Source organism: Hoplias malabaricus, chromosome 9, assembly GCF_029633855.1.
Source record: "Hoplias malabaricus isolate fHopMal1 chromosome 9, fHopMal1.hap1, whole genome shotgun sequence".
NCBI lineage: Eukaryota > Metazoa > Chordata > Actinopteri > Characiformes > Erythrinidae > Hoplias > Hoplias malabaricus.
Window position 1 is genome coordinate 43772200 of NC_089808.1, and position 144179 is coordinate 43916378.

At 43.5% G+C, this 144179-nt stretch overlaps 1 protein-coding gene across 2 annotated transcripts; it reads left to right on the top strand.

Annotated features, from left to right (window-relative positions):
• Positions 1-651: 651 nt before the first annotated feature.
• LOC136707078 (NACHT, LRR and PYD domains-containing protein 12-like) lies at positions 652-113172 on the top strand. 2 transcript variants are annotated; one of them, XM_066680957.1, is made up of 11 exons: positions 652-775; positions 38754-38891; positions 43135-43214; positions 43758-44519; positions 84851-87109; positions 88536-88703; positions 94153-94323; positions 95772-95942; positions 108012-108185; positions 109894-109940; positions 111807-113172. In XM_066680957.1, the coding sequence occupies exons 3-11, from the start codon at positions 43168-43170 to the stop codon at positions 112355-112357; spliced, it is 4350 nt and encodes a 1449-aa protein (XP_066537054.1). In that variant the 5' UTR covers positions 652-775; positions 38754-38891; positions 43135-43167; the 3' UTR covers positions 112358-113172. The 2 variants fall into 2 exon arrangements, with proteins under 2 accessions (XP_066537054.1, XP_066537053.1); XM_066680956.1 differs by lacking the exon at positions 38754-38891 and having other exon boundaries at positions 657-775.
• Positions 113173-144179: the final 31007 nt, after the last annotated feature.

The following is a 144179-nucleotide window of genomic DNA, read 5'->3' on the forward strand; positions in this document are numbered from 1 at the left end:
GTAGAGGCATGACATGTGCTCTTTTTGGTTGGTTGAAGACCAGGCGTGCTGCAGCATTCTGGATCATCTGTAGCGGTCTCACAGCACAGGCCGGAAGACCTGTCAGGAGGGCGTTGCAATAGTCTAGACGGGAGATTACTAACGTCTGAACAAGGAGCTGTGTTGTATGTTGAGTTAGGTATGGCCTAATCTTCCTTATGTTGAATAGGGAGAAGCGGCATGATCGAGCTACAGCGGTAACGTGATCTGCAAAGGTCAGCTGGTCATCAACCATGACACCTAGGTTTCTTACAGTCTTGGTGGGAGCCACTGATAGGGACTCTAGCTTGATGCTGATGTTGTGGAGAATAACTTGCTTGGCTGGGAGGACCAGTAGTTCAGTTTTGGATAAATTCAATTGGAGGTGATGTTCCTTCATCCATGTAGATATGTCAGAGAGACAGTCAGAGATTCGAGTTGCCACTGAAGTGTGTCCTGGAGACATTATCTTGGTCTAAAGTTCTGATTCTACAGTTGACAAACAACTATGAGGAAACACTGTTATCTTCTGACAGCAGTTGTGACATGAGGAGACTGAAATGTGGTCCAACTGGTTTTTGAGGTTCTAAAGAAAAAGAAACTGCAGCTGTGTTAGAGTTCAGTCTCTCCAGAGGAGTGTGTATTTGTGTGTGCGTGTGTAGTGTAACAGAGTGAGACTGAAGCTGGGGTTCAGTGTGTGATTGACCCACTGAAGATGGACTTTCTCACTGAAGACTAAAGATTAACCTCAAGAAAGGTAACAGTTCTACAATTCTCTCAGTTCTCCACGGATATCACTGTAGAGTCATGTTCTTCTTTCAGTTCTTCACCAATATCAGTGTAGAGTCATGTTCTTCTCTCAGTTCTTCACCAATATCAGTGTAGAGTCGTGTTCTTCTCTCTGTTCTTCAACGATATCACTGTAGAGTCGTGTTCTTCTCTCTGTTCTTCAACGATATCACTGTAGAGTCATGTTCTTCTCTCAGTTCTTCACAGATATTACTGTAGAGTCATGTTCTTCTCTCGATTGTTCACAGATATCACTGTAGAGTCTTCACAGGTATCACTGTAAACTGATGAGAGGTCATGTGATCATTGCCTGTAAAGGCTGTGTTGCAGTGATCAATTTGGTCCAGATCTGAATGGAAACAAAGTTTGAGTAATTTGTTGAGATAATTACATTTGGTTTCTTATTCTTGTGGTCTTTTCTGTTTGGGGGTTGCTCTATACAGGAGTCTTCAGAACTTCAAATGAATTTAAAAATGATGTTTTCATTTTTACTAAAATAACACATATTTTTAATAAAATTCAGAGGATGTTTACTTGCCATTTGCTAACTCTCCAGACTGTTTGCACTGGAAAGAGGTCCAATGTGTTTACTTTAGTCTCATATGCTCAGGCTTTTACTGTTTGATTTGCTCTCTGAGCCATGGCAGAGAAAAAGCATCTGGAGATTTTTAGACAGTGAATATACTCCAAACGTTGAAAACCATGTAAAGAGATGAGGATGTTGCTCTATTCCTGCTTCATAGATGGGAAATATTGACTTGTTTTTTCTGTTTCAAATTTCTTAAGGTGGAACTGACTCTAAATTCAGGAGAGCGCTAACTGCTTGAAAGTAAACACAGAGCGAAAGTGCTACAAAACTAAACAGCTTGAGTTACACATGAATAAAATGTTAGAGACAATTTACAATTCAGCCACAAACAAGATACAGTCACTTCTTACTCAAACACATAATTCCATCTTAAAAAATACTGAGCTTTTGAATGTAAACAAGAACAGCAGTTCCCCAGACTCATTAATGTTGATGTACATGATTTACATAGATCCTAATGGAGTTTGGATACAGCTCATGACCATATTCAAACTACACAAAATTAATCTGACTTCCCCAGTACTGATGTTGTTTTTGGCGTTGCTCAAGTTGTGTGTTATGTCTTTGTTGAAATATTATTGTAAAGGTAAGTAGTGTGAAGATATACTGTAGTAGTTGCTGTCTTGTTTTTAAGAAAGTGATTACACTGAATAAACTGCAAGGGACTGGTGCCCCCTCCAGGGTGTGTTCCTTCCTTGCGCCCAGTGATTCTGGGTAGGCTCTTGACCCACCACGACACTGAACTAGATAAGGGTTACAGACAATAAATTAATGTTACACTGAATAAATAAATCATTGTGTATCTTTGAATCAAATACACTTTGGTCTTCTCAGTCTTAGAAACATCTAGAATTTAATTTTACAGAAAATGAACAAAGAACAAACTAACACTACAAACTGTGTTGGTATTATAAATACATCCAAATCCTGCTTAATTCTTATATATGAGTTGCCACACCAATTTTACAAACACTAAAATAATCACACCAAAACTTTAGAACTGAGAACTGTGATAACATTGTTTTCTATTTCTACACTTATTATCTCTGTATAATAAATATAATATATAATACATTAAAAAATGTGTATATAATATGAAATAAAGAACCCACATGTAAAGAAAGACATTGATATGAAACACCAAAGCTTTTTGAGGACATGTAATAAGGAGGATATATATTATGGACACTACCTTCCCATGGTTGCAATGCCAGAAGACCCCTGTATGACAAACACTATACAGCTGATTGTTGTCTGGCAAAACAAGGTTTGCCTGGTCTTGTGTATCCTCAGCCCCCACAGATCATACACAGTGTAGCCAAATGTTGTTGGAAACCTGTTCATGCAGTGAATCTTTTCAACTGCAGGGCTTTCCTGCAGTAAAAGCCTCCTCTTCAGGAAAGGGTAATATATATGAATATTCCTGATGTTTCTGTGAGTATTTGATGACATTCAGCCAGAATATGTCTAGTGAGGTCAGGAACTGATATTGGGTGTTTACAAACCGGATTCCAAAAAAGTTGGGACACTAAATAAATTGTGAATAAAAACTGAATGCAATGATGTGGAGATGGCAAATGTCAATATTTTATTTGTAATAGAACATAGATGACAGATCAAAAGTTTAATCTGAGTAAGTGTAACATTTTAAAGGAAAAATATGTTGATTCAAAATTTCACAGTGTCAGCAAATCCCAAAAAAGTTGGGACAAGTAGCAATAAGTGGCTGGAAAAAGGAAATTGAGCATATATCGAACAGCTGGAAGACCAGCATAAAATAGCAAATACTTTTAAGTTATCATCATCAACCGTGCATAACATCGTCAATAGATTCAGAGAATCTGAAACAATTGCTGTGCGTAAGGGTCAAGGCCGTAAAACTCTACTGGATGCTCCGGGCCCTTAAACGTCACTGCACCTCAAACAGGAATGCCACTTTCAAGGAAATAACAGAATGGGCTCAGGAATACTTCCAGAAAGCATTGTCAGTGAACACAATCCACCGTGCCATCCGCCGTTATCAGCTGAAGCTCTACAGTGCAGAGAGGAAGCCATTTCTAAGCAAGCTCCACAAGCTCAGATGTTTGCACTGGGACAGGGGTCTTTTAAAATGGAGTGTGGCAAAATGGAAGACTGTGCTGTGGTCAGATGAGTCACGATTTGAAGTTCTTAATGGAACACTGGGACGCCATGTCATCCGGACCAGAGAGGACAAGGATAACCCAAGTTGTTATCAACGCTCCGTTCAGAAGCCTGCATCACTGATGGTATGGGGTTGCATGAGTGCTTGTGGCATGGGCAGCTTGCATGTCTGGAAAGGCACCATTAATGCAGAGAACTATGTTCAGGTTCTAGAACAACATATGCTCCCATCTAGACGTCATCTCTTTCAGGGAAGACCCTGCATTTTTCAACAAGATAATGCCAGACCACATTCTGCAGCAATCACAACATCATGGCTACGTAGGAGAAGGATCCAGGTACTGAAATGGCCAGACTGCAGTCCAGATCGTTCACCTATAGAGAACATTTGGCGCATCATAAAGAGGAAGGTGCGACAAAGAAGGCCCAAGACAATTGAACAGTTAGAGGCCTGTATTAGACATGAATGGAAGAGCATTCCTATTTCTAAACTTGAGAAACTGGTCACCTCTGTCCTCAGACGTCTGTTGAGTGTTGTAAGAAGAAGGAGGGATGCCACACAGTGGTAAAAAATGGCCTTGTCCCTACTTTTTTGGGATTTGTTGACACCATGAAATTTTGAAACAACATATTTTTCCCTTAAAATGATACAATCTCTCAGTTTAAACTTTTGATCTGTGATTTGTGTTCTATTCTGAATAAAATATTAGATGTTAGCACCTCCACATCATTGCATTCAGTTTTTATTCACAATTTGTTTAGTGTCCCAACTTTTTTGGAATCCGGCTTGTAGTTCTAGATCACAAACCCCTCTCCACCTCATCCCAAAAACTGAGCTCCTTCAGTCCGACGATGACAGTTCCACTGCTAAATGTTCCAATGCACTGTATATTTATACCAATGGAGCCTGCATTTGACATTGGCCATGGTGTCATTAAGGTCATGTGCAGTTACTTCAAGTCTCCCAGTTAAATTCATGCTTTTCTATAAATATAATACAAGTTCTGCATGACAATAATTATCATCTGAGATCAGTCATGCTTTGCAGATGTAGACTAAGTTGAATAACAATGACCTGTAAAAAAGCATTTAGCCCTTTGTGAACGAGTCCAGCAGGAAACTCCCCTGATCAAGCTGTAAACACACACAGAGACTGTCAGAGGTGGAGCCAATGTGTAGAGCCTTATTGCAGTGAGGAGGAGACTCAGTGTAGAGTCTAATTACAGTGAGGAGGAGATTCTGTATAGAGTTTTAATGCAGTGAGGAGATTCAGTGTAGAGTCTTATTGCAGCGAGGAGAAGACTCAGTGTAGAGTCTTATTGCAGTGAGGAGGATACATAGTGTACAGTCTTACTGCAGTGAGGAAGAGATTCAGTGTAGAGTCTTATTACAGTGAGGAGGAGATTCAGTGTAGAGTCTTATTACAGTGAGGAGGAGATTCTGTGTAAAGTCTTATTATAGCAAGGATAAGACTCAATGTACCGTCTTACTGCAGTGAGGAGGAGATTCAGTGTAGAATCTTATTACAGTGAGGAGGGGATTCAGTGTAGAGTTTTATTGCAGTGAGGAGGAGAGTCAGTCTAGAGTCTTATTACAGTTAGGAGGAGATTCTGTGTAGAGTCTTATTGCAGCGAGGAGGAGATTCTATGTAGAGTCTTAATGCAGCGAGGAGGAGAATCAGTGTAGAGTCTTACTGCAGTGAGGAGGAGACTCAGTGTAGGGTTTTATAACAGTGAGGAGGAGATTCTGTCTAGAGCTTTATTACAGTGTGGAGGAGATTCTGTGTAGAGTCGTACTGCAGTGAGGAGGAGACTCAGTGTAGGGTCTTATTGCAGCGAGGAGGAGACTCTGTGTAGAGTCTCATTACAGTGAGGAGGAGATTCTGTCTAGAGCTTTATTGCAGTGAGGAGGAGATTCAATGTAGAGTTTTATTGCAGCGAGGACAAGACTCAGTGTAGAGTCTTACTGCAGTGAAGAGGAGATTCTGTGCAGAGTTTTATTGCAGCAAGCAGAAGATTCTGTGTAGAGTCTTACTGCAGTGAGAAGGAGACTCAGTGTAGGGTCTTATTGCAGCGAAGAGAAACTCAGGGTAGAGTCTTACTGAAGTGAGGAGGAAACTCAGTGTAGAGTCTTACTGCAGTGAGGAGGAGATTGAGCATAGAGTCTTATTGCAGCAAGCAGATGACTCAGTGTAGAGTCTTACTGCAGTGAGGAGGAGATTCAGTGTAGAGTCTTATTGCAGCGAGGAGGAGACTCTGTGTAGAGTCTTATTGCAGTGAGGAGGAGATTCAGTGTAGAGTCTTATTGCAGCTAGGAGGAGAGTCAGTGTAGAGTCTTATTACAGTGAGGAGGAGAATCTGTGTAGAGTCTTATTATAGCAAGGATAAGACTCAGTGTACAGTCTTACTGCAGTGAGGAGGAGATTCAGTGTAGAGTCTTATTACAGTGAGGAGGAGATTCAGTGTAGAGTCTTATTACAGTGAGGAGGAGATTCTGTGTAGAGTCTTATTGCAGTGAGGAGGAGAATCAGTGTAGAGTCTTACTGCAGTGAGGAGGAGACTCAGTATAGAGTATTACTGCAGTGAAGTGGAGTTTCAGTGTAGAGTCTTATTGCAGTGAGGAGATTCAGTGTAGAGTCGTAATGCAGTGAGAAGATTCAGTGTAGAGTCTTATTGCAGCGAGGAGGAGACTCAGTGTAGAGTCTTACTGCAGTAAGGAGGAGACTCAGTTTAGGGTCTTATTGCAGCGAGGAGGAGACTCAGTGTAGAGTCTTATTACAGTGAGGAGGAGATTCTGTGTAGAGTCTCATTGCAGTGAGGAGGATACTCAGTGTACAGTCTTACTGCAGTGAGGAGGAGATTTAGTGTAGAGTCTTATTACAGTGAGGAGGAGATTCTGTGTAGAGTCTTATTATAGCAAGGATAAGACTCAGTGTACAGTCTTACTGCAGTGAGGACGAGATTCTGTGTTGAGTCTTATTACAGTGAAGAGTTTTATTGTAGCGAGGAGGAGAGTCAGTGTAGAGTCTTATTACAGCGATGAGGAGATTCCGTGTAGAGTCTTATTGCAACGAGGAGAAGACTCGTAGAGTCTTACTGCAGTGAGGAGGAGACTCAGTTTAGGGTCTTATTGCAGCGAGGAGGAGACTCAATGTAGGGTCTTATTGCAGCGAGGAGGAGACTCAGTGTAGAGTCTGATCACAGTGAGGAGGAGATTCTGTCTAGAGCTTTATTGGAGTGAGGAGGAGATTCAGCGTAGAGTCTTATTGCAGCGAGGAGAAGACTCGGTGTAGTGTCTTACTGCAGTGAGGAGAAGATTCAGTATAGAGTCTTATTGCAGTGAGGAGGAGACTCAGTGTAAAGTCTTATTGCAGTGAGGAGGAGACTCAGTGTAGAGTCTTATTGCAGTGAGGAGGAGACTCAATGTAGAGTCTTACTGAAGCAAGGAGGAGACTCAGTGTAAAGTCTTATTGCAGTAAGGAAGATATTCAGTGTAGAGTCTTATTGCAGTGAGGAGGATACTCAGTGTAGAGTCTTATTGCAGTGAGGAGGAGAATCTGTGTAGAGTCTTATTATAGCAAGGATAAGACTCAGTGTACAGTCTTACTGCAGTGAGGAGGAGACTCAGTATAGAGTCTTATTACAGTGAGGAGGAGATTCAGTGTAGAGTTTTATTGCAGCGAGGAGGAGAGTCAGTGTAGAGTCTTATTACAGTGAGTAGGAGATTCTGTGTAGAGTCGTATTGCATCTAGGAAAAGACTCAGTGTAGAGTCTTACTGCAGTAAGGAGGAGACTCAGTTTAGGGTCTTATTGCAGCGAGGAGGAGACTCAGTGTAGAGTCTTATTACAGTGAGGAGGAGATTCTGTGTAGAGTTTTACTGCAGTGAGGAGGAGGCTCAGTGTAGGGTCTTATTGCAGCGAGGAGGAGACTCAGTGTAGAGTCTTATTACAGTGAGGAGGAGATTCTCTGTAGAGTTTTATTGTAGTGAGGAGGAGACTCAGTGTAGAGTCTTATTGCAGTGAGGAGGAGACTAAGTGTAGAGTCTTATTACAGTGAGGTGGAGATTCTGTCTAGAGCTTTATTGCAGTGAGGAGAAGGTTTTGTGTAGAGTCTTACTGCAGTGAGGAGGAGACTCAGTGTAGGGTCTTATTGCAGCGAAGAGGAGATTCAGTGTAGAGTTTTATTGTAGCGAGGAGGAGAGTCAGTGTAGAGTCTTATTACAGCGATGAGGAGATTCCGTGTAGAGTCTTATTGCAACGAGGAGAAGACTTGTAGAGTCTTACTGCAGTGAGGAGGAGACTCAGTTTAGGGTCTTATTGCAGCGAGGAGGAGACTCAATGTAGGGTCTTATTGCAGCGAGGAGGAGACTCAGTGTAGAGTCTGATCACAGTGAGGAGGAGATTCTGTCTAGAGCTTTTTTGGAGTGAGGAGGAGATTCAGTGTAGAGTTTTATTGCAGCGAGGAGAAGACTCGGTGTAGAGTCTTACTGCAGTGAAGAGGAGACTCCGTTTAGAGTCTTATTACAGTGAGGAGGAGATTCTGTGCAGAGTTTTGTTTCAGCAAGCAGGAGATTCTGTGTAGAGTCTTATTGCAGCGAGGAGGAGATTCTATGTAGAGTCTTATTGCAGCGAGGAGGAGACTAAGTGTAGAGTCTTATTACAGTGAGGTGGAGATTCTGTCTAGAGCTTTATTGCAGTGAGGAGAAGGTTCTGTGTAGAGTCTTACTGCAGTGAGGAGGAGACTCAGTGTAGGGTCTTATTGCAGCGAAGAGAAACTCAGGGTAGAGTCTTACTGCAGTGAGGAGGAGATTCAGCCAGTGGCGATTGCTCTAAGACTGCAAGGGAAGCTCAGCTTCCCCTAAAATGTCAATGAATAAGTTATCAAATATATACTGTTGTGTGTACATGTCATTGAATAAATATGCACTACAATGCCCTCAACTTTTGTTCAGAATCAGCTTCTTATCACTGGTAAAGACACGGCTTTCTCGCAGTTTCACAGTGCTTTAAACGGTGCGGACGCTCAGTGTCCACAGAGTTCAATAGAAGCAGCGAAGTGCAGCGCAACGAGACGAGTCATTGGATAAATGCTGGGGTTTGTTCCACCCATCAGATGCTCAACGTCTCTGGGGGTCTATGGAGCAGTGGGCTGGCCTCGGCTGGCCCGGACGCTCAGCTTCTGCATGATGATTGGTTGATCTGTCTGAGGCTGAATCCCTTTTTGATTGACAGCGAAATGAGCGATACTTTGGTGTAAAGATTCGTGGGAGCATTACATTTTCATTCTGTTCTGTGTTGAACCGGACTTTCTTAATTCTCTTAGCAGCATTTTATTTGTTAAAAACGACTAGTGACTAATCGAGCTGGTTTCTGGTGTGATTTTTTGGTAGCTGCTTGTGTTTGGAGACTGACTTCTATCACTTTTTCTGACTTCTATCGCAGTTTCTGTCTAGCGGGTGCTGCTGAGCCCCTCCACCGTCACAAAGCACTCACAGGCGGACACACTTCACATGGGCCAAGGCCGTTTAAGCAGCCTAGCTCTGCTGGCCATTGAGAGGACACTAGTCAAGTCCCTGGAAAAGATGCCTTGTTGATACGACAGGGTCACAGATCATTTTCTTGAAAAGGAACGGAGGGTAGAATTTACGTATAAATAAACTGACACATTTTATGATGTAGGCCGAAATTGAGCTTCCCCTCATTGAAAGACCAGCATCCGCTACTGGATTCAGCGTAGAGTCTTATTGCAGCGAGGAGAAGACTCGGTGTAGTGTCTTACTGCAGTGAGGAGGACATTCAGTGTAGAGTCTTACTGCAGTGAGGAGAAGATTCAGTATAGAGTCTTATTGCAGTGAGGAGGAGACTCAGTGTAAAGTCTTATTGCAGTGAGGAGGAGACTCAGTGTAGAGTCTTATTGCAGTGAGGAGGAGACTCAATGTAGAGTCTTACTGAAGCAAGGAGGAGACTCAGTGTAAAGTCTTATTGCAGTAAGGAAGATACTCAGTGTAGAGTCTTATTGCAGTGAGGAGGATACTCAGTGTAGAGTCTTATTGCAGTGAGGAGGAGAATCTGTGTAGAGTCTTATTATAGCAAGGATAAGACTCAGTGTACAGTCTTACTGCAGTGAGGAGGAGACTCAGTATAGAGTCTTATTACAGTGAGGAGGAGATTCAGTGTAGAGTTTTCATTGCAGCGAGGAGGAGAGTCAGTGTAGAGTCTTATTACAGTGAGTAGGAGATTCTGTGTAGAGTCGTATTGCATCTAGGAAAAGACTCAGTGTAGAGTCTTACTGCAGTAAGGAGGAGACTCAGTTTAGGGTCTTATTGCAGCGAGGAGGAGACTCAGTGTGGAGTCTTATTACAGTGAGGAGGAGATTCTGTGTAGAGTTTTACTGCAGTGAGGAGGAGGCTCAGTGTAGGGTCTTATTGCAGCGAGGAGGAGACTCAGTGTAGAGTCTTATTACAGTGTGGAGGAGATTCTCTGTAGAGTTTTATTGTAGTGAGGAGGAGACTCAGTGTAGAGTCTTATTGCAGTGAGGAGGAGACTCAGTATAGAGTCTTATTGCAGTGAGGAGGAGACTCAGTGTAGTCTTGTTGCAGTGAGGAGGAGACTCAGTGTAGAGTCTTACTGTAATGAGGAGGAGATTAAGTCTAGAGTCTAATTGCAGTGAGGAGATTCAGTGTATAATCTTATTGCAGTTAGGATATTCAGTGTGGAGTCTTACTGCAGTGAGGAGGAGATTCAGTGTAGAGTCTTATTACAGTGAGGAGGATATTATGTGTAGAGTCTTACTGCAGTGAGGAGGAGATTCAGTGTAGAGTCTTATTACAGTGAAGAGGAGATTCCGTGTAGAGTCTTATTGCAGTGAGGAGGAGGCTCAGTGTAGGGTCTTATTGCAGCGAGGAGGAGACTCAGTGTAGAGTCTTATTACAGTGAGGAGGAGATTCTCTGTAGAGTTTTATTGTAGTGAGGAGGAGACTCAGTGTAGAGTCTTATTACAGTGAGGAGGAGACTCAGTAAAGAGTCTTATTGCAGTGAGGAGGAGACTCAGTGTAGTCTTGTTGCAGTGAGGAGGAGACTCAGTGTAGAGTCTTACTGCAATGAGGAGGAGATTAAGTGTAGAGTCTAATTGCAGTGAGGAGATTCAGTGTAGAGTCTTATTGCAGTGAGGATATTCAGTGTGGAGTCTTATTGCAGCGAGGAGGAGACTCGGTGTAGAGTCTTACTGCAGTGAGGAGGAGACTCAGTGTAGAGTCTTACTGCAGTGAGGAGGAGATTCAGCGTAGAGTGTTATTGCAGTGAGGAGAAGATTCAGTGTAGAGTCTTACTGCAGTGAGGAGGAGATTCAGTGTAGAGTCTTATTACAGTGAGGAGGATATTATGTGTAGAGTTTTATTGCAGTGAGGACGAGATTCAGCGTAGAGTCTTATTGCAGTGAGGAGAAGACTCAGTGTAGAATCTTACTGCAGTGAGGAGGAGATTCAGTGTAAAGTCTTATTACAGTGAGGAGGATATTATGTGTAGAGTTTTACTGCAGTGAGGAGGAGAATCAGTGTAGAGTCTTATTGCAGTGAGGAGGAGACTCAGTATAGAGTCTTATTGCAGTGAGGAGGAGACACAGTGTAGAGTCTTATTGCAGTGAGGAGCATACTCAGTGTAGAGTCTTATTGCAGCGAGGAGGAGATTCAGTGTAGAGTCTTATTACAGTGAGGAGGAGATTCGGTGTAGAGTCTTATTGCAGCGAGGAGGAGACACCGTGTAGAGTGTTACTGCAGTGAGGAGGAGACTCAGTATAGTGTCTTACTTCAGTGAGGAGGAGATTCAGTGTAGAGTCTTATTGCAGTGAGGAGATTCAGTGTAGAGTCTTATTACAGTGAGGAGGAGATTCAGTGTAGAGTCTTATTACAGTGAGGAGGAGATTCTGTGTAGAGTCTTATTGCAGTGAGGAGGAGAATCAGTGTAGAGTCTTACTGCAGTGAGGAGGAGACTCAGTATAGAGTATTACTGCAGTGAAGTGGAGATTCAGTGTAGAGTCTTATTGCAGTGAGGAGATTCAGTGTAGAGTCGTAATGCAGTGAGAAGATTCAGTGTGGAGTCTTATTGCAGCGAGGAGGAGATTCAGTGTAGAGTCTTATTGCATCTAGGAAAAGACTCAGTGTAGAGTCTTACTGCAGTAAGGAGGAGACTCAGTTTAGGGTCTTATTGCAGCGAGGAGGAGACTTAGTGTGGAGTCTTATTACAGTGAGGAGTAGATTCTGTCTAGAGCTTTATTGGAGTGAGGAGGAGATTCAGTGTAGAGTTTTATTGCAGCGAGGAGAAGACTCAGTGTAGAGTCTTACTGCAGTGAAGAGGAGACTCCGTTTAGAGTCTTATTACAGTGAGGAGGAGATTCTGTGCAGAGTTTTATTTCAGCAAGCAGGAGATTCTGTGTAGAGTCTTATTGCAGCGAGGAGGAGATTCTATGTAGAGTCTTATTGCAGCGAGGAGGAGACTAAGTGTAGAGTCTTATTACAGTGAGGTGGAGATTCTGTCTAGAGCTTTATTGCAGTGAGGAGAAGGTTCTGCGTAGAGTCTTACTGCAGTGAGGAGGAGACTCAGTGTAGGGTCTTATTGCAGCAAAGAGAAACTCAGGGTAGAGTCTTACTGCAGTGAGGAGGAGATTCAGCCAGTGGCGATTGCTCTAAGACTGCAAGGGAAGCTCAGCTTCCCCTAAAATGTCAATGAATAAGTTATCAAATATATACTGTTGTGTGTACATGTCATTGAATAAATATGCACTACAATGCCCTCAACTTTTGTTCAGAATCAGCTTCTTATCACTGGTAAAGACACGGCTTTCTCGCAGTTTCACAGTGCTTTAAACGGTGCGGACGCTCAGTGTCCACAGAGTTCAATAGAAGCAGCGAAGTGCAGCGCAACGAGACGAGTCATTGGATAAATGCTGGGGTTTGTTCCGCCCATCAGATGCTCAACGTCTCTGGGGGTCTATGGAGCAGTGGGCTGGCCTCGGCTGGCCCGGACGCTCAGCTTCTGCATGATGATTGGTTGATCTGTCTGAGGCTGAATCCCTTTTTGATTGACAGCGAAATGAGCGAATCAGCGATACTTTGGTGTAAAGATTCGTGGGAGCATTACATTTTCATTCTGTTCTGTGTTGAACCGGACTTTCTTAATTCTCTTAGCAGCATTTTATTTGTTAAAAACGACTAGTGACTAATCGAGCTGGTTTCTGGTGTGATTTTTTGGTAGCTGCTTGTGTTTGGAGACTGACTTCTATCACTTTTTCTGACTTCTATCGCAGTTTCTGTCTAGCGGGTGCTGCTGAGCCCCTCCACCGTCACAAAGCACTCACAGGCGGACACACTTCACATGGGCCAAGGCCGTTTAAGCAGCCTAGCTCTGCTGGCCATTGAGAGGACACTAGTCAAGTCCCTGGAAAAGATGCCTTGTTGATACGACAGGGTCACAGATCATTTTCTTGAAAAGGAACGGAGGGTAGAATTTACGTATAAATAAACTGACACATTTTATGATGTAGGCCGAAAATGAGCTTCCCCTCATTGAAAGACCAGCATCCGCTACTGGATTCAGCGTAGAGTCTTATTGCAGCGAGGAGAAGACTTGGTGTAGTGTCTTACTGCAGTGAGGAGGACATTCAGTGTAGAGTCTTATTACAGTGAGGAGGAGATTCTGTGTAGAGTTTTATTGCAGTGAGGAACAGACTAAGTGTAGAGTCTTACTGCAGTGAGGAGAAGATTCAGTATAGAGTCTTATTGCAGTGAGGAGGAGACTCAGTGTAAAGTCTTATTGCAGTGAGGAGGAGACTCAGTGTAGAGTCTTATTGCAGTGAGGAGGAGACTCAATGTAGAGTCTTACTGAAGCAAGGAGGAGACTCAGTGTAAAGTCTTATTGCAGTAAGGAAGATATTCAGTGTAGAGTCTTATTGCAGTGAGGAGGAGACTCAGTATAGAGTCTTATTGCAGTGAGGAGGAGACACAGTGTAGAGTCTTATTGCAGTGAGGAGCATACTCAGTGTAGAGTCTTATTGCAGTGAGGAGGAGATTCAGTGTAGAGTCTTATTACAGTGAGGAGGAGATTCGGTGTAGAGTCTTATTGCAGCGAGGAGGAGACACCGTGTAGAGTGTTACTGCAGTGAGGAGGAGACTCAGTATAGAGTCTTACTTCATTGAGGAGGAGATTCAGTGTAGAGTCTTATTGCAGTGAGGAGATTCAGTGTAGAGTCTTATTACAGTGAGGAGGAGATTCAGTGTAGAGTCTTATTACAGTGAGGAGGAGATTCTGTGTAGAGTCTTATTGCAGTGAGGAGGAGAATCAGTGTAGAGTCTTACTGCAGTGAGGAGGAGACTCAGTATAGAGTATTACTGCAGTGAAGTGGAGATTCAGTGTAGAGTCTTATTGCAGTGAGGAGATTCAGTGTAGAGTCGTAATGCAGTGAGAAGATTCAGTGTGGAGTCTTATTGCAGCGAGGAGGAGATTCAGTGTAGTGTCTTATTGCATCTAGGAAAAGACTCAGTGTAGAGTCTTACTGCAGTAAGGAGGAGACTCAGTTTAGGGTCTTATTGCAGCGAGGAGGAGACTCAGTGTGGAGTCTTATTACAGTGAGGAGTAGATTCTGTGTAGAGTTTTACTGCAGCGAGGAGGAGACTCTGTGTAGGGTCTTATTGCAGTAAGGAGGATTTTCAGTGTAGAGTCTCATTACAGTAAAGAGGATACTCAGTGTACAGTCTTACTGCAGTGAGGAGGAGATTTAGTGTAGAGTTTTATTATAGCAAGGATAAGACTCAGTGTAGAGTCTTACTGCAGTGAGGAGGAGATTCAGTGTAGAGTCTTATTACAGTGAAGAGGAGATTCAGTGTGGAGTTTTATTGTAGCGAGGAGGAGAGTCAGTGTAGAGTCTTATTACAGCGATGAGGAGATTCCATGTAGAGTCTTATTGCAACGAGGAGAAGACTCGTAGAGTCTTACTGCAGTGAGGAGGAGACTCAGTTTAGGGTCTTATTGCAGCGAGGAGGAGACTCAATGTAGGGTCTTATTGCAGCGAGGAGGAGACTCAGTGTAGAGTCTGATCACAGTGAGGAGGAGATTCTGTCTAGAGCTTTATTGGAGTGAGGAGGAGATTCAGTGTAGAGTTTTATTGCAGCGAGGAGAAGACTCAGTGTAGAGTCTTACTGCAGTGAAGAGGAGACTCCGTTTAGAGTCTTATTACAGTGAGGAGGAGATTCTGTGCAGAGTTTTATTTCAGCAAGCAGGAGATTCTGTGTAGAGTCTTATTGCAGCGAGGAGGAGATTCTATGTAGAGTCTTATTGCAGCGAGGAGGAGACTAAGTGTAGGGTCTTATTGCAGCGAAGAGAAACTCAGGGTAGAGTCTTACTGCAGTGAGGAGGAGATTCAGCCAGTGGCGATTGCTCTAAGACTGCAAGGGAAGCTCAGCTTCCCCTAAAATGTCAATGAATAAATTATCAAATATATACTGTTGTGTGTACATGTCATTGAATAAATATGCACTACAATGCCCTCAACTTTTGTTCAGAATCAGCTTCTTATCACTGGTAAAGACACGGCTTTCTCGCAGTTTCACAGTGCTTTAAACGGTGCGGACGCTCAGTGTCCACAGAGTTCAATAGAAGCAGCGAAGTGCAGCGCAACGAGACGAGTCATTGGATAAATGCTGGGGTTTGTTCCACCCATCAGATGCTCAACGTCTCTGGGGGTCTATGGAGCAGTGGGCTGGCCTCGGCTGGCCCGGACGCTCAGCTTCTGCATGATGATTGGTTGATCTGTCTGAGGCTGAATCCCTTTTTGATTGACAGCGAAATGAGCGATACTTTGGTGTAAAGATTCGTGGGAGCATTACATTTTCATTCTGTTCTGTGTTGAACCGGACTTTCTTAATTCTCTTAGCAGCATTTTATTTGTTAAAAACGACTAGTGACTAATCGAGCTGGTTTCTGGTGTGATTTTTTGGTAGCTGCTTGTGTTTGGAGACTGACTTCTATCACTTTTTCTGACTTCTATCGCAGTTTCTGTCTAGCGGGTGCTGCTGAGCCCCTCCACCGTCACAAAGCACTCACAGGCGGACACACTTCACATGGGCCAAGGCCGTTTAAGCAGCCTAGCTCTGCTGGCCATTGAGAGGACACTAGTCAAGTCCCTGGAAAAGATGCCTTGTTGATACGACAGGGTCACAGATCATTTTCTTGAAAAGGAACGGAGGGTAGAATTTACGTATAAATAAACTGACACATTTTATGATGTAGGCCGAAATTGAGCTTCCTCTCATTGAAAGACCAGCATCCGCTACTGGATTCAGCGTAGAGTCTTATTGCAGCGAGGAGAAGACTCGGTGTAGTGTCTTACTGCAGTGAGGAGGACATTCAGTGTAGAGTCTTACTGCAGTGAGGAGAAGATTCAGTATAGAGTCTTATTGCAGTGAGGAGGAGACTCAGTGTAAAGTATTATTGCAGTGAGGAGGAGACTCAGTGTAGAGTCTTATTGCAGTGAGGAGGAGACTCAATGTAGAGTCTTACTGAAGCAAGGAGGAGACTCAGTGTAAAGTCTTATTGCAGTAAGGAAGATACTCAGTGTAGAGTCTTATTGCAGTGAGGAGGATACTCAGTGTAGAGTCTTATTGCAGTGAGGAGGAGAATCTGTGTAGAGTCTTATTATAGCAAGGATAAGACTCAGTGTACAGTCTTACTGCAGTGAGGAGGAGACTCAGTATAGAGTCTTATTACAGTGAGGAGGAGATTCAGTGTAGAGTTTTCATTGCAGCGAGGAGGAGAGTCAGTGTAGAGTCTTATTACAGTGAGTAGGAGATTCTGTGTAGAGTCGTATTGCATCTAGGAAAAGACTCAGTGTAGAGTCTTACTGCAGTAAGGAGGAGACTCAGTTTAGGGTCTTATTGCAGCGAGGAGGAGACTCAGTGTGGAGTCTTATTACAGTGAGGAGGAGATTTTGTGTAGAGTTTTACTGCAGTGAGGAGGAGGCTCAGTGTAGGGTCTTATTGCAGCGAGGAGGAGACTCAGTGTAGAGTCTTATTACAGTGTGGAGGAGATTCTCTGTAGAGTTTTATTGTAGTGAGGAGGAGACTCAGTGTAGAGTCTTATTGCAGTGAGGAGGAGACTCAGTATAGAGTCTTATTGCAGTGAGGAGGAGACTCAGTGTAGTCTTGTTGCAGTGAAGAGGAGACTCAGTGTAGAGTCTTACTGTAATGAGGAGGAGATTAAGTCTAGAGTCTAATTGCAGTGAGGAGATTCAGTGTATAATCTTATTGCAGTTATGATATTCAGTGTGGAGTCTTACTGCAGTGAGGAGGAGATTCAGTGTAGAGTCTTATTACAGTGAGGAGGATATTATGTGTAGAGTCTTACTGCAGTGAGGAGGAGATTCAGTGTAGAGTCTTATTACAGTGAAGAGGAGATTCCGTGTAGAGTCTTATTGCAGTGAGGAGGAGGCTCAGTGTAGGGTCTTATTGCAGCGAGGAGGAGACTCAGTGTAGAGTCTTATTACAGTGAGGAGGAGATTCTCTGTAGAGTTTTATTGTAGTGAGGAGGAGACTCAGTGTAGAGTCTTATTACAGTGAGGAGGAGACTCAGTAAAGAGTCTTATTGCAGTGAGGAGGAGACTCAGTGTAGTCTTGTTGCAGTGAGGAGGAGACTCAGTGTAGAGTCTTACTGCAATGAGGAGGAGATTAAGTGTAGAGTCTAATTGCAGTGAGGAGATTCAGTGTAGAGTCTTATTGCAGTGAGGATATTCAGTGTGGAGTCTTATTGCAGCGAGGAGGAGACTCGGTGTAGAGTCTTACTGCAGTGAGGAGGAGACTCAGTGTAGAGTCTTACTGCAGTGAGGAGGAGATTCAGCGTAGAGTGTTATTGCAGTGAGGAGAAGATTCAGTGTAGAGTCTTACTGCAGTGAGGAGGAGATTCAGTGTAGAGTCTTATTAATGTGAGGAGGATATTATGTGTAGAGTTTTATTGCAGTGAGGACGAGATTCAGCGTAGAGTCTTATTGCAGTGAGGAGAAGACTCAGTGTAGAATCTTACTGCAGTGAGGAGGAGATTCAGTGTAAAGTCTTATTACAGTGAGGAGGATATTATGTGTAGAGTTTTACTGCAGTGAGGAGGAGAATCAGTGTAGAGTCTTATTGCAGTGAGGAGGAGACTCAGTATAGAGTCTTATTGCAGTGAGGAGGAGACACAGTGTAGAGTCTTATTGCAGTGAGGAGCATACTCAGTGTAGAGTCTTATTGCAGTGAGGAGGAGATTCAGTGTAGAGTCTTATTACAGTGAGGAGGAGATTCGGTGTAGAGTCTTATTGCAGCGAGGAGGAGACACCGTGTAGAGTGTTACTGCAGTGAGGAGGAGACTCAGTATAGTGTCTTACTTCAGTGAGGAGGAGATTCAGTGTAGAGTCTTATTGCAGTGAGGAGATTCAGTGTAGAGTCTTATTACAGTGAGGAGGAGATTCAGTGTAGAGTCTTATTACAGTGAGGAGGAGATTCTGTGTAGAGTCTTATTGCAGTGAGGAGGAGAATCAGTGTAGAGTCTTACTGCAGTGAGGAGGAGACTCAGTATAGAGTATTACTGCAGTGAAGTGGAGATTCAGTGTAGAGTCTTATTGCAGTGAGGAGATTCAGTGTAGAGTCGTAATGCAGTGAGAAGATTCAGTGTGGAGTCTTATTGCAGCGAGGAGGAGATTCAGTGTAGAGTCTTATTGCATCTAGGAAAAGACTCAGTGTAGAGTCTTACTGCAGTAAGGAGGAGACTCAGTTTAGGGTCTTATTGCAGCGAGGAGGAGACTTAGTGTGGAGTCTTATTACAGTGAGGAGTAGATTCTGTGTAGAGTTTTACTGCAGCGAGGAGGAGACTCTGTGTAGGGTCTTATTGCAGTAAGGAGGATTTTCAGTGTAGAGTCTCATTACAGTAAAGAGGATACTCAGTGTACAGTCTTACTGCAGTGAGGAGGAGATTTAGTGTAGAGTCTTATTACAGTGAGGAGGAGATTCTGTGTAGAGTTTTATTATAGCAAGGATAAGACTCAGTGTACAGTCTTACTGCAGTGAGGAGGAGATTCAGTGTAGAGTCTTATTACAGTGAAGAGGAGATTCAGTGTGGAGTTTTATTGTAGCGAGGAGGAGAGTCAGTGTAGAGTCTTATTACAGCGATGAGGAGATTCCATGTAGAGTCTTATTGCAACGAGGAGAAGACTCGTAGAGTCTTACTGCAGTGAGGAGGAGACTCAGTTTAGGGTCTTATTGCAGCGAGGAGGAGACTCAATGTAGGGTCTTATTGCAGCGAGGAGGAGACTCAGTGTAGAGTCTGATCACAGTGAGGAGGAGATTCTGTCTAGAGCTTTATTGGAGTGAGGAGGAGATTCAGTGTAGAGTTTTATTGCAGCGAGGAGAAGACTCAGTGTAGAGTCTTACTGCAGTGAAGAGGAGACTCCGTTTAGAGTCTTATTACAGTGAGGAGGAGATTCTGTGCAGAGTTTTATTTCAGCAAGCAGGAGATTCTGTGTAGAGTCTTATTGCAGCGAGGAGGAGATTCTATGTAGAGTCTTATTGCAGCGAGGAGGAGACTAAGTGTAGAGTCTTATTACAGTGAGGTGGAGATTCTGTCTAGAGCTTTATTGCAGTGAGGAGAAGGTTCTGCGTAGAGTCTTACTGCAGTGAGGAGGAGACTCAGTGTAGGGTCTTATTGCAGCGAAGAGAAACTCAGGGTAGAGTCTTACTGCAGTGAGGAGGAGATTCAGCCAGTGGCGATTGCTCTAAGACTGCAAGGGAAGCTCAGCTTCCCCTAAAATGTCAATGAATAAGTTATCAAATATATACTGTTGTGTGTACATGTCATTGAATAAATATGCACTACAATGCCCTCAACTTTTGTTCAGAATCAGCTTCTTATCACTGGTAAAGACACGGCTTTCTCGCAGTTTCACAGTGCTTTAAACGGTGCGGACGCTCAGTGTCCACAGAGTTCAATAGAAGCAGCGAAGTGCAGCGCAACGAGACGAGTCATTGGATAAATGCTGGGGTTTGTTCCGCCCATCAGATGCTCAACGTCTCTGGGGGTCTATGGAGCAGTGGGCTGGCCTCGGCTGGCCCGGACGCTCAGCTTCTGCATGATGATTGGTTGATCTGTCTGAGGCTGAATCCCTTTTTGATTGACAGCGAAATGAGCGAATCAGCGATACTTTGGTGTAAAGATTCGTGGGAGCATTACATTTTCATTCTGTTCTGTGTTGAACCGGACTTTCTTAATTCTCTTAGCAGCATTTTATTTGTTAAAAACGACTAGTGACTAATCGAGCTGGTTTCTGGTGTGATTTTTTGGTAGCTGCTTGTGTTTGGAGACTGACTTCTATCACTTTTTCTGACTTCTATCGCAGTTTCTGTCTAGCGGGTGCTGCTGAGCCCCTCCACCGTCACAAAGCACTCACAGGCGGACACACTTCACATGGGCCAAGGCCGTTTAAGCAGCCTAGCTCTGCTGGCCATTGAGAGGACACTAGTCAAGTCCCTGGAAAAGATGCCTTGTTGATACGACAGGGTCACAGATCATTTTCTTGAAAAGGAACGGAGGGTAGAATTTACGTATAAATAAACTGACACATTTTATGATGTAGGCCGAAATTGAGCTTCCTCTCATTGAAAGACCAGCATCCGCTACTGGATTCAGCGTAGAGTCTTATTGCAGCGAGGAGAAGACTCGGTGTAGTGTCTTACTGCAGTGAGGAGGACATTCAGTGTAGAGTCTTATTACAGTGAGGAGGAGATTCTGTGTAGAGTTTTATTGCAGTGAGGAACAGACTAAGTGTAGAGTCTTACTGCAGTGAGGAGAAGATTCAGTATAGAGTCTTATTGCAGTGAGGAGGAGACTCAGTGTAAAGTCTTATTGCAGTGAGGAGGAGACTCAGTGTAGAGTCTTATTGCAGTGAGGAGGAGACTCAATGTAGAGTCTTACTGAAGCAAGGAGGAGACTCAGTGTAAAGTCTTATTGCAGTAAGGAAGATATTCAGTGTAGAGTCTTATTGCAGTGAGGAGGAGACTCAGTATAGAGTCTTATTGCAGTGAGGAGGAGACACAGTGTAGAGTCTTATTGCAGTGAGGAGCATACTCAGTGTAGAGTCTTATTGCAGTGAGGAGGAGATTCAGTGTAGAGTCTTATTACAGTGAGGAGGAGATTCGGTGTAGAGTCTTATTGCAGCGAGGAGGAGACACCGTGTAGAGTGTTACTGCAGTGAGGAGGAGACTCAGTATAGAGTCTTACTTCAGTGAGGAGGAGATTCAGTGTAGAGTCTTATTGCAGTGAGGAGATTCAGTGTAGAGTCTTATTACAGTGAGGAGGAGATTCAGTGTAGAGTCTTATTACAGTGAGGAGGAGATTCTGTGTAGAGTCTTATTGCAGTGAGGAGGAGAATCAGTGTAGAGTCTTACTGCAGTGAGGAGGAGACTCAGTATAGAGTATTACTGCAGTGAAGTGGAGATTCAGTGTAGAGTCTTATTGCAGTGAGAAGATTCAGTGTAGAGTCGTAATGCAGTGAGAAGATTCAGTGTGGAGTCTTATTGCAGCGAGGAGGAGATTCAGTGTAGAGTCTTATTGCATCTAGGAAAAGACTCAGTGTAGAGTCTTACTGCAGTAAGGAGGAGACTCAGTTTAGGGTCTTATTGCAGCGAGGAGGAGACTCAGTGTGGAGTCTTATTACAGTGAGGAGTAGATTCTGTGTAGAGTTTTACTGCAGCGAGGAGGAGACTCTGTGTAGGGTCTTATTGCAGTAAGGAGGATTTTCAGTGTAGAGTCTCATTACAGTAAAGAGGATACTCAGTGTACAGTCTTACTGCAGTGAGGAGGAGATTTAGTGTAGAGTCTTATTACAGTGAGGAGGAGATTCTGTGTAGAGTTTTATTATAGCAAGGATAAGACTCAGTGTACAGTCTTACTGCATTGAGGAGGAGATTCAGTGTAGAGTCTTATTACAGTGAAGAGGAGATTCAGTGTGGAGTTTTATTGTAGCGAGGAGGAGAGTCAGTGTAGAGTCTTATTACAGCGATGAGGAGATTCCATGTAGAGTCTTATTGCAACGAGGAGAAGACTCGTAGAGTCTTACTGCAGTGAGGAGGAGACTCAGTTTAGGGTCTTATTGCAGCGAGGAGGAGACTCAATGTAGGGTCTTATTGCAGCGAGGAGGAGACTCAGTGTAGAGTCTGATCACAGTGAGGAGGAGATTCTGTCTAGAGCTTTATTGGAGTGAGGAGGAGATTCAGTGTAGAGTTTTATTGCAGCGAGGAGAAGACTCAGTGTAGAGTCTTACTGCAGTGAAGAGGAGACTCCGTTTAGAGTCTTATTACAGTGAGGAGGAGATTCTGTGCAGAGTTTTATTTCAGCAAGCAGGAGATTCTGTGTAGAGTCTTATTGCAGCGAGGAGGAGATTCTATGTAGAGTCTTATTGCAGCGAGGAGGAGACTAAGTGTAGAGTCTTATTACAGTGAGGTGGAGATTCTGTCTAGAGCTTTATTGCAGTGAGGAGAAGGTTCTGTGTAGAGTCTTACTGCAGTGAGGAGGAGACTCAGTGTAGGGTCTTATTGCAGCGAAGAGAAATTCAGGGTAGAGTCTTACTGCAGTGAGGAGGAGATTCAGCCAGTGGCGATTGCTCTAAGACTGCAAGGGAAGCTCAGCTTCCCCTAAAATGTCAATGAATAAGTTATCAAATATATACTGTTGTGTGTACATGTCATTGAATAAATATGCACTACAATGCCCTCAACTTTTGTTCAGAATCAGCTTCTTATCACTGGTAAAGACACGGCTTTCTCGCAGTTTCACAGTGCTTTAAACGGTGCGGACGCTCAGTGTCCACAGAGTTCAATAGAAGCAGCGAAGTGCAGCGCAACGAGACGAGTCATTGGATAAATGCTGGGGTTTGTTCCACCCATCAGATGCTCAACGTCTCTGGGGGTCTATGGAGCAGTGGGCTGGCCTCGGCTGGCCCGGACGCTCAGCTTCTGCATGATGATTGGTTGATCTGTCTGAGGCTGAATCCCTTTTTGATTGACAGCGAAATGAGCGATACTTTGGTGTAAAGATTCGTGGGAGCATTACATTTTCATTCTGTTCTGTGTTGAACCGGACTTTCTTAATTCTCTTAGCAGCATTTTATTTGTTAAAAACGACTAGTGACTAATCGAGCTGGTTTCTGGTGTGATTTTTTGGTAGCTGCTTGTGTTTGGAGACTGACTTCTATCACTTTTTCTGACTTCTATCGCAGTTTCTGTCTAGCGGGTGCTGCTGAGCCCCTCCACCGTCACAAAGCACTCACAGGCGGACACACTTCACATGGGCCAAGGCCGTTTAAGCAGCCTAGCTCTGCTGGCCATTGAGAGGACACTAGTCAAGTCCCTGGAAAAGATGCCTTGTTGATACGACAGGGTCACAGATCATTTTCTTGAAAAGGAACGGAGGGTAGAATTTACGTATAAATAAACTGACACATTTTATGATGTAGGCCGAAAATGAGCTTCCCCTCATTGAAAGACCAGCATCCGCTACTGGATTCAGCGTAGAGTCTTATTGCAGCGAGGAGAAGACTTGGTGTAGTGTCTTACTGCAGTGAGGAGGACATTCAGTGTAGAGTCTTATTACAGTGAGGAGGAGATTCTGTGTAGAGTTTTATTGCAGTGAGGAACAGAATAAGTGTAGAGTCTTACTGCAGTGAGGAGAAGATTCAGTATAGAGTCTTATTGCAGTGAGGAGGAGACTCAGTGTAAAGTCTTATTGCAGTGAGGAGGAGACTCAGTGTAGAGTCTTATTGCAGTGAGGAGGAGACTCAATGTAGAGTCTTACTGAAGCAAGGAGGAGACTCAGTGTAAAGTCTTATTGCAGTAAGGAAGATATTCAGTGTAGAGTCTTATTGCAGTGAGGAGGAGACTCAGTATAGAGTCTTATTGCAGTGAGGAGGAGACACAGTGTAGAGTCTTATTGCAGTGAGGAGCATACTCAGTGTAGAGTCTTATTGCAGTGAGGAGGAGATTCAGTGTAGAGTCTTATTACAGTGAGGAGGAGATTCGGTGTAGAGTCTTATTGCAGCGAGGAGGAGACACCGTGTAGAGTGTTACTGCAGTGAGGAGGAGACTCAGTATAGAGTCTTACTTCAGTGAGGAGGAGATTCAGTGTAGAGTCTTATTGCAGTGAGGAGATTCAGTGTAGAGTCTTATTACAGTGAGGAGGAGATTCAGTGTAGAGTCTTATTACAGTGAGGAGGAGATTCTGTGTAGAGTCTTATTGCAGTGAGGAGGAGAATCAGTGTAGAGTCTTACTGCAGTGAGGAGGAGACTCAGTATAGAGTATTACTGCAGTGAAGTGGAGATTCAGTGTAGAGTCTTATTGCAGTGAGGAGATTCAGTGTAGAGTCGTAATGCAGTGAGAAGATTCAGTGTGGAGTCTTATTGCAGCGAGGAGGAGATTCAGTGTAGAGTCTTATTGCATCTAGGAAAAGACTCAGTGTAGAGTCTTACTGCAGTAAGGAGGAGACTCAGTTTAGGGTCTTATTGCAGCGAGGAGGAGACTCAGTGTGGAGTCTTATTACAGTGAGGAGTAGATTCTGTGTAGAGTTTTACTGCAGCGAGGAGGAGACTCTGTGTAGGGTCTTATTGCAGTAAGGAGGATTTTCAGTGTAGAGTCTCATTACAGTAAAGAGGATACTCAGTGTACAGTCTTACTGCAGTGAGGAGGAGATTTAGTGTAGAGTCTTATTACAGTGAGGAGGAGATTCTGTGTAGAGTTTTATTATAGCAAGGATAAGACTCAGTGTACAGTCTTACTGCATTGAGGAGGAGATTCAGTGTAGAGTCTTATTACAGTGAAGAGGAGATTCAGTGTGGAGTTTTATTGTAGCGAGGAGGAGAGTCAGTGTAGAGTCTTATTACAGCGATGAGGAGATTCCATGTAGAGTCTTATTGCAACGAGGAGAAGACTCGTAGAGTCTTACTGCAGTGAGGAGGAGACTCAGTTTAGGGTCTTATTGCAGCGAGGAGGAGACTCAATGTAGGGTCTTATTGCAGCGAGGAGGAGACTCAGTGTAGAGTCTGATCACAGTGAGGAGGAGATTCTGTCTAGAGCTTTATTGGAGTGAGGAGGAGATTCAGTGTAGAGTTTTATTGCAGCGAGGAGAAGACTCAGTGTAGAGTCTTACTGCAGTGAAGAGGAGACTCCGTTTAGAGTCTTATTACAGTGAGGAGGAGATTCTGTGCAGAGTTTTATTTCAGCAAGCAGGAGATTCTGTGTAGAGTCTTATTGCAGCGAGGAGGAGATTCTATGTAGAGTCTTATTGCAGCGAGGAGGAGACTAAGTGTAGAGTCTTATTACAGTGAGGTGGAGATTCTGTCTAGAGCTTTATTGCAGTGAGGAGAAGGTTCTGTGTAGAGTCTTACTGCAGTGAGGAGGAGACTCAGTGTAGGGTCTTATTGCAGCGAAGAGAAATTCAGGGTAGAGTCTTACTGCAGTGAGGAGGAGATTCAGCCAGTGGCGATTGCTCTAAGACTGCAAGGGAAGCTCAGCTTCCCCTAAAATGTCAATGAATAAGTTATCAAATATATACTGTTGTGTGTACATGTCATTGAATAAATATGCACTACAATGCCCTCAACTTTTGTTCAGAATCAGCTTCTTATCACTGGTAAAGACACGGCTTTCTCGCAGTTTCACAGTGCTTTAAACGGTGCGGACGCTCAGTGTCCACAGAGTTCAATAGAAGCAGCGAAGTGCAGCGCAACGAGACGAGTCATTGGATAAATGCTGGGGTTTGTTCCACCCATCAGATGCTCAACGTCTCTGGGGGTTTATGGAGCAGTGGGCTGGCCTCGGCTGGCCCGGACGCTCAGCTTCTGCATGATGATTGGTTGATCTGTCTGAGGCTGAATCCCTTTTTGATTGACAGCGAAATGAGCGATACTTTGGTGTAAAGATTCGTGGGAGCATTACATTTTCATTCTGTTCTGTGTTGAACCGGACTTTCTTAATTCTCTTAGCAGCATTTTATTTGTTAAAAACGACTAGTGACTAATCGAGCTGGTTTCTGGTGTGATTTTTTGGTAGCTGCTTGTGTTTGGAGACTGACTTCTATCACTTTTTCTGACTTCTATCGCAGTTTCTGTCTAGCGGGTGCTGCTGAGCCCCTCCACCGTCACAAAGCACTCACAGGCGGACACACTTCACATGGGCCAAGGCCGTTTAAGCAGCCTAGCTCTGCTGGCCATTGAGAGGACACTAGTCAAGTCCCTGGAAAAGATGCCTTGTTGATACGACAGGGTCACAGATCATTTTCTTGAAAAGGAACGGAGGGTAGAATTTACGTATAAATAAACTGACACATTTTATGATGTAGGCCGAAATTGAGCTTCCCCTCATTGAAAGACCAGCATCCGCTACTGGATTCAGCGTAGAGTCTTATTGCAGCGAGGAGAAGACTCGGTGTAGTGTCTTACTGCAGTGAGGAGGACATTCAGTGTAGAGTCTTACTGCAGTGAGGAGAAGATTCAGTATAGAGTCTTATTGCAGTGAGGAGGAGACTCAGTGTAAAGTCTTATTGCAGTGAGGAGGAGACTCAGTGTAGAGTCTTATTGCAGTGAGGAGGAGACTCAATGTAGAGTCTTACTGAAGCAAGGAGGAGACTCAGTGTAAAGTCTTATTGCAGTAAGGAAGATACTCAGTGTAGAGTCTTATTGCAGTGAGGAGGATACTCAGTGTAGAGTCTTATTGCAGTGAGGAGGAGAATCTGTGTAGAGTCTTATTATAGCAAGGATAAGACTCAGTGTACAGTCTTACTGCAGTGAGGAGGAGACTCAGTATAGAGTCTTATTACAGTGAGGAGGAGATTCAGTGTAGAGTTTTCATTGCAGCGAGGAGGAGAGTCAGTGTAGAGTCTTATTACAGTGAGTAGGAGATTCTGTGTAGAGTCGTATTGCATCTAGGAAAAGACTCAGTGTAGAGTCTTACTGCAGTAAGGAGGAGACTCAGTTTAGGGTCTTATTGCAGCGAGGAGGAGACTCAGTGTGGAGTCTTATTACAGTGAGGAGGAGATTCTGTGTAGAGTTTTACTGCAGTGAGGAGGAGGCTCAGTGTAGGGTCTTATTGCAGCGAGGAGGAGACTCAGTGTAGAGTCTTATTACAGTGTGGAGGAGATTCTCTGTAGAGTTTTATTGTAGTGAGGAGGAGACTCAGTGTAGAGTCTTATTGCAGTGAGGAGGAGACTCAGTATAGAGTCTTATTGCAGTGAGGAGGAGACTCAGTGTAGTCTTGTTGCAGTGAGGAGGAGACTCAGTGTAGAGTCTTACTGTAATGAGGAGGAGATTAAGTCTAGAGTCTAATTGCAGTGAGGAGATTCAGTGTATAATCTTATTGCAGTTAGGATATTCAGTGTGGAGTCTTACTGCAGTGAGGAGGAGATTCAGTGTAGAGTCTTATTACAGTGAGGAGGATATTATGTGTAGAGTTTTATTGCAGTGAGGAGGAGATTCAGCGTAGAGTCTTATTGCAGTGAGGAGAAGACTCAGTGTAGAATCTTACTGCAGTGAGGAGGAGATTCAGTGTAAAGTCTTATTACAGTGAGGAGGATATTATGTGTAGAGTTTTATTGCAGTGAGGAGGAGAATCAGTGTAGAGTCTTATTGCAGTGAGGAGGAGACTCAGTATAGAGTCTTATTGCAGTGAGGAGGAGACACAGTGTAGAGTCTTATTGCAGTGAAGAGCATACTCAGTGTAGAGTCTTACTGCAGTGAGGAGGAGATTCAGTGTAGAGTCTTATTACAGTGAAGAGGAGATTCCGTGTAGAGTCTTATTGCAGTGAGGAGGAGGCTCAGTGTAGGGTCTTATTGCAGCGAGGAGGAGACTCAGTGTAGAGTCTTATTACAGTGAGGAGGAGATTCTCTGTAGAGTTTTATTGTAGTGAGGAGGAGACTCAGTGTAGAGTCTTATTACAGTGAGGAGGAGACTCAGTAAAGAGTCTTATTGCAGTGAGGAGGAGGCTCAGTGTAGGGTCTTATTGCAGCGAGGAGGAGACTCAGTGTAGAGTCTTATTACAGTGAGGAGGAGATTCTCTGTAGAGTTTTATTGTAGTGAGGAGGAGACTCAGTGTAGAGTCTTATTACAGTGAGGAGGAGACTCAGTAAAGAGTCTTATTACAGTGAGGAGTAGATTCTGTGTAGAGTTTTACTGCAGCGAGGAGGAGACTCTGTGTAGGGTCTTATTGCAGTAAGGAGGATTTTCAGTGTAGAGTCTCATTACAGTAAAGAGGATACTCAGTGTACAGTCTTACTGCAGTGAGGAGGAGATTTAGTGTAGAGTCTTATTACAGTGAGGAGGAGATTCTGTGTAGAGTTTTATTATAGCAAGGATAAGACTCAGTGTACAGTCTTACTGCATTGAGGAGGAGATTCAGTGTAGAGTCTTATTACAGTGAAGAGGAGATTCAGTGTGGAGTTTTATTGTAGCGAGGAGGAGAGTCAGTGTAGAGTCTTATTACAGCGATGAGGAGATTCCATGTAGAGTCTTATTGCAACGAGGAGAAGACTCGTAGAGTCTTACTGCAGTGAGGAGGAGACTCAGTTTAGGGTCTTATTGCAGCGAGGAGGAGACTCAATGTAGGGTCTTATTGCAGCGAGGAGGAGACTCAGTGTAGAGTCTGATCACAGTGAGGAGGAGATTCTGTCTAGAGCTTTATTGGAGTGAGGAGGAGATTCAGTGTAGAGTTTTATTGCAGCGAGGAGAAGACTCAGTGTAGAGTCTTACTGCAGTGAAGAGGAGACTCCGTTTAGAGTCTTATTACAGTGAGGAGGAGATTCTGTGCAGAGTTTTATTTCAGCAAGCAGGAGATTCTGTGTAGAGTCTTATTGCAGCGAGGAGGAGATTCTATGTAGAGTCTTATTGTAGCGAGGAGGAGACTAAGTGTAGAGTCTTATTACAGTGAGGTGGAGATTCTGTCTAGAGCTTTATTGCAGTGAGGAGAAGGTTCTGTGTAGAGTCTTACTGCAGTGAGGAGGAGACTCAGTGTAGGGTCTTATTGCAGCGAAGAGAAATTCAGGGTAGAGTCTTACTGCAGTGAGGAGGAGATTCAGCCAGTGGCGATTGCTCTAAGACTGCAAGGGAAGCTCAGCTTCCCCTAAAATGTCAATGAATAAGTTATCAAATATATACTGTTGTGTGTACATGTCATTGAATAAATATGCACTACAATGCCCTCAACTTTTGTTCAGAATCAGCTTCTTATCACTGGTAAAGACACGGCTTTCTCGCAGTTTCACAGTGCTTTAAACGGTGCGGACGCTCAGTGTCCATAGAGTTCAATAGAAGCAGCGAAGTGCAGCGCAACGAGACGAGTCATTGGATAAATGCTGGGGTTTGTTCCACCCATCAGATGCTCAACGTCTCTGGGGGTCTATGGAGCAGTGGGCTGGCCTCGGCTGGCCCGGACGCTCAGCTTCTGCATGATGATTGGTTGATCTGTCTGAGGCTGAATCCCTTTTTGATTGACAGCGAAATGAGCGATACTTTGGTGTAAAGATTCGTGGGAGCATTACATTTTCATTCTGTTCTGTGTTGAACCGGACTTTCTTAATTCTCTTAGCAGCATTTTATTTGTTAAAAACGACTAGTGACTAATCGAGCTGGTTTCTGGTGTGATTTTTTGGTAGCTGCTTGTGTTTGGAGACTGACTTCTATCACTTTTTCTGACTTCTATCGCAGTTTCTGTCTAGCGGGTGCTGCTGAGCCCCTCCACCGTCACAAAGCACTCACAGGCGGACACACTTCACATGGGCCAAGGCCGTTTAAGCAGCCTAGCTCTGCTGGCCATTGAGAGGACACTAGTCAAGTCCCTGGAAAAGATGCCTTGTTGATACGACAGGGTCACAGATCATTTTCTTGAAAAGGAACGGAGGGTAGAATTTACGTATAAATAAACTGACACATTTTATGATGTAGGCCGAAATTGAGCTTCCCCTCATTGAAAGACCAGCATCCGCTACTGGATTCAGCGTAGAGTCTTATTGCAGCGAGGAGAAGACTCGGTGTAGTGTCTTACTGCAGTGAGGAGGACATTCAGTGTAGAGTCTTACTGCAGTGAGGAGAAGATTCAGTATAGAGTCTTATTGCAGTGAGGAGGAGACTCAGTGTAAAGTCTTATTGCAGTGAGGAGGAGACTCAGTGTAGAGTCTTATTGCAGTGAGGAGGAGACTCAATGTAGAGTCTTACTGAAGCAAGGAGGAGACTCAGTGTAAAGTCTTATTGCAGTAAGGAAGATACTCAGTGTAGAGTCTTATTGCAGTGAGGAGGATACTCAGTGTAGAGTCTTATTGCAGTGAGGAGGAGAATCTGTGTAGAGTCTTATTATAGCAAGGATAAGACTCAGTGTACAGTCTTACTGCAGTGAGGAGGAGACTCAGTATAGAGTCTTATTACAGTGAGGAGGAGATTCAGTGTAGAGTTTTCATTGCAGCGAGGAGGAGAGTCAGTGTAGAGTCTTATTACAGTGAGTAGGAGATTCTGTGTAGAGTCGTATTGCATCTAGGAAAAGACTCAGTGTAGAGTCTTACTGCAGTAAGGAGGAGACTCAGTTTAGGGTCTTATTGCAGCGAGGAGGAGACTCAGTGTGGAGTCTTATTACAGTGAGGAGGAGATTCTGTGTAGAGTTTTACTGCAGTGAGGAGGAGGCTCAGTGTAGGGTCTTATTGCAGCGAGGAGGAGACTCAGTGTAGAGTCTTATTACAGTGTGGAGGAGATTCTCTGTAGAGTTTTATTGTAGTGAGAAGGAGACTCAGTGTAGAGTCTTATTGCAGTGAGGAGGAGACTCAGTATAGAGTCTTATTGCAGTGAGGAGGAGACTCAGTGTAGTCTTGTTGCAGTGAGGAGGAGACTCAGTGTAGAGTCTTACTGTAATGAGGAGGAGATTAAGTCTAGAGTCTAATTGCAGTGAGGAGATTCAGTGTATAATCTTATTGCAGTTAGGATATTCAGTGTGGAGTCTTACTGCAGTGAGGAGGAGATTCAGTGTAGAGTCTTATTACAGTGAGGAGGATATTATGTGTAGAGTTTTATTGCAGTGAGGAGGAGATTCAGCGTAGAGTCTTATTGCAGTGAGGAGAAGACTCAGTGTAGAATCTTACTGCAGTGAGGAGGAGATTCAGTGTAAAGTCTTATTACAGTGAGGAGGATATTATGTGTAGAGTTTTATTGCAGTGAGGAGGAGAATCAGTGTAGAGTCTTATTGCAGTGAGGAGGAGACTCAGTATAGAGTCTTATTGCAGTGAGGAGGAGACACAGTGTAGAGTCTTATTGCAGTGAAGAGCATACTCAGTGTAGAGTCTTACTGCAGTGAGGAGGAGATTCAGTGTAGAGTCTTATTACAGTGAAGAGGAGATTCCGTGTAGAGTCTTATTGCAGTGAGGAGGAGGCTCAGTGTAGGGTCTTATTGCAGCGAGGAGGAGACTCAGTGTAGAGTCTTATTACAGTGAGGAGGAGATTCTCTGTAGAGTTTTATTGTAGTGAGGAGGAGACTCAGTGTAGAGTCTTATTACAGTGAGGAGGAGACTCAGTAAAGAGTCTTATTGCAGTGAGGAGGAGACTCAGTGTAGTCTTGTTGCAGTGAGGAGGAGACTCAGTGTAGAGTCTTACTGCAATGAGGAGGAGATTAAGTGTAGAGTCTAATTGCAGTGAGGAGATTCAGTGTAGAGTCTTATTGCAGTGAGGATATTCAGTGTGGAGTCTTATTGCAGCGAGGAGGAGACTCGGTGTAGAGTCTTACTGCAGTGAGGAGGAGACTCAGTGTAGAGTCTTACTGCAGTGAGGAGGAGATTCAGCGTAGAGTGTTATTGCAGTGAGGAGAAGATTCAGTGTAGAGTCTTACTGCAGTGAGGAGGAGATTCAGTGTAGAGTCTTATTACAGTGAGGAGGATATTATGTGTAGAGTTTTATTGCAGTGAGGACGAGATTCAGCGTAGAGTCTTATTGCAGTGAGGAGAAGACTCAGTGTAGAATCTTACTGCAGTGAGGAGGAGATTCAGTGTAAAGTCTTATTACAGTGAGGAGGATATTATGTGTAGAGTTTTACTGCAGTGAGGAGGAGAATCAGTGTAGAGTCTTATTGCAGTGAGGAGGAGACTCAGTATAGAGTCTTATTGCAGTGAGGAGCATACTCAGTGTAGAGTCTTATTGCAGTGAGGAGGAGATTCAGTGTAGAGTCTTATTACAGTGAGGAGGAGATTCGGTGTAGAGTCTTATTGCAGCGAGGAGGAGACACCGTGTAGAGTGTTACTGCAGTGAGGAGGAGACTCAGTGTAGAGTCTTATTGCAGTGAGGAGATTCAGTGTAGAGTCTTACTGCAGTGAGGATGAGATTCAATGTAAAGTCGTATTACAGTGAGGAGGATATTATTTGTAGAGTTTTATTGCAGTGAGGAGGAGACTCAGTATAGAGTCTTATTGCAGTGAGGAGGATACTCAGTGTAGAGTCTTATTGCAGTGAGGAGGAGATTCAGTGTAGAGTCTTATTACAGTGAGGAGGAGATTCCGTGTAGAGTCTTATTGCAGTGAGGAGGAGACACAGTGTAGAGTCTTACTGCAGTGAGGAGGAGACTCAGTATAGAGTCTTACTGCAGTGAGGAGGAGATTCAGTGTAAAGTCTTATTGCAGTGTGGAGATTCAGTGTAGAGTCTTATTGCAGCGAGGAGGAGACTCGGTGTAGAGTCTTACTGCAGTGAGGAGGAGATTCAGTGTAGAGTTTTATTGCAGTGAGGAGATTCCGTGTAGAGTCTTATTGCAGCGAGGAGGAGACTCGGTGTTGAGTCTTACTGCAGTGAGGAGGAGACTCAGTGTAGGGTCTTATTGCTGCGAGGAGGAGACTCAGTGTAGAGTCTTATTACAATAAGGAGGAGACTCAGTGTAGAGTTTTACTGCAGTGAGGAGGAGACTCAGTGTAGAGTCTTACTTCAGTGAGGAGGAGATTCAGTGTAGAGTCTTATTGCAGTGAGGAGATTCAGTGTAGAGTCTTATTGCAGCAAGGAGGAGACTCGGTGTAGAGTCTTACTGCAGTGAGGAGGAGACTCATTGTAGGGTCTTACTGCAGCGAGGAGGAGACTCAGTGTAGAGTCTTATTACAGTGAGGAGGAGTTTCTGTCTAGAGCTTTATTACAGTGAGGAGGAGATTCTGTGTAGAGTCTTACTGCAGTGAGGAGGAGATTCAGTGTAGGGTCTTATTGCAGCGAGGAGGAGATTCTGTCTAGAGCTTTACTGTAGTGAGGAGGAGACTCAGTGTAGAGTCTTATTGCAGTGAGGAGGAGACTCAGTATAGAGTCTTATTGCAGTGAGGAGGAGACTCAGTGTAGAGTCTTACTGCAGTGAGGAGGAGATTCAGCGTAGAGTCTTATTGCAGTGAGGAGAAGATTCAGTGTGGAGTCTTACTGCAGTGAGGAGGAGATTCAGTGTAGAGTCTTATTACAGTGAGGAGGATATTATGTGTAGAGTTTTATTGCAGTGAGGAGGAGATTCAGCGTAGAGTCTTATTGCAGTGAGGATATTCAGTGTGGAGTCTTATTACAGCGAGGAGGAGACTCTGTGTAGAGTCTTACTGCAGTGAGGAGGAGATTCAGCGTAGAGTCTTACTGCAGTGAGGAGGAGACTCAGTGTAGAGTCTTACTGCAGTGAGGAGGAGATTCAGCGTAGAGTCTTATTGCAGTGAGGAGAAGATTCAGGGTAGAGTCTTACTGCAGTGAGGAGGAGATTCAGTGTAGAGTCTTATTACAGTGAGGAGGAGATTCAGCGTAGAGTCTTATTACAGTGAGGAGGATATTATGTGTAGAGTTTTATTGCAGTGAGGAGGAGACTCAGTGTAGAGTCTTATTGCAGTGAGGAAAAGACTCAGTGTAGAGTCTTACTCCAGTGAGGAGGAGATTCAGTGTAAAGTCTTATTACAGTGAGGAGGATTTTATGTGTAGAGTTTTATTGCAGTGAGGAGGAGACTCAGTGTAGAGTCTTATTGCAGTGAGGAGGAGACTCAGTATAGAGTCTTATTGCAGTGAGGAGGAGACACAGAGTAGAGTCTTATTGCAGTGAGGAGGATAGTCAGTGTAGAGTCTTACTTCAGTGAGGAGGAGATTCAGTGTAGAGTCTTATTGCAGTGAGGTGATTCAGTGTAGAGTCTTATTGCAGTGAGGAGGAGACTCGGTGTAGAGTCTTACTGCAGTGAAGAGGAGATTCAATGTAGAGTCTTATTGCAGTGAGGAGATTCAGTGTAGAGTCTTATTGCAGCGAGGAGGAGACTCAGTGTAGGGTCTTATTGCTGCGAGGAGGAGACTCAGTGTAGAGTCTTATTACAGTGAGGAGGAGATTCAGTGTAGAGTTTTACTGCAGTGAGGAGGAGACTCAGTATAGAGTCTTACTTTAGTGAGGAGGAGACTCAGTGTAGGGTCTTATTGCAGCAAGGAGGAGACTCAGTGTAGAGCCTTATTACAGTGAGGAGGAGACTCGGTGTAGAGTCTTACTGCAGTGAGGAGGAGACTCAGGGTAGGGTCTCATTGCAGCGAAGAGGAGACTCAGTGTAGAGTCATATTACAGTCAGGAAGAGTTTCTGTCTAGAGCTTTATTACAGTGTGGAGGAGATTCTGTGTAGAGTCTTACTGTAGTGAGGAGGAGACTCATTGTAGGGTCTTATTGCATCGAGGAGGAGATTCTGTCTAGAGCTTTATTGCAGTGAGGAGGAGATTCAGTGTAGAGTTTTATTGCAGTGAGGAGAAGACTCAGTGTAGAGTCTTACTGCAGTGAAGTGGAGATTCTGTGCAGAGTTTAATTGCAGCAAGCAGGATATTCTGTGTAGAGTCTTGTTACAGTGAGGAGAAGATACTGTCTAGAGCTTTACTGCAGTGAGGAGGAGACTCAGTGTAGAGTCTTACTGCAGTGAGGAGGAGACTCAGTGTAGAGTCTTACTGCAGTGAGGAGGAGACTCAGTGTAGAGTCTTACTGCAGTGAGGAAGAGATTCAGTGTAGAGCCTTATTACAGTGAGGAGGAGATTCTGTGTAGAGTCTTATTGCAGCGAGGAGGAGACTCAGTGTAGAGTTTTATTGCAGTGAGGAGGAGACTCAGTATAGAGTCTTACTGCAGTGAGGAGAAGACTCATTATAGAGTCTTATTGCAGTGAGGAGGAGACTCAGTGTAAAGTCTTATTGCAGCAAGGAGGAGACTCAATGTAGAGTCTTACTGAAGCAAGAAGGGGACTCAGTGTAGAGTCTTATTGCAGTGAGGAGGATACTCAGTGTAGAGTCTTATTGCAATGAGGAGGAGATTCAGTGTAGTGTCTTATTACAGTGAGGAGTAGAATCTGTGTAGAGTCTTATTATAGCAAGAATAAGACTCCATGTACAGTCTTACTGCAGTGAGGAGGAGATTCAGTGTAGAGTTTTATTACAGTGAGGAGGAGATTCAGTGCAGAGTTTTATTGCAGCGAGGAGGAGTGTCAGTGTAGAGTCTTATTACAGTGAGGAGGAGATTTTGTGTAGAGTCGTATAACATTGAGGAAAAGACTCAGTGCAGAGTCTTACTGCAGTAAGGAGGAGACTCAGATTAGGGTCTTATTGCAGTGAGGAGGAGACTCAGTGTGGAGTCTTATTACAGTGAGGAGGAGATTCTGTGTAGAGTCTTATTGCAGTGAAGAGGAGAATCAGTGTAGAGTCTTACTGCAGTGAGGAGGAGACTCAGTGTAGAGTCTAAATGCAGCAAGGAGGAGACTCAATGTAGAGTCTTATTGCAGCGAGGAGGGGACTCTGTGTAGAGTCTTATTGCACTGAGGAGGATTCTCAGTGTAGGGTTTTATTGCAGTGAGGAGGAATCTCAGTGTAGAGTCTTATTGTAGTGTGGAGGAATCTCAGTGTAGAGTCTTATTGCAATGAGGAGGATTCTCAGTGTAGAGTCTTATTACAGTGAGGAGGAGACTCAGTGTAGAGTTTTATTGCATCGAGGAGGAGATTCTGTGTAGAGTCTTATTACAGTGTGGAGGAGACTCAGTGTACCGTCTTATTGCAGCGAGGAGGAGATTCCGTGTAGAGTCTTAATACAGTGTGGAGGAAATTCAGTGTAGAGTTATTGAACATCTATGAAATTTAAAAAGCGTTTAGTCCTTTGTGGAAGCAAAGCCAAACCCTCTTACCCCACTTTCAGCCTACAAGAGGAATTGTTGAACAGGTTTAAAAACAGACTCTATTAATCTATTCACCTAATCTGAAATGTTAGTCAGATAATGAAAAGGAAGTTAATGATGAAAAACTACAGAAGTGGTAAAACAGGCAAAACCCGTCCTGCAGGAAATTCCCCTGATCAAGCTGTAAACACACAAAAACTTTCAGAGCAGGAGACTGAGTGTAGAGTCTTATTGCAGCGAGGACACTCAGTGGAAAGTTTTATTGCAGTGAGGAGAGGTCAGTAATGTCCTGCAGTGAGACAGAGACTCAGTGTAGTCTTATTTCAGTGAGGAGGAGATGCCTGTAGTGTTCTGCAGTGAGGAGGAGACACAGTGTAGAGTTTTATTTAAGTAAGGAGGTGAGGCCAGTAGTGTCCTGCAGTGAGGAGGAGAGGCCTGTAGTGTCCTGCAGTGAGGAGGAGACTCAGTGTAGAGTCTTTTTTCAGTGAGAAGGGGAGACCAGTAGTGTCCTGCAGTGAGACAGAGACTCAGTGTAGAGACTTATTTCAGTGAGGAGGAGAGGCCTGTAGTGCCCTGCAGTGAGACAGAGGCTCAATGTAGAGTCTTATTGCAGTGAGGTGAAGAGGTCTCTAGTGTCCTGCAGTGAGGAGAGGTCGGTAGTGTCCTGCAGTGTGAAGGAGAGGTCAGTAGTGTCCTGCAGTGAGGAGTAGAGGTGAGTAGTGTCCTGCTGTGAGGAGCAGAGGTCAGTAGTGTCCTGCAGTGAGGAGGAGAGGTCAGTAGTGTCCTGTAGTGAGGAGGAGAGGTCAGTAGGTTAATGTTGTTGGTTTGTTTTTGTTTGTGTTGTACCTTTGCTTATATGTTTGTCTTGGCTGGTGTGTTGCAAGGGGGTATCCACTATTTCTCGTGTGAGGTAGGATTTTATACTTCTGCATTGGTATCTGTGTCGCTCTGTAATTACACTGCCACACCACTAGGGGTGAATCTCAAATATCTTTCTCTACACTTTGTAGTAAACAGTGTAGTGTTGTGGTAGAATTACATTTATAAATCTTTAAAGTGCACTATTTAGGGAGTATGTGGTTGTTTGTGACAGAGCAGAGTTTACATGAGGTGCCAGGAAAGAAACAAATGCAAAACCAGCATGTTTTTCCTCCATTGTCCCAGATCTCTTAATTTTTTCCTGGAGCCGTCCATATTTTTTCTTTGTTCAACATTTTTATTCATCTCTGACGCACACACCATGCCTGAGGACATCTCTCACCATGAATTTTTGTGGCTCTCTGTGGTCTCTATAGTATGGAGAAGAGGAGTTCATGTTGCTGTACTTCTTTAGTTCAACATAAAAAATTGTCTGACTACTGACCAATCACAGTGGTTGCAGTCTCTGTCAACGTGACAAGTTACGTTTCTTCAATATTCAATTTTAGAATATTTAGTAAGCCAGCATTTGATGACCTTAGAACATGATTTTGGACATATTCTCTCAGGCATTCAGAGATTTGTGAAGGTACTAATCAGTTAAGAGCTTTAAAGACCAATAAAATAATCTTAACCCTGAAACAGCAGTCAGTCTAATGACGCTATAAATGGAGTAACATGCCCAATCTTTCAAAGAATTGTCAAATAAGTGGGTTTGGGAGCAGAAGGTTCTTATTTGATTCCCACAACTTGCAGGAAACATGGGGAATGGGGAGTGAAAGAACAGCACTGTCTCTTTCCACACCTTCCCCTGCTGAGGGGCACTTGAGCAAGGCCCACAACTGTTCCCCGGGCTCTGGGGATGACTGCTCCCACTCTGGGTGTGTGTGTTCACTGCTCCTAGTGTGTTTGTTTGTGTTCACTACACATAGTGTGTGTGTGTGTGTGTGTGTGTGTGTGTGTGTTTGTGTGTGTGTGTGTCTAGGCTTCAGATGACAAAATCATGGAAACATTTTTCAGCATCCCCTCTAGATATATCCCCTCACCTATCAAAAAATAGTTTCCAAAAAGCTACACATGCTAATATTCAGCACAAACCCAGCAACAATAATATGAGAGAAGTCATTCATCTGCATTTTGTTAAATACATTCTAAATTGGACTTTTCAAAAACCCATTTTCAAAGGTGCTGGTATAAAGTCAGAAAGCTCATTGTGAACATTTATGAAGTTTTCTTTAGAGCTCTGAACTTTGTAGACATGGGTGTTGGCTACACACAGCTTCTGACATTTTATGTAGTTTTACTTCTATATTGCTACAAATCTGATCTGACACTGTTTTTCTCAATACCTTTGGCTCAGGTGAGAAATCCCCTCCCCACTGTGAAAGATAATGGCCCATTAGCCCCCACCCCATCATTGAGAACAACTGAGTCAGTTGTTGGGTGGTAAATTGTGTTTTTTTTTGTCTTAGACTGCATTGGAGTAACAAAACTATAAATATGAGCTTCAGACAACTGCATTCATTCATTCATTATCTGTAACCGCTTATCCAGTTCAGGGTCGTGGTGGGTCCAGAGCCTACATGGAATCATTGGGCGCAAGGCAGGAATACACCCTGGATGCGCCAGTCCTTCACAGGGCAACACAGACACACTCACACCTACGGACACTTTTGAGTCGCCAATCCACCTACCAACGTGTGTTTTTGGACTGTGGGAGGAAACCGGAGCACCCGGAGGTCACAGACAGTCACCCAGAGCGGGAATCGAACCCACAACCTCCAGGTCCCTGGAGCTGTGTGACTGCGACACTACCTGCTGCACCACCGTGCTGCCCTAGATGACTGCATGAAACGAAAAATATATCATCCAAATTTTACTACAAGCAATTTTGTTTCTCTATAAGGTGAGCACAATTGAAAAATTAAGAAGGTCAGGAGGAAGAGAGTTCCAGAGCTTGGGGGCAGTGACACTGAAAGACCTACCAACCAGAGTAGAAAGTCTAAAAGAAGGCACAGCAAGAAATCCAGAGTTAGAAGACATGTAGGAGCCAGACTGTGTAGAGCCTTAAATGTTAAGAGAATAATTTTATGTTTAATTTTAGACCCGACAGGAAGCCAGTGCAGTCGATGAAGTACAGGACTGATATGGGCTCTACACTTGGTGAAAGGAAGAGCCCTGGCTGCTGGATTCTGGATATACTGGAGACAACTGATCAGTTTAACTGGTAGACCATAAAAAAGTGAGTTACACTAGTGAATAAGGGAAAAGACCAACATTTAATTTAATTATTATTAAATTAATTTAGGCTTATATGACTAAAATGAGTGTGTTCACACATTGTGTTGTGGTTGTAATCCTCCAATTAGATGGCACGGTGGCTTAGTAGTTAGCATGTTCGCCTCTCAGTCCAAAAGACATGGAGGGTAGGTAAATTGGCTTCTCTAATAAATGTCCTTGTGTGTGACTGAATGAGTGTGTATGTGTGAGTGAAAGTGTGTGCCCAGATATGGATTGGCACTCTATCCTGGGTGAAACCCTAGTGCCTGATGAAGTCCACCAGGTGGACGGTCGTCCTGGTCGAGAGTATGCTGTGCACGTTTGGCTGCCGCTTCTCACCAGGGTGTGTGGATTGAGCATTCTGAGCAGTGTGAATTGTAAAGCGTCCTTGGCTGTCTAGAGAGGTGCGGCGGCATGGTGGCGCAGCAGGTAGTGTCGCAGTCACACAGCTCCAGGGGCCTGGAGGTTGTGGGTTCGAATCCCGCTCCGGCTGACTGTCTGTGAGGAGTTGGTGTGGGTGCTCCGGTTTCCTCCTACAGTCCAAAAACACACGTTGGTAGGTGGATCTGCGACTCAAAAGTGTCTGTAGGTGTGAATGTGTGTCTGTGTTGCCCTGTGAAGGACTGGCACCCCCTCCAGGGTGTATTCCCACCTTGCGCCCAATGATTCCAGGTAGGCTCTAGACCCACCGCGACCCTGATTTGGATAAGCGGTTACAGATAATGAATAAATGAATGATTAGCATGTTATTATCATATGAATACGAATGGGTGGGCCATCAAGGGTCTGAGTTTCAGAATGAAACTGTTTTGGTGCATGGTCATTATTATATATATTATATTACATTATAGTCCATAAAGTCGAATGTTTTTATATTACACCCAGATTTCTCTACAGAGTCTGTAGAGCTAAATTTCCTATTCTAGTTGTAATGTTTGTATTTGCAATTAATTTCCAATAATGAGCATTCCAGTTTTAAAACTAAATATTCATAAATAAATGAATAATTAGTTTTAAAAAATGTCTATTTATCCAGGTCATAATGGTTGATAGCCAGGCTGAGGGTGTATTTAAAGAACTGATATCACTTGGTTTTGTAGATAATCAAAAATGTTTACAATCTGCATATGTACAGTTGTGTTCAAAATAATAGCAGTCCAATTTGACTAACCAGATAATTACTGTTTTTGGTATAAATTATATTACCACATGACAAACAATGTAACAGTTCGTGCAGTAGATTCTTAGAAAACCAACAGACTCAGCATTCATCATCTGCACGCTCTTGAGTCTGTGTATTTGCATAATTAATTGAATGGGGTGTGTTCAAATAATAGCAGCCTGGAGTTCAATTAGTGAGGGCAATCATTCTGTGAGGAAACAGGTGTGAATCAGGTGTCCCTTATTTAAGGGTGAAGCCAGCACATGCTCTACATGCATTTCTCCTTGAAAGCATGAGAAAAATGGGTCGATCGAGACATTGTTCAGAAGAACAGCGAGCTTTGATTATAAAGTTGATTGGAGAGGGTAAAACTTATAAAGACGTGCAGACAATAATAGGCTGTTCAGCCAAAATGATCTCCAATGCTTTAAAATGGAGAGGAAAACCAGAGAGACATGGAAGAAAATGGAAGACTACCATTCGAATGGATCGAAGAATAGTCAGAATGGCAAAGGCTCAGCCAATGATCAGCTCCAGGACGATCAAAGACAGTCTCAAGTTACCTGTGAGTACTGTGACAGTTAAAAGACGCCTGTGTGAAGCTAAACTATTAGCAAGAAGTCCCCGCAAAGTCCCACTGTTAAAAAAAAAGACATCAACTGGCCTAAAGAGAAATGGAGAAACATATTGTGGACTGATGAAAGCAAAATTGTTCTTTTTGGGTCCAAGGGCCGCAGACAGTTCGTCAGACGACCCCCAAACTCTGAATTCAGGCCACAGTACACTCTGAAGACAGTGAAGCGTAGTGGTGCAAGCATCATGATATGGGCATGTTTCTCTTACTATGGTGCTGGGCCTATTTACCGCATACCAGGGATCATGGACCAGTTTGCATATATCAGAATACTTGAACAGGTCATGTTGCCTTATGCTGAAGAGGAAATGCCCTTGAAATGGGTGTTTCAACAAGACAACGACCCTAAACACACTAGTAAACGAGCAAAATCTTGGTTCCAGTCCAACAAAATTGAGGTTATGGCGTGGCCAGCCCAATCCCCAGACCTTATTCTGATAGAAAACTTGTGGGGTGACATCAAAGATGCAGTTTCTGAGGCAAAACCGAGAAATGCAAATGAATTGTGGAATGTAGTCAAAGCATCCTGGGCTGGAATACCAGGTGACAGGTGCCAGAAGTTGGTTGACTCTATGCAAAACAGATGTGAAGCAGTTCTAAAAATCTATGGTTATTCAACTAAATATTAGGTTAGTGATTCACAGGAATAATAAATCCCAAAAAAGAGTACATATTTTGAGTTAGAAAAGACAAATGCAGATACTGCTATTTTTTTGAACAGCCCAATGTTAATTATTTGGTATTTTCTGTAAAGTAGTTAAAAATTATTTAAATTTCTCTTCATGTTTTGATTTGAAAAACAGTATGCAATGTTCCCAATGCATGGAAATAAAAACTGCTATTAAGATTTTGTGCTTAACTAAAGTTTTTAAACACACTGCTATTATTTTGAACACAACTGTATATATATATACACACACACGGACTTATATATATAAATGGATCCAGTGAAAAAAAGCAGCAATGCTTAAAACGGGGACGTCTATAATATTATCTGTTAGTTCAAAATCACTGTTAAATTACCAGAGCCAGTGTAATTGGGCTACTCTTACTCACAGCCACGTCTTAGCAAGCATGATGGATACCATAGCAGGCACCTAGCAACATTCTAGCAATCATAACTGATACCATAACAACCACCTATCAACACCCTGAAACCATCTTGGACACTATACCCACTACCAACATTCTAGTAGCAAATCAACACTTTAGTAACAGCCTAGTAAACATAAAGCAACCACTTGGAATATCACAGGAAACACATAGCAGTCACTAAGGAAACACTTTTCAGTAACCTAGCAACCACATAGGAGACCAGACTAGTTACCTATCAGTTTTCTGGCAGCTACATGTGATATATATTCATTAAATTTGCTGATAACACAATGGTCATGGGCTTTATCTCCAACAATGATGAGGCAGCCTACAGTGAGGAGGATAACATCCTGAGCCTCTGTTGTTAGGAAAACAACTCTAGAAATCAAGAAGACCAAGAGCTGATAGTGAACATCAGTTCACACCCCTGTCTCTATCGAGCCACAGTGGAGAGGGTCAGCTTCAAGTTTCAGAAATCTCTGCAGATGGTGTGCATAGCCCAGCACATCACTCAGGTTCAGCTCCCAAACCTCCTGGACCTATACACCAGCCGCTGTCTGAGGAAGACCAGAAGAATCATAAAGGTCTCACCCACTCAAGCCACTGTCTGTTTGCACTGCTGCCCAGTGGCAGGAGGTACAGAAGCACACAGCCCAGAGCCAGCTGGTTTCATGTCAGCTCCTTTCCCCAGGGCCTTCAGGCTGCAGAATAGCTAGTAGCACAGTCTGTCACAACCCACCCAACCTTACAAACTCACTCTGCACCAGAAATTCACATGTTTACTACTGGAACTGTGTAAAAATTTCTGAACCCACAATTAATTAATTAATTAATTAATTTGTTAGTTAGTTTCATTTATTTCTTTTGCTAAGATACTTCTTGAATGTATACCATTCTAAGTTATAATGTCTCCCTCTGTTTTTACTGGAATTCTGTGAAGATGCTTTGTGACACCAGCAGTTGTAAAAACACTGCAATTGTTGTAAATACTATAATTTTATATATATATATATTATTTTGTATTTGTTGTGAGTTTATTACTGTGATGGACAATGCACCAATGTTTTCCACTCACCTTACTCTCCTTTTAATTTGATGCGACAATTAACCTGACTTGATTTGATTTGGATACTATACCAATATGTAACACAGTAAAGAGCATGGATTATTAGTCATGTAAAGCAGAGTAAAAAAACGTCAGTTTGATATTGTACCTGTAATTAAGTATTTATTCAGTGTAAACTTATTGGTTTACCAAAGTCATCTGAATCTTTGATGAGTGTGAATGTTTATTGTGTTTTTGTGTACACACAGGGAGCGGTCTATCTGCGAGTGAACAGTAAAACAATGGGGAACCAAAACTCCAGCAGTGGAGGAGGAACCTGGGACTCGATGTGAGTAACTCTCCATCATTAGGAGTGAAACTGGTTGGTCTTCACATCATGCATAGTTTGGAACAAATCAATTTATTATAAATATTCCTGTAGTACAGCTTGTGATAAATGAACCACATTAACCACAAACGCTGTAGGAACCACCGAGTACACACAGCAGCACTCTAGAAACCATATCAAACACCTCAGAATTGCTTAACTTTAACTTTACATTTTCTTGAATTTTGTAGGGTATTTTTTCATATAAAGTTGTTATATTAAATAAACTGAATTATACTATTTTTTTATTTCTTTCTCCAGTTTAGACTTGTTGTGGTGAAATCAGCTTAAAAAATAATTAAATAAGTATCTATCAATCTAAATATTGTTATGCTAAAATTAAAAGTTTTATAATAACTGCTCTAGACTTGATCATTTAAAATGATAATTTACAGGTGATGTACTAAAAAGTGGTGTATTTTATCCTGCTTTGTAAACGCACTTTAGTAAGATGAGTGACTTAAAATAGGAAAGTGCTGAATAAGGTTTGTGTGGTGTTTCCAGATTACAGAAACAAAGACTAGCTTCACCAGAACCCAGCTGTGTGTCTCTGAAGAGTGACTGGTCTCTACCTCACCCTCCTGCATTCAGCGGTAAAGGAGGAGAACCCAGCTGTGTGTCTCTGAAGAGTGACTGGTCTCTACCTCACCCTCCTGCATTCAGCGGTAAAGGAGGAGAACCCAGCTGTGTGTCTCTGAAGAGTGACTGGTCTCTACCTCACCCTCCTGCATTCAGCGGTAAAGGAGGACCACCCAGCTGTGTGTCTCTGAAGAGTGACTGGTCCCTACCTGACCGTCCTGCATTCAGTGGTAAAGGAGGAGAACCTAGCTGTGTGTCTCTGAAGAGTGACTGGTCTCTACCTCACCCTCCTGCATTCAACGGTAAAGGAGGAGAACCCAGCTGTGTGTCTCTGAAGAGTGACTGGTCTCTACCTCACCCTCCTGCATTCAGCGGTAAAGGAGGACCACCCAGCTGTGTGTCTGTGAGGTGTGGCTGTTTCCTACCTGACCGTCCTGCATTCAGCAGTAAAGGAGGAGAACCCAGCTGTGTGTCTCTGAAGAGTGACTGGTCCCTACAGGACCCTCCTGTGTTCATTGGTAAAGGAGGACCACCTAGCTGTGTGTCTGTGAGGCGTGGCTGGTTTCTACCTGACCGTCCTGCATTCAGCGGTAAAGGAGGAGAACCCAGCTGTGTGTCTCTGAAGAGTGACCAGTCCAAGGGAAATCATTCTACATTCAGTGGAAGAGCTGTCCCTTCAGACCCAGAGTGAGTTACTGTTTTTCAGTGTGATGGTGATAAATAGTGAAGCTGTAATTAGAATGCATTAACACACAGAGTACACACACCTCCTAGCACTAACCCTGATAGTAAACCTCAGCAGTGGAGAATGACAGATGAGACACAAACCCAGACACAATCTCTCATTTCCCATAGTTCAGCAACACCTAACAACCACTAAATTAACACAGCAACTGATTAGCAACACCCCATAAACACCTAGGATAACATTCTGTTAGCAACATCCTACACCCACCTAAGTTGCCATAGCAACACGCTGGTAACTACCTGGAAACTCTGTAATTCCCTCATGGGATTAAATAGCAAGTACCTTAGCAACCAAACAATCAACATAGCAATTACCCTGTATCCTCCAAAAACCCTGTCAACCACCTGATATACAACTGCAACCAGTTAGTAAAATTCTAGCAACCAACAAAATACCAGATATTTTAACTGATATCTAAATGAAAACTGCTGTAGTACAATTATCACAACTGATATAATAATTGTAAAATATTATGGTATAAACTCATTAAAAATGTTTCCTTACCATGTGCTGCTCTCTAATCACAAAACTGGTCTAATGTGTTTTTATGAAGCCCCTGTGTCTGTAGATGAGTGAAAAGTCGAACTGAGTTAGTCCGGTATGCTCTCTCTCTCTCTCTCTCTCTGCTCATGTCAGAGGTATTTGGAGTATATTTAGCCGACGTAAAGACTTCACACTGCGTTTCCCCACAATCATATATGTTCCCTTTAACGCGAGAAGCACTGAGGCTGTTTGACCTACTTATACCCAGAAATGCCGCACCAGTCATTTGAGCCCATCTACAAATAAAACAATTATGCTCTGCACTGGATGGAATTCCAGAGCCTTCCTTTCATGACTTTTCCTAGGAATGTCCTTTTTAATAACATATTTAAATTTTTTATATCATATGTGTGATTTAGACAAATTTTGCTCCTACTTGTGAAGAAATGTCATTAGCCTCCCTTACCACTGACATTTTAAGGCTGTAAGTCTCTTTTCTTACAGCAGGTGTCACAAATGTTCACTTGTACTTATTTTCCTTTTTATTTCTTTATTCTTTAAAAACACACTCTAAGTGTACTTTCCATTTCCTGGGGAGAGTATGCTGTGTGCTTCTCGCTGGAATATTTTTTTTATATCTTTACTCACACCCCACCCCGCCTCATCTAATGACACTGTTTCTGGTGCACTAGGCCAATTGCCTCCCTTAAAGACTAGACAGGTTCCTGCTGGAGGTTCCACCCCCTGGTTCACTCCTGAACTCTGTGCTTTGAAAACCATTGGTAGGCATCTGGAGCGCCACTTCTAGAATACCGTCCTTACTGTGCACTTAACAGCATATACTGACCCCATGATTTCTTATAATGCTGCTTTAAAGTCTGCCCATTCTGCACACATTTCATCTCTTATTAATAATTCTGTTAACAAGCCCAAAACACTTTTTGCTACTGTTAGTAAACTCATACAGCCGCAGACATTCAAGAACTTTGCTCTGCAGTGTTAATGTGAAGTTCATTCATTCATTATCTGTAACCGCTTATCCAATTCAGGGTCGCGGTGGGTCCTGGAATCATTGGGCGCAAGGCGGGAATACACCCCGGAGGGGGCGCCAGTCCCTCACAGACACACATTCACTCACACCCATGGACACTTTTTTTTTAGTTGCCTGCAACGTGTTTTTTTGGACTGTGGGAGGAAACCGGAGCACCCGGAGGAAACCCACGTGGACACGAGGAGAACACACCTCACAGACAGTCACCCGGAGCGGGAATCGAACCCACAACCTCCAGGCCCCTGGACCTCTGTGACTGCAACACTACCTGCTGCGCCACCGTGCTGCCCCCAATGTGAAGTTATTTGTCACATCCTGGTCCAGTCCTGTCTGTTTTCCCCACCATGTGCTCATGTAGCACATGGCCCTGTTTGTTATTGTCCCTGTCTCCGCCCTTGTTCCGCTCCCTAGCCCCACCTTAGTCCCTTTGTTTCAGTGCTCCCTTGTCTGGTGTTGTGTATATAGATATATGTTTCACAGTCCCTCTGTTCTCACGTGTCTACCCCGGTTCATGGCTCTTCCCTGTCCGTCCTTGTTAAGCTCTGTTTAGTTAGTTTTGTCTTTCCTACCCGTGTTTATTTTGATTCTGTCTGTGTTTAATAAAATTCCTTGCGTTTACGTCCATCTCCTCGTCCTCCCTGCACAGCCGTGACATTATTCATAGATTTTTTTTAATGACAAGATTACTAAAATCTACCATCAGCTCTTCTCATCTTCTTCCTCACCTGAGCATAGTTTTCATGTGAACCCAGCTCAAAAATCCCTGGCTAATTTCTCTCCCATTGACCCAGAGTTAATAGTTAAATCCAATGCTTGTACCTGTCTCCTCAATGCTGCTCCAATCCCACTTAATAAAAAATATTCCGCCATTTTATCCAGCCCCATTTCCCATCTCATTAATATATCTCTTATAATAATAATAATACATTTTTAAAATAGATTTCAAGAGACCCAAGGACACTGTACAATAGATAATAAAAATAAAAAATAAAATGTAAATAAAAGGTAAATGCACATACATACATACATAACCATAAAGACATATACATAATATCATCCATATGCTAGTTTAAAAACATGAGTTTTGAGTCTGGTTTTAAAAACATCTACAGATGAACAGTTCATCAGTTCATCAGGAAGACTATTCCACAGCTGTGGACCTGCAACACAAAATGCTCTATTTCCAATGGTGTTTAGCTTAAAATGTGGGACCTCAAGCAAATGGAGGCTTGAGGACTGAAGAGTACGCACTAGAGAGTATGATTGAAGTAAACTACTTAGGTAAGAAGGGGCAAGGTCATGCAAGGATTTAAACACCAACACAAGCAATTTGTACTGTATACGGAACTTCACTGGAAGCCAATGAAAACGACTTAGGACTGGAGTAATATGCTCCCATGATCTTGTATGGGTCAGCACCCTAGCAGCAGAATTCTGCACATACTGCAGCCTGCTCAAAGCCTGAGCAGGGAGGCCACACAACAGAGCATTGCAGTTGTAACAATTACCCTAAACAATATTGTTAGAATGTTTGCTACAAAAATATGAGGGGGATACCACATGGGACAGCATAAATGCTACAGTGTTAAAAGAAGACAAGGTAGCTGAAATGAGACCTTTTATCTAGTATAATGTTTACTAATTATCTTACTCATAATATTACAACATTAATAACAAGCAAAAAAAAATGTATATATTCATATAACATAAACATACAAAAAAAAAAGTATACAAAACCAACTAACCAATTAAACAAACCAAAAGAAAAAACCCACAAACAAATAACTCCTCAAAACACAGTCATTTTATCCTATAGGAGCATGGGCTTAGGTTTGGGTAGATCCTTAATGGAAAAGGAGATAATTAGTCCCACCAGTTGAAATGCAGTCCAGAAAGGATGAGCAGCAGGGGGAAGATATAGACTTGAAGGAACTTGAGTACGGCAAAACCTCCAAGCAGTTTCTCAAATTCCAGCCATCCGCACATTAAGAACCTCCTTAATGAGCCTGAAACTTAAAGTTTCTCACAAGGAGGTCTTCCAAGCAGAGAGTACATGTGCCTGTAGGTCAACTCTCTCTTACTCTTACTTGGCTTCCCCTATTTATACCCCTAGACATGTTAACCTCCCTCCTGCCCCCTAGAGGATAGGAGGAGGTATACCATAGTTAGTGACCAGGTTGGTTACATACCCCTCCCCCCAAGAGTCGACCCGGCCTGACCATAGTACCGCTTGAGGTATTCTATATGGACGGTGTCAACCTGTTTGGGATTATTAAGGTAAGTTACATGGTAGTTTACTGGATTGAGTTGTTTTACAATTTTGGCTGGACCTTTCCATTTTTCTGCTAGTTTGGCTGAAAACCCAGAACTGGCTCGAGATAAAGGATGGGACCTCACCCAGACCATATCATCCTCACTGAACTCCTCTTTCTTACGGCGACGGTTGTAATATTTGGCCTGTTTATTCTGAGCTCATTCCATGTTCGCTCGTACTTGCTGAAACAGTTTTTGTTGCCTTTGGATGACTTTGTAGGCGGCCTGTTCAGGGTCAGGTGGCTGACTCAAAAGTCTTTCCAATGGTCCCTTGAGCTTCCTCCCTAATGCCACCTCCAGCTGGAGTGAACCCAGTGCTCTCCTGACATGCAGTATTAATAGCAAACTGAAACTCAGGGAGCCACTGGTCCCATCGTCGGTGCTTATCCCGTACAAAGGATGCAAGCATGGTTTTGAGGGTCCGATTGACTCGCTCAGTCAGGTTGGTTTGGGGGTGATAGGCTGTGGTGAGTTTCTGCACTACGCCCCATTGCTGACAGGTGGTATGGAGCAGGTGGGAGGTGAATTGAGCTCCTCGATCGGACACCAGATAGGCAGGTGTACCCCACCGGGTGAAGATCTCATCACTCAAGATTCGGGCGATTTGGGATGCCTTAGCAACTCGGATAGGGAACAACTCAACCCATTTGCTACAGTAGTCCACCTCAACCAAGAGGTGTTCATTCTGCCGTAGGCTCTTGGGTAGAGGGCCCATGAGATCTACACCCAACATATATCCCGGCTCGACGACAGGAGTGGACTGTAACAATCCGCTAAGCTTGGAGATGCGTGGTTTGTACTTTTGGCAAATCTCGCAACCACGACAATAGGCCCATACCTCCTTCCGAATGGAAGGCCAATATGCTACCTCTAATAGCCGTAGAAGTGTCTTTAGTTGCCCCAAATGTCCACCCAATGGGTTGTCATGGGCGTATTGAAGGAAAGCTCTCCTGAACTTGTTTGGGACCACCACTTGCCAGGTTTGACCCTGATGTTGCTTGGGCACCTCCCTGAATAAAACACCATTCTTAAATACAAAACGGATCCGGTCTTGCCTCCCTTGTGGGTTTTTTGCCTCATCTCGTAGTGGCTGGAGAGAATCATCCATTTCTTGTTCCCTAGTGAGGTCTGTCCAATCTACTGGCAAGTCTTCCACCACCGCTCCAGTTACCTGGTAAGTAGCTACCATCCCCTCCACCTGACCAGTGTGGATGCGAGAGAGGGTATCTGGTACCATGTTGCACCTTCCTTTTCGGTAGCGGACAGTAAAGTCAAAACCTTGCAGACGTATGGCCCACCGGGTCAATCTTGATGATGGTTTAGGGTGGTTAAAAACCCAAGTGAGTGCGGCATGGTCGGTGATCACTTGGAAGTGTCGTCCCTCTAGGTACACCCTCCATTTTTCAACGGCCCACACCACTGCCAGGCATTCCTTCTCTGCAGTGGAGTAATGTTTTTCAGCCCCTCGCAGGAGTCTTGAGGCATAAGCAATGACATGCTCTTGCTCATCTATGTCTTGAGAGAGTACAGCACCAAGTCCCTCCTCACTTGCATCCGTCTGAATTTGGAAGGATTTACTGAAGTCTGGGGAGATCAGGACTGGGGCAGTGATCAAGGCTTGCTTGATGTCCTCAAAAGCTCTTGAGCATTCTTCCGTCCATATCCAGGTAGCATTCTTCTTCTTCAGGGCATTGAGGGCGGCCGCTCTTTCAGCGAAACATGGAATGAACCGGTGGTACCACCCTGCCATCCCCAAAAACCTCTGCACCTCTTTGACAGATTGAGGTTGGGGAAAATCCTTCACTGCCTCCACCTTGCTGGGTTCTGTACTTATGCCCTCCTTAGAGACCACGTGACCAAGAAAAGTGAGGGAGGTTTGCAGGAGGTTGCACTTCTTCAGGTTTAATGTCAGACCCGCTTGATGGAGACGCTCCAACACTTTTCGAAGATGGTGAAAATGTTGCTTGGCCGAAGAGGGATAGACTACAATATCGTCTATGTAGACAAAACACGTTTTCCCCTTCAGGTCTCTTAGAACGATCTCCATCAGGCGTTGAAATGTTGCTGCTGCATTTTTTAGGCCAAAGGGAAGAACCAAGAATTCGTACAACCCTTCGCATGTGACAAACGCAGATTTCTGGATACTGTCCCTCTCCAGGTTGACCTGCCAGTACCCACTCTTAAGGTCAAGGGTGCTGAAAATGGTTGCTCCATGAAGGGACTCCAAAATCTCCAGTACCTGAGGCATCGGATAGCCATCAAGGTGGGTTTTGATGTTCAGTCGCCGGTAGTCCACACAGAATCTCGTGCCTCCATCCTTCTTGGGCACAAGGACCACCGGAGCAGCCCATGGGGAAGTGGATGGTCGGATTATGCCTTTTCTTATCATATCTTCTATTTCTCCTTTGATTATCTGTTGTTTCTCCATTGATACTCTGTAAGGCCTTTGGCGGACAGGGAGTTCATCAGTGGTGGTGATACGGTGAAGAACCTCTGACGTTCGCCCTAGTTTGGTGGAGCATACTGATGGCCATTGGTGTAACAATTTTTCTAGTTGTTGCTTGAGATCTTCGGAAACGTCAGCCTTCGCTACTAGACTTTCTACTTGCCGTTGTAACTCAGCATCAGGGGCTTCTTTAATGGGCTCAGCGATGTAGAGGTGCACGCTGGCTATACGTGGTGGTGACATCTGGCTGTCCATGTCTGTCCTGTAGAATCTGGTTGGGAAACCCCCTGGCAAGCAGTACGTGGTGTCTTGAAAATTGATGTTGAGGCCGAATGAGTGGAGAAAATCTAAGCCAGCAATAAGTGGAAATGCCAAATCCCGATAACCCATAATGTAAAATGGGTGGTGCTTGCAGTGGGTATGCAACTGACAATCTAATTCTACTAGACCTTTGGCAGCTCTGGCCTGACCATCAGCAAGGAGGATATTTTTCCCCACACAAGGCCTCCAAACCTCCTTCTTCTCTTTCAGTACTTCCCACAGAGACTCTTGCATCATAGAATATGTGCTGCCAGTGTCCACTACGGCGAAGAACTCTCGACCTTTGATGAAGAGTGGTAGTGTCAGCATCCCAATGGGAGGTGGAGCAGGTTGGAATACACTCACGTTAGCAGGGTCCTGAGCTGAGCCTTTTCGGCTGGTCTTAGAAGCCTGAAGTCTACTCCCTGCAGTGTCCTGCTGGACCTGATTCCAGTAGCTCTTTGCAGCAGACAGGTCCCTCTCCACCAGTGTTCCAATTCTCACTAGATCATCCACCGTCTTGACCGTCCCTCTCAGTAGGCTTGCAAGCCTAGGGTTACAGTTCCTCAGAATAGCCTGGAGAAGGTCCCTCTCAGTCATGTCCTCCCTCCATTTTAAGCATAGAGCTCGGTACTGGAAAGCAAAGTCTCTGATACTCTCATGGGGTCCTTGTCTCCGGTCCCTCAACCGACGCTCCGCCTCTGCTTGATAGTCCTCGGACAAGAATGAGCGAAGAAAGATCGTTTTGAATTGGGTCCAGGTTTTGACCGCCTTCTTTTCTGCCTTCCACCAGTCTTTAGCTGTACCGGATAGAACAGAAGTGAGGGCTGCTAGTATCTCTAGGTCATTCAGGGGTCAGACAGCGAGGAACTCCTCACACTTCTCAATAAAAGCTAAGGGGTTTTGCTCTTCATCGAGACCTCCGTATCTTGGGAATTCCAGTTTGATGGGGGGGCTCAATGGTGTAGCGGTCAAACTGTCACCAGTGGAGCTTGGTTGGGCCTGTTGATCTCTTATAGTACGTACCCTGTTGTGAGTTGACAGGAAGGGAGTGGAGGTTACAGGCAGTAGGGTTTGAAACCTCTTCTCCAGTTGTTTGTCTCTTCTGTTAAAACAGTCCAGCACTGTCTTTCCCAGTTCCATTACCTCAAGGTCTATCACTTCCTTGAGTTTCTCATTTTGTCTCTGCAGTAGGTATGTGAGTCGTTCTTCAATTATTCTGTCATTCTGTTCCAGCTCCTCTTTTACAGTCCTCAGTGCCTCTTTAAGTGTCCTGGCATCACCTAAGCAACTGTGTTGCTCTTGCAGCTTAGTTTCTAGGGAGCAAATCCTCTCCTCCATGATCCGAAGTTGGTCTGCTAGGTTGTCCTCTGGCGGTGGAGGTGGAGGGGGTAGTGGCCAGTCAGGTGCTTCTTCTTGGCCAACCGAACTCCTATCCTCTTCCTCTTCCTCAGATGCAATGTACAGGTGACTCAAGGTATCAATGATCTCACTGACTGCATCCTGACGTGTGACAAATGGTCCAGCCGTGAAATCTAGTGGGGGTGAGGCTCCAACCTCCATCTCTAACCATTGGACAGTTGTAACACAAGACACAGTTATGAACACAAATAGCAATAACAGCTACAATCCCGAAGGTCCCTGTTCGGGCGCCACTATGTAACAATTACCCTAAACGATATTGTTAGAATGTTTGCTGCAAAAATATGAGGGGGATACCACATGGGACAGCATAAATGCTACAGTGTTAAAAAAAGACAAGGTAGCTGAAATGAGACCATTTATCTAGTATAATGTTTACTAATTATCTTACTCATAATATTACAACATTAATAACAAGCAAAAAAAAAAGTATATATTCATATAACATAAACATACAAAAAAAAAACGTATACAAAACCAACTAACCAATTAAACAAACCAAAAGAAAAAACCCACAAACAAATAACTCCTCAAAACACAGTCCTTTTATCCTATAGGAGCATGGGCTTAGGTTTGGGTAGATCCTTAATGGAAAAGGAGATAATTAGTCCCACCAGTTGAAATGCAGTCCAGAAAGGATGAGCAGCAGGTGGAAGATATAGACTTGAAGGAACTTGAGTATGGCAAAACTTCCAAGCAGTTCCTCAAATCCCAGCCATCCGCACATTAAGAACCTCCTTAATGAGCCTGAAACTTAAAGTTTCTCACAAGGAGGTCTTCCAAGCAGAGAGTACATGTGCCTGTAGGTCAACTCTCTCCTACTCTTACTTGGCTTCCCCTATTTATACCCCTAGACATGTTAACCTCCTTCCTGCCCCCTAGAGGATAGGAGGAGTTATACCATAGTTAGTGACCAGGTTGGTTACACAGTAGTCGAGTCTGGAAGTTACAAATGCATGGACTATGGTCTCAGCAGCAGAGAAAGAGACGAGAAAAAGGCGAATCTTAGAGATATTTTTAAGATGGTAGAAGGCTGTCCTAGATGTGTTGTTAATATGTGATTCAAATGATAATGTAGAATCAAAAATTACTCACCATGAGATTTCTCACCAGTGTTGAGTTAGAGACAACAAAACCAGGGATACAAACAGTAGTGTCACTAAGCCTCCTGACTGTTGCAGGAGAAGCAATTATGCTGGTTTCAAATTTTTTATTATTTAGGCTCAGGAAATTCTCGATCATCCAAGCCCTCACATCAGTTAAGCAATTCAGCAAGGCACTAGGTGGCAAGCTGTGAGACAGTTTTGTACAAATGTATATCTGGACATCATCAGCAAAACAGTGAAACTGCAGCCCATGATGTCTAATGATGTCACCAAGAGGAAAGATGTACAAAATAAAAAGCAGGGGCCCAAGAACAGAGCCCTGGGAGACACCATGTGACAAGGATTGAAAACTTCCCATTGAAACAAACTGCTGCCTACCAGAAAGATAACGATTGAAACCAAGCTAATGCAGTACCAGTTATGTTTTTGAGCCAAGTTAGTAAAAGGCTATGACACACTGTATCAAAGGCTGCAGTAAGGTCCAATAGTACAAGAAGACTCAGCAGTCCTTGGTCAGCTGACATCAGCAAATCATTGACAACCCTAACAAGAACAGTTTCAGTGCTGTGATTCCTCCTAAATCCTGATTGGAAAACCTCAAACAGATCACATGATTGAATATGTTCTGTTAACTGAGCAGCTACTTTTCGCTCCAACAGTTTAGCAAGGAAAGGGAAAGATGGGCCTATAATTTGCGAGGTTCTCAGGATCTAAGCCAGGCTTCTTGAGAACTGGAGTAATAGCTGCCAGTTTCAAAGAAGCTGGGACCATTCCTGAACTAAGTGAAGCATTGATAATCTTGGTAATAAATTGGACAGATAAATGTAGAACAGGCTTTCACCTGCTGTGTTGGAAAAGGGTCTAAATGACATGAAGTTGCCCTAGAAAGATTAATAATCTGTGAAACATACTGTTGGTTTATAGTATTGAAGGCAGAAAAATAGCTGCTGCTGAACTGAGGAGATAGTTGTGGAATGTTTAGCCTGGTTGCAGTGGGCTGAAACTGTGAGTAAATTGTATGTATTTTATGATTGAAAAAGTCCACGAACAGAGAGCAGAGTTCAGCTGAAGGAACCATAGGGAAACTTTTCACAGGGCTCAATAGCTTATTAACAGTTGAAAAGAGAGCTCTCGGGTTACCGTGGGCATCATGAATAACATCAGAATAATAGAGTGTTTTAACTTCCTGTAGTATTTCCTTATAAAACTTTTCTTTTCTTTCTTCTCCAGAAATACCTTCAGAATTTCCATCATCTGTTGCTTCACCTTTTTGGAGAGTATAAACCTCATAACGAAGCTTTAATGTTGCCATATTACAACAGCCTGTCCACCCATATGGAAGAAATAAGTATGCTTTATCTCCACAAACCCACCAAATATCCTTAAAATTTCCTATAGTCACATTTACAGGCAAAATGTCATACTGCACCATTAATGTTCTACTCTGCTTGCTATCTGGTGTATGAAAATTCACTTTAAACAAAGCATACTTAGGTTTAGGCTCTTTAAAATTCATCATATAATGAGCACAATCAGATATTCCCATAAATATCCCCTGTCCATTGTGAGTATTATTGGAACAAAAGTCCCCACAGATTTGACTTCCATCACATCAGGCAGTGCTGTCAGTAGATTTTCATGCTGATCAAGGAAATTCACATATGGCAGCTTCATCAACCAAGTACAGTTTAATCTAGGTCTAAACAAACGCACTGATAAAGCCATTAGTCTATCTTCTGCAGAGTTTTGCTGATATAATAACCATGATAAAGCATAAGATTGACATATAGCATGCAGTGTTTCTGGTACTGTCTAAAATTGATGGCCATGTGCTTGGTGTTGGAACTTTCACCACACATGGTCCAGTCAACTTCTTACTCATTCTTACGGAATGGGTTATTTACTAAAACCATACATTTCTAGCTGCCCATGGGTCTGTGATTTGTAACACTGAAGAATCAAATCCATATGCTTTCCATTTTGCTTCTCTTTTCTGTAATGCATGGTAATGGTCAGTCATTTCTTCAGATGTCCAGTCAAAATCAAAAAACTCTTTCTGCCCTTCTGTGTGTTTCTAAATGGTTACTAAACTATTTGAATCAATGTCTTCCACTGGGTTTCTAGCTTCAAAAGTCACTTTACTAATATTCACTTCATGTTCTATATTTAACACTGGTCTCTGTGTTTTGTTTACTTTCTTCTGCAATGGAAAGGACATTACTTCAGGAGTCTGGGTTACTTTTACAACATTATGTGATCCTGTTATTCTTCATATACAGTTGTGTTCAAAATAATAGCAGTGTGTTTAAAAACATTAGTTAAGCACAAAATCTTAACAGCAGTTTTTATTTCCATGCATTGGGAACATTGCATACTGTTTTCCAAATCAAAACATGAAGAGAAATTTAAATAATTTTTAACTACTTTACAGAAAATACCAAACAATTAACATTGGGCTGTTCAAAAAAATAGCAGTATCTGCATTTGTCTTTACTAACTCAAAATATGTACTCTTTTTTTGGGATTTATCAGTCCTGTGAATCACTAACCTAATATTTAGTTGAATAACCACAGTTTTTTAGAACTGCTTCACATCTGTGTTGCATAGAGTCAACTAACTTCTGGCACCTGTCACCTGGTATTCCAGCCCAGGATGCTTTGACTACATTCCACAATTCATTTGCATTTCTCAGTTTTGCCTCAGAAACTGCATCTTTGATGTCACCCCACAAGTTTTCTATCGGATTAAGGTCTGGGGATTGGGCTGGCCACGCCATAGCCTCAATTTTGTTGGACTGGAACCAAGATTTTGCTTGTTTACTAGTGTGTTTAGGGTCGTTGTCTTGTTGAAACACCCATTTCAAGGGCATTTCCTCTTCAGCGTAAGGCAACATGACCTGTTCTAGTATTCTGATATATGCAAACTGGTCCATGATCCCTGGTATGCGGTAAATAGGCCCAGCACCATAGTAAGAGAAACATGCCCATATCATGATGCTTGCACCACCATGCTTCACTGTCTTCAGAGTGCACTGTGGCTTGAATTCAGAGTTTGGGGGTCGTCTGACGAACTGTCTGCGGCCCTTGGACCCAAAAAGAACAATTTTGCTTTCATCACTCCATAATATGTTTCTCCATTTCTCTTTAGGCCAGTTGATGTGTTTTTTGTATCCGCTTCAGTACATGTCTTTTTTTTAACAGTGGGACTTTGCGGGGACTTCTTGCTAATAGTTTAGCTTCACACAGGCATCTTCTAACTGTCACAGTACTCACAGGTAACCTGAGACTGTCTTTGATCTGCCAATGATCAGCATCCTGGAGCTGATCATTGGCTGAGCCTTTGCCATTCTGACTATTCTTCGATCCATTCGAAAGGTAGTCTTCCATTTTCTTCCACGTCTCTCTGGTTTTCCTCTCCATTTTAAAGCATTGGAGATCATTTTGGCTGAACAGCCTATTATTGTCTGCACGTCTTTATAAGTTTTACGCTCTCCAATCAACTTTATAATCAAAGCTTGCTGTTCTTCTGAACAATGTCTCGATCGACCCATTTTTCTCAGGCTTTCAAGGAGAAATGCATGTAGAGCATGTGCTGGCTTAACCCTTAAATAAGGGACACCTGATTCACACCTGTTTCCTCACAGAATGATTGCACTCACTAATTGAACTCCACACTGCTATTATTTTGAACACACCCCTTTCAATTAATTATGCAAATACACAGACTCAAGAGCATTCATATCATGAATGCTGAGTCTGTTGGTTTTCTAAGAATCTACTGCACGAACTGTTACATTGTTTGTCATGTGGTAATATAATTTATACCAAAAACAGTGATTATCTGGTTAGTCAAATTGGACTGTTATTATTTTGAACAGAACTGTACAATAGTTGTGAAAGATTCAGATGTACCAGAAGCAGAAGTTATCATTGGCAGTGTAGTGATATTCATCTCTTTTAATGATATATCTAAAGTAGTAAGCTGATTTTTTACATTATTTCGTTTACTTATTTCTCGAGCTAAAGTATTCCGCTTAATTTGTTTTTAGTAACCTTCAGAGTCATTGCTATAGTGGTTTGGTCCTGAACTCTTTTAGTAGATGTAAAAACTTCAATAGGACTCGGGTCATAAATATCACTGTACAAGTTACGTACCCTTCTCTCCACACATTTTGAAATGGCACAGATTTAAGCTCTGGCTCCAAATAAGTACAAGTGTATTCCCCTTGATCTTCCCATGTAACATTACGCAAAAGAATTGAACAATCATCTCTAACTTTGAACCATCTAAAGGCAAATGATCAACTTCAGGTCTTGTTAACACCACATCCTCACCTTGACTATTTTTCCACATAGGAGGACTATTACTTCCTGTATCAAATCTTCCACATTTACAAGGAAGATGAACTGTCTTACCTAATTTAATTTTAATCACAGTCTTCAAAGGTAATAACGTTGTTGAAATTATCAGAGGCACTAGTGTAGTTAGATGTGATCCATTTACCCCCTCAGTAACTTTCGACACTGGAAAAGTAAAATTCTCTAAAGTTTCATTCTCTTTAGTTCTCATACCGTTTAGGTCTAACCTTTTTTCGAACTGGTCTTGGACTCTTTTCTTGATCCAAGTCTCTGAACTATTTTGAAATGGAATTACTGCTTTCTGGAATGGGGCCTGCTGTTTCTAGGACATATTGAAATTCAATTTCTCCAAACTTTTTGTGTTGTTTACAATCTGCTGTGTCATTTCTGGCATTGTCAGAAATATACACAGAGTCATCAGCATCACACAATGATGGGTTCTCTTCACTTGGTGCTTTAACACAGTGAGATAAATGATACCACACTGGAAACCCTTTAATTTGGACCAGTACTGCGAACAACATCAAAAGGTCCTTCTCGGCATTCGTTATACCATTTTCTTCTAAATACCTTTACAAACACCTTATCTCCAGGCTGCACTGTATTCTTCCTTTGCTTATACAGCCTCTCCTGCTCCTCCTCTTTCCTTTGCTTTTCTGAAACGTATGTGGATATTCTTTTATGTAAATTAGCTAAGTATGAAACATATGCACGCATGTCATCTTCTAAAAGGGCTAAACTTGGACCTTTCCCACTTGTACTCAAACATGGCATTGGCATTCGTCTGCCTGTCATCAACTCATGAGGAGTCATGTGTAAATCACGCAGTTCACTTGAGTGACACACCATTAATGCTAATGGAAGTGCTGCTATCCAATTTAAACCTGTGTGCTGACAGATTTTAACAATCCGATTTGTCAAGACGCCATTCATTTTTTCACAAATCCTAATTAATTTAGCTGTTTTATCCACAAACTCTTTCCCATTATCTGAGGATATTCGATCTGGAAGTCCCCACCTGCTTATTACTTCTCTACACAAAAACTTGGCAACAGTTTGTGCATTTTTACACTTAGTTTATGGCATGTTTCCTCATCTGGTGCACAAAGAAGAATATCATCCATTTTAACTTCTGATCTACCCCAGCTAGATCATCTTTCAATACTTTATTGAAAATGTGAGGACTATGTTTATATCCCTGTGGTAATCTCTTATACTCATAGAATTGTCCCTTGTATGTGAACACAAATAAACTCTGACTTTCTAGACTTAGTGGAACACTAAAAAATGCACCACATAAATCTAATACTGTGAAATACATTGCATCTGAAGGAATATGGACTAACAAAGCATGTGGATCAGGCACTTCCACTGGAAAGTCTGCTACTACTTCATTTACTGCTCTCAAATCATGTACTAAACTATAAGAGTTATCTGGCTTCTTCACAGGCAACAAAGGTGTATTACTCTGCGGGTTCTGTGTTTTCTTCAGAACATCTGCTTTCACAAGACCTTCAATTTGTGGTTTGATACCTTTTATTGCTTCTTCATTCAAAGAATACTGAGGCTTCCATGGAGGTTTTGTTCCTGGTCGAAGTTCAACTTTCACTGTTTGAGCTGACTTCACAAATCCAATGTCAGTGCTATGTTGTGACCATAAACATTTTGGAACATATCGTAGCATTTCCTCTTTCAGAGAGTTTGAATCCATCTTCTCATTTCAAAGTGACTCATGTGTCATCCTGACCACTTGTGGCTGTCCTTGTCCTTGAGCAGTAATCATAATCTTAATAAATCACTAATCCAGAAGGAAAGATTCTCTTTAAGCAGTTTAAGAAAACTTATTCTGCTTCTGCCATCATTTCACCTATTTGTTTCTGCTCACAATCCTCAGACACCAGCAAAGTCACGTGGTACATTTTTTCCAATATTAAACTCTTTATGCAAGTAATCATTTTTGTCTATCTTCATAGCAGCTCGTAATTCAACTTGCTTTAGTTGATGACTCAACCATTTTTCTGCATCTGATTGTTCAGCATCCTTAAAGTATTTCAATGTACAATGAAATGGATACTCTGTAACCTTTGCATCAGGCATGTTTGTTACAATAAACTTCTCCCACAGCTTGGCTGGTTCCAAGAATTCTTCACTAAGATTTCCAGTCCAAAATACTGAAGAAGCTTCAGTCTCTGTTTTCATCATTAATTGATCAGTCATTTCATTTGGCACCTCCACCAGGTAGACATCTGGTGTGCATTTTATTGTACAGTTCAGTCTGCACAAAGCATCTCTTCCCAAAAGTGCAATAGGTGTATGTTCTGATACCAGTATGGGTATTGTAGTCTTCAGATGTTTATAGCAGAGCTCAATTGGTTCTGTGAGAGGAATTATCTGTTTTACTACCTCAAACCCGATTCTCCGAATCATCTGACCAGACCTGGGTAGGTGTATAGCATCTTCAGGCCAAATACAGGTGAAAGCAGCTCCACTATCTGCCATCATTGTCAATGTTCGATTATTTATTTTCACCTATATTGTTGGATCTCTCTCGGGCCCTAGTGCTACCAGCTGACACCTCCCACACGAGTTCTCCTAGAATCCTGGTTCCGGGCCCCTATAAGGGTTCACAGGTCCCTTGATTGACCTTGGTTGACCCCTGAATCCTCCTCTGAAGTATCACCTGAAGTTACCTCCTGGCCTGTTGCACTCATGAGCAAAATGACCAAACTGTCCACAATTGTAGCACACTTCAGGAGGCTGCTGAAAGTTCAGATTGAATCTTCCTGGTCTTCCTCTTCCTACATTTCCTTGACCTCTTCCTCTCCAATTCTGCACCTGACCAAACACTGGCTGTGGCCTGGGAGTCAGTGGAACATCCGATGTTGACTGACTCACTTGAGGTTGATTCTGATCCAGATGTGGTCCTGGCTGATTAGGAGGCTGACTTTGTATGACTACAGCCTGTTTCTTTTCTTTTTTCTTGTTGTCCACCAGTTGTATTTGATTCAGCTTTCAGAGGGTCTCTTCATCCTGTATTTTCTGATCATGTTCCTTCTTTCTATATAGCTCCACTTGATGGGCTATATGATGCGCATAGACACTCTTTGTCTTGCTTCCAAGACCCACTACTTCTTCCAGTTAACTTCTCGCTGGTAAGGGTAGTCCCTTCTAATTTGGCTCGCAAAATTGATTGCTCCATCTGATTTAAGTCTTGGTCATTTCCTGTGATGTTTCTCCATACCTGATGGACTTTTGACACATAGGCTCTCAGGTTTTCTTCCTCTCCCAAAGGCTCAGTCAGAATATTGTCAGGATGAACATTGGTTGGAAATGTATCTTTCAATGCTCTCCACATTGGCCCTCTGTTTGCAGAAAACAGCTCTGGATAATTAACAGCAGTTCTTACATATCGATCTAGGCCCACTTTCTGTAGAATTTCTTCCATGGCTGGAACCCCCAGGAAATTTGCTAAAAGTCTCTTTATGTCTCCTATTGCAGGCTGTGTTCCCACCAAAATCTCTTCCAATTTTGAAATCCAAGGATGTGCTCCATCTTGCAAAGTAGGCAACTTTTACATGATATCTGACATATATGTATTTTGCCAAGGCTTGTATTCCAAATTCTGTCCACGGACTACCACTGGAAACATCTTTTCAAATGTCTTTCCTTTCCTTGGACGCAATGTGTATTGTCTTTCAGATTTTTTAGTGTCTTCATTTTTCAATTTTTCCTTATATATTTTCAACTCTTTCAGTTGTGTCTCCAGTGCTTTTTGGCTTTCTGAGCTAAAAGCATAATCTAAGTTCAATAAACATTGGTCTAGACTTTTTTCAACTTCTCTTAAAGCTCTCCAGAAAGAATCCTCTTGCAGAGAAAGATCCCTTACTCTTCCATCCATCATCACTGTCTTCATTTTCTGTTTCATCAGAACTTCCATCTCTTGAGTCCTCTTTCCTTCTACTCACATCTCCTCTTTTTTCCGCTTTACCCAGTATTTGTCTGATGGCTAGGGTCGTATCCACCCATGGCCTCCTCCTGGTCACTCAGATCTTCATCTCCAACGGTCCTCATTCTCAGGTCACCTCTTGTCTGCAGATGTCGAGTTCTCTTCTTGTTTTTGGAACTTGGATACAGTTTTATCATTGTCTTTGCTTGTCCTGTTTCAATGATGCATTCATCTTCATCTCGGATGTGATAACTTCCTCCTTGACTGATCATTGATAGCTGAGGGAAAACTTCCTCAGTTTTCACTTCCTTCTCATAAGGTGGTGGTGTCTTAACTGAGTCCATACGTGAAAAAGGCACCTTAACTTCTGCCATTGGTTTTTCTATTACCTTTGTACGCTGATTTATAGCTTCTACACCTTTCTCCCTTTTTTCCTTTGCAGCCTTTATCAGTTTCTGACTCTCTTGTTCAAATAACTGGAGAATGCCAAGCTCTATTTCTCTTTTTTCCTTTCACTTTTCTTGTTGATGCCCTTTCTTCTGTCTTGCTTTGTATGTTGATACAAGTACCTCCATGGTTTTAATTACATCTGGGTTGAGTGTCTCTACTGGCCATGATTGATCTATGTCAGGCCATTACTTATACATTTTTTCTGATATTTTTGCAATGACTTTTATTAAAAAGGATAATTTGTCTTAACTATATCAACAGGAGTAACCCCTTTTGAAACATTAGTGCCCATTTTTGGCATAATAATGGCTAAATATGTTCCCAACTTACACATTTTAAAATTATTTCTTTCCCTTTTTCCTCTGTTTATAGGCCACTATATTACCACAATCAACAAAAATTAAACCCCAATTGAATAAACCCCAACTTCAGAGAAATCAAACCTTAATATGCAAAACAATTCACACCACTAAATCCCCTTTTCTAAGTAATATTATTACTAAGTACACCTTAAGTAAACTTAGATTTATTAAGCATTCAATAATTACCTTGTAATTAAATAATATACAAACGTATATCAAGCTCAACCAAGCTTTCTTTGAAAAAGTCTATGTCATGTAATGTAGCACAAATAATGGACTAAATGCAAATAGATAAACAAATCAATTAATTACTTTTTAATAATGAGACCTATTAATTATTAAACCTAAATGTATTAATGCAGCTGTGAAAGAAGTTTGTGGATAAAATGACTGGCCTTTGCTTGAAGTCTGCTCTGGGTAACTTCAAACTTCAACCCCCCAGCTCCTTTTTTGGCCAGCTCCTTGTCTCCTCTTCTCACGCACCCCCACAGAATAAGAGAAACAGACTTATACACTCACACACCCCACAGGATAAGAGAAACTGACAAATAGAAGTTTAATACATTCAGCTTACAAACCGGACTGCAAAAAATTTGGGACACTAAACATATTGTGAATAAAAACTGAATGCAATGATGTTGAGATGGCAAATGTCAATATTTTATGTGTAATAGAACATAGATGACAGATCAAAAGTTTAATCTGAGTAAATGTAACATTTTAAAGGAAAAATTTGTTGATTCAAAATTTCAGTGTCAACAAATCCCAAAAAAGTTGGGACAAGTAGCAATAAGTGGCTGGAAAAAGGAAATTGAGCATATAACGAACAGCTGGAAGACCAATTAACACTAATTAGGTCAATTGACAACATGATTGGGTATAAAAAGAGCTTCTCAGAGTGTCAGTGTCTCTCTGAAGCCAAGATGGTAAGAGGATCACCAATTCCACCGTTGTTGCGCAGAAAGATAGTGCAGCAATACCAGAATGGTGTTACCCAGCGTAAAATAGCAAAGACATTTAAGTTATCATCATCAGCCGTGCATAACATCATCAAAAGATTCAGAGAATCTGGAACAATTGCAGTGCGTTAGGGTCAAGGCCGTAAAACTCTACTGGATGCTCAGGATCTCCGGGCCCTTAAATGTCACTGCCCCTCAAACCGGAATGCCACTTTCAAGGAAATAACAGAATGGGCTCAGGAATACTTCCAGAAAGCATTGTCAGTGAACACAATCCAGCGTGCCATCCGCCGTTGCCAGCTGAAACTCTACAGTGCAGAGAGGAAGCCATTTCTAAGCAAGCTCCACAAGCTCAGACGTTTGCACTGGGCCAGGGGTCTTTTAAAATGGAGTGTGGCAAAATGGAAGACTGTTCTGTGGTCAGATGAGTCACGATTTGAAGTTCTTTATGGAACACTGGGACGCCATGTCATCCGGACCAGAGAGGACAAGGATAACCCAAGTTGTTATCAACGCTCCGTTCAGAAGCCTGCATCACTGATGGTATGGGGTTGCATGAGTGCTTGTGGCATGGGCAGCTTGCATGTCTGGAATGGCACCATTAATGCAGAGACGTCATCTCTTTCAGGGAAGACCCTGCATTTTTCAACAAGATAATGCCAGACCACATTCTGCAGCAATCACAACATCATGGCTACGTAGGAGAAGGATCCGGGACTGAAATGGCAGCCTGCAGTCCAGATCTTTCACCTGTAGAGAACATTTGGCGCATCATAAAGAGGAAGGTGCGACAAAGAAGGCCCAAGACGATTGAACAGTTAGAGGCCTGTATTAGACATGAATGGGAGAGCATTCCTATTTCTAAACTTGAGAAACTGGTCTCCTCTGTCCCCAGACGTCTGTTGAGTGTTGTAAGAAGAAGGGGGGATGGTAAAAAATGGCCTTGTTCCAACTTTTTTGGGATTTGTTGATGCCATGAAATTTTGAAACAACATATTTTTCACTTAAAATGATACATTCTCTCAGTTTAAACTTTTGATCTGTGATTCGTGTTCTATTCTGAATAAAATATTAGATGTTGGCGCCTCCACATCATTACATTCAGTTTTTATTCACAAACTGTTTAGTGTCCCAACTTTTTTGGAATCCGGCTTGTACTTTTTGGTAAATAAACATCCAATATGATTATTTGTATTTAACATTTAGTTTTTTCATAACATTTTTTATCTTTCATTCAATATTGTAAACACCTCCAACAAATCTCTTCATTGGCTTAAAAACGTCTTCTGTTCAAGGCTCATTTCCATTATAAATAAATAAAGCACTCTTATTTTGAGGTTCATGAAATCATTTACAATAACTGTCCTAGAATGAAGCTCATAAATTTTACCATTGCAAATTTATTTCCCTATTGATTTCTAAAACTCTCCTTCTTCATCACATTTCCCCACCTTCTCTAAACACTTTCTTCACTCTTTCTCTCTGACACTCTCTGGACAGAGGTGTCCTTTCCCCAGTTTCTCTAAACACACCCACAAAAAAAGGAAGGCTCCAAGGGAGAAACCAGCTCTGCCCACACACTCATGATGGACCAAAAGAAGGGAAGGGGGTGATCATTCCCCCACCTCCACCAAGTACTCCCAAGCATAACTCTTTCAGCTGACCATACACATACACACATATACAGACTGAGGGGCAATGATATAGGATGGGGAAGGGAGGGGTAAGACATACTAACACTGACACACACATACACGGCACTCCTTTTTTCTTAACTCACTAAGCACACACACACACATACACACACGTCATCCAACAACCCCCAACAGCGCTTACACACACACATCACTTTGAACATTTAACACAATTCTCATAGTCGACTCATTCACACATTAACAGCATGCTTTAAATTTTCCTGCTGCTCCTTATTTCTTTATTCTTTTTCCATTATTTTCTTATTTTTAATTTATGCTCCTTATGAGGTGTAATAATTCAAAGAGAGGCAGCATCAATACAGTGCTCGTCAACAGTGTTTCGAGTGGGCACCCCTAATTACATCTCCGTATCACACCTCCAGTTTCTCATCCAACTGACCTAAAAATCACCTAGTGAATTTTTCTGGGTTTACGGCTGGGCTAATCCCGCCTCAACAAAAAGAGGGCTTAAACCAAATCTGCAGCATCCTTTTAACTCACTATTATCTCTTTTCCTTTTATACCATTTTTCCTCTTTTATTTTATTTTTTATTTTTTATTTTTCTTTTATTTATATTTTATTTTATTTCTCTTTTATTGCCTCTTTTTCTCTTCTATTCCTTTACTTTTAACCTTATATAAATTTTAACTAAATGCCACTGGGCCCCAGGGCTTCTCATTATTTCAATATATTCCAATTCCACTATAACTCAAAGCTAAATTTCACAGAATGGCTGTGATTCATGTCTTACAGTTTTAAGCAAAACTAGGGCCCTGTTTATACAAACTCACATGTTATCATCAGCTCACCTTGTCATTACTAATTAAGCTATTCTACACTTATACTTCACCTTTCCTTTCCATTTATTTTTCTTCTATTACATCTGTTCCTTTTTACTTTTACTTCATTGTTCCCTTTTATTTCCTTCATTTCTATTTTCTATTACTGTAGTTTAAAAATTTAGAACGGAGAAATTTTATCCAACACCATCATCAACACAATACTGCATACACTAGTGAGTGTAATAGGTGCAACCCTTTCTGCAACAGACAGCTCAAACAAACAACCAGCGCTCAAATTTGTGAAAATCTCACCTTCTATTTGCCGGCTATAAGTGGGAGTTCGAGTGCAGGAGCCGTCTGAAGCAGAAAAGCTACAACTCAGCATCCCATCCTCGTCGCCATCTTTGTGGTTAAGACAGGTTAAGACTGTATTGTGAAGACAGGTGATGGAAAAGAATCTCTGCAGACACGGTTAAAGGTGTAAATACATCTTTATTTACAGAAACGGGTCTTACGGGTTCTTAAGGATCCCATGAGAGAGTTTTCCAATTCAGTGCACACACATCTCTCGTCTCTGCCCCATTCTTTCCCTCTCTATCTTCTCTCTCTCATCTCTATTTTCTCTCTCCCTCTTTATTTTCTCTCTCTCCCTCTCTTTGGAGCACACACACAGAGCATGCGTCTAAACATACAGAACAGTGAACATTTCTTAATACTGCGCTTAAGGCCTTATGTTTAAATATACCTCAGCACAAAAGACAGTACTGAGACAGTCCTTCTGAGGGTTTTAAATGATATCCTACTTGCTACTGACTCTGGCTGACTTCTTCTCTTAGATTTGAGTGCAGCATTCAACACTGTTAATCACAGCATACTCATCTCCCGTCTCTCAGCTATTGGCATAACTGACACAGCACTTTCCTGGTTCATTTCCTACTTTACCAATAGATTTCACTTTGTTGCTCTTGGTACACACAGATCTCTCCCTAGTACTGTTACACAAGGTGTTCCCCAAGGTTCAGTCCTAGGCTCTATACTATTCATCATCTACATGCTGCCACTTGGTCAGACCATCCACAGCCATGGTCTTAATTATCATTGTTATGCAGATGATACTCAAATAGACACGAGCACCAAAAATACCTCCTGCCCCCCTCTGCCCTTATTTCCTGCATTCGAGAACTGAGACACTGGTTGCATGCCAACATTTTGAAACTCAACACAGAAAAAACTGAAGTCTGCTCGTTGGCCCCAAGTCCACTCTAACAAACATTTCTGATATCACACTTAACTTTGATGGTGTGGCTGTAAAAACCTCTTCAGTTATTCGCAATTTAGTTGTATTCTCGACTCCTCTCTGTCCTCCAAACCCCATATTAAGGCCTTAACCAAAACATCCTTTTTCCACTTCATCATATTGCTCCCCTGCTCTCTGTTCAGGACACTGAAATTCTAGTCCATACATTCACGTCCTCCTGTTTAGACTACTGTAATTCCACACTCCTCACAGTCAATCACCCGGAGGAAACCCATGCAGACACAGGAAGAACACAGTACACTCCTCACAGACAGTCACCTGGAGTAAACCCACGCAGACACAGGGAGAACACACCACACTCCTCACAGACAGTCACCCGGAGGAAACCCACGCAGACACAGAGAGAACACACCACACTCTTCACGGACAGTCACCCGGAGGAAACCCACGCAGACACAGGGGGAAACCCACAAAGACACAGGAAGAACACACCAAACTCCTCACAGACAGTCACCCGGAGGAAACATACGCAGACACAGGGAGAACACACCACATTCCTCACAGGCAGTCACCCGGAGGAAACCCATGCAGACACAGGGAGAACACACCAAACACATTCACCCAGAGGAAACCCATGCAGACACAGGTAGAAAACACCACACTCCTCACAGACAGTCACCTGGAGGAAACCCATGCAGACACAGGGAGAACACACCACACTCGTCACAGACAGTCACCCGGAGGAAACCCATGCAGACACAGGGAGAACACACTACACTCCTCAAACACAGTCACCCAGAGGAAACCCATGCAGACACAGGGAGAACACACTACACTCCTCAAACACAGTCACCCAGAGGAAACCCACGGACATACAGGTAGAACACACCACACTCCTCGCAGACAGTCATGCAAAGGAAACCTACGCAGACATGGACAGAACACACCACACTCCTCACAGACAATCATCCATAGGAAACCCATGCAGACACCGGGAGAACACACCACACTCCTCACAGACATTCACCTGGAGGAAACCCACGCAGACGCAGCGAGAACACACTACACTTCTCACAGACATTCACCCGGAAGAAACCCAAGCAGACACAGGGAAAACACATCAAACTCCTCACAGAGAGTCACCTGGAGGAAACCCATGCAGACACAGGGAGAACACACCACACTCCTCACAGAGAGTCACCCGGAGGAAACCCATGCAGACATAGGGAGAACACACCACACTCTTCAAACACAGTCACCCGGAGGAAACCCACGCAGACACAGGGAGAACAAACCACACTCCTCACAGACAGTCACCCGGAGAAAACCCACAAAGACACAGCGAGAACACACCACACTCCTCACAGACAGTCACCCGGAGGAAACACATGCAGAGACAGGGAGAATACACCACGCTCCTCACAGACTGTCACCTGGAGGAAACCTATGCAGACACAGGGAGATCACACCACACTCTTCACAGACAGTCACCTGGAGGAAACCCACGCAGACACAGGGGGAAACCCACAAAGACACAGGGAGAACACACCACACTCCACACAGACAGTCACCTGGAGGAAACATACGCAGACACAGGGAGAACACACCGCACTCCTCACAGACAGTCACCCGGAGGAAACCCATGCAGACACAGGGAGAACACACCACACTCCTCACAGACAGTCACCCGGAGGAAACCCACACAAACACAGGGAGATCACACCACACTCCTCACAGACATTCACCCGGAGGAAACCCATGCAGACACAGGGAGAATACAGCACACTCCTCACAGAAAGTCACCCGGAGGAAACCCATGCAGACACAAGAAGAACACACCACACTCCTCACAGACAGTCACCCAGAGGAAATCCATGCAGACACAGATAGAACACACCACACTCCTCACAGACTGTCACCTGGAGGAAACCCATGCAGACACAAGGAGAACACACCACATTCTTCACAGACAGTCATCCGGAGGAAACCCATGCAGACACAGGGAGAACACACCACACTCGTCACAGACAGTCACCCGGAGGAAACCCATGCAGACACAGGGAGAACACACTACACTCCTCAAACACAGTCACCAAGAGGAAACCCATGCAGACACAGGGAGAACACACCACACTTCTCACAGACAATCACACGGAGGAAACCCACGGACACACACGTAGAACACAACACACTCCTCACAGAAAGTCATGCAAAGGAAACCTACGCAGACATGGGCAGAACACACCACACTCCTCACAGACAGTCACCCGGAGGAAACCCACACAAACACAGGGAGATCACACCACACTCCTCACAGACAGTCACCCGGAGGAAACCCATGCAGACACAGGGAGAACACACCACACTCCTCACAGACAGTCATGCAAAGGAAACCTACGCAGACATGGGCAGAACACACCACACTCCTCACAGACAGTCACCCGGAGGAAACCCACACAAACACAGGGAGATCACACCACACTCCTCACAGACAGTCACCCAGAGGAAATCCATGCAGGCACAGGGAGAACACACCAAACTCCTTAAAGAAAGTCACCCGGAGGAAACATACGCAGACACAGATAGAACACACCACACTCCTCACAGACAGTCACCCAGAGGAAATCCATGCAGGCACAGGGAGAACACACCAAACTCCTTAAAGAAAGTCACCCGGAGGAAACATACGCAGACACAGGGAGAACACACCACACTTCTCACAGACAATCACATGGAGGAAACCCACGGACACACACGTAGAACACACCACACTCCTCACAGAAAGTCATGCAAAGGAAACCTACGCAGACATGGGCAGAACACACCACACTCCTCACAGACAATCATCCATAGGAAACCCACGCAGACACAGGGAGAACACACCACACTCCTCACAGACATTCACCTGGAGGAAACCCACGCAGACACAGGGAGAACATACCACACTCCTCACAGACAGTCACCCGGAGGAAACCCAAGCAGACACAGGGAGAACAAACCACACTCCTCACAGACAATCACACGGAGGGAACCCACGAAGACACAGCGAGAACACACCACACTCCTCACAGACATTCACCCGGAGGAAACTCATGCAGACACAGGGAGAACACACCAAACTCCTTAAAGACAGTCACCCGGAGAAAACATACGCAGAAACAGGGGGAAACCCACAAAGACACAGGGAGAACACACCACACTCCTCACAGACAGTCACCCGGAGGAAACCCATGCTGACACAGGGAGAACACACCAAACTCCTTAAAGACAGTCACCCTGTCAGGGTGGTGTGATGAGTAGATTCAGGGAGGCGGACACACTCGCTACAACACAGACTTTAATAGAAAGATAACAAAACAGACGGACTAGAGTAGAAACACGAAAGGGTTAAGAAAACAAACGAGGAACGAAAAACCAAAAACGAGAAACACTACGAAGAACCATGAGCGTGACACAAACACAATGAAACCATGAAACAAATTAACAAAATGACCAATACCAGGAAGTGAGGGAAGAGGGCTTAAATACATGAAATAACTAGACACACCTGACACAGATAACGAGGGACAATGACAAAAGAGGCGGAGGTTAAAGTGAAACGAGGGCGGGGCTAGGAATGACAACAAACAGACAGAGCCACATGGAAGAGGAAAACAAAGCCATGTGCAGAGACAGGAAAACAGCGAAGAGACAGCCCAAAAGAAAGGAGAAAACAAACCAGAAAGTGTCAAGATGTGACAGACGCCCCCCCCAAGACGCGCAACTCCCGGAGCGCGAAAAACGAGACTCTCCAGGAGCTGGCGCAGGAGGGGGCCAGAAGAAACAAGACAAACTAGAAAAGACTCAGAATGGAAAAAGGGAACAAGGAACTAGACTTTAAACGGACATCGGACAGAAGTAGAAAGAGGAGACGGGACTCGTGATAAGACAGGGTGCTGGAACTTAGATTGGAAATTGAACGGGGACTGAGACAGAACAGGAGCAGATACACGTGACAAGACAGGTGATGGGACTGGGAACTGGACATGGGTCTGGACAGAGGGTTTAATTTGTGACTGGAGAGGACTAACAGGGAATTGGACATGAGACTGGACAAAGGGTTTAACAGGGTACTGGACTGGACTAGGCAGGGGAACAGGAACCAAGACATTAACAGGGATTGACACGAGTACAGTGACAGGGACTGGAATTGAAAGGAAGGCAGACAAAGGCACAGGGACAAGGACAGAGACAGGAACCAGAACTGGGACAGAGACAGGAACAAAAACAACTGGTGGGTGCCCAGGACTGGCCAATGTCCGTGGAAATGTCTTAGGGACCAGCCTGGGCACAGCTCTGGGGATCGGCCCCGAAGTCCTTGGGGCCGTCCTACGGGTTTGACCAGGAGCGGCCGTAGCCCCAGTCTCGGGGGCAGAAACGGCCGTAGCCACAGTCACAGGTTCAGAAGTGGCCGGAGCCCCAGTCACTGGCTTAGAAACGGCCGGAGCCCCAGTCACTGGCTTAGAAACGGCCGGAGCCCCAGTCACTGGCTTAGAAACGGCCGGAGCCCCAGTCACTGGCTTAGAAACGGCCGGAGCCCCAGTCACTGGCTTAGAAACGGCCGGAGCCACAGTCACTGGCTTAGAAACGGCCGGAGCCACAGTCACTGGCTTAGAAACGGCCGGAGCCACAGTCACTGGCTTAGAAACGGCCGGAGCCACAGTCTCATGGGCAGAAACGGCCGAAGCCACCTTCATAGGGGCAGAAACGGCCGTAGCCAAAGTCACAGGAGTAGAAACGGCCTTAGCCACAGTCTCAGGGGTAGAAACGGGCGTAGCCACAGTCTCGGAGATAGGAGCAGCTGAGGGAGCCGTACTCACGGAGACTGGAGACCCTGCGACGACGTCCACGGAGGCAGGCGGAACTGCGACGACGTCCACTGAGGCAGGCGGAACTGCGACGACGTCATCCACGGAGGCAGGCGGAACTGCGACGACGTCATCCACGGAGGCAGACGGAACTGCGACGACGTCATCCACGGAGGCAGACGGAACTGCGACGACGTCATCCACGGAGGCAGACGGAACTGCGACGTCATCCAAGGAGTCAGGAGGATGTGCGACGACGTCCACGAAGGCAGAGGAATCTGCGACGTCGTCCACGAAGACTGGAGAACGTGCGACGACGTCCACGGAGGCAGAGGAATCTGCGCCGTCGTCCACGGAAACAGAAGAGGCGGGCGTCGCTCCTTCGAAGACAGGAGAAGCGGACGCCACCTTCAAGGAGAGCTCCAGGCGTGCCATGAGGCCTGTAAGCTTCTCCTGAAGGTCAGGAGTGAGCGCAGAGCTGTGTTTAGGAACTGGGGTCCTAGCGACGACGTCCACGGAGGCAGAAGAATCTGCGACGTCGTCCATGGAGACAGGCGCGGCCGGAGGCGCCGCGCTGAGGAAGACAGGTGCGGCCGTAGGCACCGCGCTCAGGGACACAGGCGCGGCCGGAGGCGTCGTGCTCATGGAGACAGGCGTGGCCGTAGGCATTGCGCTCACGGAGACAGGCGCGGCCGGAGGCGTTGCGCTCACGGAGACAGGCGCGGCCGGAGGTGCCGCGCTCACGAAGACAGGTGCGGCCGGAGGTGCCGCTCTTACAGGAACCGGAGCGGCTGGAGGAGTCGCGCTTAGGGAAACTGGAGCAGCCGTTGGCGCCGTGCTCTCGGAAACTGGAGCTGAGGCGTCCAACGAGGCAGGTGCTCGTGCTGCTCGCCGAGCACGAGTTGAGTATTTAGCGGGTTTGGGCGCACTCTCGAGGGACTTCTCTGACCGTAGTTCCCCCGGAGATGCGCCTCTGTTAGCCTCATTTCCCATGTCCTGTGATCTGAGGCTAACAGCCCTTGTATATAACGCCCCCCCAAAAATCTCCCCGGACCTGAGGGGGTAATTATCTGGAGCTGGGTCTTCAGCCTGTTTTCTCCTCCGGCTCCGTCGATTCCCGCTGGAGGAATCACTCGATTCCTGAATTGAGTCTTCTGTTCGGGGAAAAGGAACCATACCGGACATGTGCTGAAGCCGTTGACTCCACTCTGAAGCCGCTCTCAACGCCTCCTCCACGGGATCTTTGCGGAAAGGAGTCCGGCGAATTACACCTCTCCTAAAGGGGTAGTCCGTGTTAGCTGTGTCCATTTTTTGATCGGTCATTCTGTCAGGGTGGTGTGATGAGTAGATTCAGGGAGGCGGACACACTCGCTACAACACAGACTTTAATAGAAAGATAACAAAACAGACGGACTAGAGTAGAAACACGAAAGGGTTAAGAAAACGAACGAGGAACGAAAAACCAAAAACGAGAAACACTACGAAGAACCATGAGCGTGACACAAACACAATGAAACCATGAAACAAATTAACAAAATGACCAATACCAGGAAGTGAGGGAAGAGGGCTTAAATACATGAAATAACTAGACACACCTGACACAGATAACGAGGGACAATGACAAAAGAGGCGGAGGTTAAAGTGAAACGAGGGCGGGGCTAGGAATGACAACAAACAGACAGAGCCACATGGAAGAGGAAAACAAAGCCATGTGCAGAGACAGGAAAACAGCGAAGAGACAGCCCAAAAGAAAGGAGAAAACAAACCAGAAAGTGTCAAGATGTGACACACCCGAAGGAAACATACGCAGACACAGGGGGAAACCCATGGAGACACAGGGAGAACACAGCACACTCCTCACAGACAGTCACCCGGAAAAAACACATGCAGACACAGGGAGAACACACCACATTCCTCACAGACAATCACCCAGAGGAAACCCATGCAGACACAGGGAGAACACACCACACTCCTCACAGACAGTCACCCGGAGGAAACCCACGCACACACAGGAAGAACACACCACACTCCTCACAGACAGTCACCTGTTGGAAACCCACGCAGACACAGGGGGAAACCCACAAAGACACAGGGAGAAACCCACGCAGACACAGAGAGAACACACCACACTCCTCACAGACAGTCACCTGGACGAAACATACGCAGACACAGGGAGAACACACCACACTCCTCACAGACAGTCACCCGGAGGAAACCAATGCAGACACAGGGAGAACACACCACACTCGTCACAGACAGTCACCCGGAGGAAACCCACGCAGACACAGGGAGAATACACCACACTCCTCACAGACAGTCACCTGGAGGAAACCCATACAGACACAGGGAGAGCACACCACACTTCTCACAATCACACGGAGGAAACCAACGGAAACACAGGGAGAACAAACCACACTCCTCACAGACAGTCACCCGGAGGAAACCCACACAGACACAGGGAGAACACACCACACTCCTCACAGACATTCACCTGGAGGAAACCCACGCAGACACAGCGAGAATACTCTACACTCCTCACAGACAGTCACCCGGAAGAAACCCAAGCAGACACAGGGAAAACACACCAAACTTCTCACAGAGAGTCACCTGGAGGAACCCCATGCAGACACAGGGAGAACACACCACACTCCTCACAGACATTCACCCGGAGGAAACCCACGCAGACACAGCGTGAACACAATACACTCCTCACAGACAGTCACCTGGAAGAAACCCACACAGACATAGGGAAAACACATCAAACTCCTCACAGAGAGTCACCTGGAGGAAACCCATGCAGACACAGGGAGAACACACCACACTCTTCACAGACAGTCACCCGGAGGAAACCCACGCAGACACAGGGAGAACACACCACACTCTTCACAGATAGTCACCCGGAGAAAACCCATGCAGACACAGGGAGAACACACCACACTCCTCACAGACAATCACACGGAGGAAACCCACGAAGACACAGCGAGAACACACCACACTCCTCACAGACAGTCACCCGGAGGAAACCCATGCAGACACAGGGAGAATACACCACATTCCTCACAGACAGTCACCCGGAGGAAACCCATGCAGACACAGGGAGAACACACCACACTCCTCACAGACAGTCACCCGGAGGAAACCCATGCAGACACAGGGAGAACACACCACACTCCTCACAGACAGTCACCCGGAGGAAACCCACACAGACATAGGGAGAACACACCACATTCCTCACAGACAGTCACCCGGAGGAAACCCAAGCAGACACAGGGAGAACAAAACACACTCCTCACAGACAATCACACGGAGGGAACCCACGAAGACACAGCGAGAACACACTACACTCCTCATAGACAGTCACCCGGAGGAAACCCATGCAGACACAGGGAGAATACACCACACTCCTCACAGACATTCACCCGGAGGAAACCCATGCAGACAAAGGGAGAACACACCACACTCCTTAAAGACAGTCACCCGGAGGAAACATACGCAGACACAGGGGGAAACCCACAAAGACACAGGGAGAACACACCACACTCCTCACAGACAGTCACCCGGAGGAAACCCATGCTGACACAGGGAGAACACACCAAACTCCTTAAAGACAGTCACCCGGAGGAAACATACGCAGACACAGGGGGAAACCCATGGATACACAGGGAGAACACAGCACACTCCTCACAGACAGTCACCCGGAAAAAACACATGCAGACACAGGGAGAACACACCACATTCCTCACAGACAATCACCCAGAGGAAACCTATGCAGACACAGGGAGAAAACACCACACTCCTCACAGACAGTCACCCGGAGGAAACCCACGCAGACACAGGGAGAACACACCACACTCCTCACAGACAGTCACCTGTTGGAAACCCACGCAGACACGGGGAAACCCACGCAGACACAGGGAGAACACACCACACTCCTCACAGACAGTCACCTGGACGAAACATACGCAGACACAGGGAGAACACACCACACTCCTCACAGACAGTCACCCGGAGGAAACCCATGCAGACACAGGGAGAACACACCACACTCGTCACAGACAGTAACACGGAGGAAACCCACGCAGACACAGGGAGAATACACCACACTCCTCACAGACAGTCACCTGGAGGAAACCCATACAGACACAGGGAGAGCACACCACACTTCTCACAATCACACGGAGGAAACCAACGGAAACACAGGGAGAACAAACCACACTCCTCACAGACAGTCACCCGGAGGAAACCCACACAGACACAGGGAGAACACACCACACTCCTCACAGACATTCACCTGGAGGAAACCCACGCAGACACAGCGAGAATACTCTACACTCCTCACAGACAGTCACCCGGAAGAAACCCAAGCAGACACAGGGAAAACACACCAAACTTCTCACAGAGAGTCACCTGGAGGAACCCCATGCAGACACAGGGAGAACACACCACACTCCTCACAGACAGTCACCCGGAGGAAACCCATGCAGACACAGGGAGAACACACCACACTCCTCACAGACATTTACCCGGAGGAAACCCACGCAGACACAGCGTGAACACAATACACTCCTCACAGACAGTCACCTGGAAGAAACCCACACAGACATAGGGAAAACACATCAAACTCCTCACAGAGAGTCACCTGGAGGAAACCCATGCAGACACAGGGAGAACACACCACACTCTTCACAGACAGTCACCCGGAGAAAACCCATGCAGACACAGGGAGAACACACCACACTCCTCACAGACAATCACACGGAGGAAACCCACGAAGACACAGCGAGAACACACCACACTCCTCACAGACAGTCACCCGGAGGAAACCCATGCAGACACAGGGAGAACACACCACATTCCTCACAGACAGTCACCCGGAGGAAACCCATGCAGACACAGGGAGAACACACCACACTCCTCACAGACAGTCACCCGGAGGAAACCCACACAGACACAGGGAGAACACACCACACTCCTCACAGACAGTCACCCGGAGGAAACCCAAGCAGACACAGGGAGAACAAACCACACTCCTCACAGACAATCACACAGAGGGAACCCACGAAGACACAGCGAGAACACACTACACTCCTCATAGACAGTCACCCGGAGGAAACCCATGCAGACACAGGGAGAACACACCAAACTCCTTAAAGACAGTCACCCGGAGAAAACATACGCAGACACAGGGGGAAACCCACAAAGACACAGGGAGAACACACCACACTCCTCACAGACAGTCACCCGGAGGAAACCCATGCTGACACAGGGAGAACACACCACACTCCTTAAAGACAGTCACCCGGAGGAAACATACGCAGACACAGGGGGAAACCCATGGAGACACAGGGAGAACACAGCACACTCCTCACAGACAGTCACCCGGAAAAAACACATGCAGACACAGGGAGAACACACCACATTCCTCACAGACAATCACCCAGAGGAAACCTATGCAGACACAGGGAGAACACACCACACTCCTCACAGACAGTCACCCGGAGGAAACCCATGCAGACACAGGGAGAACACACCACACTCCTCACAGACAGTCACCTGTTGGAAACCCACGCAGACACGGGGAAACCCACGCAGACACAGCAAGAAACCCACGCAGACACAGGGAGACCACACCACACTCCTCACAGACAGTCACCTGGACGAAACATACGCAGACACAGGGAGAACACACCACACTCCTCACAGACAGTCACCTGGAGGAAACCCATGCAGACACAGGGAGAACACACCACACTCGTCACAGACAGTCACCCGGAGGAAACCCACGCAGACACAGGGAGAATACACCACACTCCTCACAGACAGTCACCTGGAGGAAACCCATACAGACACAGGGAGAGCACACCACACTTCTCACAATCACACGGAGGAAACCAACGGAAACACAGGGAGAACAAACCACACTCCTCACAGACAGTCACCCGGAGGAAACCCACACAGACACAGGGAGAACACACCACACTCCTCACAGACATTCACCTGGAGGAAACCCACGCAGACACAGCGAGAATACTCTACACTCCTCACAGACAGTCACCCGGAAGAAACCCAAGCAGACACAGGGAAAACACACCAAACTTCTCACAGAGAGTCACCTGGAGGAACCCCATGCAGACACAGGGAGAACACACCACACTCCTCACAGACAGTCACCTGGAGGAAACCCATGCAGACACAGGGAGAACACACCACACTCCTCATAGACATTCACCCGGAGGAAACCCACGCAGACACAGCGTGAACACAATACACTCCTCACAGACAGTCACCTGGAAGAAACCCACACAGACATAGGGAAAACACATCAAACTCCTCACAGAGAGTCACCTGGAGGAAACCCATGCAGACACAGGGAGAACACACCACACTCTTCACAGACAGTCACCCGGAGAAAACCCATGCAGACACAGGGAGAACACACCAAACTCCTTAAAGACAGTCACCCGGAGAAAACATACGCAGACACAGGGGGAAACCCACAAAGACACAGGGAGAACACACCACACTCCTCACAGACAGTCACCCGGAGGAAACCCATGCTGACACAGGGAGAACACACCACACTCCTTAAAGACAGTCACCCGGAGGAAACATACGCAGACACAGGGGGAAACCCATGGAGACACAGGGAGAACACAGCACACTCCTCACAGACAGTCACCCGGAAAAAACACATGCAGACACAGGGAGAACACACCACATTCCTCACAGACAATCACCCAGAGGAAACCTATGCAGACACAGGGAGAACACACCACACTCCTCACAGACAGTCACCCGGAGGAAACCCATGCAGACACAGGGAGAACACACCACACTCCTCACAGACAGTCACCTGTTGGAAACCCACGCAGACACGGGGAAACCCACGCAGACACAGCAAGAAACCCACGCAGACACAGGGAGACCACACCACACTCCTCACAGACAGTCACCTGGACGAAACATACGCAGACACAGGGAGAACACACCACACTCCTCACAGACAGTCACCTGGAGGAAACCCATGCAGACACAGGGAGAACACACCACACTCGTCACAGACAGTCACCCGGAGGAAACCCACGCAGACACAGGGAGAATACACCACACTCCTCACAGACAGTCACCTGGAGGAAACCCATACAGACACAGGGAGAGCACACCACACTTCTCACAATCACACGGAGGAAACCAACGGAAACACAGGGAGAACAAACCACACTCCTCACAGACAGTCACCCGGAGGAAACCCACACAGACACAGGGAGAACACACCACACTCCTCACAGACATTCACCTGGAGGAAACCCACGCAGACACAGCGAGAATACTCTACACTCCTCACAGACAGTCACCCGGAAGAAACCCAAGCAGACACAGGGAAAACACACCAAACTTCTCACAGAGAGTCACCTGGAGGAACCCCATGCAGACACAGGGAGAACACACCACACTCCTCACAGACAGTCACCTGGAGGAAACCCATGCAGACACAGGGAGAACACACCACACTCCTCATAGACATTCACCCGGAGGAAACCCACGCAGACACAGCGTGAACACAATACACTCCTCACAGACAGTCACCTGGAAGAAACCCACACAGACATAGGGAAAACACATCAAACTCCTCACAGAGAGTCACCTGGAGGAAACCCATGCAGACACAGGGAGAACACACCACACTCTTCACAGACAGTCACCCGGAGAAAACCCATGCAGACACAGGGAGAACACACCACACTCCTCACAGACAATCACCCGGAGGAAACCCACGAAGACACAGCGAGAACACACCACACTCCTCACAGACAGTCACCCGGAGGAAACCCATGCAGACACAGGGAGAACACACCACATTCCTCACAGACAGTCACCCGGAGGAAACCCATGCAGACACAGGGAGAACACACCACACTCCTCACAGACAGTCACCCGGAGGAAACCCACACAGACACAGGGAGAACACACCACACTCCTCACAGACAGTCACCCGGAGGAAACCCAAGCAGACACAGGGAGAACAAACCACACTCCTCACAGACAATCACACAGAGGGAACCCACGAAGACACAGCGAGAACACACTACACTCCTCATAGACAGTCACCCGGAGGAAACCCATGCAGACACAGGGAGAACACACCAAACTCCTTAAAGACAGTCACCCGGAGAAAACATACGCAGACACAGGGGGAAACCCACAAAGACACAGGGAGAACACACCACACTCCTTAAAGACAGTCACCCGGAGGAAACATACGCAGACACAGGGGGAAACCCATGCAGACACAGGGAGAACACACCACATTCCTCACAGACAATCACCCAGAGGAAACCTATGCAGACACAGGGAGAACACACCACACTCCTCACAGACAGTCACCCGGAGGAAACCCACGCAGACACAGGTAGAACACACCACACTCCTCACAGACAGTCACCTGTTGGAAACTCACGCAGACACGGGGAAACCCACGCAGACACAGCAAGAAACCCACGCAGACACAGGGAGACCACACCACACTCGTCACAGACAGTCACCCGGAGGAAACCCACGCAGACACAGGGAGAATACACCACACTCCTCACAGACAGTCACCTGGAGGAAACCCATACAGACACAGGGAGAGCACACCACACTTCTCACAATCACACGGAGGAAACCAACGGAAACACAGGGAGAACAAACCACACTCCTCACAGACAGTCACCCGGAGGAAACCCACACAGACACAGGGAGAACACACCACACTCCTCACAGACATTCACCTGGAGGAAACCCACGCAGACACAGCGAGAATACTCTACACTCCTCACAGACAGTCACCCGGAAGAAACCCAAGCAGACACAGGGAAAACACACCAAACTTCTCACAGAGAGTCACCTGGAGGAACCCCATGCAGACACAGGGAGAACACACCACACTCCTCACAGACAGTCACCTGGAGGAAACCCATGCAGACACAGGGAGAACACACCACACTCCTCATAGACATTCACCCGGAGGAAACCCACGCAGACACAGCGTGAACACAATACACTCCTCACAGACAGTCACCTGGAAGAAACCCACACAGACATAGGGAAAACACATCAAACTCCTCACAGAGAGTCACCTGGAGGAAACCCATGCAGACACAGGGAGAACACACCACACTCTTCACAGACAGTCACCCGGAGAAAACCCATGCAGACACAGGGAGAACACACCACACTCCTCACAGACAATCACACGGAGGAAACCCACGAAGACACAGCGAGAACACACCACACTCCTCACAGACAGTCACCCGGAGGAAACCCATGCAGACATAGGGAGAACACACCACATTCCTCACAGACAGTCACCCGGAGGAAACCCATGCAGACACAGGGAGAACACACCACACTCCTCACAGACAGTCACCCGGAGGAAACCCACACAGACACAGGGAGAACACACCACACTCCTCACAGACAGTCACCCGGAGGAAACCCAAGCAGACACAGGGAGAACAAACCACACTCCTCACAGACAATCACACAGAGGGAACCCACGAAGACACAGCGAGAACACACTACACTCCTCATAGACAGTCACCCGGAGGAAACCCATGCAGACACAGGGAGAACACACCAAACTCCTTAAAGACAGTCACCCGGAGAAAACATACGCAGACACAGGGGGAAACCCACAAAGACACAGGGAGAACACACCACACTCCTTAAAGACAGTCACCCGGAGGAAACATACGCAGACACAGGGGGAAACCCATGCAGACACAGGGAGAACACACCACATTCCTCACAGACAATCACCCAGAGGAAACCTATGCAGACACAGGGAGAACACACCACACTCCTCACAGACAGTCACCCGGAGGAAACCCACGCAGACACAGGTAGAACACACCACACTCCTCACAGACAGTCACCTGTTGGAAACTCACGCAGACACGGGGAAACCCACGCAGACACAGCAAGAAACCCACGCAGACACAGGGAGACCACACCACACTCCTCACAGACAGTCACCTGGACGAAACATACGCAGACACAGGGAGAACACACCACACTCCTCACAGACAGTCACCTGGAGGAAACCCATGCAGACACAGGGAGAACACACCACACTCGTCACAGACAGTCACCCGGAGGAAACCCACGCAGACACAGGGAGAATACACCACACTCCTCACAGACAGTCACCTGGAGGAAACCCATACAGACACAGGGAGAGCACAGCACACTTCTCACAATCACACGGAGGAAACCAACGGAAACACAGGGAGAACAAACCACACTCCTCACAGACAGTCACCCGGAGGAAACCCACACAGACACAGGGAGAACACACCACACTCCTCACAGACATTCACCTGGAGGAAACCCACGCAGACACAGCGAGAATACTCTACACTCCTCACAGACAGTCACCCGGAAGAAACCCAAGCAGACACAGGGAAAACACACCAAACTTCTCACAGAGAGTCACCTGGAGGAAACCCATGCAGACACAGGGAGAACACACCACACTCCTCACAGACAGTCACCCGGAGGAAACCCATGCAGACACAGGGAGAACACACCACACTCCTCACAGACATTCACCCGGAGGAAACCCACGCAGACACAGCGTGAACACACTACACTCCTCACAGACAGTCACCTGGAAGAAACCCACACAGACATAGGGAAAACACATCAAACTCCTCACAGAGAGTCACCTGGAGGAAACCCACGCAGACATAGGGAGAACACACCACACTCTTCACAGACAGTCACCCGGAGAAAACCCATGCAGAGACAGGGAGAACACACAACACTCCTCACAGACAATCACACGGAGGAAACCCACGAAGACACAGCGAGAACACACCACACTCCTCACAGACAGTCACCCGGAGGAAACCCATGCAGACACAGGGAGACTACACCACATTCCTCACAGACAGTCACCCGGAGGAAACCCATGCAGACACAGGGAGAACACACCACACTCCTCACAGACAGTCACCCGGAGGAAACCCATGCAGACACAGGGAGAACACACCAAACTCCTTAAAGACAGTCACCCGGAGGAAACATACGCAGACACAGAGAGAACACACCACACTCCTCACAGACTGTCACCTGGAGGAAACCCATGCAGACACAGGGAGAACACACCACACTCCTCACAGACAGTCACCTGGAGGAAACCCACGCAGACACAGAGAGAACACACCACACTCCTTACAGACAATTACACAGAGGAAAGCCACGCAGACACAGGGAGAACACACCACACTCCTCCCAGACAATCTCCCGGAGGAAAGACACGCAGACACAGGGAGAACACACAACACTCCTCACAGACAGTCACCTGGAGGAAACCCACACAGACACAGGGAGAACACACCACACTCCTCACAGATAGTCACCTGGAGCGGGAGTCAAACCCACAACCTCCAGGACCCTGGAGCTGTGACAGAGACACTTAAGCAGATCAATCGTAATAATATGTATCAAATAATTAATTATTAATTACATTAAGTAATCACAACAGACTCCACTACAAGTATGTAATGCTCTTAGATTTTAGAAAATTTATAAAGTTTGGCCAGCAACAGATCTGACACAGATCTGAAAATGAGTGACACACTGGCCGAACGTGAGCTGAGCTTATGTCGAGATTACATGCTCTGTGCAAGATGTGCCAGCTAGCGAGCATGACATGTCAGTGAAAGCTTCCAATTGTAAAGAATAGGCTGTCAATTGACTGCTAAATTGCACTTCAGTGTGGCACTTGTGGTAGGTGCTCACAGGCTCTTTATAATCCAAGTGTTAACAGGGGCACTCTGGTGGGTCTTTTGCTCACTGACCTGCGGGATGTGTGTGTGACGCCCTGCATCGAATATGGATGTGATTTCTGCCAGCCTCCTATCTGTTTATATGGACAATCACAATCTTTAAGCAGCAGTGGATGTCCACTGTGCTGTCCACTGTGGGTTGTAATGATTCTGTGACTTACTCCTAGAACATGTTCTACTTTAGATAAAGGATCCCACCATGTTTGAACTCTGACAATTCACATCAGATTGCCATGTGTGCACTGGCCAGTGTTCAGCCTCATTCACAAGATAACATCTCACAAATAATACAGGTGTGTCCCCTGTGGAAACACCAGTTCATCATCAGTTTATAAACTACTCTCTACCACTATAGCCTTATGAAGCATTCTGTTTATGCAGTAGATAAAGTTCAAAACTAAAAATAGTTGCATGTAGACACTGAATAAAATATAATAATATTTACTTTTTAAAGAGATCAAGTTGATCTTGAATTCAAATGTATTTGTAAAAGTCTGGCGTGTATTGTATGTAACAACTCTGGTCACTGGTGTGTATTTGGTTGTTTGAAATGTGCTCTAATGGAGGAGAACAGATCCTCTCTATATTCTCTGTGATTGTGTTATGGATTATTTCTGTCTGAATCCTAAACTCAGTCTTCCACTGTGTCTCCTTCAGGTGGAGGATGAATGATCAGCTCCAGGGTCAGTCCAGGTGTGGACTGGGTCTCCATCTTCTGACTGATCCAGTCTCTATCTCCTGTGGACACAGTTTCTGCAGACAGTGCATCAGCAGCTTCTGGGACCGTTCTCCTCCGTCAGAAGACTTTGTCTGTCCTCAGTGCAAAACGATATCTAGAACACGTCTTGTTCCCCGTCCACACAAAGTGTCCATGGAGCAGGGTTCTCACCAACCAGCAGATGATGTTCTCCACAGAGTTTCAGAGAGACACAGAACCATCCTGAAGAACAGGTACGAGAGTTTATTTGAGGGAATCAGAACCCCAGAGAATAAAACCCTCCTGAACAGTGTCTACACTCAGCTCTACATCATCGAGGGAGAGAGTGAAGGAGTGAATGAAGAACATGAGGTTTTACAGATGGAGAAAACACCCAGGAGACACCAGCAGGACGCTCCAATCCACTGCTCAGACATCTTTAAACCTCTACAAGGTCCTGATGGAGGTGTGAAGGCTGAAGATCTCAGACTCAGAGACAGAAAAGAGGATAAAGGAGCAGAAGAGCAGGAGATCAGAAGAGTTCTGACTAAAGGCATCGCTGGAATTGGAAAAACTGTCTCTGTGCAGAAGTTCATTCTGGACTGGGCTGAAGGAGCAGCCAATCAGGAGGTAGATCTCATGTTTGTGCTTCTGTTCCGGGAGCTGAACTTGATTAAAGATGATCAGTACAGTCTTCATGGACTTCTGTGTGCCTTCCATCCTGAGCTCAGAGATCTGGACCCAGAGATATATGACCAGCTCAGAACTGTGTTTATATTTGATGGTCTGGATGAAAGCAGAGTTCCACTGGACTTTGAACAGTGTGAGAAAGTGTCTGACATCACCATGACATCATCAGTGGGTGTGTTAATGACAAACCTCATCAGAGGAGATCTGCTTCCCTCTGCTCTAATCTGGATCACCTCCCGACCAGCAGCAGCCAATCAGATCCCTCCTCGGTACATCCACCGTGTGACAGAAATTCAGGGATTAACCGACCCCCAGAAGGAGGAATACTTCAGGAAGAGAATCAGGGACCAAGACCAAGCCCAGAAGATCATCTCCCACATTAAGACAGCGAGGAGCCTCCACATCATGTGCCACATTCCCATCTTCTGCTGGATCTCAGCCACTGTTCTTCAGAGAATCATCACACAGTGTCACACAGAGATCCCTAAAACTCTGACTGAAATGTACTCAAACTTCCTGCTCACTCAGACAAACATGAAGAAGGAGAAGTATGAGGAGAAAGAGAAGAGGGACAAAAGGAAACTGCTGGAGTCCAACAGAACCGAGCTTCTGAAACTGGCTGAACTGGCTTTCACACAGCTGCTGAAGGGCATTGTGATGTTCTATGAAGAGGACCTGAGAGAGAGCAGCATTGATGTCAATGAGGCCTCAGTGTATTCTGGGATCTTCACTGAGATCTTTAGAGAGGAGTGTGTGATCCACCAGAGGAAGGTCTACTGCTTTGTTCATCTGAGTTTTCAGGAGTTCCTGGCTGCTGTCTTTGTGTTTCACTGCTTTCAGAACGACATCATGGAGCCACTGCAGTGTTTTAAACCACAGTATAAAGAGAGGTCTGATGATGAGATGAATCCTCTGGGTGATATTCCACAGAGAACAGTGGATAAAGAAGAAGAAGAAGACAGTCAGGAAGGAGAACTTAATAGTTTTTTTTCTGAAGTTGAGAATTCTGTTTATGAAAGTGACTCTGAATCAGATGCTGACAGAGATCAGTCTGAGGAGGTTTCTCTGGATTATCTTCTGTGGGGAGCAGTGAAAACAGCTGTGAAGAGTCAGAATGGACGCCTGGATCTGTTCCTCCGGTTCCTGCTGGGACTCTCACTGGAGTCCAATCAGAGTCTCCTACAGGGTCTACTGACCCCCACACACAGGAGACCAGAGAGAATCACAGAGTACATCAAGAGATTAATCAAAAGAGATCATAATAATCCCATCTCCACAGAGCGCTCCATCAATCTGTTCCTGTGTCTGTCTGAGATGAAGGACCAGTCCCTCTACAGAGAGATTGAGGAGTTTCTAAACTCAGAGAAACACTCAGACACCTATCTCTCTCCTGGACAGTGTTCAGCTCTAACGTACATTCTCCTGAACTCAGAGGAGGAGCTGGAGAAACTGGACCTGGGAAAATACAGAACATCAGCGGAGGGTTATAGGAGACTGATCCAAGCTGTGGCTGTCTGCAGAAAAGCTCAGTGAGTGTTACATCTACATCAGTGTGACGTCTCTCACTGTTACATTTACACCAATCAGCCAGAACATTACAACCACCTCCCTGTTTCTACACCCACTGTCCCCTCACTGTCCCCTCTCTCAGCTCCACTGTCCCCTCTCTCAGCTCCACTGTCCCCTCTCTGAGCTCCACTGTCCCCTCTCTCAGCTCCACTGTCCCCTCTCTGAGCTCCACTGTCCCCTCGCTGTCCCCTCACTGTCCCCTCTCTCAGCTCCACTGTCCCCTCTCTCAGCTCCACTGTCCCCTCTCTGTCCCCTCTCTCAGCTCCACTGTCCCCTCGCTGTCCCCTCTCTCAGCTCCACTGTCCCCTCGCTGTCCCCTCACTGTCCCCTCTCTGTCCCCTCTCTCAGTTCCACTGTCCCCTCTCTGTCCCCTCTCTCAGCTCCACTGTCCCCTCGCTGTCCCCTCTCTCAGCTCCACTGTCCCCTCGCTGTCCCCTCACTGTCCCCTCTCTGTCCCCTCTCTCAGTTCCACTGTCCCCTCACTGTCCCCTCTCTCAGCTCCAGACTGGTATAAAACATTCTTCATGCATGTCTTACTGAATAATTTCCATTGTAGCGTTTACTATCAGCAGAAAGATATAATCTTTCTATTAATTAATCGCAGATCAATATCCTGGGCCATCAGTCTTTCACAGGCGAGCACACACTCACACACACACTCACCAAAACTCAAATAAGGACACTTTACTATCCAATCCACACTCATCACAGACAGGTACCTGAGGTACAGTTCAAACCCACAACCCAGGCCCCTGAAGACCCCCAACAGAATTAGTTTTAATCCCATTTCTACCCCCTGGGGTCAGTGCTCCTGACAGTGGGATCAATCAGAACTCACACCTAATACTTTAAACTCTCAGTGAGTTTTTGTCCTAGAAACATTATAAACACAGCCCCAGAAGCCGTCAAATATGTGGAGGGTGAAAAGAAATTAACTTTTATCATTTTGTTACAGAAAGATAAGAGTCCAGAGGCATGTTTCAGTGTGAGTCAGAGCACAAGCCCCAAATCCTCCGTTCACAAGTTCAGCTATTCCCATGATAACAGCAGTAATCCGGCTCTTACTGGAGGATTACAGCGCTACACAGAGGTGTAGCTGTTTGTGTACGCCCACATTAGTCTTAGAAACATTTACACACAGCTTCATTTAAAGCTGAGCCCGGAGCTTCAAGATGATGATTAAAATCTGACTGGTGTTTAGACCGTGTGTTTGGTGCTGATTTGTACCATAATGTGTAGCATGGTGGGATTAAAGGTTTATAGGAAGGTGAAATTTGTAAAAAGGTCAAGGCGTGTCAGACTGACTCTGATGTGGCTGAAAAGACTCAGACTCCAGAGGGTTAATTAAATACTTTAATCTCATCCATGACATATTATTCTCTGCAGACTGAGTGGCTGTGAACTCACCAAGGACTCCTGTGAATCTCTGGGTACAGCTCTACAATCAGAAAACTCCCTGAAAGAGTTGGACCTCAGTAACAATGACCTGCAGGATTCAGGAGTGGAGCTGCTCTCTGCACTGAAGAGTCCACTCTGTAAACTGGAGACTCTCAGGTGAGGTGTTATGGGTTAAAGTCTTTGATGTTGTAGATGGTGAAGTATAATTTATTTTATTTGTGGCATTTCCCTCTAATGAAGGAGAGTTGACCCAACACTGAATCTGATCCAGTCAGTGCAGTTTATCAAGGACACACACACACACACATTTAATGTGGTAACGACCTGAAGACCCACAAAGGGAATCTAAAAGAAGATTTAATTAATTCCAATCATTACCTGGTATCACTCTCTGAGCGAATAATGAGGTCAAAGGTCTTACTTTTGCACTGATTCAACTCTTGGACGAATGGGAGCAGAGGGATTCTGCAGAACTGCAACTTTCATGATTCAGCACTCACTCTGACACCTGAGGTGTAGCAGCATCAGTCTGAGAGACTTCACCTCCACACGACTAATCCCCACGGTCTCGTTCAGAGACACTCTGGCTGTAGTTGGGTGGTGGTCACACAGATGGAGCTCTAGGTGTTCAGCTTCTGTTTATGAACCGTTAGCCCCTCTGTGCTGTGAGGGTGAAGGAGGAGTGGGGAAGCTCTTGGATTCCAGTGAAACAGCTCCACAGTTCTCTCCACTCTCAGGTTTGAGGTGTGCTGCGCTGAATTAAACTTCTTAATCGAGACTAAAACGGGACAAAGACAAACAACACTCCACAGACCTGAGAGAGTTTCTATCTTTCTTACGTCTGTCATTTATTCTCTTTATTCCTTGTTGTAGTTACTCAGTTCTGATTGGAGGGATTTCAGCTCCTTCCTGATGAATCAGTTATAGACCAATGTTTGACTGAATACAAATAAACTATAATTTCTCCAAACACTGGGCTCTAAATTTAGAACATTCCTTTGAAACAGTTTAACACAACACTTCTGTCTCATTGGCTGAGCATTAGGAATTTCTCTGTAACACAATCCTAGTGACAGAAATAAAAATACACAATACGTAAACTACGTGTGCATTAATACACACTGTCACTGTCCACAGATAAACATCTCCATGTTTGTGGGTGTTTAGTTCACTACAACATCTGAACACAGCAGCTCTCCTTCACACTGTGTGTAAATCTGATGATGAATGACCAATAGAAATGCTCCAAAATTACTCTGAATTAATTACTCTTTCTACATTGACTTCCATTGAAAGTTAAGGTTGTTTCCTTCTCCTGTAACGTTACTATTGTTGGAGATATGTGTTTTTAATTGGACAGTGACACTATGTTTACAAAGGTGACTCCCAGTCTGAGTAACTCATTAATCTAATACTGATTCCATCACGATCCATCCCTTAGGATTGTACTGATTCTTTACAAGTTTATATGACTCTTTCCCCAGTTACACACATTCCTCCCCAAAATACACTGATTACATGTTTAAGACTTTACACAGAAGATGATGTAACAGAGTAAATGTTGAGCTTTCATCTTCGTACCCAATGAGAAATATTAGTTATTACAGTGTCCTGAGAATAACAGAGATGTAGATGTGTCGTGTGTCTTTTTTCCAGTTGTAGGCGCTGTTGATTCCGTTAAAACCCAGAGTCACCTCTGCTAGAATATTTGTGGTAAACTAGTTTCAGCTCGTTGTGTTTCTCACAGAGTCTCAGTCGTCTGTTTCCTGACAGAGCTTTGACACTCAGACTTGTGTCATTTAGAAGCAGTGATAAAGGGGAGTTGGTTATTAATATTAATCCCAGTCTGCAGTCTGTCAAAGGCCCATCTTCACCACAGTGTAACTTCATTATTCAGATTAAATTACGCTGCATTACTCTGTTAAATTACACTATTACAGTGAAACAGAAGCAGTGTGACTTGTTTATTTTCAGGAACAGAGTCTGTAGCAGTAAATGACTGTAACTCTTTCCTAATGAAGACGTATTCTACTGTCTGTGGTCTATGATCAATAATGAAGAGTGCTCTGTAAACTGGAGACACTCAGGTGAAGGGGTGTTGTGTATTTAGTCTGTTTTACCTCTGTATGAGTCGGGGGCAGCCCAGTGTCACTGTCACACAGCTCCAGCCTCAGGTCACTGTCTGTGTGGGTTTCCTCCAGTTTCCTCCCACAGTCCAAACACTCATGTTGGGGTGAATTGAGAATGTGAATGTGTGTGAGTGTGTTGCGCCCTGTGATGGACAGACACACTCTACAGGGTGTGTTCTTGCTCTACGCCCAGTGATCCTCGGTAGGGTCTGCACCCTCGAATCTGAGGTACATCAGTTCCTATGTCCCGCTGTAGACAACATGACTTTCTTCTAACAAAATAATGAAAAAGGACATTAGTATTTGGTTTGAATGTTGGGTGTTATTCCCAAACTACAGAAAGAGTATAAAAGTCCTCCACAATCCTCTGTATTCGAGGGTTTTGACTGGAGACAGCGTGAGTGTGAGAGTATTTTGAGGGGCCATTTGAATTTGCATAATATGTAAAACACAAGAAAGTGACCAAGATCCCAAATGTGGGAGCATTTCAAACAAAGCTTATGATCAACACAAGTGAATCAGGCAAATGTAATGTACTTTTTATTATTTGAACAGCAGGCAATATGTTTCAAATGCTTCAAACCATTTTAGTTACAGACAAGGAATGAATGAATGATACACAATCAGCAATAAATAGATCATTTCTTTCAATGTACAGGTGCAGGTCATAAAATTAGAATATCATAAAAAAGTAGATTTATTTCAGTAAATCCACTCAAAGAGTTAAACTTGTATATTACACTCATTCATTACACACAGACTGATATATTTCAAGTGTTTATTTGTTTTAATTTGATGATTATAACTCACGACTAATGAAAACCCCAAATTAAGTGTCTCAGAAAATTAGAATATTGTGAAAAGGTTCAATATTGAAGACACCTGGTGCCACACTCTAATCAGTGAATCAACTCAAAACACCTGCAAAGGCCTTTAAATGGTCTCTCAGTCTAGTTCTGTAGGCTCCACAATCATGGGAAAGACTGATGACTGGACAGTTGTACAAAGGACGACCACTAACACCTTACACAGTCAGGGCAAGACACAAAAGGTCATTGTAAAGAGGCTGTTCACAGCTGTTCCAAGCCACTCTTGAACAAGAGACGGTGTCAGAAGCGTCTCACCCCTGGGCTAAAGACATAAAGGACTGGACTGCTGCTAAGTGGTCCACAGTTATGTCTCTGATGAAAGAAATTTTTACATTTCCTTTGGAAATCAGGGTCCCAGAGTCTGGAGGAAGAAAGGAGAGGCACAGAATCCACGTTGCTTGAGGTCCAGTGTAAAGTTTCCACAGTCACTGATGGTTTGGGGTACCATGTCATCTGCTGGTGTTGGTCCACTGTATTTTCTGAAGTCCAAAGTCAACGCAGCCATCGACCAGGACATTTTAGAGCACTTCATGCTTCCTGCTACTGACCAACTTTATGGAGAGATTTCATTTTCCAACAGTACACAGTGCCAAAGTTACCAGTGCCTGGTTTAAGGACCATGGACTCCCTGTTCTTAATTGGCCAGCAAACTCGCCTGACCTTAACCACATAGAAAATCTATGGGGTATTGTGAAGAGGAAGATGCAATACAACAGACCCAACAATGCAGAAGAGCTGAAGGCCACTATCAGAGCAACCTGGGCTCTCATATAACACCTGAGCAGTGCCACAGACTGATCGACTCCATGCCATGCCGCACTGCTGCAGTAATTCAGGCAAAAGGAGCCCCAATACTTAGGTATTGAGTGCTGTACATGCTCATACTTTTCATGTTCATATTTTTCAGTCGGCCAGTGTTTCTAAAAATCCTTTTTTTTATTGGTCATAAGTAATATTCTACTTTTCTGAGATACTGAATTTGGGGTTTTCATTAGTTGTCAGTTATAAGACAAGAATTAGAAAATGAATCCACAAAACAAATGAGTAAATAATGAAATAAACATATTCTTAATAAAATAAGTTTAAAGAAACAAACCACAGTGAAACTCAGAAACTCATGTATAAACACAATAAGAACACAACTGAATGATTTATTCACAACACGTATTCACTCATAAAAGACCCCTAATACACTACACCCCAATAGCACACCCTCCACTCACAGATACACCATGTATAATACTATAGCAACATAGCTAGGCTAATGCTAATGCTATTGGCGTGGTACACACATGATCCAACTCTGGCTTTCTGAGCCACACTTCTGCCCGTTTTATACACACCCAGCCGTCCTCTTAAAGGCTAAGCACCACTTAATGGACCTCCATGAATATTTCACATTATTGTAGTTACTGACATATATAAGCATGAATTAAAATGAAAATAGCTGCTTAATTCGCTTTAAAACTGATAATTTTATTAAATTGACGTAAAAACCCGAGCTCGCTACAGAAATTCCTGAACGCAACCGTGACGTCACTGGTGGACAACAGCTGAACAACGCCGCGGTAAAACACCGTTGTGACTGACTGTTATGACAGTATCTAGCTAAATAACCAACATTATTCATGACAATAGCCTAGCAATAAGCTAAACACAAATTTAGAGGTAGCGTTATTCTTGTAAATGTGATTGAAGTCGAACTCAAATTCATCCGACACTATAAACCTCCGTAATGCAGCTACGTAGCCGAGTATAATCTGAGCACCGAGTTTAGCGAGTCAAGCTAACGTTAACTAACACCAACTAAAACAGGCGAAGTGAGTGTCCTTACCCTGTTTACCTCCATGTTACAGAGGCTCTTGAACACCTTTCGTTGGTGTCCTTACATGCCCATATTGTTGGAAAAGCGCCAGTGAAATGAGCTACATATAACGGAGTGAGCGGAGGGTCCTTTTCAAAGTGCCTGTTTAAAGTTGACAAATTTAGTCAATTTTCTGGATATTTTGGGATCTTTGGGCCATTTGTTCACAGATGTCCCACTGTACATTGAAAGATTGCAGCCAAAAACAACACACCTTTTCGTCATTTTGCATTAAATTAAGTGCAGCTTCTAGAGTTGTTGTCCACCATCTACGTCACAGACAAGACGCCTATTAGAGTTTCTCAACACTGTTGGTGGGGGGGGGGGGGTTTGAATTAGTAAGAAATACCATTTTTTTTCTGACTATCAATAAACACAAGTTAGGAACTCAAATTCCACTGTATTTATTTGTTTGACACTTTCATAGAGCTGGTGCTTAGCCTTTAAGTAGGGCACGCCCCCTGCTGGTCTAGTGCTGTTAACTCAGTTATAACTCACTATTATTAAAATATTAAGTTTATTAAGAAAAACCTAAACCAATGAAAAGGATTAAATAAAAACATCTACACTCAGAGTAAAAAACCCAGTTGGTTTTAAAACACAAAGTAAATATAAAAAAAAATGTATAGTGTTAATTTTTCAAAAAATTTCCTACCCCTTACATTTTAAATGTGCTGTAGAAATAAATTTTACTTACTTCTTTATTAACATCTCTGTTTAATTGTGCTGTACATTTTTAACAGACTGACTGGCTGTAGACTTGGGGATAAATCTTGTGAATCTCTGGGATCAGTTCTACAGTCAAACTCCTCCCTGAAAGAGCTGGACTTCAGTAACAATGTCCTGCAGGATTCAGGAGTGGAGCTGCTCTCTGCTGCACTGAAGAGTCCACTCTGTAAACTGGAGACTCTCAGGTGAGTTTCATGATTTTTGTTTTGTTTTGACTCGGTCAGGTCCAGAGCTGTGATATTAGAGACTCGGAGAGGTCCAGCGCTGTGATTGGAGAGACTCGGAGAGGTCCAGCTCTGTGATTGGAGAGACTCGGACATGTCCAGCTCTGTGATTGGAGAGACTCGGACAGGTCAGGCACTGTGATTGGAGAGACTCCGGGAGGTCCAGCGCTGTGATTGGACAGATTTAGACAGTAGCACACAGAAATGCACCTTTGAGCAGAAAAGCTCCTCAATTTTGATTTCTGAGTCTTTGGAGACATGGACAGTGGCTTATTCTCCACTCTTTGATGTTCTGATTGGACACAGAGCAGAAATTCCCCTTTTTGCACACTTACAATGAGCACAGACCCACAGTCCTCATGAGAGCAGATATTAAGAGCAGTTCAACACAAAGTTCTCTGAAAACTGAGTCAATCATGTTATTACATTAATATTTAAACACTGTGAAATAACCAATAAAGCAGGACACTCAGTTGAATTCCATCATTATCACTGGTTTGGTGTGGTGTTCAGAATTAGCTTTAGTCTTAACTACTTAAAGTGGACTCTTGTAGACTGCTATAAACAGCATGCAGTTTCTCTGCTCCAAAATGTGGCTGAAGACTCAAATATATTTAGTGTCCCAGTTATTTCTAGTGGAGGATGTACGACTGATTCATTATGTGCATGAATTATATTAAATAGGAGTTTGATTTATTTGTTTTTGTCAGCAGTTCACCTGCAGGTATTTTCTTCTACTCGCTCTGTGCAGGTAAACAATAATCTGACCGTCTGAGCCCAGTAAGTAAGAAACTAAAGTACCTGCCCGCTCAAACCCGCAGTGTACGGGCTTTTTACCCACGGTGACCGTGCGCATTGTGAATCTGATCCCACCCACCATTTATTACATGGATCACACAGAACGCACATAAAGCCCCTTTCACACATGTGCAGTAATCCAGAAATGTTCTGGACTTTACTCAGAGTAGTGTGTGTGTGAGTGCGACCACCTGCAACATTCATCTCGGACATTACCTGGACTTTATCCTCCTCGCGCCCTGGTAAAGACTCCGGATGAAGTCTGAGTGTGAGGACTGCATGTGTGAGTGGTCCACTCAGGGACATCTCCGGACTCAACACTCTGAAGTTTCTCTAGAAAGTCTCTGGAGTTCATGTGTTAAAGGGGCATGAGACTGTACAGTAAACAATGATTTTAAAGGTAATTCAAATGTAATTGGTGGTACTAACCGTCAGGAACATCTGCTCTATAGTAAGAGGTAATGTAAAATAATTCTTATATGGCACAAGAAACACGTGAACATGACACCAGCTAATCGACTATTGAATTTGTTTTCATTTAATTTGGTCATTGATTTTAGTGAACTGAGTTAATTAATAGTTGCACCCTTACTCTGTTTATTCTCTTTCAGACTAGCTCTCTGTGGTCTTAGGGATAAATCTTGTGAATCACTGGGATCAGTTCTGCAGTCAGAAAACTCCCTGAAAGAGCTGGACCTCAGTAACAATGACCTGCGGGATTCAGGAGTGGAGCGGCTCTCTGCTGCACTGAAGAGTCCACTCTGTAAACTGGAAACTCTCAGGTGAGTTTACACAGCTTTTTGGATTTTGGTATAAATTCATTCCTGAACTGAACTACTACTGTACTTCATTACATTATTACAGTTCATATTACAGCAGAATGTTAACTTCAGTTTTTAGGAAACTGAGCACAGAGTCTCTGGCTGTAAATTACTGTAGAACTTCATTAAAGAAGAATTATGATGTTGATTCATTATTAAAAATCTGTACCCAGTAATTTAATTTGATCAGAATCTTTTATTCACCAGGTATGTGCTGTACAAGGGTTTTTGATGCAGGTGTCAACATTAACATAAATCTAAGTGAATAAAAAGAATTACAAGTTAAACATAGTCTAATTAAACACAAAATACACATTACATGAAGAAACAAGCAACAAGTAAAGAATGTGCCACAGAGGATATGTACAGAACAAACAATCATAATTAAAGATGGAGAGGTAAACATTTTATGAGACAGACATATTTCAGGAGGTTTGTGTGTGTGTGTGTGTGTGTGTGTAAAATGTACGTACAGCAGATTAAGTGTACAATCTAAAGCAGCCGGATATGAGAACGGTCCTTGTTTGGGTGGGCGTTGGTCTTGGGAAAGAAGCTGTAAAGATGAGGGTTAATCTGAGACTTCAGACATCAGTCTCGGTCTTTGCCAACGTGGAAAAAACATTCCTGATTTGCTGCAGGATGTACAAGTGCTGCTGGGCCATCTTCATAACTGTAGTGTTGTGTCTTCCCTATCTGAGGTCCTGCTGAATGGTGCACAGGACTTTGTAGGACTCTGCTCTGCTGACTGTGGAGCCATGTATTTCCAGTGGTGGTAGTGGGGTGGTTTCCTTTCTGGAGTCTGTGATTGTCTTCATGATTTTTTGTGTGTTTAGTTACAGTCTGTTTGCCTCTGTGTAACGCTGGGGTGGGAGGAACAAGACAGAACAGAAGCAATAGCCGAGATGAAACCTTTATTAATCATCAAAAGGGGAACAGAAGCACTAACACAAGCACCAAAAATGAGCAACAAAGACTAACTAACATGAGAGGGCTTATAAAGGTAAACATGATAGGAAACACCTGTGAACATTTAGGACTCACAGGTGAGGGGCGTGGCTAGAAACAACAGGAAAGACACATGACAGGGAAAACAGAACTGAATACGTGATTCACAATATGATGAAGGACAGGAGCACAGGAGGACCATTAGACCATGGCAGCCTCACACCACGACATCAGCCATGTTTCTTCCTCCTGGTAGAAGGACTCGTTTGAGATGACGCCAATGAGGGTTTTGTCATCTGCAAACCTAATGAGTTTAACCGAGTTACTCTCAGAATTGCAGTCACTGGTGTAGAGCAGAGGAGAAAGCCTGCATCCCAGAGGAACACCAATGCTGAGGCAGAGAAGGTCTGAAATGAAGTTGCTGACCCTGACATACAGTTTCCTTTTAGACAAGAAGTTGTGGATCCAGCAGCAGACTGATGGGGGGATACTGAGTTGCTGCAGTTTATCCAGTAGAAGGTCAGGAACCATGGTATTGGTCCTGGATTTAAGAAACTGAAGTAGAAATCTCTCAAAACACTTCATGGATACACCTATTAAAGCAGTTGGTCTGTAGCCATTTAGTGCAGAGGTGTTCTGTATTTTTGGAACTGGTATGATGACAGAAGTTTGAAAACATGTAGGTACACCAGACTGGCTCAGGGCCTGATTGAAGAGATCAGTGAGGACAGGAAAAATCTGGTCAGAACGGTGCAGGGAAGAGTCTGGATGCTTGTCTTCCATGTGTCTTGAAGGATGGTGGGTCAAATTGAGCTGTCCTTGAAGCTTGAAGGGCTCAAGGTCCAGATCAAATCTTGATAATTGCCATAAAATCAGGAGGGGCTGGTCCATTTTTGTCTTTGTAGGCCAGCTTCAGAGTGAACAGCCGAAGGTAACAGCAGCAGTAAAAACTCCCTCAAGGCTGGAGGAAGAATCTTTGGGAGGAACCAAGACTCGCAGTGGACTCAGATCAAACTACTGATAAAAATAAACAGTATCACAATTACGTCTGTTATTATGCTACAGTGTAGTTAGTAGAGTATTGATGTGAGAGTGAAGAAGTAATGGGGATTTAGGCAATAATAATAAAAAGTAATGAATTTGGTTTGTCACGTAGTGCTAGCATCATTGCAATATTCGCTTATATGCTGGTTAATATTTATGAGGATAAATTTATAGAACAATCTATCCAATACTACCTTTAAAATACCACCATCTTTAAAAGACTGCTACATTAATAAAAATTTTGGAGGCCACCATTATCAAATTCCACCTTTAAAAAATCAGCTATTTTATTTAGGATTCCACCTTTTTCAAGTTATATTTATATAGTGCCTTTCTAATTCCCAAGGTCGCTTTACACAAAGAGGAGAAGATTTAAAAAGAAAAGGGTAAGACACTTATGCCTGTAGAGTGCAGAAGTCCTGAGAGAAGAGGTAGGTCTTTAACTGGGATTTAAAGCAGAAAATGAAGAGCAAAGATGAAGATTCTGTGGTAATGAATTCCAGAGCTTGGGTGTCATCACTCTGAATGATCTACCACCAGCGGTAACTAATTTAAATTTTGGTACTGACAAAAGACCACTCTCAGAGGACCTCAGTGATCTTGTAGGACAGTAGGAGTGTAAAAGTTCAGAAAGGTCGGCTGGTGCCAGACCGTGCAGATGTAACCGGTGGCTTCTTCTTATTTTCTCTGCGTTGTGTTGGTTAATAATGACCGGACCACCGACATGTTTTGAAGTGCATCTCCATTTATTGGATGAGAAAACTGACAAAACAATGATCAAAATATCACACTCCGGTTAGCGGTCACTCACTCTAAGCCCCGCTCCCGCCAAATGCCACAGAGAAAAGGGGGCGGCGCGGCGGGGAGGGTGCACACAGTAATGTACTGAATACAGCAACTGATTATACCTGACAAAACAATGATCAAAATATCACACTCTGGTTAGCGGTCACTCACTCTAAGCCCCTACACAAACCAAACAAAGATATTATTGTTTATTACAGATGGTTTAAAAATTACTCAACTTCCCAAACTTTCACTCACCGCTCCCGCCAAATGCCACAGAGAAAAGGGGGCGGATGGGCGCGAAACTACACCTTATAAAGGGGCTGTCCCCAGAAACCAAACGTAGGGGTAACAAAAAAATCAAAAGAAAGGTTCCACACACTAACTGGAGTTACACACACACGTCAGGTGAGTTACATAAACAAATACATTTTGTGAAATTATACATAAATAAACATGAAAATAACATATAAAGACAGACTTTAACTGAACACTATTAACAAGGAATTGACATTGTTACACAGAGCTTTGTATGTGAGCAGGAGAACTGTAAACTGAATACGGAGTGAGACAGGTAACCAGTGGAGCTGATGAAGAACAGGGGTGATATGAGCTGATTTTTTAGAATAAGAGAGGACCCGAGCAGCAGAGTTCTGAACACACTGAAGGGAGTGTATGGCCGTAGAAGGAAGGCCAATGAAGAGAGAATTACAGTAGTCTAAACGGGAGGAAATGAAAGCATGGACCAGAATTTCAGTGTCCTTAACAGAAAGCAGGGGATGAAGGCGAGCATTATTACGTAGAAGGAAAAAAGATGTTTTGGTTAGGGCCTTAATATGGGGTTTGAAGGACAGAGAGGAGTCAAGAAGTTCACCTAAATTGCGAACAACTGGAGAGGTTTTTACAGCCACACCATCAAAGTTAAGTGGAGTATCAGAAATTTTTGAAAGAGTGGACTTGGGGCCAGACTTCAGTTTTTTTTGTGTTGAGTTTCAAAAAGTTGGCGTGCAACCAGTGTCTCAGATTCTGAACGCAGGAAATAAGGGCAGAGTGGAGGTATTTTTGGTGTTCACGTATATTTGAGTATCATCTGCATAACAATGATAATTCAGACCATGGCTGTGGATGATCTGACCAAGTGGCAGCACGTAGATGATGAATAGTATAGGGCCTAGGACTGAACCTTGGGGAACATCTTGTGTAACAGTACTAGGGGAAGATCTGTGTGTACCAAGAGCAACAAAATGAGATATATTGGTAAAGTAAGAGATGAACCAGGAAAGTGCTGTGTCAGTTATACCAATAGCTGAGAGATGGGAGATGAGTATGCTGTGATTAACAGTGTCGAATGCTGCACTCAAATCTAAGAGAAGAAGGATACTGAGTGCACCAGAGTCAGTAGCAAGTAGGATATCTTTTAAAACCCACAGATGGGCTGTCTCAGTACTGTGTTTTGTGCGGAAGCCAGACTGAAAAGGCTCAAAAAGATTATTGTCCATCAGCAATGACTCTAACTGAATGGCCACCACCCTTTCTAACAGCTTAGCTAAAAAGGGGAGGTTAGAAATAAGTTGGAAATTATCAAGGTTGTCTGTGTTCAGACCAGGTTTTTTGAGAATGGGTGTGATGGCAGATGTTTTAAGGCCTATGGGGACATGACCTGAGGCAAGAGACATATTAATGAGATGGGAAATAGGGCTGGATAAAATGATGGAACAGTTTTTAAGAAGTGGGTTTTGAGCAGCATTGAGGAGAACAGGTACAAGCAATAGATTTAACTATAAGCTCTGATATAAAGCCTGGATCAATGGGAAGGAAATTAGCCAGGGGTTTATGAGCTGGGCTCAAATGGAAACAATGCTCAGGTGAAGAAGGAGATGAGAGGAGTTGATGGTAGATTTTAGTAATCTTCTCATTAAAAATCTATGAAAATCTTCACATTGCTCAGCAGTGTTAAAGTTCTTGAATGTCTGTGGCTGAATGAGTTTACTAACAGTAGAGAAGTGTTTTGGGCTTTTTACCAGAATTATTAATAAGAGATGAAATGTGTGCAGAACAGGCAGACTTTAAAGCAGCATTATAAGAAATCATGTGGTCAGTATATGCCATTAAGTGCACAGTAAGACCAGAATTCTTGACTAGGCGCTCCAGACGCCTACCAGACGCCACCCAGCATTTATTACATGGATCACACAGAAAGCACATACAACCCCACCTTGTGCAGACCTCTAACCTAAAGCCACACATGGAGATAAAGTAAGAAACTAACCATAAACAATGACCAGGACAAATATAAACTAAAGGAAAACAGAGGCATAGAAAAACTAAGCACATAGAGAGAAAGAGAAAACACTAGGCAGTAGGGCTGGTTCACTTAACACACTGTTAAAACGAGTCTCAAGTTTTCAAAGCAGAAGTGAATCAACACAGTGGTTCAGAGTGTTCAGAAATCAGAATATTAAATGTAGTTTGTGTATTTGCAAAACATATGAACAAATAAATATGTCTATTTTTGGTTGACTTTCCTCTTTAAAAATAATGAAAAAGGACATTAGTATTTGGTTTGAATGTCAGGTGTTATTCCCAAACTACAGAAATAGTATAAAAGTCCTCCACAATCCTCTGTATTCGAGGGTTTTGAATGGAGCCAGCGTGAGTGTGAGAGTATTTTGAGGGGCCATTTGAATTTGCATAATATGTAAAACACAAGAAAGTGACCAAGATCCCAAGTGTGGGAGCATTTCAAACAAAGCTTATGATCAACACAAGTGAATCAGGCAAATGTAGTGTACTTTTTATTATTTGAACAGCAGGTGGCAATATGTGTTTCAAATGCTTCAAACCATTTTAGTTACATTTTAGTTCTCTGAGGAGTGTGGTGTGTTCTCCCTGTGTCTGCATGGGATTCCTCCAGGTGACTGTCAGTGAGGAGTGTGGTGTGTTCTCCCTGGGTCTGCGTGGGTTTCCACCGGGTGACTGTCTGTGAGGAGTGTGGTGTGTTCTCCCTGTGTGTGCGTGGGTTTCCTCCGGGTGACTGTTTGTGAGGAGTGTTGAGTGTTCTCCCTGTGTGGGTTTCCTCCGGGTGAATGTCTCTGAGGAGTGTGGTGTGTTCTCCCTGTGTCTGCGTGGGTTTCCTCCGGGTGACTGTCTGTGAGGAGCGTTCTCCCTGTGTCTGCGTGAGTTTCCTCCAGGTGACTGTCTGTGAGGAGTGTGGTGTGTTCTCCCTGTGTCTGTGTGGGTTTCCTCCAGGTGACTGTCTGTGAGGAGTGTGGTGTGTTCTCCCTGTGTCTGTGTGGGTTTCCTCCGGGTGACTGTCTGTGAGGAGTGTGGTGTGTTCTCCCTGTGTCTGCGTGGGTTTTCTCCAGGTGACTGTCTGTGAGGAGTGTGGTGTGTTCTCCCTGTGTCTGTGTGGGTTTCCTCCGGGAGCTCCGATTTCCTCCCACGCTCCAAAATTACATATTGGTAGGCGAATTGGAGATTCAAAATTGTCCGTAGGTGTGAGTGTGTGTTGCCCTGTCAAGGACTGGCTCCCCCTTCAGGGTGTGTTCCTGCCTTGCGCCGAGTGATTCCGGGTAGGCTCCGGACCCACTGCCGCCCTGAACTGGATAAAGGTTACTAACAATAAATGAATGAATGAATGAATGAATAAAGTTACATGTTTTAACAGACAATCATTAATCATTATTTTATAATCCTCAATTTTAACGTTTTTGTGAAAAGGCATTTGCAAATTTGAGGTCCCTTTTTAAAGAGGCAAGTTTATTTCAAATAGCTCATAGTACACAAAGAAAATGCATTTTAACGTAAACCATTTAAGGTGGAAAGAGGCTCAGAATGTCTTTACAATTTAAGGCAGAGAATAAAGCATTCTAATATAATTACAGCATGATTTAAGGTGGAACAAGGCACCAAAATATAAACTGCTGCACCATTTAATGTGGAATGAGGTGGTAGAGAACTGCATGAGATCTTTGTTTGTCATTAAAATAAAACAAAATAAACCAGCAAAATTCTACAGCCAGTGAGAAACAGCATGTGTTTATAAGAGCATCACCATCAGCCCACATTTACCTTACTTTCCACTGAGTTTTCAAGAGCTAGGGTGTGTTATGGCAATTGTCTAAGTGCAACCAGGAAGGAAGACCGATTCTCAGGCTCGAGGAGTAATCAAGGTAATAAAGACACAGAGTCAAGTATTCACTCCAATCTCTAGTTTATTCATACATTTGTTGCAGTATATATAGGACCCCAGTCACGTACACCCCACTGTCATGTGCCCCTTCTGCACGTACACCAAGCACCATGTGTACCGTTCTGACATTATTAAAATTACTCTGTTTATTCCCTTTCAGACTAGCTGTCTGTAATCTTAGGGATAAATCTGGTGAATCTCTGGGATCAGTTCTGAAATGTAAAAATGTAAAGAATGTTAAAAACCCCCAGGAGAGTGAGGCCAGGTGCGACAGTGACACAGAGAAACTCCCTCAGAGTTGAGGAAGAAACCTTGGGAGGAACCAAGGCTCACATGGGTGGACCTACCCTCCTCTGGTCAATCTACTGGTAATAGTTAGGAGTCGGCGAGAACTTCATTGTAGGTGCAGCTCCTAGGCCAGTGGTGGTGCCTGAAGCGTGGGCAGCTGGTCTGAAGAGTGGAGCAGGAGCTTGACAGTCATCCATCAGTGAGCGGTCATTTACTCAGAAAAAGGTAGAGGGATGGAGTTAATTGTGATCTGTTTGGATGAGCATTAACTACCAAAAGATAAACTAAACAAATGAGCTTTTAGCCTAGATTTGAAGATTGTATCTGTGTCTGAGTCCCGAACTTTTTCTGGAAGATCATTCCAGAGTTGGAGGCTTTATAAGAAAAAGTTCTTCCCCCAGCTGAGGTCTTCTGAATTCTGCGAACAATTAAAGGTCCAGTACTCTGTGATCTGAGTAAACATGGAGGCTCATATTAGGATATAATACATCTGAAGGTGAACACCTGAAGATATTCAGGAGTGAGCCCATGTAGAGCTTTATACGTTAAGAACAGAATTTTTTAATCAATAGGGAATTTAACAGGCAGCCAATGAAGTGATGTTAGAACAGGGCTGATATGTTCAAATTTTCTAGTTTTAGTGAGGACCCTGGCTGCAGCATTTTGAACGAGTTGAAGTAAAATTTCTGCTGTGCATCCTGACAGTAGTGTATTACAGTAGTCAAGTCTTGAAGTAATAAAGGCATGTACTAATGTCTGCTCCTGCAGGGATAAGGCATTTCTAATTGTGGAGTTGTTGTGAAGATGTAAAAAAGCAGTCCTAGTGATTACTGCCTATGTGTTGATGAAATGATAAATCCGAGTCAATTATGACATCAAGATTTTTTGCTGCTGAACCAGGTTTAACTGGAAAGTCAGCGAGATTTAAAATGAAATCTGATCATTTATTCCTTGCCACTTTTGGACCCAAAAGCAGGACCTCTGATTTGTCGCTGTTTAGAAGGAGGAAGTTACGCAACATCCAGCCTTTCACGTCTTTTACACAGTCCTCTATTTTCTTTAATCTGTGTTTGTCATCGGGCTTGGCTGAAATATACAATTGGGTGTCATCTGCGTAACAGTGAAAGTTAATGTCATGGTTTCTTATAACTGTGCCTAGCGGTAACATGTATAATGTAAATAATACTGGTCCTAAAATAGAGCCTTGCGGAATTCCAAATTTGAATTTAGATTTACATGTTTACATTTACCAATTGATAACGTTCCGTTAAGTAAGATTTGAACCATGATAGGGCTGTCCCTGTGATTCCAACCATGTTTTCTAACCTTTCTAGGAGAATATTGTGGTCTATTGTATCGAAAGCTGTGCTGAGGTCAAGAAGCACCAACAGGGATACATGGCCTTGATCAGAGGCAAGAAGAAGATCATTTGTTATCTTGACTAGAGCTGTCTCTGTACCATGATGTGGCCTGAATCCAGATTGTAATTTTTTATATCTATGATTCTTATCTAGATCTGAACTAAGTCGTTGGGCCACAGCTTTTTCTAAGATCTTGGATAGAAATGGCAGATTAGAAATAGGCCTGTAATTAGACATTAGATGTGCTAACATCAAGATTTGGTTTCTTGATCAGAGGTTTAATGACTGCTAGTTTAAAAGCTTTTGAGTAATTTTGTGGGAATTGCGTTGTGAAGTTTTACAGTTTGCAGAGGTGATAATCTTCTCTAGTTCTGACTGTGGGAGTGGGTAAAAGGTTTCAAGTCTTTCTTTTACAATTACGTTATGTTTTATATTTGCCACACAGGGTGGCAGCCAGGTTGGGTTTAATACTGTGGGTTGAGTTTGTTGTCTAATATGCTCAATTTTATTATTAAAACAATCGAGAGTTGTCGGAATTTGTGGTTCAGTACCTGCCTGATTTTTTGAGGTTATGGAAAACACACTAAACAGTACTCTAGGATTATTTTTATTATTGTAGATCAGCAAGGCCAGATATGCTGAGCGAGCTTTAGTGAGAGCATTTCTATACTCTATAAGGCTGTCCTTCCAGGCAGAGTGGAACACTTCCAGCTTGGTCGATCACCATTTCCGCTCTAGTTTCCATGCTGTTTGATTTAGGGCACAGGTTTTATCATTGTACCTTGGGACAAGCTTTTTCTGTATCATCCTTTTTCTTTTAAGTGACATCACATTTTCTAAAGTCGATCAACAGCTTTTTTCTAAGTAGTCAGTTAGTACATCTAGCTCCATTGGGTCTGATTGTGTGGGAACTGGGGTTGATAGTTCTGGGAGGTTTTCTATAAATTGTAGGGTTGTAGATGGTTTTATTATTCTCTTTGTAGGATAGCGAGGGGGTATACATATATTATGGCTAAGGCATAGCTCATATGAAATTAGGTAATGATGGGAGATTACTGAGGTTTGTGGTAAGATATTAATTTTGTCTATGTTAAGACCTGGTGGCGCGGCCGGTAGTGTCGCAGTCACACAGCTCAAGGGACCTTGAGGTTGTGGGTTCGAGTCCTGCTCCGGGTGACTGTCTGTGAGGATTGTGCTGTATTCTCCCTGTGTCTGCGTGGGTTTCCTCCGGGTGCTTCGGTTTTCTCTCATGCTCCAAAAACACATGTTGGTAGGTGGATTGGTGAGTCAAAAGTGTCTGTAGGAGTGAGTGTGTGAGTCAACGTGTGAGCGTGTGTCGCCCTGTGAAGGACTGGTGACCCCTCCAGGGTGTGTTCCTGCGTTGCACCCAATGATTCTGGGTAGGCTCCAGACCCACATCTGCCCTGAAATGGATAAGGGTTACAGACAATGAATGAATGAATGAATAAGACCTAGTGTCAAAACTAAGTCTAATGTGTGACAACAGTAGTGGGTAGGCCCTGTTACACTTTGAGTAATACCAATAGAGTCTAGGATTGAAGTAAATGCCTTTTTAGTGGGTCATCTGCTTTCTCAAATTGGATATTGAAATCTCCTACAATTATAACTTGCACACAGCTAGGTTTACAGAAAAATCACTGAATTCTTTTAGAAATTCTGTGTAGGGCCCTGGTGGTCTGCAAATGTTACATAATAAAAATGTGTCCTTTTTTTTTGACCGGATTTGTCATAATGGTGGAGAGAATGTGTCACATTATTTAAGACTGATACATAGGGTATTTTGGTAAATTGCACATACTCCACCTCCTTTGCCTGATAATCTTGGGCTATGTATATAATTATAGTCTAGATGAGTGGCTTAATTTAGTGCTGTATATTAATTTGGTCTAACCCACATTTCTGTGAGACATCTTTATGATCACTTATAATATATCTTATGATGACTGCTTTTGAGTTTAGTGATCTTATGTTGAGTAACCCACATTTTAGATCTGAGGTGTTGTTGCTATCATCTGAATAATATTTAATATTGATTAGGTTGTTAAAACAGGCTGATTTTGTTTTTCTACTTTTACATTTAATTCGGGGTAAAGACTCAGTCTCAATACAGTTGAACCTAGCTGACGACTCAAGGCAGGTCAGAGACAGTCAGTTTAGCCTGTCTGTCTGCGACCTGGTCCCAGTTCTGGGTTGTCAGCAGCTGTTTACACTACTCTGCTTACTAACTAAAAGACTATGTGCTATGCTGCAAGAAAGGAAGGCAACTCCCTCCCACGTGGGGTGGATATCATCCCTACCTATAAGACCAGGCTTACCCTCGAAATGTAATCAATTGTCTATAATGCCCACTTGATTTTTGGAACACCACTTGGACATCCAGCAGTTTAATGCCGAAAGTCTGCTATAGGCTTCAGCACCATGACGCATTGGGATGGGACCAGAGCAGATTATGGCATTGGACATTGTCTGGGCCAGTTTAATCACCTCTCTAATGTTACACTTAGTTACCTCAGACTGCCGCAGATGACCCTCGAATCCTCAAATGTGTCCTATTAGCTAACAGTCTAAGTTGGCACTATTTCCAGCACTCTGGCTCCCGGTAAACAGCTAACTGTTACTGCTGGCACCCCTAAAGGGGTAGCTAATTTCACGTGTTGAACAATATAGTGTGCTATAACTAGAGCACTCTTAGCAGTCTCCTCAGAGGGTGCTTCGCTGAGCGAGGCAAACCTGTTTGACACGCAAATCAGAGGAGCGTGGTGTCCCGGTGGGCTAGCTTTGGCCTTAGCATTAGCATCAGCCTTAGCTTTCCGGCTATGTTGCAGAGACATCACCCATTCACCTCGCTGTGAGGGCTCTAACACCGCAGTCGAGTGGGTGCCGACTCTCCCTAAGGCACCGAGAGTTGATGGCACTGAATCTCGCTGTTTATCCCTTGATAATAGTAAGCGCCAGATGCGCACTTCTAGCTGGTCCACTTTATCCACTAGAGAACTAACTAACTGGCACTTAGCACAAACAAAGCCACTATCATTATCGTTAGAGGTGGAAAAGGTAGCTAAACTAAACATGCTACACTCTGAGCTGGAAAAACAACCAACAGTAGCCATGGTAATGCAGGTACTTACCATTTTTAGTTGGTTTAGGAACTTACACCAGAAACATGCTTCTGTAGTGAATAATCCTGTGGAGATAATCTATAAAATAAATCCATGTATGGTTAGTAAGTGGTAAGAACAGGAATAAGAACAGAAATACCAGTAAATACAGAAATATCAGGAAAATTAACAGGTACAGGAACAGCCAAACGGGTTGCCAGATACTCAATCAAACACACTGTGTGTAATTCCAGCCACCAATATCATCTCTTCCTCTTTTTCTTCCATTCTACAGATTGTCTGGGTGTATGATCTCAGGTAAAAGTTGTTCTTCTCTGGCTTCATCTCTGAAATCAAACCCCTTCCACCTGAGAAAACTGGATCTGAGCTACAATCACCCAGGAGAGTCCGGAGTGAAGCTGCTCTCTGATCTACTGCAGGATCCACATTGTGCACTGAAGAAACTACAGTGAGTCTCTCTCTCTCTCTCTCTCTCTCTCTCTCTCTCTCTCTCTCACACACACACACACACACACACACACACACACACACTGGTCTCTGATCTACTGCGGGATTCACACTGTGCACTGGGCCCAAGATGTGTCCACATTTGGAAAGAAAATAGTGCTGTAAGTTTTGTATGGTCTTACATAATCTGTTAGTGTACAGTTGTAATGTTGAAATGTTGAAGACTGGTCACTGTCAGGCTGCTACTTTGGCTCTAGCAGAGGCCTATCAGCAACTCTCCTAAACTGAGTTTGTGTGGTCATTACATTTCCGCACTGAATATTTCCATCCCCGTTTTCCCAAAATTTGACACACATACACATATATTTTAAAAATAATACAAATGTACAAAAAAAGAATAAATAAATAAATAATAAAATGTGTAAAAGCCCAGTGAATATACAAATATATAAAAATGTTTTAAAGACGTTGTGTAATGTATAATTTTAATTCAAAATAATCATTCGCCCACTCTTGTTATTTTATGGTAAATGTTGCATAATATTCACACATCATTTTATTTCATAAATAAATAATTATGTATTAATACACTTAGGGCTGGATGATATGGCAAACATTTCTATCACGATATATTTATTAATTTAGGTTGATATAATTCCGATATTGATATGAACACTATAAAATCCACTGAAAAACTTCCAAGAACCAACAAGAACATGACCTCACCATCAAACATGAACCTATTAGCTTTGTCAATATTAATATTTTTAAACTAAAAATGCTGTAAATGCTGCTGTAAATAATGTATATTGAGATAATGAAATGTGTTTTAAAATCATATCATTATTATTGAAATATTTTATATAGCAATATATATTAATATTGAATTATCGTCCAGCCCTAAATACGCTATGTTCACGATCGCCAGAATATCAAACTTTAAGTCGTCTAAACTAATACTCACTTTCGCACACAGTATTATCCACAAGAACAGAACACATTGATCATGTTTTTGCAGCAGTTTTTCCTGATTAAACTCATAACAAATGATGAAGCGACCAATAAATACTTCTCACTCGCCATTTTCAAACTACTTAATGTTTTGTTATTTTTTGTGGAATAAAGTGTATTAAATGTTATTAAATGTATTAAAATGTATTATTAATACTACACATCAGTTACCATTAAATAACAGTTCACTTAAGTTAATTCACTTTGTTAATCCACACTGGGAACAGATGTAGTTTCACCGATCAGGAACAGCAGTAAAAAATAGTTCAAAACAAAAGCCAAAAGACTGCCATGGCCACGTGCTGTAAAATACTGCTGCCTTTTACTCTGTATTGTAGGTTATTTATGGATGTTATTGTACCACAACCAATTTTAACCAAGCAATAAATGTATGAAACACATCTGGGACACATCAAAGTGTTAAATGTGGTGATTTGTAGGTGTCAAATCCACCGTTCACCAACAGAAAAAGGTTTAATTACGACAGTAAAAGTTTTATCTGAGAAAAAGAGTAAATTCACTTTGAATTCATACTGAAGGCCTCAGAAATGTTCATTTAACCCTGATATAAATTATTGCCCATAGCGCCCCCTACTGACATTGCACTACTGCCTTGGATTTTCTGTGCAGTGAAGATACATTCAGATCCCTTAACCCTGCCAGACATTACTGACCTGGATATGTGTGTGTGTGTTTAGGGTGGAACATCGAGGGAAGATCAGGATGAAACCAGAACTACGGAAATGTAAGAACCACCAGCCACACACACACACACACACACACACACTTGTCTCCACTCATTTCAAGTTTTTGTGTCTGTATACCTATATATTAATACGTTGTTGTGTTCATATATAAATACTTCTGAGACTGTGTGTGTGTAGAACTGAATGTGTGAAGGAATGTGCCAATCCAGTTGTTTTGCCCCTGATCCCAGTCATTTAATACTGAGTATAATCTGATCTAATACTTGTGTAACAGTCAATGATAATTAATTATTATTTGATGAATAATTAGCCCCCTCCAGGGTGTGTTCCTGCCTTGTGCCCAATGATTCCAGGTAGGCTCTGGACCCACCGCGACCCTGAACTGGATAAGGGTTACAGATAATGAATGAATGAATGAATGAATAATTAATTATTTAGTTCATTTTGTTAAGCTCCAGGTTTTGGAGCCATTAAATAATATGTAGTGTCTGCACCGGTCCAATTTTAGCTTGGACATGTAGGTCATAATAGAATAGAATAGCTTTTTATTGTCGATGAGAAAACAATGTTCAGAACAGTGTTAAAACAATGAAATGCAGTTTTAGCATCTTCTCTCAGGCAGCAGTTAAAATATAAAATCTATTCATGTGCAAAAATGGCAGATTGTTCAGAGCATTAACACAGAAGATATATACAGGCTTAATTTAAAGGTGCCGTGTGCTATTGCTTGTCCAGTAGAATGGGTGGTTGTCCGTTGATTCTACTGATTATCAATCAGGATGGATTGGTTAAAGTAGTTGGAAGAGAGGAGGGGGGGGGGTTGATGGTTTGAGGGCTGATGGGTTGATGGCTTTTACAGCCTGGGGAAAGAAGCTATGTTTCAACCTGTTTGTTTTTGCTTTTAATTGTCTGAATCTCTTTTTGGAGGGGAGGGGGGAAAACAGAGTGTGTCCAGGGTGAGTGATGTCCATTGAAATGCTGGTAGCCTTTTTCTGGAGTCGGCTGTTGTAAATGTGGCTGAGGGTGGGTAGTGAAATTCCTATGATTATTTCCACCCCTCTCACCACTCGCTGCAGGTCTCTCCTGTCCTGTGCTGTGCAACTGGTGAATCAGACTGCAGCAGTATGTCAGGATGCTGTCGATGGTAGCTGTATAAAAGTTCACCAGCAAGTGTTGATGACTATGTTAGATGACTTTACACATTATAGAGCAGAATTAGCTAGAATCAATTATTATTAATGAATTATGCTCATTGACCCGCCGTAGGATGACTCTGAACTTAAAGTAATAATTCTGTACAAGAAAAGTGCACACATAAATAACCAAGGATTGGTTTTATCACACAATTGGTTTATTAATAATAATATCAAATACTGAATATTGATTATACATTCATATGAAATGTATTACAGCGATACATGAGGGAACAGGGAGATTAATTTATGAGGAAATTTCTCTATGATAATTACCCTAAACGCAGCAAAGCATTTAGCACCAACCACCTGAGCAATGAAAGAAATGAAACCATGTGACCTTACGTATCCCTGGAGATGGACTGGAGACAGCTGGGAATATGTCACTGACGCATGGTGCTTTCCAGCGCGGGCTTCCTGGAGCACTGCAGATGCAGGCCTCGTAGCGCTGCAGTTGCTGGCGTTCCTCTACTGAATTGTTTAAAAATCATACAGTGTGATTTTCTGGATATTGTTTTTTAGATTCTGTCTCTCACAGTTGAAGTGAACCCACGATAAAAATTACAGACCTCTCTGTTATTTGTAGCTGGGAAAACTTTAAAAATCGGCAGTGTCTCAAATACTTATTTTCCCCACTGTATGTGTTCATTTACCTGAATGTGTGTGTGTGTTTGTATTTACCTGAATGTGTGTGTGTGTGTGTGTGTACAGATGCCTGTGATCTGACTCTGGATCCAAACACAGCCCACACTGATCTCTCTCTGTCTGAGGGAAACAGGAAGGTGGAGTGGGAGGAAACTCGACCGTATCCAGATCATCTGGAGAGATATGATCATCATGATCGGTATCGTCAGGTTCAGTGTGTGGAGAGTTTGACTGGACGCTGTTACTGGGAGGTGGAGTGGAGGGGGGGGTGGGTTTATATCTCAGTGTCACACAGAAAGATCAGGTGGAAAGGACACAGAGCTGAAAGTGTGTTTGGATCCAATAATATCTCCTGGTGTCTGATCTGCTCTGAGGACAATTACTGGGTCAGTCACAATAAACAGATCACTGATATTCCCCGCCCCCCATCTGACTCTAACAGAGTGGGAGTGTATCTGGACTGTGGGTCCGGCACTCTGTCCTTCTACGCCATCTCTACTGATACACACACACTCACACACTTATACACTTTCACCTCCACATTCACTGAGCCGCTCTACGCTGGGTTTGGGTTTGATGTTCCTGATTCCTCAGCGCGTCTGTGTGAGATAGAATAGTGGATTAAACACAGTTTATTGTTTGTATTTAGTTACAGGATCATGTCTTTATCAGTGAGTAGGAGTCAGGAGGATCATCCTCTGAGAGAATGAGCTGTGGATGACTCAGTATTAATGCGTTCATCTGTTTCATTATAAAGGGCTTCTATGGAGTGAAGGTCTAAAGGTGAAAATGACGGTGTGATGTTGTGCTGTGTGTTGTTCCTCGGGCGGTGGATATTGATGATGATGAGGTGATTAAGGCTCGTTAATCTTTTCTCACTCGCAGAATGAGTTTCAGAATCTCTCTTTAACTCTAGAATGATTGAAGCTATGAATTTATTTGTAAAGAAAACCATCCACATGGTCCCCACTGCACCTCTGTGAAGAGTTTAGAGCCTAGGAACGATAAAGGGTTGGGGGAGATGGACACTAATGAGGGGGAGGGGGGAGACGGACGCTGATCGAGGGGAGGGGGGAGATGAACACTGATCGGGGGGAGGGGGTTGAGGTTTCTTTGGAGAGACACAGAAATGCTGACTGAGGGAGAGCAGTGGTGAGTCCAGAGGCTGTGAGAGCAGGAGAGCGCTCTGATTGGACGCCTGTGTCACGTGGTGGTGAGAGAGGTTCTGGGAAATGGAGGCAGAGGCCGTACCTCTCTCTGAAAAAATAAAATCACATTTCTCTCTCTTTATCTGTATTTCTATCTCACAATATATCTTTATTTATATCTATTCTTGTTTATCATTAAATACAAATATGTAAAATAAATATTTTATTCATTAAATGTATTTCACCTTGTTTTTAATGTTGAAGCTGTTTGAACAGAAATTAACTCAAACTCAATAAAATATTCTTATAATTTGAGATTCTGGCTTTTTGTTTTATACTGATCAAAAGTGTGTGTGTGTGTGTGTGTGTGTGTGTGTGTGTGTGTGTGTAAACACTAGCGGGATGACTGTGTTGGAACCAGACTCTGAAAATAACTGGATATTTCAGAGTAAACTGCCCCTGTCTCAGGACTGTGAGGAAGAAAGAGGGTTTTAAACAGAAATAGAGTCGACTCCTGTGATTTTAGACCAAACTCTCCTCACGCTCCTAAAGTTAACCCCTCGTTCTTCCCCTGAATCCTGAATGTACAGATACTGAGCTGTGTCTCTGTGCCGTGTGTAAAATGATGTCAGAGTGTGGTTCAGAGTCGTCTGTGCCTCCACTCTCCTTCACCACAGCATTTTCCTGATTTTATTTCCTTGTGATTTTCTGTTTCAAATCAGAAATAACGGGTCATTTATCCGTCTTTCACTTTCTCCTTTAGGTTTTACTCTTTGGTGAAACGTGCTAAACTTTTCATCATAGTTCTCATCTCCAGCTGATTATTTTTATTGAGTTCTCCTCTAGTTTTTGTGAAACACAGGTCTCCACTAATACTTTATCATCATTTCCCTAACGACATTAAAACTAGACGAGAGAGAGTGAGGGGAACAGAGAGTGGGCTGTGTCTCAGTGACTCTGCTGTATTTGTAAAAGAAGTTCACTGATGGCCCTCTGGAGGGCGCTGTCTGTGTTTGTAAAGATCCAGGGCTCAGCTCAGTGAATTAGAGGATTGTTTTTAAACAGATTTTTAAGTGTCCTGTGTCATGTGTAGTGTGTACTTTTGTGTTTAATAGATTTATAACTGAACGAAGTGTGCAGTAGTTATTCATTGTTGATTATTGCTGCTTTACCTTTTCTCACTGAAACTAATCACTGTGAGTTATTGCCTGTTACAGCTGATCAGCCACAAGCTGCCTTTATTTGAACAGACAGTGGTTCTGATTCATGAATTGAGACCTGGAGAGTGGTATTTTAATTATCTACCAGTTTGCTCCAGAAACAATGCCATCACACGATTAGCCACCGTTACCTTTCTGTCTGAAAACCCCGGTGAATCTGGCGTCATGTACAGACCAGGGGCGTAGACCGAGGCCCCCCCCCCAGTCCTAGTGTAGGTCTCTGCAGACCGGAGGTGATGTGGGCATGCCTAAACCTTACACCTATTGGCTGATAAATGCTGTCAGTTATTAAAATGGGTTGCCAGTTGTCAGACTCCACAACAGGAAGTTATTCACTTTACGTACGAAAAAGTACAAAATCTCCCAAGAACACGTCTTCTTTTTTACACTGTAAATTATTATTTGGTCAAATTCTGACTCTCAGCAGAAATTTACATTCACTTTCAGTGTGAAAGCTCTGAAGAAACACGTCTTCATTTCCTTTAACAAGTGGAACATAATTTCATACTGTATTTTAGTGCAGGTGTGAGTCATTTTTATTTCGTAGTTTTCTCGCTCTGTTCTGAAACAAATGCAGTAATTGAAAGATGTTTATATTCACCATCTGACTGTGAAAATGAATGTAATATGTTTTTACTGTAAACTGTACCTTATCATTTTTCACCAGTAAACACACACTCCCACTGTTTCTCTTGGTGAACAATAATGTACCTGCACTGTGTCTTTTTGATTATAATGAGGTCAACAGAGTGGAGGCCTGTGTATGGGAGAATTTGGCTGTTTTCTCTGAAATAAATATAAATTGTGCATAAATAGAGATCTGGTCGTTCTATGTGTAAATGTGTGCACTATAAACTATATTCTCTTTACAAACATAGGTTTTCCACTCTTTCAGCAGTAGATCCATATGCTTTTTTTAAAACTGTTTTTCAGTTCTTTAATACACATGTTAAAACAGTGCATTCTGATTTTACATTACTTTAGAAAGTACATACACAGTACAGACAGTGCATTCTGTATTTCTGTTTACATTAGCTTTTAGTATATTAGCTTACAAACAGACGGACTGGTAGTCGTGATGGGAAAATGCAGATTAACACCAATGAGTAATGGTTAATGATAACTAATGATTTATATTAATGACACACTATATTCAGGGAGTAAATGGTACTGATTAATCTTGATTAATTCTTACAAAATTATGTAGGCCTTAGTGCTTGTGAGATGAAGGGACTTATTACATTGTGTGGTTACTGTGACCTGTGGGAGGAAAGCGCTGAACAGAAGGAAGGCAGTCAACAACTGAAGGACATCTCACCTTTTTTCCTGACAGTAATGAAATAGGAGATAATGTTTGGGTTGATGGAATGAGACATGATGTAATAACGCCCAAATGGGACACATGATGGTGTACGTGACTGGGGTCCTATATATACTGCATGATTCTGTTTAATAAATTGAGAGATAAGAGAGAATCCTTGACTACGTGTCTTTATTCCTCTGGTTTCTCCAAAGAATTCTTTGAACATCGATTTTCCTGGTTGCACTTAGATAATTGCCATAACAGTAGTAACAGTCCATAGAACAAAAACCTGGAAAGCCTTGGTCTTCATAGAATGCCTGAAATACCAACTTATTTCCATGACCACAGTAGCCCACATTGTCCTTGCACACAAGTGGCAGATTCAGGAAGGCTGCATCTCCATCCTCATAGACAACTTCTAAAAGAATTTTTCTGAGCATCTCCGGAGGCAACTGTTAAAGCAGCACAAAAACAACAAAAAAACTTTTATTATTAACAAAGTTCGTTTGTGATTAAATATCCACAGAAAAGTCATTCTCATTGCTCAAAAAAGTAATTGATCATTACAAAATATAAGTGGACAATTCATACCTTCAAAATGCACATTGCTGGTTTCAGGCCTGAAATAGAAAGAAAAATACTACTCTCAAATTACAACTAATGGTCTCTGCAGGAGGGGCGGCACGGTGGCGCAGCAGGTAGGGGCCTGGAGGTTGTGGGTTCGATTCCCGCTCCGGGTGACTGTCTGTGAGGAGTTGGTGTGTTCTCCCCGTGTCCACGTGAGTTTCCTCCGGGTGCTCCGGTTTCCTCCCACAGTCCAAAAACACACGTTGCGGGTGAATTGGCGACTCGAAAGTGTCCGTATGTGTGTGTGTCTGTGTTGCCCTGTGAAGGACTGGCGTCCCCTCCAGGGTGTATTCCCGCCTTGCGCCCGATGATTCCAGGTAGGCTCTGGACCCCCCGCGACCCTAAATTGGATAAGCGGTTACAGATAATGGATGGATGGATGGTCTCTGCAGGACTGAGTATACGCCATTTTTCTTAACTAAGCTCTAAAGATAATTCTTATTAATGAAGAGCAGAAAGTGTGTTGTGGTTAAAGCAGAAGTGACTAAAATAAAACAGGAAGTTAAAATGTGACAATATGCTTGAAAGTACATCAGCTGAAATGGTAGTAATACTCACTCCAAGCAGTCGTCTAGTAGGAGTGTACACCACCATCGTCTTATGGCAGACATGTCCGCCTAGAGTTTAAAAAAACACAAAGGAATTACACCTTAATCACAAATTAAACTTTTAATTGATTTTGTTGTGGCCTCCTAACTTACCTCTGTAAGGTCACAACTTCCTCCCAGTACATTGTAGAGTGCATACTGTAAATGAAATTAAAAACACAGTGATTTTAGAACTTAATATCAAGTAAAATCTTTAGTTTTTAACTGTTGTTAACTCACCATAGGCTTAAAAACTCCACAGCTATTGATAGAACTTTACTCCTAATGCATGTGGAACATTAATTGTACATTATTTGTAAAATATGAGGAACATCAGATGAACAGTGATTTACCTGAATATCCTCAGGAGACCTCTGTCCATGGTCCTAAGGAAACTGCCACAGCAAGGTTTCTAGAAAATAAAACTGTGTAAAGAACAGGGAAAAAAGGCAAGACCCAAACCACAATTCTGAATCAGTCTCGAAAACAAAGTCCTGAACCTGAATCAGTAAATTAGGAGAACAATTGTTTACTTGCTAAATTTCACATAAAGCTATGAGCAACTCCTGACAGCACTTGTCTTTTCAAATGGTGACAGATTTGCATTTCTACTTAGATACTGACGTTTTTCTTTGCTGATTTCTTCTTTTTTTGCTGATTTCTTCTTCTTATTTTTTAAACTGTGCACTCGACTGAATCTGACTTCACTGAGGCCAGTCACACAGAGTGAATCAAGAAAGAAAATTTGTTTCAGCTTTGGCCGTAATATCTGTAATATGTCCCAGAAAAGTGCACAAAACAGTGCCTCAGAGGCACAATCCTGAACTTCATACTGACAATATGTTACATACAGTCTTTTGTACAGTGCAGTAACTCACACAAATCTTCCAGTGTCTCTTGCTCCAGGAAGGAAGTAAAAGGAAGTCTGTACTTGAAGCATTAACCTTTTGTAAAAGAAATAACTTAAAAAGAACTGCAGTGGAAACACATCTACATCATTTTTACACTGATCTGAGTGCAGGTGTACCACATTCTATTATTTAATATCACATTAGCCCTGATTCTACAAAACTCTGGTTATAGCTTACAGTAAAATGGTACGTGTAAAAAGCATCTACAACAACCTACTGTGGACAAATAAAATCAACAATGTAAACTCACAGGGAGGTGTGCCACTGGATCTACACAAACTGGGGGAATCCATTATCTCCACAGCATTTGGTAAAAATTATGTCATATAAATATTTCTAGTAGCTCTTGGCATCCTATACCCTGTGCCTGGACGAGGAAGTAAATGCAGGACGTGTTTTTATTGAGAAGAAGAGTTAACACAAATGAGTAGGAGTTAAACAAGAGAGTAGCCAACACTAGAAATAATCAGACTCAGGGAAATATGAACAAAACAATCAGAGAAATAAAGAAAAGACAAAAGAGAGTAAGGACTAAAAACCTGGGGACAGGAGTTAAACCAGACGCATAAAGAAATGACAAAGTAACTCAGGAGCGATAAACAACAAGGGAGCAGACGAATCAGTAACTGAACTAAGGAGAGGAGAGAGAACACAGTAGAGAACAAGGAAAATAACAAGGAGACGACATTAAGGTAACAGCTAGAAACAAGCAACAAACCTCAAGCCATAAACTAACACCATCCAACTCTCACAAAATCAGAAATCTCCCTTTTCTTGTTCCCATCTTACACTTGGTGGGCTTTATATCCAAGAGGTCCCGCCTCTTTCAGGTGACAGTTCATCCTTTTGGAGGATCAGGACAGCAGCTCCCCCATTGGCTCAACAGACAACCAGCTAGAGAGTGAGAGAGAGAGAGAAAAGATAGAGGGAGAAAAAAACAAAAAAAAAACAAACAGTGCCTCTCTAGCATGTAACAGGAACCAAGGAATATCAGAGACACAAACTAAACAGGGACTGAGGAGAACTGAGGAACAGTGCTGGGTAGGAACAGGACACATGTGACTGCGTTATGTAATTAGAATACAAAATAGAAGTCACTGTACTCCGCTAAAGTCACAGTGAACAAAGACAGTGTTCAGAACACAGTTACACTGGTGAAATCAGTGGATTACATTAAAGTATTTATCTGTTTAACAAGTGTGTTCACTTACTGGAGGTGAGAGGTGTGTCTCTGGCTGGTGTTCTGCAGTTCATTTGGTGTCGACATGTAACATGGTGTTAGTCTTCTCACTGATTTAGAGTGTGTAAGTGTTTAATGAAACCATCACCACATGAGCTCTGTGATATTTTAAAGTTGCACGAGACACAAATGTCAGTCCTTTCTCATTTAAAAGCTGTGATAACTACTGTATTATCTTACTTTAGTGCAGTATGGACCCTATATATATAGCTATTTTGCTATTCCGTTTATTTGTCAGTGCCTCTTTCAGTTGCATTTAAACAGTAATTATGTGACATATTGAATATGGCTATGTTGTTTTATTTTCTAAAGAACCTTAGCTACTCAAATATGTAATCACTTGAGGTTTTCATGCTGACCGATAAATCAATTTTTCTATAAATTTGTCAAGTTTTGACCAAAAATTTTACCTAGCGCCTGCTTTTTTTTCATATTTCTCAATGTACAGCCTTGAAATCATATTCCCACAGTGGATATCTTGACACAGATTGTTAGTGTGAGGTGTATTTTAGTTGAAAACATAAGCATTTTTGATGCTAATTTATTACATGTCATATTACTGTGATAAAATAAATTTTTAGCATCAGACGGACATATTTTTCTTGATATTCTAAGCTCTGGGATGTATGACTGATAAAGTTCTGACAGTCACAGCAGGCCCAGACTTTCAGGAATTTAGTTCAGGGCAAATATGGACAATATCCCAACAAATAAAAAACATTTTGGTACTTTGGCAGTTTTCTCAGATGCTGATAATATTTACAATTATTATTATTATTATTATAATCTTTTTAAAAAATGATGAAATAATACTTGTTTATTTAGAAAACACACAATAAATAATTATTTAAGCTTTTTAGTTTATATTTGTTGATCTAATGCAGTGTTATTTGATGTGAAACCTAAAAAAAACCTTGAAAAACTATAAATCAATAATAGGAATATGTTTTTGCTGATGACTCATATTTTTCTGCCCAGAGACAGCGTGGGTTGACGTTATGTGAGTCAAAACGAAACTGAAAGTAAACAGCGTCTTTCTTGTCCCTTTAGAGCGATTTTTTTTTATGATTTTAGCGCCTATCATTAGTCTTTCATGACAAGGACATAAGACTAAAATTTTGAAGGAGCGCCTTGATTTTTAGGTGGATTTTCACACTGGATTACTCCCAGAGGCTTCACAGCACCGCGATGAGAGCGCTATTTTTAGAAATGGTAGGATCTGCGCTTTCTAACGGTATACGGAGCTCACAGAAGCATTCAGACATTCAAGACTTACAAAGCTGATTATATAAGGTGTGTTTCTACCCCGCAAAATGCGGGGTTCGGGTTCAAAGGGTTAATGTGGTAATGTGGTCACTTCATAACAATCACACAACATCGCTAGCAGTTCCACAATAAATGATGACGCCATTACATTCTGGCGCCTGACGTTACTACAGCATTTAATGTGGAACTGGAACGTTTGAACAGAAATGTGCTGAATACGAAGCTAAATTCAGCTCCATGTCACAGAAGAGTTAGGAGTGAGTGATAATATGATTCTGGAGCTCTTCTGAAGGCGTGTGATGCCTTAAACTGTATTAAATCCAGCAGCGAGGTTACAGCACTGTAGCTCAACTCTGTGATATCGCTGACAGACTGGCAGAGCTGCTGATGAGGGATCAGGATCTTAAAGGGTCATCTCATTTCACAGGGGAAGAGTTTAACCACTGCACCCTGTAACAGGGCAAGAGGACCCTGGAAAACAATGGTTAGGTGTAAAACAAAAAAGGACTGGACTTTAGGCAGCAATATATTCATCAGGCACCTGTGTTCCTCTCTCCATAAAAACACTGTATTATTAATATATGTCTAACCTTTCTTTATTAGAGGAAACATTCCTGTTTAAATGTAAAAGGTGTCAGCAGAAAGGACTTTCAGATGATGGTGATGAACACAGCCTCCTCTCAAACACTACTCAGCTCCCACCCAGAGGAAAGTGAATCAGCTGATGTTTGAGTTCATAACTGGAGATGTGCAGCCTTCTTCATTAGTGGAGAATGCCCAGTTCTGTAGGAGGATTGAAGGAGTCCGTGGGGGAAAGACACCAATGTGTAGGAAAACGTTGATGCTACACACTGAAAGAGCATTTCAGAAGATGAAGGAGGTGGTCACTGAAACACTTCAGGGTTCAAACAGTGAACAACGGCAGACATTTGGATGAATCATCACAGGTTTCACTGGAATCACTCGTCACTGGACTGAGTCAGAGACATTAGAAAGAAAGTCAGCTGCAGTGGTTTGTGGAAGAGTACGAGGACACCACACCTATGACGTCACTGCTGCCAGAATAAGCCAGGTTCATGCAGAGCCCCATCCAGGGCACAGTCAGTGCTACAGTGACAGACAACGGCAGTACATTTGTCAAAGCTGTCAGTGAATACGGAGGGTCAGATGTAGATGACGATGCTGAGAGGACAGACGCTGTGCAGTTTGCTGATGTTATGAATGTAGATGAGGAGCAAGAACAAGAAGAGCTCAACTTTTCAACCCCACACCATCGATGTGCAGCACATACTTTGAATCTCATCACCACAACTGATGTAGAAAAGGCTGCTGCACAGGGGCCTCTCCAAAATTATTCAGGAGTGCAGTGTCAGTGTGCTGCCGTCTGGAATAAAGCTCCTCGCTCATCAGGTGCTGCACATTTTACTGAAGATGTTGTACCTTCTGTTACCAGGTGGAGCTGGGAATATCAAGCCATTGAGAAGACAGTGAGACTCACTGAAGGTCAGCTCATTGAAGTCTGTGACCCTCTGAATGTGGCCAGACTGCACCCTCAGGAGACATTGTTTATCAGAGAGTACACAGCCGTTCTGAGAGCACTGACCTACTCCATCAACCTGCTCCAGGGGAGGACTGTTATTCTGGAGACTCCACTCCAACCACTCTCTCTCTCTAAAAGACAAGTTATCTGAATTAAGCTTATCTGAGCTGGACCAGGTGCAGCAGCTCACATGACCCCCGCAGAGCTGCTGGGCGGAGCCTCTGTGATAACAGAGCCTGGTCACAGCACTCACGCGGGGGTCTGCTTCACCCAGTGAGCCCCGTAGTGTTTCAGAATGATTCTACCAGGACACGGTGCTAACATTAGTTCTGTCTGAAAGCAGAGCTGTAGTTCCCAGTGTTTCAGCTCTGACCTGCTGCTCTCAGCGCCGCTGCAAAACAACCCCCAGTAGGAGGAGCTGAGACTCTATTGGCTGCAGCACTGAATGATGGACAGGAAACTCTGGCCAATAAGGAGCGCATTCTCTGTTTGCTGCCATGAAGTATCTGCCCCTCCCTCCGACTGAGGGAGAGAAGAGTGTTTCTCCATTCATCTCTCTAAAGACGGTACAAACGTGTCACATATCGGTTCAATATGGAACACGTCTTTAATTGTCCACATACTGGATGATTCCGTATTTTACTGAACGGTTGGTAACACTATGCAGGGGTCTGCTTCACCCAGCGAGCACACTCTAATTCTTCTCGTTGTCCCTTCTCTGAGAGAGTCACGGAGGGCGTTCAGAGTGCAGAGTATTGCACCAGGGACAGTCTGAAACACTTAATGTGGCTCACTGAGTGAAGCAAACCCTTTCAGTGCTGTGACCAGGCTGTTATCACTGAGGCTTCGCCCAGCAGCTCCATGGGGTCCAGGAGGCACGTGAGAAGCAGGGAGGGTAGCCCCGCCCACTGCTAATTAGCATATATTTGCATGTTGTTTAGCCTGAAAATGAAAAAGAACTCGGCAGTAGGTGGCGCTTTTAGTTTTCATTTTCGAGTCGGCAGTGCAAAACACCTACAGAACAGACCTTAAACCGTCACTTTGACTTTTATTTTAACTTTTTCACTTTCATTTCATTGTCATTCATTTGTTGCATGCTGCAGTAGAAAATGAAAAGATAAATAAATATTTCATTTTCATTTTATTTTAACTCTTTTTATCCAGTTCATGAAGAAAAAACCAAGTCAGTTTTCATTTTGACAGGATTTACCTCCCACAGGAAACAGTCGTTCAAACACTAACTCATTCATTCATTAAACCTCTGAGCATTTCATTTGTGATTTAAAGTGAAATATAGTTCAAATCTCAGAGAAAGAAGCAGTAACAGGGAAATGTGTGTGAACTAAAGGCTCATGATTACTTCACCTTGTGGAGCAAGAAATAAAACATTTTCTAGATGAACAACCAAACGTCTTCAGTTTTATTTCTAAGATGTTATTAGCTTCAAATCAAAATCAATGACACAAAACTCAAACAGTAGAAAAGGAGAGAATAGTGATGTTACATTTGATCCTGTCGGACAGGTGCAGGAAATCCAGGTGACTCACCCTGGAGGATTCTGGGTAACAGTTGTCCCTCACGGCCGCTCTCATTGTGCACCGCTGCTGCCCTCTGGTGGTGCCGGTGGTGTAGTGTAGCCTCCTACAGTTTAGTTCACTAATCCATGTATAAATTAATGGTGAATGTAACTTTGACTAAACTGTTGACTTGATTTATTATGTTGTCTTTTTGTAATAATGTAGTTATTAATATTGACTAACAGAAGTGTGATGACTAACTGAAAATCAACAGTGTTTACTAAACCATGATGTAGGTGTATGTAAATGTCTTATTTATGATTGGCTGGTGTCACTATGGGTCCAAAGTGATCGTTCATGATTGAACTCATTGCACATGCTCACAGCTGTGTTGACCTGCTGACTTGGTTAGATGAACACTGACGGACTTTAGACGTTTATTAGATGATGAAGTTCATTCCATCGTCTGGGTGCAGGGACTGAGAAGAGTTGTGACGCTAGTCCTCCGTGTGTCTTGAGGGACACCAGGGGAGAGCCTGCTTGAAGAGGAAGTAGATCCGTTCCATTTCACCTGGTCAGAGCGATCTTCCAGATGTGACCTGAACCATTTACATCCTGTACCAGTGATTCTGAAGTTGTTGAGGACAGACAGGAGGATCTTGTGGTTGACTGTGTCAAAGGCCACAGAATGGTCCAGAAGAATCAGAACCGATGACAGTTTGATTTAGCTGCCTGGAGATTCCCAGTGACTGCTAAAAAGGCAGATTCGGTTGAGTGCGCCCGTTGAAGCCAGACTGGTTGGGGTCGTGGAGCTGGTTGTGGGTGAGAAAGAGGGCCCATTGATAGTACACTGCATGTTCACTGAATTTTACAGAGGAAAGGAAGGTGTGATACCGGTCTGTAGTTACTGAAGTCAGAGGGGTCCAGAGTCGGCTTCTTCAGGACGGGAACCACCCTGGCGGTCTTCAAGGCCGATGGAAGGACCAGAAGACAAAGAGCTGTTTATGATGAGTGTGGTGAAGGGCAGCAGGTCCATGGAGATATACATACATACATACATAATGTACATAATATAAACCATAAAAAGCGTGTGTGTGTTTGTGTGTTCACTCTGTGAAGTGAATATTCAGCTTTAACAGCAATTTTAATTGGTGGCTACATTTGATTGGTGAGACGCAGTCATGTGACAGAGCCTCTGGTGGAAGTCTCAACAAAACAAAACTGATCAATAAAGTAGCGAGCATCATGTAGCTCAACAGAGTAAAATACTGCTTCTTCTTCACAAATATAATTCAAGTAAAAGTATGATGCAATAAAACTACTCTTATAAGTACATTCATTCATTTTCTGTAACCCTTATCCAGTTCAGGGTCGCAGGGGGTCCAGAGCCTACCTGGAATCATTGGGCACAAGGCGGGAATACACCCTGGAGGGGGCACCAGTCCTTCACAGGGCAACACAGACACACACACATTCACTCACACTTTTGAGTCACCAATCCACCTACCAACGTTTGTTTTTGGACTGTGGGAGGAAACCGGAGCACCCGGAGGAAACCCACGCAGACACAGGGAGAACACACCAACTCCTCACAGACAGTCACCCGGAGGAAACCCACGCAGACACAGGGAGAACACACCAACTCCTCACAGACAGTCACCCGGAGGAAACCCACGCAGACACAGGGAGAACACACCACACTCCTCACAGACAGTCACCCGGAGCGGGAATCGAACCCACAACCTCCAGGACCCTGGAGCTGTGACACTACCTGCTGCGCCACCGTGCTGCCCCTTATAAGTACAATGTATCCCAAAAAGTTACTCATGTAAGCGTAACAGAGTAAAGGAAGTGCACTAAGACCCACCTCTGGTCACATAGTGGATTCCCCTTACAACAACGATATGAGACATGTTAGAGACATCCTCTCAATGAAACTAATAAACCACCTCTTACCGTCTTCCACTGGAATAAAGTTTTAATTGTTTGTGTCATTTTTAAACACACAGTCGACATTTTTAAAATTAAAAATCTCCTCTTCACAGACTGTTGACCTGGAACCATTATTAATCTCTTTATTGTACAGAATATTTAATAAACCATTAGAATAAATGTTTAATCAGAGGATTCAGGAATAATTCAGCATGTTTCCAGCAGTGTGTTGTGTTTAACACACAGTCTGTTCTCATAGTTTCAGGTGCAGTATTTACAACAACTGAATGGGGGCAGCAGAGATCAACAAATAAAGTTGGTGGTGGGGGGGACAAAGACGACCTGAGTGAAAACTAAATCCATGTATAAAGGACTTCTTCATTCGAAGGAGAAAGTTTACACTACCCCTGTAAAGACTGGTAAAAAAGTAATTGCCCCTTAATTTAACCCCTTTCACCAGCAACAGCTGTAACCAACACATCCAGCCCATTGCTGTGGAGGAACTCTGCCCTTTACACACACACACTCCTGTTATCAGAATAGCTTTAATTCAGTCTGAGATTCAGATCATGGACTGGTGACCTGACCTTCTCCCTCAGGATTTTCTGGAAGAGATCAAAGTTCATATGAATTATTTCTAATTATTTCACTCCTTAATGACTACCTAAAGCTTCACTTTGTTAAATGGGACTGATAGATACATCTAAACGCAGACATGACACTGATACCATTCCAGATTAGAGATGTTTGAGAGATGTGGAGGTTTTCTCAAACAGAAGAATCCACTGAATGAACCCTAAGATGAGGAGTGTCTCTATGTAAATACCCCTCCGTTATATATTTAAGAAAAGAAGACCAAGAGCTTTTACTTATTCTGCTACAACACACACCATGATCTCTACATCCTACTGCTGCTGCTGCTGGCGGCTGTACACTGTAAGGGTTTTACATTTGAGATTTAATACAGGTTCAGTTACAGTTTCAGTTACTGCAGATCTGACCCTTTCTCTCTCAGGAGGCTGCCCAGGTGCTGGTCCTAGTCCTGTACTGACTGGATAAGACAAGAATCAGAACAAGCGCTGGTACTGATCGGCTGGTACTGTGGCTCCAGTGATTCTGGTACCAAATGTTCACTAAAAACAAGATCCATTTCACAGCTGAGGCCCCAGCAACACTGTGATTTTACAAACCTTTCAGACTGAAGACACAGCTGTGTATCACTGCACTTATCGCCCACAGTGAAACAGATCAACAGCCCTGTACAGAAACACCTCCTACAGAGTACATTATAACTGAACATCCTCAAGATACAATACTCATCTATCCAGGTCCAACAGAAATACAATTATAATCCTACAAACAACAGCAGAGTTTCACCTTCATTTGACCTTTATTCCATGTATCTACCTATAAATCCTTGTCTATGTTCTGCGTTAGAAGCATGGCTCCTCTGTGTAATCAGGTGTGCTGGTGGAAATGAATCAGGGCTAAGACCCCTCCGAACTTCACAGATAAAAGGACACAGACTTTGACCCCAACATTAAATTATATTTAGTCCTCAGGTGGATGTAGAGTTAATCCATCATTAATAATGTGTCAGTCCATGTCAGAGCTGTTCTGCAGGGTGGTGAATGTGAGCTGTGTGAAGTGGATGTTGGTGTCAGTGATAGAAGCTCCACACACTCAGCTCAGAACAAAACACACATCTGTGAGACACAAAGTGCAAATGAGAAAAATGATTATTATAAAAACTGTTAACGACCAGGGGTTATTTCTATTATCCTCTTTATCTAGCAGGATATTTCTGGGAGGAGGAAAGAAACCAGAGAAACTGGAGGAAACCTGCACAGAAAATATGTGAAATTCTACACAGACACTAACCTGAGCTCAGGATCAAACTGGGGCCCTGAATGTGTGAGGCATAAGAGCCACCTGCCACTGAACAATGATCTAAATGAATCTGCTTTGCCTCACAGGTGAATCCATCCAGTTCTGGAGGATTATTGTGAATAACCAAACAATCACAACTGCTTTAACAACATTTTAAACAAACGATATGAAATAAGCCGTGTATAATATAAAACATGCTTTACACATCCACCTTCACACACTCAGCCCTTAGACGCAGTTCAACTCAAACCTGCAGCACATTATACATCTGTTTATAAAACACCCAAACATAAAACATGAAGAATTTACATCATTTTTCAGACATTTAAAGAACGTTTGTAATGTACTGAAAACCATGGTCTTTTGAAAACCAGTCAGTCAAGGCTTTCTACACAAACACACACACACACACACACACACACACACACACACACAATACAGTGGCCTTCACTTGACGACCCAAGGGCTCTAGGGATGGGCGGTATCCACATGTTCATACCGTCTCAGATATTATGGCGGTACACAGTATTACAGTGGGGGAGGAGGTGGTCTGTCAGGCTGCAGTGAGCCTTATATCTGTGAGCAGAAAGTCGAGTGAATTTATCTAAACACACCTCGATAGTGAACACGACACTGAGGATGAACTGTTTCTGAGAGAGAGCACATTTCAGCAAACTGTTGTTGAAGGAACAGAACGTTTGAAAATCAGTGAAATAAGACGGTTCTACACTGTTAGCACAGCTAGCACTAACAGACACTTGTGGTTTAGCACACCACAAAAGATTTATCAGAGAACTGAGGCTCAAAACACACATTTAGAGGATAAAGTCATATACCTTTGAGCACAAAATCGTGTGGAGTATTTTGTCTGTTTACAGCTGTCTTCCTCTCTGTTTTTAACCCAAACTCAGCTCTAAACTCACAACTGCGGTGGGCTACTGGGTTTGTGCTGTTCTCCACCCGTTTTCAGATCGTGACATCAGCAGTCATTGAGCTCCCACAGCGCCCCCTCCCTGTGGCTCTCTTGAATGCACATGAACATTTTAGCCGACCTTTAAAGACACAGAACAGAAATTTGACACACCGCACACACGTTATAAACACCGCCCTCATTATAAGATACCGTCCACATTTTAAAATACAGCGGTATACGGTGTTATCGTTACACCGCCCGATCCTAAAGGGCTCCACAAACACCCTCCTGCTCAAAAGGTTTGATGTCTCTTACTAAAGAATACAGAACTTCCTCAGGACAAAGTTTCTTATGTCAACACACATTCCTAAAACTGCTAAATGAAGAGATGTTAGAGCAGATTTACCTTTTGGTGATAAATTATTTAAAGCAACTATTATGGGATTTGTTTTTTATTATTTTTATTTTTATACAATGGCCTGCAAACATCAGATTCACCTGTGTAAAGCCCTGGACTGATAAAAGTGTCTTCTTCAGCGGGTATTTCATTCTCCTTAAAGTATTGCCCATCTTGGGAGGACTTGTAATGTCTTGGTAAAACTTTAACTAAAATCTCTAAATGTCTCAATAAGCTCAAGTGCCTAAGTGACTGAGATAAACAAAGGTATTTAGGTTGTTTACTCCCTTCTGTGCATTGCCTGTCTTGACATTGCTGTTTCAAATATATGTGTTTAGTGCTTTTAACAGTCGACTCTGTCACACAGCAGCTTCTCATATAAATCACTGATATAAGTCATAAATCTGTAGATCCATCACTAGCTTCTATAAATTGATTATTTATTTATTTATTTTTGAGGCTTAAATAAAGAAGTGAATGTGTTGATAGTTTCTAATGGTGCAATATAAATTAATAAAACCAGACACAGAAATGGAGTAGATGCACCGACGCTTTTGATGAACTCTGTGTCAGGTTCAGTCCCTGCATGGGGCAAGACACGACTGAAATGCCCTTGAGCAAGTCCCCTTACACCACCCCACCCCCAGTCACTTACACCACCCCACTCCCAGTCACCTTACACCACCCCACCCCCACTCCCAACTGCTCTCTGGCTGCCCCCTGGTCTGGGCGAATGTGTTCATATTCCACTGTGATAAATAAGACTAACAGACAGCAGGTAAAAATCACACAACTCTCAGGTTTGCAGTGACTCAGCAACTACACTAAAATGCACTTCTTTGAACACACACAGACACACACTCTCTCTCTCACACACACACACACACCTGGAGTTATAACCATATACAGCATTTTACAATCAAACTGAAATGATAATTGGGTAACATTAAATATAGAAACGTTGATAGTTTAGATGTAAGAGTAATATCTGTATTTTGTAGTCACTGGTCTGACACAGTTTCCCCTTTCTCTCCGCCAATGAGAAGCCATTTTCCAACATAAGAGTTGTAAGTAAGAGGTATTTTTCATGCGTTCAACACAATTATCCCCCAACAGCTCATTCAGAAACTGGACAGACTGGGACTGAACACATCACTGTGCAACTGGCTGCTTGACTTCCTGACTGGAACACCACAGGCAGTACGGGTTGGCAGTAACTCGTCTAAGCACCATCACTCTGAACACGGGGGCCCCCTTCTGTTCACTCTGCTAACCCACGACTGCTCTCCTTCACACACCTCCAACCTCTTCATCAAGTTTGCAGATGACACGACTGTGGTAGGCCTCATCAGCAACAATGATGAGTCACACTACAGGAGCGAGGTGAGCCGGCTGGCCTCTTGGTGCAAACACAACAATCTCTCTCTGAACATGGAGAAGACCAAGGAGATTGTTGTGGACTTCAGGAGAACCCACACACAACATGCCCCTCTATCTATCAACGGGGCTGCTGTGGAGAGGGTGAACAGCACCAAGTTCCTGGGTTTACACGTCACAGAGGACCTCTCCTGGACCACACAGCATCACTGGCCAAGAAGGCTCACCAACGGCTCTACTTTCTCCACAAGCTAAGAAGAGCAAGAGCTCCCACCCACATCATGATCACCTTCTACAAGGGGGCCATCGAGAGTATCCTGACTAGCTGTTTCACTGCGTGGTACGGGGCCTGCACAGCATCCTGCCGCAGAACCCTCCAGCGTATTGTGAGAACTGCTGAGAAGATCATTGGTACCTCTCTCCCCTGCCTTCAGGACTTATACAGCTCCTACGAAAAGCCCTCTGCTTGACAGGTGATCCCACCCACCCGCTACACAGAGTCTTCAGCCTGCTGCCATCAGGGCGGAGAGCGTGCTCTTGCCCCCCCTCCCACTTCTGCCCCCCACACACACTACTCAGCAACCTCATCAATTACCACCAATACCCAACTGTGACTTTGAAAATCAGACAGGCACTCAACCACTTTAACCAGCCTCCAGGCTTCATATCCCTGTATCTGCACTACTGTTGACACCGGTTCTGTTTACATTGGTACTGTCACTTAAGCTCCTCATCAGACCTAACTGTGCCTTTTTCAGTAGAACCAGTATGCACTTGTTCACTTTATTTAGTTGTCATACGATTATCTTGCACTATTGTTTACTCTGCCTTGTACATGCTTTATCCTATTTCCAAATCAGGTTATTGTCTTCAGTCAGTGTCCCATTGTCTCATGTATGTCTATCAGTGAGCTGCTGGTATCGTAGGTCCTGCACTTGTCTTCTGTTTATTTATATACTTAGCTTAGTTGAATTTAGTCTATTTTTTGTTAAATGTCACTGCATCTTGGAGAGGAGAGTAACGTAATTTCAATCCTTTGTACGTCCTGTACATATGCAGAATTGACAATAAAACTCTCTTGAAAAAAAAAAAAAGGGCGACGCAGTAAGGGAGCAGCTGGGAGCAACTCTCAGAACTCCAGTTCCCAGAAGTCTTAGCACTAATTAGTGCTAATCAGCCACACCTGCAGGGAGCAGCATAAAAGGCTCACACAAACCTTGCTCTGTACTGCACTTTTGTGGAGGAGCAGAAGGTAAGGTACTTTGCAAAAGGAAACAAATGAAAGTGAAAAGAGATAAAGAAAATAAAGCTGAAACAGAGGAAAATAATTATAGACTAAGATCATTTGTGATGAAAGAAGAGTTCAGCTTCTTGTGATTTACATTCATTTATTAACAAACAAAACATAAAGATTCTTTAAGTGTACTTCCAGGCAATGGCTGAGGATTATTCTGTGTTGGTTTAGGTATCAGTATTTCCCTTTGTCTGAGCATAACATTATTTGGCATCTCCTTTGTTTGCTGTTCCCACCTTTGTTTCACTGCTTTTTGAGTATGTTTTCCATGAGCTTTGCCACTCCTTCTGTAGAGCAGTGGTAAACTGCAGCTCCCTTAGTTAAATCCAAAATGGCGCCGACGACAGTGGCAGCATCTCGAGGTAGCTCCGTCTCCGCGTGTTTTTTCTAAGTCTTTGTTTACTTTTTTATCTTGCAACTTTTTGGTTACACACCTTGAGGAGTGTTTTATTCTATCCTATGGATATGGACCGATCACAACGACCCAGTGACAGCAAACTTGTGTACACAAGGAATCAGCTGATTGCACTACGGAAGAACGCTGGCAGAGTTAACGTAAACATCCCGGAGGAGCTATGGCGCTTTAGAGGGTGCCGTGCGGGGATTAAAGTGAAGACAAGGCGGCGGGAGAAGAAGTGGAGATACAAGCCCGCAGTTCCTTCGATGGTGATGGGAAACGTGAACTCTCTGGCTAACAAGTCTGACGAACTGGCTGCCTTGGTAAGAAACCAAAAGTTATACAGAGAGTGTAGCCTGCTATGCCTTACGGAGACATGGCTAACTAGCCAAATCCCCACTGTTAACGTTGAGCTGCCCGGCTTCAGTGTGGCTCGCTTGGACAGAGACTGCAAACTTTCTGGCAAGAAGAAGGGAGGTGGACTGGTGATGTACATTAACAACAGATGGTGCAATCCTGGACATGTTACAGTGAAGGAGACTGTATGCTGTAAGGATGTGGAGTTACTGGCGGTCAGTCTTCGACCGTACTACATGTCGAGAGAATTCTCGCACGCCATCGTGGTGTGTGTTTATGTTCCGCCGCGTGCTCTTCCGGACAGAGCGTGTGACGTCATCCACTCAATAATCGCTAGGCTGCAAACTCAACACACTGACACATTTTTTGCGATCTCGGGCGACTTCAATCACATAACATTGGACTCCACTCTCACGAATTTCTACCTGTTTGTCAACTGCCCTACTCGAAAAAACAGAACAATAGACCTCATGTACGCAAATTTGAGGGATGCATACAGTGCCACGCCACTCCCCCCGCTGGGGAAGTCAGACCACAACCTCATTCATCTACAGCCAATGTACAAGCCCAAAGTACAGAGGCTACCAGCCACCACACGCACCTTCAGGAAATGGACACCTGAGGCTCTGAGAGACTGCTTCAGATCCACAGACTGGAGTGTGCTGCAGAGTGGGGAGGACTTAGAGGAGGTCACACACTGCACTACAGACTACCTGAACTTCTGTATGGACATTGTTGTTCCCACGAGAACTGTACACTGCTTTCCCAACAACAAGCCTTGGATAACCAGCGATGTCAAGGCCCTTCTCAATAGGAAGAAAATGGCGTTTAGAGAGGGAGACATGGCAGAGCTGAGGCGCGTACAAGGGGAACTCAAAGTTAAGCTGAAAGAGGCTAAGGAGGACTACAGAAAGAAGGTGGAACAGAAGCTGCAGGAGAACAACATGAGGGAGGTTTGGGATGGTATGAAGACCATCACTGGCCTCAAAAAGAGCAGTAGTTCTGTGGAGAGGGATCTGGACATGGCGAATCAGCTGAACCAGTTCTACTGCAGGTTTGACCGCCCTGATCCGGATCCAGCTCCGATGGCAGTGGTATGCCAGCCACCCCTTACTGACTCGGACACTGCTCTTGTGTGCTTTCCCGACCAACCAACACCTCAATCACACTCTAGGCGACCCCCATCACAGGCTATCACACCCCTCCCTCACACGGTGTCAACGGCTGCAGTCAACAGCCATCAGTCTCCAGACATCCAACTACCCCCCGAGACAATCACCTCCCCTGCCCCTATCCCCTCTCCCCCCATCGTCACGGCTGATCAGGTCGGAGGACAGCTGAGGAGACTACAACCTGGTAAGGCTGCCGGGCCGGACAGACTGTGTCCAAGGCTGCTCAAGGCCTGTGCTGCTGAACTGGGTGAGCCACTGAAGCACATCTTCAACCTGAGTCTCCATCTTGGACGAGTTCCAACACTGTGGAAGACATCATGTCTCACCCCTGTCCCTAAGAAGCCACACCCGAGTGAATTTAACGACTACAGGCCTGTGGCTCTAACATCACATGTGATGAAGACAATGGAAAGACTAGTCTTATGCTTACTGAGACCCCAGGTACGCCATGCACTGGACCCACTACAGTTTGCATACCAGGAGAAAGTGGGCATGGAGGATGCCATCACTTAACTCCTACACAGGACACATTCACACCTGGACAAGGGGAACAGTGCTGTGAGAATCATGTTCTTTGACTTCTCAAGCGCTTTCAACACCATCCAACCTCTCAGACTGGGAGACAAGCTCCAACAGATGGGCGTGGACGCTCACCTGGTAACCTGGATTACAGATTATCTGTTAGAGCGGCCACAGTACGTGAGACTGAAGAACTGCCTCTCCGACACTATGATCTGCAGCACAGGAGCTCCACAAGGAACTGTGCTCTCACCAGTCCTGTTCACCCTGTACACATCTGACTTCTGCTACAACACTGAGTCGTGCCACATGCAGAAGTTCTCTGATGATACTGCGATTGTGGGGTGTATCAGGAACGAGCAGGAGGAGGAGTACAGGAGCCTGGTGGAGGTCTTTGTGCAATGGTGCAAACTGAACCACCTCCAACTGAACACTTCAAAGACCAAGGAGATGGTGGTGGACTTCCGCAGGTCAAAGCCTGTCCTGCTACCAGTCACCATCGATGGGGTCGACGTGGAGGTGGTGGACACCTATAAGTATCTGGGCTTACACCTAGACAATAAACTGGACTGGTCAGCCAACACTGAAGCACTCTACAAGAAAGGGCAGAGCAGGCTGTACTTCCTGAGGAGGTTGGGGTCCTTCAATGTCTGCAGCAAGCTCCTCAGGATGTTTTACCAGACTTTTGTTGCCAGTGTCCTCTTTTATGCTGTGGTATGCTGGGGAGGAAGCATAAAGAAGAGGGATGCTGGGCGACTAGACAGGCTGGTTAAGAAAGCTGGCTCTGTGGTGGGGGCTGAACTGGAGTGCATCACTTCCATATCAAACAAGAGGACCCTGAACAAACTGATTAGCATCTTGGACAATGAGTGCCATCCACTCCACAGTATCATAACTAAGCAGAAGAGCTTGATCAGCTGGAGACTTCGCTCACTGCCAGGCTCAACTGACAGACTGAGGAAGTCATTTGTCCCCAGGGCAATTGAGCTGTTCAATGCTTCACTAAAGGAGAGAGCAGAGATGGACTTCTCTGAATAGTCTGTCTGCCCATCCAACACCACCACCACCTCCACCTCCTCCATATTTGCAGGTGTGTACCTAACTGGACAATAGACAGGTCAACCACTGGACAAGTCAACCAACTCATCTACCTCATGTGTACCTTAATCTGACAGCTACAATAGTAGATTTATACTTAATACAGGTACATTGCACTGAATTGCCTTGCACTATTTTATTTAATATATTTATTTCTAATTCTGAAACTGCACTGTTATTGCACTGTACTTATATTGCACATTCCATACCCTTTGCACTATCCACACTTTTTCAACTTTTAAACCATATGCTGCACTCAAGAGATCATCCTCAGCTGCTCACAGTATCACAGATTCTTGCCAGGCTATGTTTGATTATTCTGATGATTGATTGATTATTGTTAAGCATTGTTATGTCAACTTCTTGGGTATTTGATTTTGATATTTTGATATTTGTTTTAGGGTTTTTTTTTTTTTTTTACTTTATTAGTCCATTGCTGTTTAGTGCTTGTTGTATGTGATGTCTGTAAGTCTGTAAGCTACTGAGACCTTGAATTTCCCCTGGGGATCAATAAAGTATCTATCTATCTATCTATCTATCTGAGTCAAATCCAGACTCAGACACATTATCACTGACAGTACACAAGCACACTCACTACACCTCATACCTTGTTATATATTAGTTCACATTCACTAGTTACCTGTAAAACTAAATAAACCTGGAGCTCTGCTCTTGGGTCCACCACCCATGCTTCTCTTAACCATATCTGCCAATGAAGATAAGTGGACGTTACAGAAACTTCTTTCCTAGCAGCTGAACTCTGTCGACCTTGTGAAACATCACATCCGGGTCCAAACCGCTTCGGCCAACATTTCAGACCTTCTGCTGAGTTATTTAAATAAAATAACAACAAACTAGCACCGAATCTATTGACTTTCTGGACAAATCTTACTCTTTATTACAGATTACAAATCACTTTTTCTGAGCATGAGCAGGAGATATGGCTCTCTTTGTGGCTCCTGTGCTCCCAGAGACAGAGCAGCTCAGTCGGTCCTCTCACACTCATCAGAATGAGCTGACACTTAAACGATTGTGTGGCTGCTCCAGCTAATTTTAACCTCTTCCTTGCCATAAGGCTTTGTGTGCAGATGTAACCCGCATTTCATGTGGTTAGGGTTAGTTCACAAATTTAGATGAACATCTTCTGCTATATATTTATATTAGTTATAAATGATGTGTATGTGTTTATAAAGTGCTGTGAGCTCAGGAATTCATCATAAAGTCTATGTAAAAAAAAAAAAAAAAAAAATTCAGGAAGAAGCACCTGGAGCTTCAGTGGGGCTTCATCCACCCATCACTGTTTATAACAGTTATTAAACATTTATTAAATATGAACCTGAAATTACAAGTACATTTTATAAGTAAACCTCCCAACACTGCACTGTAAACCCAAATAAGTTAGCAGAACTTAAAAAAACAAGGCAGTCTGTTGCCTTAATATTTTTAAGTTCAGAAACTTAAAAGTCAGTAGTATGCTTAATTGTTGTTGTTTGAGTAACATGCACACATTTACTTTAAGTCTCTGCTACTTCAATTAAAGCTTGAAACAACTCAAACATGTTCTATTATTTAAAAGAATTGATTACTAACAAATAGTTTATTTGAAGTATTTTAATTACATTTTGAATGTTGACTAAACTTATTGTGTACAATTTCAACTAACTTTAAACATATGATTATGTAATTAAATATTTAAAATACGCAGAACTCAAAGAAAAACACAATACTCAAAATTACACCCGTGTCTACTTAAAAAAATTATGGCAACAGATTGCCTTAAATTAACTAAGTTCAACTAACTCAACATATTGACATACACAAAACATAGGTTCAAACTGAAATTTATTCATGAACTAAAGAGCAGGAATTCTGAGCCACATAGACATGTTTTCCAAACATAAATTGCACCATTAGATAACTGCATGAGCTGACCAGAGCAATCAACTGAAAATCAATGCAATAACAAACCACAAAATGTTATTCAAATAATCATGATAATAATAAAATAAAGAAAATCAGCCAAAAGATTAAAAACTCAGTTTCTTTCAGTTCAATAGTGTCCTTTCTGGCCTATGTGAATTTGTGCCTCGTTTTTGTTAAACATCAATAACAAACTGCAAGTCCCTCAACAGAACTAACTCGGGGAAAATAAGAAAAAACTATTGCTGATACAATAAAGAGAGGAAAAAGTTGTTCTCCTACATTTATAACTTCTAAGTGCCTAGACCATCAGATCATTCTTTATGGTCTGTAACCTAGGTGACAGTTTCCCATCCTTCAGTCCAAGTAAAATTTTTTGGACAAATACAAAGTGCTGGTAAGTCCCTTGGGATAACTGAGATGAAGAGCATAAATTAGGCCAAACAATACCAGAAAAGCATCTGCAAGCCTGCAGAAGTGGGCTACCACATCACTTTCCAGGTCAATGGAAACTTTGGTAATGAACAGGATCATTGACATTTTCACTAACAGTGATAAGCAGAGCAAGTGCAACATCTCCAAGGTCTATCTCATCGGGATTGTCCTGATGGAAATGAGAAAGAGAGAGAAAGACAAAGGAACATATAATACCACTTTAAAAGTCATTTTAAAAGTTATTTCTGACACACACACTTCCAGAGAGCACAGATTCCTCATATAGACATGGAACGGAACATATTGGTAGCTCCCCTGCTGACTCTCTTTAAGATCAACTCATACAATAACAAGAGGTTAGACTTACCAATAGCAGTAAATCACTGTCTGTCATTTTGTGTTTTTTATTTTGATTCAATTGTTATTGCAAAGAGCAAAGATTTAACATTCTTCCCATCATTCGTCATATAACAAGTGCTCTGTGTTGTAATGTTTTTTGCTTGCAGTCACCAGTCATGTTTTGATAAAATGATGCAGTTTTACAGTTTACCAATAATAACATTTTACAGTTTACCTACAGATTTACAGAGTACAGATTTTTCATGTGTTGTCACTTTTTTCTGACATCTTGTAAATTGTAACATAAACAATGTGTTTAAATTATGTTTAAATAATACATTCATTAATTACCATGTGTTATTACAGAGAGCATAACTAGTCCTGTTTAATTATATTTAGTGAAGTATTTGAAACAGAGTAAAAAACATTGTGTTGACAGTTTGATTGCACCATTTACTAAATGTAAATATTGGACAATTTAAGAAGAAATAGAAAATTTTTAACTAGAAGCTGATGAATAAGAAGTTCACTTATTATACTCTATTTAGTTAAACATAGCACAGTTCAGGATTGGTCCGACTTCTTTTCCCAGCGTTAACAGACACTTCCAAACATCCTGCTCTTCTGTGTTTGGTCCTATAGTTCATTCATTCATTCATTATCTGTAACCGCTTATCCAATTTAGGGTCGCGGGGGGTCCAGAGCCTACCTGGAATCATCGGGCGCAAGGCGGGAATACACCCTGGAGGGGACGCCAGTCCTTCACAGGGCAACACAGACACACACACATTCACTCACACACTCACACCTACGGACACTTTCGAGTCGCCAATCCACCTGCAACGTGTGTTTTTGGACTGCGGGAGGAAACCGGAGCACCCGGAGGAAACCCACGCGGACACGGGGAGAACACACCAACTCCTCACAGACAGTCACCCGGAGCAGGAATCGAACCCACAACCTCCAGGCCCCTGGAGCTGTGTTGGTCCTATAGTTGCCAATCTTAAACTTAATGCTGTTCTTCCATCCAATCCAGCCTGTGTCAGATCCAGCTTCTTTCAGACAGGGATGTTTGGTAACCAGTGCCTCAACTGCACGTGCTATTTCTCTGTCACTTGGGTAAGCCTTATAACCATAAATGGCAGAAGCAAGTTTCTCTAAAATGTCATGTTTTTGGTCTCGAGTCAACTTCAGACGTTTTTCATTCTTTTGAAAATTAGCATTACTTTCTCTGAGACCCAGCTCAACATCAAAAGAAAATGTTGAAATTGGAAAAGGGTCTGGAGGCCATCCTGCAGAATGTTCGGGGGATGACACATCTGAAAATGTTTCTGTACCAACAAGAGAAATGTTGGATTCTGAACCAGACTGTTCTGTAAATGAAATATGTACAACCGCCTTTTGGGGTAGCTCGCCAATATCCACCAAAGAGGTTAGTTTCCCATCAAAATCTGGATCTTCATACAGCAAGATGAAGTTAGGATCCAAGTTTAGCTGCTCCTTCAAAATGCTGATCAAGTTTTCAACAGATACAGGTCGATAACTGAGTTTAACTTGCTTACACAGTGTTTTTCAATAGCACAAAGTATCATGGCTTGGGGTTCTGTAGCTGCCATTGTTCTGCTAAGACAAAATATAAAGTAATTGCTCATTAGAACCCTAACCCTTTGCATACAGTCTAATGGATCTTAAGATTCATAAATGAGCAAAGGGTTACCTTACAAATATGATACACCTAGGTTTCTAGAAATGAGACATACAAACTACACACAAGGCTTGGGCATAGGGTTCTAAGGGTTAAGAGACCCAGATAAGAGTAATATTTTATATACTGAACCAAAAAAAGTTTTGTTTTATAAATACATAATCACTACAACAAATGCATAAGACACTCACACTAGAATGTTTATTAAATTTACATCACTGGGATAAACCTCTTTGGAGTCAACAATAACCTGCCATCAATTTTTGAGCTCAGAGAGCAGATGGATGGACAGAGCAGCTCCTGTGGATGACAGCTAATAGGACCGGAGGTGTTCTACATACCATGATTCAAATTCTGAACACAGAAAAGAAACTTCATTATTTACAAGATAGATCTGTAAAATTTTGCAGAACTTGGCAAACCCCCACTTACTCCAACTGTTACAAACATACCAATGATATAGTCAATAGTCAGTGCCATCAATTGTGACCTTTGAAGTACTGTAAATTGTGTCACTAGATGTCATTCCTTTGATGCATGTCTGAGTAAAGTTTGGTAAAGCTGAGACTGAAACAGACTCAGTTCTACATGTTTGTGTTTTTGGGCTTGAAATATGATGGTGCACTAAGATGATATGCCATCATGTACTGGTGTCTGGTTGCCAATGTCTTTAAAATGTTTTTAAAGTTCTTGGCATCATGCACAACCCTTTTGAAAATAATTTGTTTTCCTTCAAATCGCATGGTCCAAAGATGCACCAAGGGACCAAAGCATTTAACTAGCTCAGGGTAATGCTCCTCATAGTGATGCTTAGGCTACAGTCTAAACATAGGGAAAATCTCTTACAGTGTTTGCCTGTGATCACAAATTTTGAGTTGAAAATATTCCAAGGTTTCATCTGTAAAAGATGGGCACAAAGCCAGTTCTACCACATCGTTTGGCTCCATTAAAACTGCCAATGACCCATCTCCCTCTGGCACCAGATTGCCTACAAGTACCGGAAGCATTCTTAGCAGAGTGGCATTTTCATGTCCATTGCCTCCTATTGTAGCTTTGGATATAAATGTTTTGGGAATGGGATGAGGTTTGTCAACTTTACCTGACAGGGGAACGACATGATCTTTTGATTCAGATTTCGTTCTGACCATCTCTTTAATGCAAAGAGATAGTTCAATGGGCACAATACCTTCCAAAAAATCACCTGGTAGTGAGTACACCTGGAGGGAAACCAGTAATTGGGTGGAAGTATCGTAGTGACTCATGAAGGACACATTCTCCCTTTACAACATACTGGCATTCAAAAGTGTCATTCATTACAACATTGTGAACATGAGAGTCATGGCTAACTTTGGTTCTCTGGATAAATACTCCATCCCCAACTTAATGAACTTGAAATTCTTCAGTAGTGGCCAGACAGGATCTGCAAACATACTCTGATGAAAGAAGAGTTCAGCTTCTTGTGATTAACATTCATTTATTAACAAACAAAACATAAATATTCTTTGTTAAGTGTATTTCCATCCCCGTGGCTGAGGATTATTCTGTGTTGGTTTAGTTATCAGTATTTCCCTTTGTCTGAGCATGACATTATTTGGCGTCTTCTTTGTTTGCTGTTCCCACCTTTGTTTAACTGCTTTTTGAGTATGTTTTCCATGAGCTTTGCCACTCATGGCAAACTTCTGCAGCCAAATTGTCAGCAGAAACACATATAATTGTATGTGTTTGACATTTTGACCAATGGATTCAAGAAAGACACCATCCTGTTCAAGAGTACATATATCATGTATCATGTAAGTACAGCTCCATAACCATACACGTGAAGGTCTTTGTGTTTACACAACACAGCTAGCTGTATAGTGTGTAGTCCTGATCGATATTTACGAGAATGAATTTTACGAGATGTGCCAAGAGGGTCAGCAATTTCTAACTCATCAATATACAACTAAATTGCCAGTGTCAGTTCATCAGTAGAGAGTAACTCGTTTTCAAGGAAATAAGTCCCATCATGGTATGACATATACTGACACAAATGAGAGTTAGGCTCAGTGATCTTGCTGTGAATGTCACTGTCTCTGAACAACTCCTGGTTCATTTGGAGAACTGGAACATACATGATAGTATGTCCAGGTTGCCCTAAACTGTATTCAACTTGTATTACAAGTAGATAGTTCTTTTGAAAAAATGTTTTTCTCCATTTCAATGAAGATACGTCTGCACCTTCAGATGTAGCACTAAAAAAGACATTAGAATTCATGACAAAACTGACCACTTCATTCAGTGTACAGTCAGAAACACTGTGGCCATGCCTCTGCAGACGTAAATGATCAACTATTTCTTGTGTAGCTATATTTGACGCATGCAGGATTGCTTGCAATTATATAAATAATGAAACTACATTAAGTTTTAACTGATTTCTCAATTCATCAGTATGGCAGGGATCATCCTCCTCCACTTGTCTGCTGTGGCTAGGGGACTCCTCAGACAAATCATTAATGGTTTCAAAACCACAAGATGTAGGGCTTGTAGAATATAAGACATCAGAAAAATCTGACCAAACACTTGCCTGGTGTGCTCTACTCTTGTGTGAGTTGAATGAAGAATAAACATGTGTCCTATATTTACAATTGTTATATGGACATGCCACAGTCTCATGATTTCTTAAACAATGCCCTTCAAAAACTGTAGGATTCTTTTGTAATAGTTTCAAATACCTTTGTGACAAATTTGGCTCAACTGTGTTTAATGGAGCTACAAAACACATTATTTTGTTAACTATATAATGGAACACTATTCTTCCAAATTCCACATTTTATCAAAGACATAATTTAACTTGCCCCCTCCAGGGCGTATTCCCTCCTTGCGCCCAATGATTCCAGGTAGGCTCTGGACCCACCGCGACCCTGAATTGGATAAGCGGTTACAGATAATGAATGAATGAATGAATGAATAATTTAACTTGCCTACTACAATGCATTAACACATAATCGACGCAAAGAAATTCACAGAAATCCATTAACCCAGACCACTCGCCATCTTGGCTGAAAATTGCACGCAGTGATTCTACGTCTATGATGTCAGACGTCATGGTGCATAAAACCTTTAACATTTATATAGTATAGGTAAATCCATCATATAAAGTTAGTTTTACTTAAAACCACAAACAGGACTCTGCTAAATGAAAACATCACTGTTTCACAAACTCAAAAAGAAGAAATGAATTGATTTGTTGAAGTGAGTGTAACTTTTGGAAATATTTTAAGTTAGAATCACTCAATTCAGTTAATGAATTTGAACGTTAGGGTTTACAGTGTTCTTCTCTGGTCAGATCTGATCACTGAGTCCAGTTTGAAGCTTGTTCCCAGCCCACACAGCCATGTGGGTCCAATCGGGCCCCCAGCGGGGTCTGACCACGGGTTAAATGTTGGCCCCACATATGGATGGAGGCCCTGCAGGGTCAGCCATGGGAGCAGGACAGGGTTAAACAGTCCTGGACTGTATACAACCCACTCTGGACCCATGTGGACCCCGTATATAGAGAGATACAGGGCTGCCCACCTTTATCCCACACTGGAAACACACCTGGGTCCCACTAGTAGCCCATGTCCTGACCCCCCATACCCCCTGCCCCTCCTGACCCCAGCGGACCCGTGTAGGTGGCACTGAGGCAAACCAAGGGTGTGGTGTTGTTCTAGCTGTGTCAGAATGGACAGTAAAGTATTTCCTGCTCTCACCCACTACAGTGTTTCAGTGAGTCTCCATCTCTCCCTACACTCTTCAGTTATTCTATTGCATGCTCTTGGCCCCACCCTCTCACACACACCCACTATGCTCCCTCCCCCTGTGATCTCCAGCTCTGGTTCTGGTTCTGAGTGTGAATCTCTCTCTCTCTGTGTTCAACTGGAGTAGAAGGAGGGCAGAATAAGAGTCTGGGGCTGAGGGTAAAAGCCTGTTCCACTGTGAGTATAAATCTCTTCAGTCTGGAACACACCACTCTGGAAATGTCCACATCTGTTTGTCCTCTGGAGCACTGGACACTCACAGAGGAAGAGTCCACTTCCTGATCACAGAGCGTCAACAGCTGATGGGTTTTAACTTCATTGCCATTGCGGACCCCTGGGGACCGGAGTCCCCCGGGACTCTGGGGCCCAGTCCATCTCTGAGGGTCTGAACTCAGGCCCAGGTTCAGATCCAGCAGAAACCCCTCCAAACACTTTCTGGTGAATGTCAGCTCAAATCCCACACTAACTTTCTGTGTGTGTGTGTGTGTGTGTGTGTGTGTTTAGATCTGATTCCATGCTGGATTAAACTGCTGATAGCTACAAAGTAACCTCATTGTTACAGACTGTAGTACACAACTACAATATTAACATTAATCAGTACCAACACTGTAGGGTCTCTGATACAGGCTCACTGCACTCAGAGTGAAACACAGAAAAGCGCCCTCTGTCAACTATAAGAAGAAGTAAGGTGTGTCACACCTGAATCTACTTCCTTAATCAGAACTGAAAGTAAAAGAGAAGAGACGGAGAGAAGAAGAGAGAAAAGAAAAGACAGAAATAGGAGACGAACAGATGAAATCTTTACAACATAGTGCAGATTCACACGGTGAGTTTATTACTGAGAGAAATTGTGTAATTTAGTGAATGGAGGGTAGATTTTTCAGTGAATGGAGGGTAGATGGCAGAAAGAACATAACATTTGCAGGTGGTAAATTCTGTGCTGAGAGAAAATGGCGGAGATAGTAGTAAACAGCTGAGGGTGAAATGGTGGCATGAAGAGTTGTAGGAAATAAACCATTAAATCTGTGCTGTACTTTCATGGTGAGTCAATACCTGAGAGAAATGTAAGGCAAGATTATTTATAGAGCACTTTTCATACAAAAGCAATTCAAAGTGCTTTACAGAAGAAACAGTTAAATTAAAAGCCAGAATTAAAATGATAAAAGTCCAATAAAACAATTATAATATTGCAGTAAAAGGAAATATATGATAAAAAAATATTAAAACAATTTAAAATGATACAATAAATGAAAATAACTAAAGTGCTGTTACAGAATAAAAGTGCAGAGTATTTTAAACTGAGCTGTAGCTGCTCAAACAGGAATGTGTTAAGTCTTGATTTAAAAGTGTCTAAAGTCTGGGGGTGATGTGATCTCTTCTTTTGCTCCGAGTGAGAAGTCTGCCAGTTGCATTTTGAATCAGCTGAAGCTGTTTAATGGTCTTTTGTGGAAGTCCAGCTAAGAGACCATTACAGTAATCAATGCTACAAATAAAGGCATGGATAAGTTTATCCAGCTCTGGATTAGTCAGAAAATCTCTAATCTTACTGATGTTCT

Excerpts from the sequence above, each read along its gene's own strand:
- LOC136707078 (XM_066680957.1), top strand. The coding sequence starts at position 43,168 with ATGGGGAACCAAAACTCCAGCAGTGGAGGAGGAACCTGGGACTCGAT. Across the intron at positions 44,520-84,850 it reads GCTGTCCCTTCAGACCCAGA|GTGGAGGATGAATGATCAGC; the intron begins GTGAGTTACTGT and ends TGTCTCCTTCAG. Across the intron at positions 108,186-109,893 it reads TGTGCACTGAAGAAACTACA|GGTGGAACATCGAGGGAAGA; the intron begins GTGAGTCTCTCT and ends GTGTGTGTTTAG.